Source organism: Sebastes fasciatus, chromosome 17 (assembly GCF_043250625.1).
Source record: "Sebastes fasciatus isolate fSebFas1 chromosome 17, fSebFas1.pri, whole genome shotgun sequence".
Lineage (NCBI taxonomy): Eukaryota > Metazoa > Chordata > Actinopteri > Perciformes > Sebastidae > Sebastes > Sebastes fasciatus.
The window spans coordinates 3,924,475-4,043,877 of record NC_133811.1 but is presented as its reverse complement, the minus strand read 5'-3'; the positions used below and the strand labels follow the sequence as shown (position 1 = coordinate 4,043,877).

At 40.1% G+C, this 119,403-nt stretch overlaps 5 protein-coding genes across 8 annotated transcripts; 3 read left to right on the top strand and 2 right to left on the bottom strand.

Moving 5' to 3' along the window:
• Positions 1 to 5,310: 5,310 nt before the first annotated feature.
• On the bottom strand, positions 5,311 to 6,985 carry LOC141754514 (transmembrane protein 74-like). Of its 2 annotated transcripts, XM_074613618.1 has the most exons (2): positions 6,801 to 6,985; positions 5,311 to 6,402 (listed from the first exon to the last, which is right to left on the bottom strand). In XM_074613618.1, exon 2 carries the CDS (start codon positions 6,389 to 6,391, stop codon positions 5,576 to 5,578), a length of 816 nt encoding a protein of 271 aa, XP_074469719.1. In that variant the 5' UTR covers positions 6,392 to 6,402; positions 6,801 to 6,985; the 3' UTR covers positions 5,311 to 5,575. The 2 variants fall into 2 exon arrangements, with proteins under 2 accessions (XP_074469719.1, XP_074469718.1); XM_074613617.1 differs by having other exon boundaries at positions 5,311 to 6,985.
• Positions 6,986 to 28,245: 21,260 nt separating this feature from the next.
• trhrb (thyrotropin-releasing hormone receptor b) lies at positions 28,246 to 113,165 on the top strand. Of its 2 annotated transcripts, XR_012590744.1 has the most exons (3): positions 28,246 to 29,469; positions 32,718 to 34,492; positions 113,013 to 113,165. XR_012590744.1 is itself a non-coding variant. In XM_074614415.1 (2 exons), the coding sequence occupies exons 1-2, from the start codon at positions 28,684 to 28,686 to the stop codon at positions 33,141 to 33,143; spliced, it is 1,212 nt and encodes a 403-aa protein (XP_074470516.1). In that variant the 5' UTR covers positions 28,246 to 28,683; the 3' UTR covers positions 33,144 to 35,699. The 2 variants fall into 2 exon arrangements, 1 of the variants encoding a protein (XP_074470516.1); XM_074614415.1 differs by lacking the exon at positions 113,013 to 113,165 and having other exon boundaries at positions 32,718 to 35,699.
• On the bottom strand, positions 51,114 to 116,815 carry nudcd1 (NudC domain containing 1). 2 transcript variants are annotated; one of them, XM_074614410.1, is made up of 10 exons: positions 116,593 to 116,814; positions 113,966 to 114,120; positions 110,390 to 110,575; positions 101,824 to 102,007; positions 98,956 to 99,144; positions 91,906 to 92,113; positions 70,659 to 70,803; positions 68,381 to 68,506; positions 59,040 to 59,199; positions 51,114 to 51,792 (listed from the first exon to the last, which is right to left on the bottom strand). In XM_074614410.1, exons 1-10 carry the CDS (start codon positions 116,705 to 116,707, stop codon positions 51,503 to 51,505), a joined length of 1,758 nt encoding a protein of 585 aa, XP_074470511.1. In that variant the 5' UTR covers positions 116,708 to 116,814; the 3' UTR covers positions 51,114 to 51,502. The 2 variants fall into 2 exon arrangements, 1 of the variants encoding a protein (XP_074470511.1); XR_012590743.1 differs by lacking the exon at positions 51,114 to 51,792 and adding an exon at positions 57,483 to 57,576 and having other exon boundaries at positions 57,808 to 59,199; positions 116,593 to 116,815.
• Positions 77,785 to 82,490, top strand: LOC141754674 (CD209 antigen-like protein C). The gene is made up of 6 exons (XM_074613920.1): positions 77,785 to 77,911; positions 77,979 to 78,080; positions 79,238 to 79,411; positions 80,024 to 80,166; positions 80,506 to 80,609; positions 81,396 to 82,490. The coding sequence occupies exons 1-6, from the start codon at positions 77,842 to 77,844 to the stop codon at positions 81,541 to 81,543; spliced, it is 741 nt and encodes a 246-aa protein (XP_074470021.1). The 5' UTR covers positions 77,785 to 77,841; the 3' UTR covers positions 81,544 to 82,490.
• A 234-nt stretch (positions 116,816 to 117,049) lies between the features above and the next one.
• LOC141754950 (transcription and mRNA export factor ENY2) lies at positions 117,050 to 119,109 on the top strand. Its single transcript, XM_074614420.1, has 4 exons — positions 117,050 to 117,297; positions 117,401 to 117,471; positions 117,552 to 117,626; positions 118,842 to 119,109. The coding sequence occupies exons 1-4, from the start codon at positions 117,230 to 117,232 to the stop codon at positions 118,916 to 118,918; spliced, it is 291 nt and encodes a 96-aa protein (XP_074470521.1). The 5' UTR covers positions 117,050 to 117,229; the 3' UTR covers positions 118,919 to 119,109.
• Positions 119,110 to 119,403: the final 294 nt, after the last annotated feature.

Here is a 119,403-nt window from a genome sequence, read left to right as displayed (position 1 = left end):
GCTTGCCAGCTGTGAGTACTAGCAATAGCCATGTTCGTTGTTTATGTTCATAATGATAATGTTGGGGGAGTGTCTTTGGAGGGAGGTCTGAAGGGACAGACTGTCAGTGTTGCCGACTTGGAGGCTTTCTCTCTAGATTTAGTGACATTTGGAGCTAGTGCTGCTAGCTGCTTTCATTGGAAAAGAGTTGGCAAAACTGGGCTGGGTTTTTTGGTTGGAAATTGTTTTTTTTAATCTAGTGTACTCTTGCTCGTTTCTCAGCATAACCACTCTTAGCTTTAAACGTCTACCACTAAATGGTCAGCCTAGGCACACAGCATATATTTTCTCACAGTATGAGAAATAGTCACAAAATTGAATGTATTGATTTGAGTACTGACACAAATTTCACATATTTTTCGGGATGGTCAGCACAAAGTCAATTTGTATGTAATCCACGTACTTGTGAACCAGGAAGTATAGAGAGCAGAGAATGCCGTGTAAGGAGGCGGTCTAGGTGGACGGGTGGGTCAAAAAACAGACACACTTTCGCCCAGGAGACCGTTGTTCATGTCTTGTGTGAAACCAGAAGTCAATGTTGATTTATTTGTACAATTACAGCACTTCCGGTGTTATTTTAACCAAAACCGCGATCTTTTCCTAAACTTAACTAAGTAGTTTGCTGTCTAAGCCTAACCAAGTCAATCTATTCCTAAACCTAACTAAGTAGTCATATTTTGAAAAGACCGGAGCAGAAATTGACATGTGCGTCACGTGTTGTTGGACATCCATAGGAAAAGGCACGAAAAATACGTTGTTGAAAGTCGTGCTGAGCGTCACGAAAAAAAAGGGAAAATCGTGTCAATGTACACGAATCAAGTAGATTCAATTTTGTGACTATTTCACGATGCGTTGAAACGGCGTTGAGATTATTTTGCCAAGTTTTCAGTTGCTTTAATTGAGAAAATAGACCTTAAAACTACTTCATGTTAAAAATCCATTATTTTATTTCCAGGGCCGTTGTCTTGGTTCTAATTTCCACAAATCAAAAATCAGACATTTCCATCATGGTTAACAGACAAATCTCCAATTATCTAACTCCTCCGCAGTAAATGTCAAGTGTTGTGTTGTCAGTCTTGTAACATTTCCTCCCTAGACTGAATCACTTTGTATTAACATCAACTGGGAGAAATCTACTGTTCCGAACAAGAGGTGGGAGGACTGGTATCGCAACGGACAGTAGCCTCAATAGACCAGAGTGCATTAAAGGTTGTGTTTTGAGTTCGAAGGCTGACTTTCATGTTAGTCACTCTCTTTGCTTTTACATTGCTGTACAATGCTCCCCAATCCCACATACTTCGCTCGCAGCCGTTCTCTCTGACGACTGTCGAACGAGTCAATCTGGTAAATGTAAGGAATCACCGAATGAAGCAGATGAGTGAGGTTGTAGAGAAGTGGGTGATTCTTGACACCAAATAACAGCAGGAAAACACCTGTTGTGCAAACTGTTATTCCACAAACGAGGATGGCTTGGAAATCAACTTAATATTTCATTAAGAGGTCAGCCGATTCCACCTATTTAATTACATTAACGAGGCGAGAGTGAGCGAAGGTCGTGTGGAGGATAATGTGATCCCGCTGGCCGTAAGCACTTCCAATTACAGAAGCTGCACAGCACAGCTTTCTGTGCACCGTAAGCAGGGGGAGGATACAATTGTTCATTCACAGCATCTTCTGTCAGAGCAGGCAATCCATTACTTCCTACCCCTTGAATGCAATGTTCCAATGTTCCAGTATTGCAGCTGGAACCGTTTGGGTTTTTGATAAGCGAGTTGAGCGAGCTTGATTGCGGCAGTTGTTACAACGCTCTGGGATTTTTTTTTCCTCCCACTGATTCACAGGCCTCCCACGAGCAATTAAGTATAACACCAATTACCAGGAGAGCTTTCCCCCAGGGGTTCGTTGATTCTCTACTCTGTCTCTCTCTGTATGCTTTTGAACATCTGCAGTCACAACCCCCACGTGTATTTGGCGTAAGCTGAGCTTCCCCGACATCGGTACTCAACCACAAAATCTAATTACACCTCCTGTGGTATTACTATTTGCATTTCAGCAAGCAAACACATCTTCAGCATGTCACAGTCACATTAAACAGAATTTTCTTTGGAGTTCAACACGGATTCATGCGACTGTTGTTGTTGTTCTTTGTAAACCACATCTGCAACCGCTCTGTTAGTTGGGATTCAGCGACGTGCTTTCTGTTTCTGACAAGGTGGGAAACGAAGGCAGCGGCGATGACACCAGTTCAGGTTTGATTTCCCTCGCAGCTACACACACACAGGCCTTCAAACACACGGGTCTGCTCCGGCATGTAGACACGGAGACACCGAAATAGCAGCATCATTAGGAGCAGGGATGCAGCGGTAAACAAAACGGTGGGTCAGAGATCATCATAAGGCAAACCACCATCCGACCACATAAACAAAATATATATTTCAGTAGAGCACACGTCATGTTTTACCTTTAAAAAGGAACTTCTGTACAGCTCATCCTCGTGTATGCTTTAGCCTACTCTGAGGTTAATGTATGTATTCTATTCCAATATTAGTGACAGAGGACAAAATTCACAGACTTCTTTCTGTGATAATAATGCATTTCAAAGTTTATCTGAAGTTAATGTGAGGCTTTCATCAGCTGGTTTAGACTGTTATCAGGCCACTAAATGGGCGTTATCAATGGTTATAAGCCTCATAGATCTGGGTCAGTAGGGGGCTGCTACACCCCAGTAGTAGATTTTTATCATCGATTCACATCACCGAAAGACGGAATAAAAGTAGACAACAGTGACCACTAGCAGCAGTCATTGGGTGGAGGTCAGGGTGATGGATTGGACACATAACACAGTACTGTCAGGGGTTTGCATTCCATGTGAAACCAACAATGTGGTATTTGTCTTTGTGTTCACAACCTTAAGTTTCACTTTTACTTCACTTCACTTTCACTTTCACTTTCAAACGTTGTTATTTTAAGCCAAAACACAATCTTTTTCCCTTAACTTAGGCCCTGTCTACAAGTATACAGATATTTTAAAAAACTACGTTTTGGCCTCTCGTCCAGACGCAAACTGAGTTTCGGGTCACAAAAACGGATATTTTTAAAAACTCCAGTTACTTTGTAACTGTGTGGACGTGTAAAACCGTAGTGATGGGAATTCCGGCTCTTTTTAGTGAGCCAGATCATTTGGCTCAGCTCACCAAGAAGAGCCGGCTCTTTCGGTTACCATACCACTTCTGCCTTTTATAATTCAGCCAAATTTAGCGCTGTTTTGACCTATGATTAGTATGTGTGCACATATATCACTTACATTATTCAATATAGTTATACTAAAGCTTATAATTTCTAGAATACCATAATTTTACATGCTGCTTCGTTTCCGACTCTCACTCATCTTGTCTGCTATTCGAGCAACGCACCGCACCGCATCGCACTCCTCTCTCTTTCTCTCCTCATCTCCCTCCTGCTATGTACCTCTAGACCGTCAGCGCGCCGCACACCCCCGCCCCTCCCTGCTTGATGGTATGATCCTTGTCCGTCATCACCTGATTGGTCTCACAGATGTCAATTAACATAACATTCAGTCACAGTTCGGCTCTTTGAGTGGCTCTTTTTTACGTTTTGTTAGCACTGCTCGGACTAATTACTACTTTTTACATTTGAAAATGTTCCAGTAACAGGAGGCCAAAGCAGGGAACACATGTTGTCACAAACATGTTGAGGCCAAATGGTGATTGAATGTGCTTGTGGGTGATTGAAGGCGAGGTTTGGAGCACTCAGAAGGGCTATGGACATAAACCTGAATGACCTCCCTTTCGTCATTTATGCATGTAAAGAGACAGTTGATGACAGCAGATTGCTGACATTTATGCTGTTCGACTAGGAATCCCCCCCCCCCCCCACCAGCAATAACTGTTATCAAACTGACTGTAATGAAGCTGAAGGAAAGGGAGAGAGAAGGGTGCAGTAACAAAATTCCTTGACCCTTAACCTGTGATCTCAGTTGTGATGACATGTAAATGTTATGGTGAGTGTCTGGAGACGTTTTTGCATTTGAGTGTGGACGGAGATATTTTGTAAAACGAAGGTGGTGTGGACAGATTTTTTTTTCAAACGGAGGGGAAAATATATATATATTTTTTTATATTTGTATACGTGTAGACAGGAATTTGTGGTTTTGTTGCCTAAACCTAAATAAGCTATTTTGTTTGTGTTCAAAATGTAATGTTTAATTCAGTTTTACAACTTGTTAGAACATGTTGCTTTTAAGTTCACTTTTACAATGTAATAGGTGTAGCAGGCCCCTACTGACCCACATCTATGAATAACAACAGATAATGCACATTTAATGAGCTGATAACGGTCGAATCGTGTGCTTTCCTAGTCTGAGTTAGTCGAATCAAGTTGGTATCTTCCAAAATTACAGTCTTCTCCGATTTTAGCCCTGCATGAAAAAAACGTGAACTCTTGTTTTTCTACTATAACCTTGTGATCCTCATGACAAAAGATAAAAAGAATTACCGCTGTCATAACTGTCCAGAGTTGTTTAATCCTGTCTAAGTATTGTAAAATTGTCTCCTTCAGATATACGTTCCCATACAGCTAAACTGCATTCTCAATTACGTTTCAAGGGAAACACATTTTCTTCCGGATTACGGTCACAGTTTTGAACAGTTTTAAACCGTTTTAAACACGCAGTTAACGTTGTAAATTAAGACAAAACCAAAAATCGCAACAAAACTACTTTGTTAGGTTTAGTATAAAAAATGATGGTTTGGCTTAAAATGATTAAATTTTTTATGTTATTAATCTGTGCATATAAATCAAAATAAGTGAACTTTTTCTTCTGGTTTCAAACGGAACACTAACAGCAGTCTCCTGGGTGAAAGTCCTGTGTTCATTTGGCCAATCCACCATCGCGACCTCCTTCCTACTCAGACTCTCATTGGACACGTATTTGGGATGTCAACAACAAACGTAATCCACGACAAAATACCTTTCCCTCAAAATGTAATTCATAATGCAGTTTCCTTGTATGGGAATGGAATTTTTAGGTGACAGGGCTGGTTTTAGGCATCAGATAAACCTTCAAACTCATGGATTGCATTTCATTGTCTCATTGGTACCTGAAGCAACAAAACAACGAAGACCCTTGTGTTGTTTCATTACAGGTCTGTTTTTGGTCTGATTATCCAACTTCTAAACCCTCACATGAGCCTCAGCTGAACTTTAAAATGCATTTTTTTACTCAAAAAGAGGAGTGTGGATTTTGTCCCCGTTCACTTACATTGGAATTTGACAAGGACTCGATCTGTTCAGGGCCAGTATGGACAGAAGGAACAATTACAGCAAACAAAAACTCTGTCAGTGTACATTTGGGCATGTGAGTATTGTGTTAAGACAGACTTGAAAAAATTTGAACATATCCTTTAAAAAATGTCCATATGAACCAAAAGGCATTAAGCCCCTGATTAAAGGGCAGCAACTAGCAGGATTTCTTAAACACTGTTCGGAGTCTTTTCCACTTGTCCTGTCCATAAATTCAGCTGAGCACTTCTAAATCCTCATCAGCCGCTGACAAATGTGAGCAGGATCCCCTAGTCGGGCTAGATCCTGCTCTCAGATTGATCGAGCCGTACAACTTGGCTGCGTGTTTGGAATAAGCGAAGGCTTTCCTCCTCATCATCTCTCCTTTCCACATGGAGACCATGAGCAGCGTGGACAGCAACACGCCCCCCAGGGTGAGCAGGCACAGTCCCGCTATGACGCACCGGTCCAGATGAGCCCCCACCCGGGCTTTGTCCCGCTCCAGCCGCTCCATCTCCCGGGCGGACACGCTGTCCGGGTCCACCCGGACGTCCCGGGGGACCGTGTAGGAGATGGCGACCAGAGAGATGCCAGTCACCAGGCACGTCACTGCGATGATGAAGCCGTAATCCACTGACTTCCCAGAGCCCTCGGAGGAAAGGTCGTCGTCGGACAGCAAGTAAAGTTCCTGGATGTCCTCCTCCTCCTCCTCCACCTCTTCCTCCACCTCCTCCTCCTCCTCGTACAGTTCACTGGAGGAGCTCTGACTCAGTCTGCACGTTTGTGGATTTGACCCTATGAGCTGGACATCATCATCATCATCACCTCGGTGTTTGCAGGTGAAAGATGTCTCTGTCTCCTCCTCCGGGTGCACAGCAGCTGTCCGGGTCTCTGTCCATGGTGCTGAAGTCTCTCCTCCGCTGGTCTTGTCGGCACTTTGCTTCTTTCCAACCGGGTCGGTGTCTCTCGGGTCGTTGTGGTCAAAGTAAAACAGTTCCAGATCAGCCATTTGAGCTGATCTCGGCTTTGTTTCCCGTTTAGTCCAGCCCATGCGTCCGCCTGCTTCTGTCAGTAAGACATGCAACACAAAAAAAAGAGACCAAAAAAAGATGCTTCAACTCCCTGAGATGACTTTAATGTTGCACGCTTTGTCGCTGCAAGCCACTTTCTATTTGTGCCTGAAGTATTTGCACAAATACGCCTCTTTCTCCTGGTTGCACCGCAAGCATTTTAAAGTAGATCTAAAGCAAGTCTTAAATGAATTCCCATGACATTATGTGTCATAATGGCATTCCCACTGCTTCACTTTCTCTTCTGCCTTTTTTTCTGTCTTCCGCGAAGCTCTCAACTCGCTGCTCCCAAACACTCAGTAACCATGCGACACGCTAATGAATCTCATTCCACCTAATGTCTTTCAATAATCGGTTATTAAGCAACACAATGCGGTTTGCTGAGTATACCTCTCCGGCGGTCTGTGTCTGCTGCTGCCTCTCTCCTCCCCGGCTTCTGCTGCTGCTCGCTGGTCAATTAGAGGGAGAGCTCCGGCAGACCCCTCCCACGGACCGGGCTCCGGCAGCCCGCCTCATGATGCTCATTACCGAGCCAACTCCACTGTTCACCGGCACATGCACACTAATCAGATGACAGTCTGCCTCTGCACTGTGGGCAAACGAGCAGAGAGATTTCACATCACTGTACCACCTCCACTCTATAGACATGGGTTATTATGAGCAGTAAGGAAGGGTGGATAATAAATACTTTACAGATCAGCTATAGAAGACATTAATAAGAGGAACTTCTGGGTTGCCAGGTTGTGAGAAATATATCTTGCCGGAAGTCATTTAATGGTGAAGTTGGGATTTTCTCACTTTCTAAGACTCTTGTTAAAGCTAGGGTTGGTAATGTTTTCTTCAAAACATTTTTTTGCTATATTTGTTGAAATTTTCATGACATCCCGACAGCAATCAATAAACAAATGCTCTGACAAACAAAGAGAGAACATTTGTTTTTATCTGTAGCAATTTTCGACCTGAATGAAATTGAACAGGCTACTGCCAGGCTACCTGTGTGCACTATACCTGTACACTCATTGCGCGTCACCGTAGTCTTCCACAAGCTGCTCGCTTGACAGCTGTGAGTACTAACAATAGCCATGTTTGTTGTTCACATTCATAATGATAATTTTGGGTCAGCGTTGCCAACTTGCCGACTTTCCCTCTAGATTTAGCGACTTTTGGAAATAGTGCTGCTAGCTACTTTAATTGGAAAAGAGTTAGCAACACTGAGCTGGCTTTATATGTTGGATCATTTTTAAAATCTACCATACTCTTGCTAGTTTCATAAAGGTCCCATATTGTAAAACGTGAGATTTTCATGTCTTTTATATTATAAAGCAGGTTTAAGTGATATATAAATACTGTTAAATTGTCAAAACGCTCAATATACGGAGAAATACACACAGCCCGTATTCAGAAACTATGCGTTTGAAACAAGCCGTTAGGATTTCTGTCCATTTGTGATGTCACAAATATACAATATCTAGACAATTTCACAGTTTTAAACGTAAACATTCTAAATGTGTCCCAGTTTATTTCCTGTTGCAGTGTATGTGAATGTGATCAACTGACAGGAAGTAAACATGGACCCAAACTGCTTCCTAGCAATGCAATTCCGTTGCCATTCCGTTGAAATGCACTAAAATGGAACATTTCAGACAGAGCATGAATGCAGGTATATTCAAATAGACAGTATGAGAAAAATAATGTGTTTATTGAACATTAAAGCATAACATGAACCTGAAAATGAGCATGATATGTCCTCTTTAAGTTTACCAACCCAAGCTTTAGAAGCAAATACGTTATAAGGGTAATTAACCATAAATTCTGCATATTACTCATGTTAAAGTTGCTATTGATAACATTGATCAAATTCAGCCACTAGATGTCGCATTCTCCCTCTCTCGTTCCATTGCATTTACTTCACAACAAGTCATTGGCAGACATCAATCTCAGCCATTTATCCGTTTCTTCCACACTAACTGACGACACAGAGATACCCCGTGATACCAACGTCGTACTATTGGCTCACAAGCCTTGTTAGAAGTAGGAACCAAATGTCAGATATCTTCCACAGAGATAAACAAAACATTGATTTTGGACCTGTCAGAATTTTTTTAATGATTAATTCACAATCATAATTATTTTTCTACAAAAAGCCATACTGTTATTTGGCCCCTTAGCAAAGGCTCTGTGGATGTGTTATTATTATTTTTTAATATTTGTCTACATAAAAATGTTGTCAATAAGACCTTCAATAACACCATCATTGAGTTTCTCACTTTCTAGTAAACCACCAGAAAAAATTAATCTGCAATAAGCCTATAAGACTGCGAGTCTACAGCCATGCTAGCAGCTCTGTGAGGCTGAATAGGCCCCCAGTGCTTTGAGCCAAATGTTAAAGTTAGCATGCTAACATGCTTACAATGACAATACTAACATTCTGGTGTTTAGCAGGTACAATATTCACCATGTTCACCATCTTAGTTTAGCGTGGTAGCATGCTAACATTTGCTAACTAGCGCTAAACACAAAGGACAGCTGAGGCTGATGGGAATGTCATTAGTTTGCAGGTATTTGATCATAAACCAAAGTGTTGTCCACGGATCACCAAGGTCATTATGATTCATCCTCTGGGGATAATGTATGTCTGTACTGAATATGACAATCCATCCAATAATTATTGAGATTTTACAGGAAGGACCAGAGTGGTAAACTGCAGCTGAAGTGGCTAATAAGTACAAAAGGGGCTTTCACAGTAAATCATCATGTCTACATTGGAAATGTCAATAGATAGTTAATAAATGTATTTTGGTCCAGATGCCCTGCAGCTCTTCTCCAGAAGGCCAAAGGTCCATTGGAGGCATCTATACCTGATGAATCATGAACTAAAACGAGTGCTCCTCTGGAGCAGGAAAAACACTAGACAGAAAGATTTTTCACATTTTTCGGGCTAGCTAGCTTCCTTTGTTTCCAGTCTTTCTGCTAAACTAAGCTAAGCTAACTGGCTGCTGGCTCCAGCTTCTAATGAACAAACAGATACATGAGTGGTATCAATCTTCTCATCTAACTCTAAGCGAGAAAGTGAATAGATGTATTTCCCCAAATATTGAACTATTCCTTTAAATATAGTGGTTGTATAATACAAGAATCACTCTACCACCAGTTTGTAACCCCCCACCCCCACCCCCAATTTCCAATACAGATTGCATGATCTCAGAGTCCTCAGTGGTAGCTTTGTGCTTAGTAGCCCTTCAGCAAAATGGGATTGTCTAGTCGAAGAAACAGTCTCATTAATCACCGGAGCAGCCTTCCTTCTGGGAACATATTCAACATCATTATCGAAACAGTAAACAAACAATATTATTGCGACAAAGAAACTGATCTAAGTCCAGAAAAAGGGATTCTCCTCCTTTGAAATGAGCGGTTTGCTTTCCTGACTGGCCCATTTTCAGAGGAGCACCGTGCAGCCGGAAGAAAACTCTACTTTGATATTCAATCAAAACCATGTCAAATCCTATACTGTCAGCGCTGAGTGGAAAGCTCCTATCTCCAAACTGGCAGCTTTTCAGGAACTAACAAACACATCAGCTTCACCAACACCATCACCATCATCATGGGTTTAACAGAGAGGTAGCATACTGTATACACATCAAGGACTATCATTTTCTGACCAACAGGAGAATTTCATCCCTCAACTGAATTTAAAAGATTAAAATGAGGAAAAAATTGGCGTCACAAGGTTTTTAAACGACAGCCACAATCTGTAGCAATAGGCATATTCCACTTCCTGAGCCCCTTATAGAAATCCTCCAGCTCTGCAGAGAACTGGAGCATATGTAGGCTATAGGTAGCCACAGGTTATGATTACAAAGTGCTTCAATGCTGCTCCATTCAAGGTCATTTCCTCTGTTTACTAAGATCAACCACCACAATGCTTGTGGCTATACTCCACACATACTGTATGCTCTGCTCGCTGTACATTTAGCGGTCAGGACCTTTTTTTCCGAGAGAGAAGAGCGTGAAGGCCGCACGCTTCATGGTTGCTTTAACATTTCTGACAGAGAAAGAGGAAAGGAAGACAAGTTTAAAGCAACAGATTTCACAGCTGCACAACACAGCATATATAGACGTAGAGTCTGCAGAGGGTCCAGCACAGACAGGCAAGCTGGGAGCGTTCAGAAACCTCTTAAACTATAACCACTTTTTGGCTGGACAAAAGCAAAAGTCTGTCACTGAGAGACTGACTGACTGAGTGATGAAGTTACACGATTGGTCGGCCGAGGGTTGGAGTTTCCTTGTTGGCGTTGCTCTTTCAAAATGAAAAGGAGGGAACAGTCCTTTATGCAAATGAGCCTGTCCAGCGCGACGTGTCCGGCTCACGAAACTTGGACCGAGCTGTCAAACTAGGCGATAGTTCTACAGATTCAACAGCGGCATTAGATATTTTCAGAAGTAGATTTTGGTGGATTGTTTAGACGGAATAGAAAAATCAGGGACCAATCAAGTGCATTCCACGATCGGGTACGTCACCACTTGAACGGCCAGTTGAGTGTGGCAGCGCGTCCCCTAGTGTCCTCGCCGGACCTGGTGGACATGTACCGCTGGATTTAACATTATAGACATGACCACTGACTATTTGTGTAACAATTTAGCCACAAATTCACAGACTGACCATACACGGTCCAGACATACTGTATACTCGGTTTTGACTTGTTTAAGGGTGTTTGGAAAACAAAATGAGTGAAATCTGAAACTCTCTTAACTAAGTCTGCAAAACTCCAAGAAGCTTTTTTTGTTTCAAAGTCAATTTTCTATTCTAAATCACAATTTTTGCAAGACAGACCACACAGTTCTCTAAGACACAGCATTAAAAGTGCAGTGCGTATGATTTGAAGGCATCTAGTGGTGAGGTTGCAGATTGCAACCGACCGAAGCTTCTCCCTTCTGCCAAGTGTGCAGGAGAACTACGGTGGCCGACGCAAAGACGTGAAAACGTGAATGGCCCTGTCCGTTCTGGGCTACTGTACAAACATGGTGACCGACTCCGTGAGGAGGAATCGCTCTGTATGTAGATATAAACCGCTCATTCTAAGCTAACGAAAATACAACGATTCTTATTTTCAGGCGATTATACACTAAAGAAAATATATTTATTAATATTATATTACATTTCTGCCAATACATCAGATCAGCAATACGTCATCTAGAGTAGGCCTAAGACCACGCCCCCTTTTGGGATGAAAAAATCCTGTGTCCCTCATAGACGGTAACAGAGTAACCAGAAGAAGTTGAAACACATGTCCAAACTTCTACTTTAAACCAACCGCTAATAGTAACAATGCTATGCTGAAGAGTTGTTGTGTAGCTGGTTGCACCAACAATAAGTCCAAAAACGCTGATCTCTGATTTGTTCCTAAAAAAGATAAACTAGAGGGGCGTTAAGACTCCAAGCTATAGACCAGACCAGCATGGCTTTATGGCTCAAAGCTATAGACCAGACCAGCATGGCGTCATCACCGAGGCTGCGCTCACTTTGGGGGGAAAGAAACTCGCCGTCACAGGACAGAAAATGATGAAAAGCTGTTGTGTAGCGGGTTAACCGAGGCTTTCACACTGAGATCTGAGGCTTATATGATACGTGAATATTCACTGTCAGTGTGGTAAATGGCTAAATGATGCTGGTGACAGAGACAGCTAATGTTAGCTGTAACATAACAAAATGTGGAAAAAGTGAAGCGCTGTGAATACTTTCCGGATGCACTGTACAATACGTGAATATTCACTGTCAGTGTGGTAAATGGCTAAATGATGCTGGTGACAGTGACTAGTATGGCTAGCTAACGTTAGCTTGAGTGTGAGGCTGCTGCAGTAATACAGTCATACATTAACGTTATAGCAGCATCAGACTGTCGTCTCCAACTAAATCTCAGTTTATAGATCAAACCGTTGGTTATTTACAGACAACACTTAGTCTAACGGGATTCAATCAAATATGTAGAGATGTCTGGATAAGCAATATCCGGCCACTGTGTTAGACATGGGAAGACTGAAAGGACATGGTGGCGTATCATGAATGCTCAGGTTCAGGCAAGGTCGCAAAATAATTATTAGACATGTGTATAAAAGAAATGTTTGTGTAAAAAGAGATGAATGCTTACAAACTTGTCAAAATTATAATCCAAACACATGTCAAATTGCATTGAAGTCTATGGGATCTTCTGTTTTCTTTCTCCCTAAAGGGGAAACGGCCTTGACTTTTTGCGAAGTACCCGTATGTGCCGGTCTGATATATAGATCTCCCAAAATGTTACACAATGTTCCTTTAAAAGAAGAAAAAAAAGAAGATCTCTTTTGGTTGCTGCGAAGGCACATTAATCAAAATGCCACACTAACAATGGCTCTCACGCTTTCTTCACATTTGCAAACACTACAATTTTAATAGCTTTTCATATTTTCAAATCAAAGCTCGAGCACCATGAATACACCTCGAGAAAGCAAAAAAAAAAAAAAGAATTAGAAAAAAAGGCATCTCATGCAGGGAAAATACACTATATGGACAAAAGAATGTGGACGTCACTGTCCATTTCCTGTGTGTACTTTTGGGTTGACTTGGTCTAGGCCCCTTCAATCCAGTAAAGGGAGATCTTAATGCTAAAGCAGTTAGCTGTAAATTGGCTTACATGAGTATCCTCTTCTGGTTCTTAGGACATCCAGAATTCACAGTTCTTTATCTCCTGGAAAATATCCACATTGTCCACTTCTGAATGTTCTGAAAGTTCTGTTCAGCCCGATGATGGAAGAGAGTACGACCATCAGCTCCATGCGTGCATGCCTTCCCTCCGGGCAGCGGAGGAGACATGGTCATGCTGATGTGGGCGATAACCAAGGTTTGAGATGCCACTCCGGGCAATATTAGACTGATATACATTCAAAGTTTCTCTCTTTCTTTGCTGTACTGTACACGCAGCCCACAGTCCATTGTTTAAAGTACAATTTTGTTCTAGAGCGTTGAGTTTTGCACAGTCCCAGAAGTCAGCAAAGTATTCTGTATACAGAACTAGAAAAAGTGCAGATCTCCTCCAGGTGTGTCTCTCCCCTCCCTATCAAAGAAACTCACTCAGTTGTCCCTCCCGGTTCCCTTACAGTCAAGATGGCAGCGAAGATAACAAAAAAGGGGATTTCTGCATCTTGTATCGTACCTAACTTTAGTGGATCATAACATATTAGGTATGGAAATAATCTGCAGATTCAAACTGAGACCAAATTATTCTATGGATGTCAGTTTTTGAGCCATGACAAACGCTAAAATGTGGCCCGCAACAGATTAGTGAGGCTTGTTTTTAGCCTTGCCAATGGCCAGAAATTCCTTTTGCTTCTGAAGCAGTTGGTGATCACTTGCAGCCCCTATACCGGCCGGTTAAGAGGAATGAGGAATCAATGACGGTTTAACAGTCAATAAAATCATTTTTTTCAAAAATTGTGAATCACAGCAACCACAAGAGATCCTTGAGCACACAGTCATAAATGAGCACACAAAAATATCAGGCTGATGGGTCCTATAGAATGCTAGTGTAGCTGTGGACAGACAGACAGATACAAGCATTAACACGACCAATCACATGATCGCCTGGCAGAGAAAACAATGTGGTGCAACACTGAGCCTACTGAAGACAGTACTTACGTGTCTCATATCATACAGCTTCTGTCTTTGTGTGTTTTTGTTGCAAAAATTCAATGTTGAGATTTCATGATATAGCTTTTAATATATAAATACTTAATAGTACATTATGAAACACTTAAAAATGTTCTTATATCTGCTTATTATAAATCGTGTATTAAATGCTTTTATACTATTGAGTCATAGGAGGGCCATAAAAAAGTAAACCTGTAAAAGAGTACAAAAATAAATGTGGAAATATAAAGAGAAATAAATAAAAGAATAAATACATGTGAAATAATAAAGACAAATAACAAAATATAAAATATATTTATTTTCACATTTATTTGTTTGTTTTATTGTTTATTTATTTTTTACATTTAGATTACTCTCAATTTTTTTTTTTTTACAGTTTTTCTCAATTGTTTACTCAATTGTTTTCTGAAAGCATACCTCATATTTTCAGACCTCTACACTATATAAATAAGTAAATATATATATATATATATATTTTAAATATATAAATTTAAATTTAAATAAACATATACAGAAATAATTTAACAAATACAAAAAAATGAAAATTCTCAAAATCATTCTTTTATATTTTATTATTTGTCTTTATATTTCCACATTTATTTTCTTATTCTTTTATGCATAAAATATTTGTTTATGGCACTCCTATGACTCCACAGTATACTTCTCCTCAATGCTAAATAAGGGGACTTAAAGTGGCAGTATTCGGTATATTTTTGGCATCACTGGGCAAAAAATTCCATAATAACCTTTCAGCATATTGTAATTCAAGTGTTCTGAGAGAAAACTAGACTTCTGCACCTCCTCATGGCTCTGTTTTCAGGCTTTAAAAAATCTAGCCCTTTTTTTTGTAATCATATTTACTCCAATCTTGCCTACTTCAGCTTTAAAGTACAGCGTTGCCTAATATTCTTTGTTAGACCTTAATTCTTGAAATGCTGACTCATAATAAGAAGACGATGCTGCAACATTAATGCCACTACAGTTCCTGCTGTCCTGCCTATAGCAACCTTTAATACATAACCATGACTGTGCCATGTCAGAGAGAGTCACGCACACTTTCATAACCTCTACACATACACACACACACACACACACACACACACACACACACACACACACACACACACACACACACACACAGACACACACAGGGGCCTGAGGGGGCCGCTGTCATCAGTCCAGTGCTAAACATGGCATGTAACATGGTCCACATGCCAAACTGCAGCTGGAGGTTGAGGATGAAATGTTGCTTCATTAGTCCAATATGTAACCAGAATTGTAAAGAAATATATATAAGTATTCATTTGATTGTACTTTAAATAATCATGTATTCAAAACTCAACATGAGCAAATCTATTCTGAACACATACATATTTATAGACTGTAGTTTTCTGATTTAAAAAGAAACAAACAGAGTGGGGATAAAGATGTAGCCCCCTCTCCACCTGCAGAAACTGCCATCAGTTGCCTTTGAGTTAAGCCGGGCTGGCCTAAAGGCACATAGGCCTTATAGGCGGTCGCCTAGGGCGAAAAAAAATGCTGGTGGCCGCCCGTCCTCATTTTCTGCATTGAGGTATCAAATGAACCAATAAATACAGAAAGAAATAGACTTTTCCCCCCTGTAACTCTCGTTGTAGTGAAACTGACTAAACACTTTTAAGCCAACAATATCAGGGACCAATTGTTTATTTATATTATAATAAATACAGTTATTTATAACAATACAAATCTTAATTGTGACGTCTGATGTGTGTTGCGGTTTACGGGGCTAGGGTCAGGGTTCTGGGGGGTTTGAACCCTACAGCTTTGTTAATACTTGTGGAAGAAACCGTGGCATGGGCCTCCATAGATGCGAACGCGCTATGAGCATGCAGAGAGGCGTTTATGCCCAACGCATTGTTCATTGCAACATGCTCCGAAATGCCAAAATATTCTGTGGATAAGCAAGAAGTCAACGAGTGTTACCTGGAAAGGAAAGTAGGCTGCCTGTCAACAGTAGTAAACACAGATGTACCGCCAAATATTACATTTGTGTACCGTAATTATCACTGTAGCTTTCCTCCAAGTCAAATTGATTTTCCGTCTCTCGGTGCTTCCTCTCGGGTCGCCACTCTTTCCATGAGACCTTTTTTTTAGCTTTTACAAAGCGATCTCTCGTATTCTTTCACAGCCTGCAGCAGAAAGCCTCATCTTTCCCCAGGGTGTTGCCTATTTCTTTCCAAGTATTTAATGACATGTGACTGTCCCTGTGGTCTCTCAATGAACAGTTGTAGAGATGTCGGCAGAGGCGAACCTGCTCAGCCAGTCTTCCCATGATGGCATCCACGTTGAAATAAAAGATGCAGCGTGAGCAGTGGGCGCGTAGTTACAAAAATTCAGAAGTGCACGACCAAATGCCGCAACAACTTGCGAAGCCTTCGCGCACCACGTGAAAGCCACAATGACATGGCGCACCTCGCTCGAAATTTGAATTCCGTCTAAGGCACCAAAAGGGCTGGAGCCGGCCCTGGAGCCACGCAGCAAACAGTCCGCCTCTCTCCGGCTGACAGAGCAGTGCTTTGCTAGTGATGTGTTCTCCTGGGATGTTAACCTAATCTCCCCATGCAACCCCGTCCCCCCCGGCAGTAAACAGAAAAACAGGGGAATTCATCTGTCTAACTACGACTTTAAGTGCAGCGCTGCAGTGAAATAAAAACTAACCACTGAGAGACGTATTGAGATGAGCGCCTGCAAAATATTCTGCTCCATCAGAGAAAAGCACCAGACTATTCCCACGAGACGCTGCTGCTCTGTTGTTTATGATCTAAAGTGATTTGTCATTTCCTCCAGAGATGCTCCCAACCAGCAGGGCCCGTTTTATTTACGCCGTCCGGGCGAAGTGTGGCATTTTACATTGACGGATCTGCTGTGAAGCCAGGGCGCAAGTAAAGCTAAGAATAGCTGATGGGAAGCCAGCAGCAAGCAGCAGAGGCGAAGACGCAGGTCCAAGGTTAGACTAGGACGCAGCAAAGCAGGAGGACAGGAAGACACAACTGAGTCAGACGGCCTTTCAGCAGGGGAGGGAGGACGTCTTTGAGTGGACAGAGCGGTGATAAACACACATACACACACATACGTCTGCCGGATGGATCGTGTCCTGTGGTCACTAATCGTTAGAGCTGAGTCAAGCTGCAATGCAAAGCTGAGCTGAGTAGTCTTATTTCTGTCTGTGGTGTCACTCAGCACAACTTAAAGGCTATTTTGGATGAGGTTCAAACAGCAAATCATAAAACAAACATTTGCCCTGACAGCAGAAGAGCAGCTAAACTACAGGGACAAGAGGAGACTGAAGGCCCTGTTCACTTCCTCTCACACCGACCTCACCTATAGTCCATCGAGAACATCTCCATTCACACTCAAACACACACAAGTTCACCCATCAATTATTGGACACGTTCCCGATTAAAATTCTGGGTTTTTGGAGCAGCATAACTGAACTTTCTGCTGCAGTCGCTTGTTCAAAATCTGTCGAGGGAGGGAAGTTTTGTTTCAGCTTGCACAGGAGAAACCGGGCCAAGATGTGTGTGTGTGTGTGTGTTTTTTTTTTCTTGCGCCAGATTGTCTAAACAGTTGCTGCATCATATTTCTGAGAAGTTTTTATTTGCTTTTGTAGAATTCAGACAAAAATCCTGTTTCAGAAGCGGGACAGTGTGAAATGAGCGTGTTGGTAACAGCTTACATGTCAGAACATGAAAAAACGTGTTGTTTTATGAATGGCTAAAGCTAGGGTTGGTAATGTTGAGAAACCAGCAAGAGTAATAAACCCGTAATTAACCCGTAATAAACCCATCCAAGCATTACATTCGGCCAGAATGTAATGATTGGAAGGGTTTATTACGGTCCTGCGACAGCCACGGATACGGAAGTTTTTCCTTTTTTTTTGTCAGAGCATTTGATTTATTGATTGTTGTTAGAATGTAATGAGAGTTTCAACAAATGTATTTGAAGTATACTACAAAGCCTAGCTTTCAAAGTCAAAAAGTAAAGCTGTGACATGTGAATACACTGTTATGTTAATTAAAAGAACTTAAAGATGTCAGGTTATGAGACCAGACTTAATGCTGAAATGTGCAACTTTCCACGTTTTTGACCTCAAACTTCACTTTGGAATATTTATCTATACATGACTGTTATGTCATCCAACACTGTACAAGCTCAGGAAATACTTCACTACAAGTAAAAGTCCAATACTCAAACCTTAAAACTTTAAAGGTCCAGTGTGTAGCATCTGGCGACATCTAGCAGTGAGGTTGCAGATTTCAATCAACTGAATCCTCTCCCGTGTGCCAAGCGTGTTGGAGAGCTACGGTGGCCGACGCGAAAAAGCAAATGTCCCTCTCTAGAGCCATTTGGATCAGAGCCAGTGATTAAAGTGTGTGTGTGTGTACGAGGGAAGTGAGTGGTGAAGCAAGAGAGAGAGAGAGAGCAACGTATCGAGTAACATTATCGACTCCGGCACAAGCAGGAAAAGTTAACAGAGTTTGATTTGTCCGTTCTGGGCTACTGTAGAAACATGGCGGACTAAGTAGATTATATGATTTCTTTGTGTTATCAATCTTGTAAATTTCATTGCATATGTATTGAGATTGACATTAGCCTTGTATTTACATTGTCATCTCGTGAAGAAATAATGTAAACATTTGAATGTGACCTTTCGTTTCTCTCTAGCAGAGTGTAGAAAGTGTCTAAAACAACACAACAACTTCACTGTGCTTCATCATCTCAACAGAATACAGCAGCAACCATCGGAGCAAATGTGTTGATTTGTCTCTTGGCAGCTCTTCAAACTTTACTTTGTGGATCACTTGAGCGTTTCAGGGAGAAAATTGGAGAGCATCCAGGTTTTAATAAACTGACACTTAGTATGTATTAGTACAACTGTAGACATGATGGCTTCTTGTAAAGTGGGAGCCCTGAAGTCAAGAGACAATATCACTACAAGGTCAATTTAGTAGCTCTTTCATTATCACATAATCATATTGTTCAAATTGTTCAATTGCCTTGATACACTTGTAAAATTATAAAATTACAACTTCTAAATTCGACACAATAACTACCTTACTGTAAGTGAATATATATATATATATATATAGCATTTTTTTAATGCTAAATGCAGTACCTGTGAGGGTTCCTGGACAATATTTTGTGTTGTTAATTGATTTCCAATAATAAATATATAAATACATTTGCAAGCAAATTTGTCCACTCCCATGTTAACAAGAGTGTTAAATACTTGACAAATCTCCCTTTAAAGGTCCCATATCGTGCTCATTTTCAGGTTCTTACTTGTATTTTGTGTTTCTACTAGAACATGTTTACATGCAGTAATGTTAAAAAAAAACATTATTTTCTTCATACTGTCTGCCTGAATATACCTGTATTCATACTCTGTCTGAAACGCTCCGTTTTAGTGCATTTCAACAGAATTGCGTTGCTAGGCAACAGTTTGGTCCATGTTTACTTCCTGTCAGCTGATGTTATTTACATACACTGCAACAGGAAACAAACTGGGACACATTTAGAATGTTTACGTTTACAACCATGTAATGGTCTAAATATTGTATATTTGTAACATCACAAATGGACAGAAATCCTAACAGCTTGTTTCAAACGCACAATTTCTGAATACGGGCTGTGTGTGTTTCTCCGTATATTGAGCGTTTTGATAGTTTAACAGTATTTTATAGCACTTAAACCTGCTTTATAATATAAAAGACATGAAAATCTCACTTTTTCACAATATGGGATCTTTAAGGTTCATGTTCAACAGATAAAAAATGTTCAATTAATTTGCGATTATCGCGATTAATCATGGACAATCATGCAATTAATCATGATTAAATATTTGAATCGATTGACAGCCTGAGTAGAGACCCAAAACACAGGTAAAAATGAGCATGGTATATCCCCTTTAAAAAAGCAAATGAGGCATAATCTAATGCTAACTTTTGATGAATTTAGGAGAAATCTACAGACGCAAATAGACAAAGTGTTTTTACTTAAACATCTAAATGTGTATTTTGGATGTTTTTTTTTTTCTACTAGTGTGAAAGAAGACTAGAATGTTTTGGAAGTAAAATAGCCCAAACTGTTTTTGCCTGTAATGTTTTGCTTTCAATTTTATGAATTATGAATGTGATGCACTGTCACACCTGGAAGCCGCCTTGAACAAACTGAACAATCTGCTGTTATTGTGAACACAATCAAGCTTCCCAGATGTCGGTGCAGCGACCGTTGGCGCGTGTCGATATACGGGAACGCCCTGCAGGACTGAGAGGAAACAGGTGGTGGGTGATGAAGAAGACAGAGAGCTGTCTTATGAACAGGAGTGATGCTTTCTGTCATCGGGAGGTTATGGACCGGACCCCACAGTGTACTTATCATTAATAGAGGGAGGTCAGGGTCGGAGCAGAGGGGCAGCTGGTTTATGACCGACCTTGAGTCATGACTCTGTAGTATGTGAGGCTGTTGACAGCCATATGGGTCTCGGTCGACTCGGACTGACTTCCTTTAAAATGACCTGCCACCGTCTCAGTAAATCAGAGCGGCCAAAGGTCACTTAATGTGGTAAAGTACTGTTGTGCTTCGGGTGAGTTATTACGTATCACAGTAACTGTCTGGAGAAATGCAAAAGCAATCTTTTTCTTACAAGAAATAATTATTTTTTGATTTACTGAACAATACAGGAGGAAGCTTGTGCGGTGTGCACATTGTGTAACAGCAGCATAACTCAAAGGAACCGACACATTTTATGGTTTATAGCTCTTTGGGAAGAGATACAAGCACGCTGATATATATGTTATGGGCATAAATGGTGCACAATATCATCAGGCTCAGTCTATCCATATTCATGAAGTACCTGCACAGGATATCATAATCTTTTATGGTGTTTTTATTGTCAGACCTGAGCAGTACTTGAGTTGACTGTTAGTGAAACATGGCACTGACTGTTTTTGTTATTGTCGGAGGCAACGGTCTGTGGACGGGGGCATCATCAGGTCCTCCAGCTCCACAGTGACGGTGTTCCCCCTGCTGGCTTCATGTTGAGATCAGGCACAGCTTCATCTGCACATTTCTCTCCTCTTGTTTCTTCCCCTCTTTCTAAATATTACGGAAGCCCTGAAAGGCAAGCAAGAACTTATTTTTTTCTGGTGATCCAATTTCTGAGTCTGATCTAAATTATATTTCTCTCCGATTTTTCCAAGTTCCTTTTTTTCCTGCGAGAAAACAAGTGAAAAAATTTATTTTGGGCTGATTTTTTTAAAGAGTTTGTTGTTGTAATACTTTTTCCGATCACCAGAGAACTCCACTACCCCATGTTCTAAGTAGGACTAAGCATTCAGGTTTTCTTCCCGGGTGAGATTTAATTTCTCCATACACTCTAAACACAAGCTATGTACAGACCGTTTCAACGGCATTTCATTGCTAGGCAACAGATTGTGTCCATGTTTACTTCCTGTCAGTCTACGTCATACACATACACTATAACAGGAAATAAACTGTGACACATTTGTAATGTATACATTTACAACTGTAACATTTTTCTATATTGTCTGCTAGCCAGTTATATAGCATTACTGTCATGTCTTTCTTTTGCCTAGAAATGTATTTTAATCGGCGCTAATTTATTTAATTTGTAACACTTACCATTGCATTTACTGTAATCTTTGAGTTCAAATTCAGTATAGCTAATGCTAACGGCAAATTAGCGCCTAGTCCTATTTAGAACATGGGGTGGTGATGCACTCTGGTGGTCGAAATCAGTATTACAACAACAAACCCTTAAAGGTCCCATATTTTAAAAAGTGAGATTTTCAGGTCTTTTACATTATAAAGGTGCTTTAAAAATACTGTTAAACTATCAAAAAGTTCAATATACAGAGAAATACACACAGCTCGTATTCAGAATTTGCACGTTTGAAACATTTCTATTCATTTGTGATGTCACAAATATACAATATTTAGACCATTACACGGTTGTAAACGTAAACATTCTAAATGTGTCCCAGTTTATTTCCTGTTGCAGTGGATGTAAATAACATCAGCTGACAGGAAGTAAACATGGACCCAAACTGTTGCCTAGCAACACAATTCCGTTGTAATTCCATGAAATGCGCTAAAACGGAGTGTTTCAGATAGAGGGTAAATACAGGTATATTCAGGCAGTTACAGTACAAGGAAAATAATGTGTTTTTTTTACATTACAGCATGTAAACATGTTCTAGTAGAAACACAAAATACAAGTATGAACCTGAAAATGAGCATATGGGTCCTCTTAAAAAAAAAAAAAGAGGCAAAGAAAAAAAGTAAATTAGAAAACTCAGCCTAAAAAAAAAGAAACCCCCAAGTAACTTAAAAAAAATCAGCCTGAAATTTTTTTCCAACTGTTTCACAGAAAAAAAAGAAGAAAGATTATCCTGGCAAAACATTTTTTTTTTTTTACCTTTTCTTCAGCCATAAACACAGGAGAGAAAATAATTTAGATCAGAATTAGAAAACAGATCACCAGAAAAAAAATTCTTGCTTGCCTTTCAGGGCTTCTGTAAAATATACATCTGACAGAAACTAAATGAAACACCACTAGAACACCTGCGTGACAGATTTGGGGAGTGCAAACACAAATGGTCTAGTTTCTGGAGGTTTGATTCATACTAGTGACTCATGATAAATGGCCCTCTGCTGCCTTCTTGTTTTTACATTTTCTATCACAAGTCCTCCAGTTAAGTGTGACACTAATTCACTGGAGTATCCCTTTAAGATATGACACTGTTTAATATATTAACAGTAGAAATACACAGAATAACTAGAAGAAAGGAGTCAGGTCAGATATGTGTAGCTGGTAAATGTAGCTGACTACACCACCTGGATGCTTGTGGAACTTTTTAGCTATTTCAGTCTGAAATGTTTTTCACTTTGTAAGTACACTAATTATGTGGCCTAAAACAAAAGAAAAAGGTCAATAAGTCTCAGTCAATTCAACTTAGTGTAAAGATTTTCTACAGAACAAAAAGGTGCAAGGTGAAGCTATATATGTACCATATGTATGTTTCAAACATAATGCTCAATTTCTAAATATTTTTTAAACTTACAAAATGTGCTACGCATTTGCAGTTCCTCGTTCAGCCCAGTCGCACAGCAGTTTGTGAAGTCACGAAATTGAATGTATTGATTTGTGTACATAGACACAAATTTCACATTTTTTTAAATTTCGGTGTGGATGGGTGGGTCAAGAAACTTAAGACTTTCTCCCAGGAGACCGGTGTTCGTGTCCCGTGTGAAACCACTGGTAAAAGTTGATTTATTTGTCACGTAACTTCCGTACTTAAGTTATGGCACTTGTTACGGTACTGGTATTATTTTAACCCAATCCACGATCTTTTCCTAAACCTAATTTAGTAGTTGTTGCCCAAATCTAACCAAGCCTCTAAACTAAGTAGTCTTATTTTGAAAAGACTGGAGCAGAAATTGGCATGTGCATGACGTGTTGCTGGACATTCATAGGAAAAACACGTTGTTGAAAGTCGTGGTGTGACAAAAAAAAGGGGGGAAATTTATGTCTATGTACAGTAATCAAATAGATTAAATTTTGTGACTATTTCACAAACTGCTGTGAGACTGTGTTGAACTGTTCCATAAAGTCACCCCTTAAAGCTAGGGTTGGTAATATTGAGAAACAAACAAGAGTACACTATATTTAAAAAAATGATCTAGCAGAAAAACCCAGCCCACTAGCTCCAAATGTCACTAACTCTAGAGAGAAAGTCTCCAAGTTGGCAACACTGACCTCCCTCCAAAGACACTCCCCCAACATATCATAACGAGCGTGAGCAGTGAACATGGCTATTGTTAGCACTCACAACTGTCAAGCAGTGGAAGACTCCGGTGACGAGCAATGAGTGCACGGGCAGAGTGCGTGCAGGTGGGTAGTTAAACAGGCAGACAGCCCGTCCAATCATTTCATTCGTGGCCAATTGAAATGATTGGAAAGGCTTATTACATATTCCTGCGACAGCCACAGATACCAAATTGTTTTCCTTTTTTTGTCAGATCATTTGACTTATTGATCGGTGTTGGGATGTAATAAGATTTTGGTTTTGAACAGCACTACCTACCCTACCTTTAAAGGGACTGTTTGTAACTTCTTACACGTATAAATCATTGCGGGTCGGGTCGGTGTCCCATGCTCGCTCGCGTGTGGCTACGCTGTTCAGACAAGACTCCAAACACAAACTACACGGAAGCACCAGAGTCTCTGCTGTACTCTGCTCCTCTGCCTTCCTTCACTCACACACCGTGCTCGTTCTCGCTCTCTCGCTCCTCTCACGTGTCTTGTGAAGTGACTGGGCTCCGCAGAGAGAAACGTTATCGTCTCCGACCAAAACTCCGATGTCTCCTCTGTTCCCTCCAGCCGCGGTCGGGAGGCTGAAGCAGGAAAAGCCAACACTAGGATCAGCAGTGATTCATGGAGAGACCTTCGTCTGGTCAGCTAACATTACTGCCAAGCAGCTGAGATATAGAGTGATATTGTGGTTTTAGCTGACGTGTGTCGCCTCACACAGTCCCTTTAACACTACTAAAACGGCCACAGATGTCGCTGTTAACAAGCAATTTCTGGTTCTTACAAACAGTCCCTTTAATACAAACTGAAATATAGTGAGTCTTATTTTTACTAATTACTTTTCAAATCTTGTTATTTGTCTGCATGTCCTAATGTTTTTTTTTTATCGTGTTTATTGGTTTTCAGTTTTAAAGATAAGTTCAAGGCAAATAATATGTTTGTGTTTACAGACAAAAGAGCAAAAAGTCAAATAAATAACTGGCAGAGGATTAAAAACAAACAGAACATGAGTTCCTCCCGTTTTAAGTGCCGTACGACGTCTCTTAACCCTGACATGGCACTGGGAGGTTGTGGGTTCCTCCAGTTTAGCAGAGCTATAGTCTGTATGCTAACAACATTATAAAGGTTGAGATCTAGTAATTAGCTCTTCCTAATGTTATTTTAAGAGCAAACACATCATCTCTAAAATGACACCATGTGTTTATGGAGCTGCTCTCTTCATAATGAAGTCCCATTACATCTGGACTCGTTATTGATTTATTATTGATCTGAATGGGGATGCAGGTCTTTCATCATCCCTCTCTTCTCTATACTGCTCTTTGCCTAAATAAGGGGAAATGTTTTTTTGGATTTATGGAATGAACGTCAGAAATATAAATGTAGGATTGAGTGAATAAAGTAATAGAAGTGTCTCAGTTTGGGTGCTGGTCAGGTGTGTCCTTTGGGTGGCAGTAAAACTCTTCCACTTATTCTCTTCAGCTGTTTTTTCTCTCTTTGCCACTGCTGCTACCATTTGAATAATGTAATCAAGCAGAGATGTTTGAACAGGAACTGTATACGATGGCACTGTCGAACTGTATATGTAAAACAATAACAATGGGTACAGATTTTTATCATAAATATGTGAACAGTGTTTGCAGAAAGCCTGTTCTGAGGACATGACGGAAGCTTTTCACTCTGTATATTTATACATAACCAAGTGATAAAAGGCTGGCAGATGGTTAAAGGCTTCATTTGTGCCATTTTTACAAGTTGTCATGAAAACGGCTTCTTAAATCCACATTAATATTAACCTTTCTGCTCTAAAGTGAGGACAATAGACTCTTAATTAGAATCAAGTTAGGAAAAAAAACCGTAAAATTCTGCTGCTAATAAACAAATCAGCCTAATTAATCACAGCAGATTTGTATATATAACTTCACCCAGGATGGAAAAAGCCCACGAACAAATATGCACACAGAGGAAACTGAGCTAAAACGGACTCTTTCTTCATAGCTGAGAGATAATGGGAATCATGGGAGAAAGTGGGGGGGCGTCGTTATTATGTAATTCCCCGTCGTCCCGGTCCACCTGTTGCTCGGGATGGACGGCTAGCAGCTTCAGTGCTCGCAGCACAATCGTGTGAATAAAGTGTGAGCATGTGTGTGTGTGTGTATGTGTGTTGGCGTGATCGTCAGCACTCTCAGCTCAGTTCTTGGAGAATGAGCACAGTTGGTGTGGAGGAGAATTTCCCACCTCCACACTGTTGTGCAGAGAACAGGCAACTGCAGATTCCCATGTTGTTGGACAGCACGGCAGCTAATACAGGTCACTGCAGATCTGTCTTTTTGTGCTTTTCATGTTGGCGGCACTATAAGAGTGCTGGTTTATTTTTCAGCTTCAAGGCCTCACAGAAAAAAAATATTACACTGAAGCAGCTTCCTACTCCAGTGAAACAAGTTGGTGCAGCAGCATAGCAGGCAGTGCTGATACATGCAGCTCAAACTCTAATTAATACTTTAATTAATGTCAGTACGGCTCACATTTTAGCAGCTCAATGTTGCTTTTAGTGCATTATGTATCAGGACAATTTTCTTTAGTAGTGTTAAAGGGACTGTGTGAGGCGACACACAGCTAAAACCACAATATCACTCTATGTCTCAGCTGCTTGGCAGTAATGTTAGCTGACCAGAGGAAGGTCTCTCGATGAATCAATGCTGATCCTAGTGTTGGCTTTTCCTGCTTCAGCCTCCCGACCGGGGCCGGAAGGAACAGGGGAGACAATAACGTTTCTCGCTGTGGAGCTCCGTCACTTCACAAGACACGGGAAACCTCTGTTGGTCTGGAGGAGCTGCAGCAGTTATTTCTGCCGACTTCTTACCAAGTGCATAAAGGTGCTGCAAAGTAAGAGTTATCATAAAGACGTGTATGACGTGTGTCGGATCTGATGGTGAAAAGTGGACAGAAGGTGTTGTAGCATATACGACTGAAAGTGTGAAACAATCAAATGCAAAAACAAATGGACAATTCACACATAACTCTCCACTGTTCATGAGTCTTTCTTCGTGGAATCTATACCCTCTTTGTTATCTTAATCAGGGCTAGAGCTAACACTGAGGTCATGGTTATTTTATAGGCTGATCCCAGTTTTTTTAGGCTCCATATGTTTTAGTTGGACTACATTTGACTCGATTACTTTGGATAACACGGGTTCCATATTTTTCCAGCCGAATATAGTATTATCTTCATATAGGAAGTTCAACTTTAAAGGAAAAGTGTGTAGAATTTTAGGGGATATATAGGCAGAAATGGAATATAATATTAATCAGTCTGTTTTTTTTAGTGTATAATCACCTGAAACTGAGAATCGTTGTGTATTCGTTACCTAAGAATGAGTCGTTTATACTTTATCTACACAGGGAGCGGGTCCTCTTCACAGAGCCGACCGCCATGTTTCTACAGTAGCCCAGAACGGACAAACCAAACACTGGCTCTAGATAGGGTCATTCACATTTTCTTGTTGGCCACTGTAGTTCTCCTACACGCTTAGTACACGGGAGAAGTTTCAGTTAGTTGCAATCTGCAACCTCACCGCTCCCACCACTCCAGATCCTACACACTGCACCTTTAATGAAACTATAAACATTTAAAAGAATAATGAAATACAAACACTTTCTATTTTGTGTCTGGTCAAAAAACTCCATGATCATAATTACAACTGGGAAGAAGAAAAAAAAAGTTATTTCTAGTGATGATGTGGACATTTTGCTTAAAGACACGTCAGCGTTTTCTTCCTAGATTGATACCAAGAATTCATCCATAAAACTGTTACTTGGAAATATGCCTTAGAACAATTAAAAATATATATTTTACTTAATTATTTAGGATTATGTAATGACAAATGAAATCATGCAAAAGAGTGTGTACAGGCTACTCCACCATCTTCCCAAAAAAAAGCATCCTTTTAAGTTAGATTCTAAATGAGAAAATGTGTAGCTTCACCTAAAGGCACGCAACTATTAATCAGCTCCATCTCTCAGAGACTGCAGCTCATTCCATAATGCTGCTTATACTATATTAAAGTGGCAGCCTGTTGAGCTGAGCTGCTCATGAGAGGTTAAACTGACCTCTAAAAACGCACAAATCTGAGTACTGATTCTCAAGTTAAAATTGCTTTGAAGATGCAGATCAACAGTCCAAAGACGACCTCCATCAATATACTAATCATATCAGAATATAACAGAAACTCACAAATCTGTTGTAACATGTTGGCACTGGAGCAGCTGTGTTGATGGGGGGGGGGGGGGGGGGGGGGGTCTGGTGTCTAAAACATGATGATGGGCTAATCCCCTCGCATGCGTAATGACAGCTCCTGCCAAGAGCGAGGCTCAAAACCAACCCGCCATCTGCCCACCTGGACACTCAGACGCAGTTAGTTTCTGACGAGCACAACGAGCTGAACGCGTCGCTTTTTACGCACAACACGAGCGAAGAGATAACAGCAGAGTCCGAGCAGCTCTCTGTCACATTATGATGGTTTGACGTTCACACGACTGGGTGACACTTTGAGCTTTTTTCTGAGAACGATATATCCACTTTTCCTGGACCTGCAGAGCTGACTGATCTCTCTCCTGTCGCGCGTAAAAGCGGTTTGGTGCGTAAAGGACAGAAGGACACAAAACAAAACCCGCTGAGAAGTCTCGTTTTTCTGTGATATTTGAGCTGAAAACATCAAGATGGAAAACTTTACAACAGCAGCTCCGGAGCTGAACCACACGTTGGGCTTTTGGACGGACTACAGCATCCAGTACAAAGTGATAAGTAGTTTGCTGCTTTTGGTGATTTGCGCTTTAGGAATCGTCGGTAACGTGATGGTGATCCTGGTGGTGCTCACTACCAAACACATGAGGACTCCCACCAACTGCTACCTGGTGAGTCTGGCAGTGGCGGACCTGATGGTGCTGACTGCGGCGGGTTTACCGTCCATCACGGACAGCATCTTCGGCTCCTGGGTGTTCGGCCACTACGGCTGTCTCTGCATCACCTACTTCCAGTACCTGGGCATCAACGCGTCCTCGTGCTCAATCACAGCCTTCACCATTGAGAGGTACATTGCCATCTGCCATCCGATCAAAGCTCAGTTCCTGTGCACGCTGTCCAGAGCCAAGAAGATCATCCTGGTCGTCTGGGCTTTCACCTGTCTGTACTGCGTCATGTGGTTCTACCTGTCGGACCTCCAGGAGCAGGTGTACGACAACGTCACCATCATGGCGTGCGGCTACAGAGTGCCCAGGAGGTTTTATCTGCCCATCTACTTCTTTGACTTCGGGGTGTTCTTCGTGCTGCCGCTGTTGCTCTCCGCCGTCCTGTACGGACTCATCGGCCGGATCCTCTTCCTCAACCCGCTGCCCTCAGACACCAAGGACAAGAAGAAGAACGGACACAACAACAACACCAACAACAAGAAGACCAGCTGCAAGAACTCCCGACACTCCAGCTCCACCGCGACCTCCCGCAGACAGGTGGGTGTGTGCGGGTCAGTGTGAGCCGGGAGAGGATGGCACGGCACGACACGGCACGGTTACTTATCTTACAATCATCTGCTGATGATGTGCATCTAACTACATTGACTCAAGTACTGTACTTAAGTACATATATGTGGTACTGGAACATTATTTGAGTATTTAGGAGCTATATAGTCTAGTTTCTCGACAATTAAGATTTTAAGCAAAACATATAAAAAAAATCAGTCAAAAAAAATGAAGATTATTACAAAATAAATGTACATAAAATACTGCTCCAACTACAACAGTAAAATACTGCTCACACATGAATGCATCACTAATATTGCATTAATATGGTATAAAAGTATAAAAAAATGTCTGCATAGATTATTTTTACTTTTGATACTTTAAGTACATTTTGCTGATTATACTTGTGTATTTTTACTAAACAGTTTCGATTTAGGATTTTTACTTGTAATGGAGTATTTTTTACAGTGTGGAAATTACATCAATTTAAATGCACAATCTGAATACTTATTCCACCTCTCTAAATGATAAAAAAAAAAATAACTTAACTAATTTACAAACTAACTAACTAAATAAATAGTCTTGAGAAAAAGATCAGTAAAGGCAGAACATTTCAACAAAAAGTGCCACAACATAGAAGAAAATCATAAAGAAAAAAATCTGCAATCTGCAATAAACAAGTGGCATTGAATCACCGAGATTACAAAAAATAATGAACAAATAAGCAAATAAATAAATAAATTAGTTCTGCAGCTTCTTTTATTGATTAGTCTGCCGATTATGTTCTCGATTTATTGATTAACCTTTGGGTCCATAAGATGTCAAAGTCAGGAGCGTGAAATAGACAGTACAGGCTGATACATGCAGACCAGTGTAAACCAGTGCAGGCAGTGTGGATGCACTGGGGCTAACAGGCCCTCCAACAATGTGTTATTGATTTAATTAACTTCCTTGAAAATGCAACAGTACCCTTGGAAGAACTCACATGAAGCAAGTAGTGGTGCCATTTGTTATGCTATCATGTTTTAAAAAAAAAAAAATCTATATCAATCTATAGCAAAATATCCTTATTCTACATAAACCATAAAAAGAACTATTCAATTGAATAAATCATTTCTTATTTTATTTACTATTTTTGTCATATACAGATATGCAATGATGATTGCTGGGTAATATGTATTGCCCAGTGTTGTCCAATGTCAAGTCTCTAATCGATCAGGTGACAAGACGATACGTTATATGGTATCTAATTTAAAAGGCCCATATCATGCTCATTTTCAGGTTTATACTTATATTTTGTGTTTCTACTAGAACACGTTTTCAAAAAACACATTATTTTCCTAATACTGTCTGCCTGAATATGCCTGTATTTACCCTCTGTCTTAAATGTTCCGTTTTAGTGCATTTCAATGGAATTGCAACGGAATTGCATTGCTAGGAAACAGTTTGGGTCCATGTTTACTGCCTGTCAGCTGATGTTATTTACATCCACTGCAACAGGAAATAAACTGGGACATATATAGAATGTTTATGTTTAAAACCGAGTAATGGTTTAAATATTGTATATTTGTGACATCACAAATGGACAGAAATCCTAACGGCTTGTTTCAAACGCACAATTTCTGAATACGGGCTGTGTGTATTTCTCCGTATATTGAGTGTTTTGATAATTTAACAGTATTTATAAAGCACTTGAACCTGCTTTATAATGTAAAAGACCTGAAAATCTCACTCTTTTTACAATATGGGACCTTTAAGCCAACATCTGTCCAGTCTGACAAGCTGCTCACATCTGCAAGCCAAGCGAGCAGCCATGCCTTTTAAACATAAAAGGGACAGTAAGTGTGTGCGCTTCATAGTAACTAGGAAAAAAAAGAGCAAATATTCCCATTTGAGAAGCCGCAACCATTAAATCTTTGGCATTTCTGCTTAAAAAAATAAATATCTTAAAGGTGCTAAATTTGATATCCAGAGCATTAATATATCAGCAAACAGCTATTTGCAATGTAAAGATAAAGGACTAGTGTCTACCTGAGCAGAGAACGAAGTCTTTCTCCCTCTGTGTGTGTGTGTTGTAATCCGAGCTTCTCCGTGCTTTGTCGACATAGTGCTTTTAGCGTGCGCCACTGGCTAGCTCATGGACGCCACTCTGCACTGCTCTAATACAGCGGTTACAGCTGATATTGTAGCAAAAGCATAGCATCCACCCTCCGGTCCCCCACCACCCCTAGGTAAACACTGTTAGCTCTGTCAGCACTTTTGCCATTGTTTGCACTGTTAGCGTTGTTAGCACAGTTAGCTGGGCCATGTTGAGAGGCAATAGAAATGCTCCCAATCCCATATTTAGCACCTTGAACAATATATATATTTTAACAATATAATATATATATAATGTATGTATATAATATATACAAAGGGGTAGTAGCTAAGCAGTTGTTACATTTGCAGTTTCCTTGTAGTTTGGGTGAACTGCTCCTTTAACAACTGAGATTACAAATGGCCAGAACTTCCTCATCGTCAAAAAAATGAATTGGCTATTTATAGATGTCTGTGAACTCAAAATCACAAAGAGAAAGAACTGAATGTGTCAGAAAATCTTTGAAGGTCCCATATCGTTAAAAGTGAGATTTTTATGTCTTTTATATTATAAAGCAGTTTTAAGTGATATATAAATCCTGTGAAAGTATCAAAACACTCAATCCATGGAGAAATACACACAGCCCGTATTCAGTAACTTTGCGTATAATACAAGCGTTAGGATTTCTGTCTATTTGTGATGTCACAAATCTACAATATTTAGACCATTTCACAGTTTTAAACATAAACATTCTAAATGTGTCCCAGTTTATTTCCTGTTGCAGTGTATGTGAATGACATCAGCTGACAGGAAGTAAACATGGACCCAAACTGTTTCCTAGCAACGCAATTCCGTTGCAATTCCGTTGAAATGCACTAAAACGGAGCGTTTCAGACAGAGGGTAAATACAGGTATATTCAGACAGACGGTATGAGAAAAATAATGTGTTTTTTGAACATGAAAGCATGTAAACATGTTCTAGTAGAAACCCAAAATACAAGCATGAACCTGAAAATGAGCATGATATAGGTCCTTTAAAAGCTTGCTTGTATTTGTATTTACTTGTTAAGAGCTCAACAGTATTGATTTGGCCACCACAGACTCCTCTGGGAGTTTCATTGCAGCAGCAGTTATCATATTTCTCCGTGTTTCCCCGCTACAGGTGACTAAGATGCTGGCTGTGGTGGTGATCCTGTTCGCCACGCTCTGGATGCCGTACCGCACTCTGGTGGTGGTAAACTCCTTCCTGGACCCGGCCTACCTGGACAGCTGGTTCCTGCTCTTCTGCCGGATCTGCATCTACCTCAACAGCGCCATCAACCCGGTCATCTACAACGCCATGTCTCAGAAGTTCCGCGCCGCTTTCCGCAAGATCTGCCGCTGCGGGAGGAAAGGCTCGGATAAACCCGCCGCCTACAGCGTGGCCCTCACGTACAGCGCGGTCAAGGACACATCGATGGTGGAGAGCACCGACCACTTCACGACCGAGCTGGAGGAGCTCACCGTCACGGATGAGCTGCTGTCCAACCAGAAGACGATGTTCCCGGACCCTTGTGCGTACACGAAGGTGGATTTCAGCGACGCCTGAGAGTTTGTCTGAGGCCAGACGGTTGATTCTAAGGGGTCAGTCGAGTTTGAAAATGTTGCTTAATGAAGTCTGTTAAGAGGGAATATTGTTTCCTGAGTGGCTGCTGACCTTTCTAAAGCCGCTTTGGCTTGAGATGTAAACACAGATTACAGCCATTGATGCGTGATGACAGTCTTTGATCCATAAAGCCCCGAATGATCCCGGACATTGTAAAGCAACAAACATCGACTGATAAGCATTCTCTTATTGCATAGCTGTTATCTTATCTTGGACCTACCCACGCAATATACTGTGTATGAGTCAACAAAACATGATGTGAACAAAAACACCATTCCCACTTCAGATATATGGTGTTGTGCACACAATCCAGACCGGCACAGACTCATCTGGGATCCTTAAAGCTGCACAGGGCAGCGTGGCACACCAGCATAGACATATACCGCCAATACCCAGAAATCCTGCAAACTGCCCTCAACACAGTCAACCAAAACAGCTGGTCAGTGATGCTTTAATACCAAAGGACACCAAAGAGATGGTGGAAGCAAACAGAATAACATCAACAAGTCCGGCTCAGGAGAGGGGAAATCATTCATTATGTTCTGATTCAGTGATATTCAGGATGGCTCGTTTTCCTCAGCTCCACACAGACTTTGGGATTTAGGCTGAGAAAAAGAGTATTTTCACACCAAAATAAAACCCCTCACCCTGTGCAGCTTTAATAACTGTATGCTATCCTGCCCCCCCCTGATGCTTTCAGGGCAAGCAGCCCATTAATGGGTGAGTCACGACTGAACCTTCGCGGACATAACAGGCTCTATTTTTATTGTGAAGGATGCGCACACGGCCTCGAGGCACTATGTGAAAACCGAGACGGACTGTGCCGAGTCTGTTGCAGAGGCCGTGGTTCAGTCTTTAGAAAAATCTCTGGATGGTTTGTTGAGTTTTTTTCCGCTGCAAAGTGTTGACAGAGCAAATGTACACAAAGCACTTTGTGACTTAAATTCAAAAAGTGCCATAATGAAGTTAATTATGTTGTTACAGCTCCCCCAGCATCATCCTGTCTCTGATAAGGCATACTTTATAATGGGTTTATGAGTTGTCACTAATAACTTTATATATAGTCAACAACATATTATAATGCTTTACAGAATAGTTCATAACTAGGGCTGTCAATCGATTCAAATAATAAATCGTGATTAATCTCGTGATTATCCATAGCTAATTGTGATTATTCGCAAATTAATTGCAAATTTTTTAAATGTTCAAAATGTACCTTAAAGGGAGATTTCTCAAGTATTTAATACTCTTATCAACATGGGAGTGGGCAAATATGGTTGTTTTATGCAAATGTATGCATATATTTATTATTGGAAATCAATTAACAAAACAAAACAATGACAGATATTGTCCAGAAACCCTCACAGGTACTGTATTTAGCATAAAACAATATGCTCCAATCATAACATGGCAAACTGCAGCCCAACAGGCAACAACAGCTGTCAGTGTGTCAGTGTGCTGACTTGACTATGACTTGCCCCAAACTGCATGTGATTATCATAAAGTGGGCATGTCTGTAAAGGGGAGACTTGTGGGTACCCATAGAACCCATTTACATTCACATATGTGGAGGTCAGAGGTAAAGGGACCCCTTCGACAATGGCCATGCCAGTTTTTCCTCACCAAAATTTAGCGTAAGTTTGGATGCTAAGCTATTTAGCCTCCTTCCCGACAAGCTAGTATGACATGGTTACCATGGTACCAAGGGATTCCTTATATTTTTCTAGTTTCATATGATACCAGTATCTTCTCTGTAGCTTTAAAACTGAGCCCACTAGAACCTAAAGTTTGCAAGTTGCATTAATGTGTTAAAGAAATCAGCGGCGTTAAAACAAATTTGCGTTAACGCATTATAATGACGTTAACTTTGACAGCCCTAGTTTATACTTTGTCACTAATGGCTTTATTTATAGGCAAAAAAACATAATAATCTTTAAAAATTAGTAAGAACAATCTCTGGGTTGCCAGGTGTAACTTTGGTTCTCCAGCATAACTTGATTTGACTTTTTATGTAACTTAAGACTTTCATATAATCAAACCGTTTTATGTATCTGAATTCAGTAATTAATCATTCCTATATAGCGTTTTTTATTGTTAATGGCCGAGTTACATATCTCTACGCACAAGAGATTCACAGGAAGTGATGAGTGTATGTAATCTTTCGTCATGGTTTGTAATTTTATTTTATTGATATCAGCCGGGAAAAGCAACCTTGTAGGTGGGATTAAGAATGGGGACATCATTTTCCTGTGCCAAACGACAGAATCTCTCCAAAACAAGAAAGGCACTGCAGGTGTGGATGAGATGGACGTTACTAGGTCTTAAACATACTATAACTTTTTGATAAATAAGACAAACATTAAGTTAACTGTTCCTAGCAATGGCAACGAGTCACTACTAACCGGCTAGAGCAAAAATAACCCATCCTTCCAAACAGATAATCAAGTGAACATGACGACCCTCCGTTAAATAGTTCGGCCACTTTCTAACAGGAAAAGGGCGACAGAGAATCTACACCAAAATCCTTCTATTAACAACTTATTAATATTTACAACTTAATTTATTAGTTTAGTGAAATAAACCTTTAAAGACAAACTTCACTGGCCTCTGGTTGAAAGGTTCACCTGTAACCACACTCACCGATGATGTCACAGTGTACTGACACAGTACACTGTGACATCACTGCAGCGAGGTGCTTTCACTGCTGTTAACAGCTACATTTCTAAAGTAAAAAAGTCACAACCCTTTATCAATGACTTGTTGATTTCTCTAATAGTCAATAGTCACACAGTGATTATGTTAACAAACTGTGAAGACATTTTCATACAGCCTTAGTTACAACTTATAAACCCTTTATAAAATAAGCCTTATTAGATAATGGTACCTCCTTTCCTATTGAATTATTAGTCTTTGACTCCCCTTCCTATGTCACATGCAGCCTCATTAGAATATACCACCCATATCTTGAGAACAAGCCAATCAGAGCAGACCGGGCTTTTTCAGGAGGGGTTCTTAAAGAGACAGGCGCTAAAACAGAGTGTTTGTTTCAGACAGAACGTGAATACAGGTATATTCAGACAGACAGTATGAGACTAATAATGTGTTTTTTGAACATTAAAGCATGTAAACATGTTCTAGTAGAAACCCCAAATACCAGTATGAACCTCAAAATGAGCACGATATGTCCCCTTTAATTTTTTTGTTTGAGCAGCAGCGGTGGTTGTAAACTCCGGGGCTTTACACCATAACAGTGTATATACACTGTATATAGTGTTACAGAGATTTAGTGTGACATAAAGAACATGTTGATATATATTTCAGCTGCAGCACTACAAGTTCCATCAGTGTTCAAGTTGAAGCAAAGTGAAGTGAATGTCTTTGGTCCGTGTATAGTATCATATGTGAACCGTGGATTCAACAAACCATCGCTTTCTGCTCGTCGAGTTGTGAACGGCGTCAGTGAGCCGATGAATGTGGCTGGATGGACACACTGATGTTTCAACACGCTGATGTTGTGCGGCGGCGTTTTTCTGCCAGATCAGTGGCTGTTTATGAATTTCTGAGCGCAGTCTGCCACACGGCGGGGGAATGTAATTGGGCAGCAGCAGCAGCAGACACAGCAGAGCAAGACGAAGCTCTCGCTCTGGATCAGTGGTTTCATTCACTACTGTGTGTGGAAAATGTGTAATAACAGCTAAAGCTTCTGTTTAATGATTGTACCAATGCTGTAAAATGCCTTGAGTATCAGTAGATTCATGCACTCGTGAATGTTCCCTGTGTATTTAAAGTGATTGTTATGTATGGTAACTCTTCTGTTTGCCAAGAGAAGTTATCTGTATATTTTTATGCCACTTCTTGCTTTTGTTATTGCCCATTAAAACATAAATATTATTTTGTAATGTACAATTTGGAAGCTGCTGCCTTGGTCCTGCTTTTTTTTTGAATAATGTGATCCAGTCAGTATGTTTGATGGTTATCTAGAAATTGCTAATTTGTACATTTTATTTTTATGTTCTAAATAAAGTTGTTTCTGGAATTAGAGTAGATGATTTTTACGCCTTTTCTTTTAATTTCCTTTCGTTCTTTGGAGTACAGAAAAGCACATTTAGGGGTGTCAACCTCTCTTTTTCATTAGAAATTAAACTGATGACTTCCAAGATGTTTTAGACATCTATTTCAATCAACTGTTCCTCCAACCACTAACCACCCACAGTGAGCAGGACTGGGCATTAGTCACAGGACAGGAGGGAGAAGATTTAAAAGGACAACTCCAAAATTCGTGAAATTCAATGTCTTTCTTGGACATTCAGTGGATAAAAAAAACTCCTGGCAGCTGACAAGACCCAAAAAAATAATAATGCATATTAAAGTGAGACTACCCAAATGAAGAAATAACACATTCTTCCTCTTTCAAATCAAAAGTTCAATTCATAAGCAATAAATCACACCCGTGCTCAAATCAACCGTCTGCTGCTACAGCATTTTGCAATCTCTATGACAAGTATGGTGATTAATGTTAACTAACTTTCTCTAAATATATTTATTTAACTGACATTACTGAGTCACTTGTAACCACAGTGACTGACCGCTGTGCAAAAGTTACATAGTCTCACTTTAAAGAACTTTACACACCGGGGGCGTGACAAATAAAACAACACGATAATGCGAAATACTTGCCTGTGAATATTATATGTCTAGGGCTTTTATTGTGAAAGGTAAGGATGTAAGGAGTGGATTTGGTCTAGGCTGCATTTGTCAAGTTTGAAGTAATAAAGTTTGCCGTCCTGGTTCAAACTATGCAGCGTCCATGTTGTTGTTTCATAAATATAGCCGCAACTCAACCTGTTCCGCACAACGTGATTGGTTGAATTGAAAAACGACTCGTTCTGAAAAAAAGGTACGCTGCTTTTTCAACGTGTGATATTCGCATTCTGTGTGAACAAAATCAACGGTTCAAAAAAAATATTGATGTGCGAATTAATCGCACAAAAAAACGCTGCTCATTGTAGGATTTTCCGGCCCGCAACTTTACCGTTTTTGTTCACTCCCGAAGCTCTCATCAGCCTTCTTTCCATCAGCAGGCAGCTGTTTTCAGCAAATAAAGCTCTGATAATCCCACAGTACACTACCTACCCAGCACTAAACAGCAGACAAAGACAAAGTTAGCGACTAGCTGGTGAACATAGGGCTCAACAATAAGGATTGCCCGATTACCCGGGGCAAGTAAAATGCCACGTCGGGCATGTAAATCTAGCAACTCACTTGCCCAATGGGCAAGTTGTAAAAAATAATCAAACACATTGTTTTTTCTCTAGCTGATGATGGAAGTAGCTAAGGAGTGAGCCATCTTGCTTCCTTCTCATCTCTGTTGAAGATTGCACATGTGCAGTGTCGATAGAAAATGGCAGAGGGTAAAGACAAAGTTTATAAGCTGAAAGCGTAAGTGTGTATTTCAACTATTCTGTAAACAGGAGTTTCGTTAGGTGGCAATAATGATTACAGGATGTGGGTGGAACTCCAACTTTGTATAGCACAGTATGCCGCAGATGAAATGGGGTTGTTTTTCAAAGGCAGGTTTCTGTAAAATGTTGCTGGAATTGTATAGAGGCAAGTAAAAATGGAACTTTGGGCAAGTAGATTTCTGTCCCACTTGCCCAACCGGGATAGGGGAGCATTTAGCAGCTAAAGAGACAGACATTTCTCTTGGTGGAGACCAAAACAGAGTGAATATTGGACTTAAATTCGTTAGGTGGCCAGAAACACAACTCCAAACAAATGCTAATGTTGCTCTGTATCTGCTGAATGACTAAATAGATTTTCTAACACAAAAGTGATAATATGTCAGTGTTGTGTTGGCAGATTGTTGCGGTGCCCCCAAGTGGCCAAAAGAATAAATCAATTAATACTGCTTTAATCTGTTCGACAAACAGTGTGTTTTTGTGCTACGTTGTTGCCGCCGCTCTGTCATTGCGGCGTAACTTTTGCGAGTGTACAACAGACCGTGTGTGTTAGTGTGGCGGCGGGGAGTGTGGGTTTGTCGGTGGCGTTCTAGCTGTGAACGTAAGTGTAGCAGACAGTGTGTGTACAGTTTATTTGTCGGTAGATAAATGCTACAAGGCTACAACTCGCTCAGCTCAAGCGAGCCAGCGTCCGGAGCCAACTTCCTGTATCTGTAACTCTGGCTCCGCCTCTTAAGGTGGACCAGCTTTTCTCCTTAAAGAGATGAGCCGCTCCTCTGAGTTTTTCTCAGCTTTTTAATTAATTATTAATATTTATTTTAATTGTTTTAACCGATATCGTTAATTGGTTAAAGTTCTTAACGTCGATTAACGATTAAACGGTTAAACGGTTAATTATTAACATCCCTAGTACCCATAGAACCCATTTTCATTCACATATCTGGAGGTCAGAGGTCAAGGGACCCCTTTAGAAAATGGCCATGGCGGTTTGAATCCGACTTGTGGCCCTTTGCTGCAGGTCATCCCCTCTCTCTCTCTCTCCCTTTCATAACTATCACTGTCACTATCATTACAGGCATAAAAGCCCCAAAAATTTATCGTAGAACCTCCTGCGTGACAAACTAGTATGACATGATCCGTACCGATGGATTGCTGAGGTTTTCTAGTTTCATACGAACCCTTTACATCCTCCGAAAGATCGATTGCATTAATGACTTAAAGAAATGAGTGCCGTTAAAGTGAATTTGCGTTAACGCGTTATTATCACTTTAACTTTGACAGCCCTAATCTACTGTATTTACATCCTTACACTGTGAACACTGTGTATGATTTGATTAAAGATGTGATTATTTTTAGATTTATTCCACAAAGATCAACAAATCATATTCATGTATTGTTTTGTTGACAGACAGCTCCTTTGACAGAATGGAAATTTACTGACGTTTAGTATGTAAATGTGTCAAACCACAGCTCCCATCAAATCCATCACTTTAAATTAAACACAACAACAACACTCATTTGCATTCAAATGGACCCCCTTCCTTACATTTACCATAAGAGAATAAGTGAAGACATAAACATTGCGCTTCTCACCAATACATGTAATTTCTGTTATGTAGTCTCATCTAATATAAACTCCGCCTGGGAGCAGTTCCAGTTAACTGCTAATTTACTGCCATTGCCAGGAACTAAAGTGCGTGAGTGGAATCTCAAAAGGCTTCATACAATTTCTCTGGAGTGTAAATAATGCTGTGAGGCGAGCCCCCCCCACCCCCCTTACCTGTATGCACATGTTGGTCTGCTGTCGGCTCCAGAGTCAGAGGTGAGAACGGCTATAAAATACCTCAGAAAGAAGACGGAGAGACGGAAACCTTTAGCCAGCTCCCTGATGGGTTTCCTTTAGGTTAACTAAACCCAATTCAGCTTAAAGGTCCCATATCATGCTCATTTTCAGGTTCGTACTTGTATTTTGTGTTTCTACTAGAACATGTTTACATGCTTAAATGTTAAAAAAACCTTTATTTTCCTCATACTGTCTGCCTGAATATACCTGTATTTACCCTCTGTCTAAAACGCTCCGTTTTAGTGCATTTCAATGGAATTGCAACAGAATTGCAACAGAATTGCGTTGCCAGGCAACAGCTTGGGTCCATGTTTACTTCCTGTCAGCTGATGTTATTTACATACTCTGCAACAGGAAATAAACTGGGACACATTTAGAATATTTACGTTTAAAACCGTGTAATGTTCTAAATATTGTATATTTGTGACATCACAAATGGACAGAAATCCTGACGGCTTGTTTCAAACACACAATTTCTGAATACGGGCTGTGTGTATTTCTCTGTATATTGAGCATTTTGATAGTTTAACAGTATTTATAAAGCACTTAAACCTGCTTTATAATATGAAAGACATGAAAATCTCACTTTTTACAATATGGGACCTTTAAACTAAACATTAAAGCAGCAGTAGGAAGGAGTGGAGCAAATGTGATCAAAGAAAGTTATTTTTATAAAACGGTCACTATACCCTGACAGTAGTTCATGAGACAGGTAACCTGAAAAAAATCATGTGCCTCTGTGTCCTCCGGTGCTCCTAACGGCATCTGCAAGATTTCCCACACCGGAGGAAAACAACCAATCAGAGCCGAGCTGGAGCCTTGCTGTCTCTGAGCAGCTGTCAATCACTCGTGAACTCTGATCAAATGGTCAAACTAGGCAGCGCTGATCAAATATGAATCAGTATTCTGTTACTGTGATGTCTATTTTTCGCCTTAAATGTTCTCAGAAACATCTTGTAGTGCACGGTTTAGCTGTAAAATTAGAAAGTTTGTGACCCAGCAGCCATGTTAAGATCAGTTGAGGAAATATCAAGCACCGCCCACCAGCTAGAGCCCAGCCAATAGGAACACCCTCTCTCTCTCTGAAATAACCTGTGATTGGTCAAACTCTCCCGTCACGGGCTAGATGTTCTAAAGTCTGAAAACAGAGCCATGAGGAGGAGCAGAAGTCTAGTTTTCTCTCAGAACACTTGAATTACAATATGCTGAAAGGTTATTATGGAATTTTTGCCCAATGATGCCAAAATATACTGACTACTGCCACTTTAATAAGTGGTACTATTACTAAGTATTTTGGTTAAGTGCACTACTTAAAGAAACTCAAACTTCATCAACACAAAAAAAAACATTATAAAAGACACAGCTGTGCCACCAACACTGTTTGATTGACAGGTGATTTCTGGCAATTGCAGAGCAGAAACACCACAGCAATTATCCATTAACTACAAGCACAAAATAAAAAAATAAATAAAAAAATAGATTACCACTTAAAATTATGTTCATTTATGACAGGCTATAATTAGCAGACAGTCTGCGGGATGCAGATGAATCCCATTACTGCTGAATAACAGTACATCCTCGCTATAATATGAAGTAGTCTCAATTTATCTTAATCAAGTGTCAAAACAGAAAAAAAGGTGCAAAGGAGGAACTGATGAAGAGAGAGTAAAGTTGAAAGAGAGAAAATGAGGGAGGATGAGCAGAGAGATGATGCAGAGAAGGTACAGATAAGAAACTTTCTGGCTCATTAACTCTGAAATAAAAGTGTTTCAGTTTCAGCACAATGAAGAGGGGGGGTTGTAATGTTCGTTATGACACCCTGGACAGGGACAGCAACAAAGACGAGGGGTGGTGTAATTACAGCTCTCCTGCAACCAGACCTCAGCTTTTATGAATAATTACACGAGGAAGAAAATGCGAGTGGCTGTTGGAAGAGGAGTCACTTTTCCTAAACTACAGTTTTTCATTTCATCCAGCTGCAGTGATGAAACCAGCTGCTGTAAAACCCTCAACCCAGGAGTTATGTGGCCGTATATTTCAAGGATAAGACTGGTAATATTCTGTATTTTTAATATGCCATCAAATCCGGTGAAAAGACCAAAAACGACAATTCATTTATCTAAAGTATTGTCTGTGTCCAGTGATCCCGACTGACTTGACTGTCTTTCAGAGGCTCTAGCAGGTTCAGTTTTAGAGCTAGAGTGAAGTTACTGGTATCATATGAAACTAGAAAAACCTCAGAAACCCATTGGCACCTTGTGATACTAGCCTGTCGGGGAGGAAAAACTGGCATGGACATTTTCAAAGGGGTCCCTTGACCTCAAGATATGTGAATGAAAATGGTTTCTATGGATACCAACAAGTCTTCCCTTTACAGACATGCCTAAAAAATGGTGTATTTGAATATTTCTGCATACTGGGGTCACTAAACAGTCTTGAATTACATAACTTGTGTATCACTGTAAAACTGAGACTCTTGTGGATCCAATTAGCCCAACTGTATTCATGTGTGATGATGTTAGTCCCCATAAGAGACATTTCATTATGATGAGACCATTTTTTAAAACTTGACCTCACTGTACAAAATGACCTGCGGTGACCTCTAGGATAATCACAGCCACATGAAACTTTACAGCCACCAACCAGAGACCTAGAGCATTCAGAGGATGGATGGCCTTCCTCTGTGGATTGACAATAAGGGGGTATCTGAGCAGTTTCCAGGGAACAGAAGTGCTTGCCATCCAATCGCTGAAAAATGCAATTCTTGCAAAAATCTCCAAATGTCAAAAGATTTTGATCCCAAATCACAGCATGGCTTTTTCTATGGTGTTCCTCAAGGTCTTGGTGTCTTCATGTGGTATTTTGGAGGGATTATTGATATTTTTTATCAATTCTCAAGTGGTTAAAAAAATTGTTAAATTTAGCACCAAATCTGTGTAACAAATGGTATCAACCTAAAAATTGCTGCAACAACTTATGAGACACAATAGAGCAGGGGGATGGACATCATATACTTCTATCATAATGTTCTAAACACTCTCACCATTTATTTTAATGTTTATTTTTGATTTATGACTAGAACAACAAAAACACACAGTGCTGAGCTGCATCTCTAATTAATCTCCATGTTCTCAGCTTTCAGATGATGTACACCACTTCTATGTGACGTCTACTGTTGACCTGCTATCTCCCCTTAAAGACCCCCTGTATGCCCTAAGAAAGACTAAAACAGGTCTATTGTGGGTCTCAGAGGGATTTATACTGTTATATAACATCACAATGAGCCACACTGTGTGACATGTTCCTTCATTATGATGAATGCAGGCCCTGGAGTTCATTTTGAGTCCATCATACATTCATCCTCCTGTTGCCATACATACACAACACAGCCCTAAATGTGTTGTAATCCACAGATGAAAATAGTCCCTAGCAAACCTGGGGACCTATTTATTTTTCTAAAAACTACAGTTCCCAGCTTTTTTGTAAGTTTTAAGACAGACTAATACCTGGTAGGTTTTGATCTTTTCAGATCAGAGATTTGTTGACAATAAGAAAAATATAGAGTATCATCAGCCTTATCCTTTAAAGCTGCTCTAATCAATATTTTTATATTAAAGGGGACATAATTAATAATAATACTGTCTGTCTGAATATACCTGTATTCACCCTCTGTCTGAAAAGCTCAGTTTTAGCGCCTGTCTCTTTAAGAAAAAGCCCAGTCTGCTCTGATTGGCTTGTGAGAAAAATATGGTGCACCTCTGCAAAGGTAGTTGTCAAGCTGTGGGCGGTTTATTCTAATGATGCTGCATGTGACATAAGAAGGGGAGCCAAATCTGAATGGCTTGTTGAATCACATGTTTTCTGATCTAGACAGCCCACAAAAAACTGACTGGGTTGTCTTATTTCACAGTTTGTGGATTGGTAGGAACTCCAGATACCCAGATGTATGAGCACAAGCACTGATAAAGGGAGTTTTTCATGATATGTCCCCTTTAACAATGGATCAAAAGACTATGTGTAATGTGGCAGGGGCCGCTATAGACAAATTGACAAATGGATGATAAACTCCTTCAGAACTTATGTTTTTTTTTTTTAGGGCTGTCAATCGATTAAAATATTTAATCGAGATTAATCGCATGATTGTCTATAGTTAATTAGATTAATTGCAAATTAATCGCACATTTTTTATCTGTTCAAAATGTACCTTAAGATTTGAGTATTTAATACTCTTATCAACATGGGAGTGGGCCAATGTGCTGCTTTATACAAATGTATGTTTATATTTATTATTGGAAATCAATTAACAACACAAAACAATGACAGATATTGTCTTTAGATGTACTGCATATAGCATAAAAAATATGCTCAAATCAACCCCTTTGAAAATAGCCATTCCAGTTTTTCCTCGCTGAGCCCGCTACAACCTTAATGCAAGTTGCATTAATGTGTTAAAGGTCCAATGTAGTAAAAAGTAAGATTTTAATATCTTTTATATTATAAAGCAGGTTTTAGTGCAATATAAATACTGTAAAAGTATTGAAATGCTCAATATACAGAGAAATACACACAACTCGTTTTCAGAAATTGTGCGTTTGAAACAAGCCGTTAGGATTTCTGTCTATTTGTGAGGTCACAAATATACAATATTTAGACCATTACACAGTTTTAAAATGTAAATATTCTAAATGTGTCCCAGTTTATTTCCTGTTGCAGTGTATGTAAATAACATCAGCTGACAGGAAGTAAACATGGACCCAAAATGTTGCTTAGCAACGCAATTCCGTTGAAATGCACTAAAACGGAGCACTACAGACAGAGGGTGAATACAGGTATATTCAGACAGTCAGGATGAGGAAAATAAAGTTTTTCACCTCTAAACCTTAACGTTCTTATGCACGTTTTATGTGGTTTGTTTGATACGAACAAAAACAAAGTGACACGCTGTGTTTTTTACAGTCTTTGTGCTCCTTTCTACTGTAAGCTAAGCTAAGCTAAGCGAAGTGACTGCTGGCTGTAGCTTTATATTTACCCTACAGACATGACAGTGGTGTCAATCATCTCATCTAACTCTCAGCAAGAACGCAAATAATCATATTTCTCAAAATCAAAAAAAACGACAGTGACCTATTACACACCTTGCATACGTTGACAGGAAACTATAAATCATCTGTAATTACTGTAAACAATATAGAATTAGAAAACATGAAAACATTGGCAAAGTAAATCTCTCGGTGACAATAAGGTTATCTTAAAGCCTGTCTAATCTGCCACTTTCCAGGGTGTCGTAACATTTCCTGCTTGCTGAGAGACGACCGTGCAGGTATGACATCCATAACATGTAATTATCTTCCCTCCATCTACCGATCCCATCGGGGAGGATCTCTATTCATTACTAAAGAATGTGCAATCAACTCAATAATGATTTATCTACATGCTTCCCCTGCTGGAGAAAATATGTGGGTTTGTTTACTTTAATCGTTTAATCATTTTTAAAAAAAGTGCCAATTACACCTGCAGAGAAAAGCAGTTTCATCATGAGGAGCTGAGCTTTAATCACAAACCAATTGTTTTTTCAATGCCCCCCGGACGACGAAGGGCGGGACTGCAGAGAACAAGTCCCTATTGCAAATCCGTCTGCGTCTTCAGCACCACGGACAGCGTCATGGATTCATCAACTCACAGCTCAGTGAGAGCTGCTTCTGGCAGGTTAACAAGGGGGGTGGCATCCCCCCCTCAAACCACCTACTGATCATATTCATTGTTTTAGTGACTGACTATTAAACCTCTTCTAATGCCCGGCTCCACAATTCTGTGCTCAGGAAACGAAAATGCACACACACACATATACATGAACACACGCATTTGTTCTTGTATACTTGAGAGGATTACTGAGTCTTGACCCCTAAACAGCACTTTGAAAAGGGCTGTTTGACAGTTAAAGGGACTGTTTGTAACTTCTTACACGTATAAATCATTGCGGGTCGGTGTCCCATGCGCGCTCACGTGTGGCTACGCTGTTCAGACTCAGACTCCAACACAAACTACAGGGAAGCACAAAAACCTCTTGGTTGTATCTAGTGAAGCCCGTCTGTTAAACAGTGTTGGCCATGGTTGGAGGACGCGGGGGAGACCATAGCTTTGGTCTCCAGGATCGGAGTCTCTGCTGTACTCTGCTCCTCTGTCTGCCTTCACTCACACACCGTGCTCGTTCTTTCACTCCACTCTCACGTGCATGGGCGCACACTCCACACTGCAGAAGAGTTAGTTTAGCTCTGAGAATGTCTAGTGAATGTACAGTGGACGTTTACGCGAAAATAACTGCTGCAGCTCCTCCAGACCAACAGAGGTTTCCCGTGTCTTGTGAAGTGACGGTGCTTCGCAGAGAGAAACGTTATCGTCTCCGACCAAAACTCTGGTGTCTCCCCTGTTCCCTCCGGCCGCGGTCGGGAGGCTGAGGCAGGAAAAGCCAACACTAGTATCAGCATTGATTCATGGAGACCTTCGTCTGGTCAGCTAACATTACTGCCAAGCAGCTGAAATATAGAGTGATATTGTGGTTTTAGCTGACGTGTGTCTCCTCACTGTTTTGAGCGATGCTCGTTCATGTCTATGTAGAGCGAGCACAAGCACGAGCAACAGGACGCTGACTTTAGTTGACTTAACGGCTACAGGTGTCGCTGTTAACAAGCAATTTCTGATTCTTACAAACAGTCCCTTTAAGACTTGACTTTAAACTTGGAAAGTGAAGTGACTTAAATTTTCTGCTGTATAACTGAAACTGGTCCTCACAAAGATGTAATTACTAAAGCACACACTCACACGCACAGCTGTTCAAGGAGAGGGTTTCTTCCCGTGTCCATTAGGTTGTTCTTGGGGAGTTTTTCCTCGTCTTCTTAGAGAGGTTGGGCTGAGCACCTGTAGCTGATCTGGGTCTACAAGGCCCATTGAAACACCTTCAGCAACACAAATAATCTCCTCTTAAATAAATACATATAAATGATGTTGGACGGTTGTTGTTGAAACTTCTAAGTTATGTATAATAGTAAATTCTTTGTTTCATGTATAAGTCAGGGGACAAACACTGATTGGTTCTCATTTACACCCCATAGCCTAGTTGGCTCAACGGATTTTATAAGTTGGTTCAAATATAGTTTGTTTTTTCTGGAGTTACATGTTGGTCATCCAAAGAAAATAATGAAATTAAAAACACCTGAACATTTTCTTTCTAAAGAGTCTGAAGTGGTCTAAGAACTTAAGGCAAGGCAGTTTTATTTAGCGACACAGCACCTTTCAAACACAGCTGCAATTCAAGGATTCCCATGTGAAAGACAGAAGCCTGTGTATTGTTGGAGAATCAGCTCTCCTTGTTAGTTGTGCACACTCCCAAGGCCAAGGCAGTGAACACTTTAGTTTGATTTTGTAACGTGTTAACTGCTTTTCTTGTCTGTGAACGCAGCATTAGCTAGCTGTGCCAGGTTCATGTGTGCTCGCCTGTGGTCACTTGAGCCTAATAATGTCCAGTAAGAAGTACTCAAGGTTCCCTGTAGAGCTTTCCTGTAGACACTGTCACGTTTCTTTTATTTGTTCTTACCAAAATGCACAAAACTGTAACTGTAGTAGTAGTAAAGGATGGCCGGGTGGTCTAAGGTGCTGCGTTCAGGTCACAGTCTCCCCTGGAGGCGTAGGTTTGAATCCCACTTCTGACAGTCAGTGGAACCACTGACTGTAACGGGTTCTCCGGTTTCCTCCCACAGACCAAAGACATGCAGGTTCATTGTTATATTGTCAGTGACTCTAAATGTCCTGTAGGTGTGAATGGTTCTGTCTCTATGTGTCAGCCCTGTGATAGTCTGGAGACCTGTCCAGGGTGTACCCCGCCTTCGCCCAATGTCAGCTGGAATCGGCTCCAGCCCCCCCCAGAACCCTGAATAGGATAAGCGGTTACAGATAATATATATAATACAGCAATTAAAAAAAATAATGAAGCCAAGAACCAGGTGTGGACGGGCCTGTGGCACACGAGCCATTCCCTGGACCTGAGCCTGCTCTGACTATGTACAGGACATTTGTCTTCTTCTGGCTGATGGTGTATATATATATATATCTATATATATATATGATGGTATATATATATATATATACATATATATTTACACGTATACATACTTATATATACACGTTCACATACATATACTGTATACACGTATAGATACACGTATAGATACACACTGTGTCTGTACTGCAGAATCTAGAATACAGATACACTGGAATCAGCTCGGCAAACTTCTTGATGACATTGTTCCCATTATATGTTACATTCTGTAATATGTTTTAGAATAAGCAATAAATGGGCATGAATCTCCATCAGTCGGGCTCTAAATGAATTAAATGTAATCAGCTTCATTAAAGCTGCATTTTTATTTTATTGAATACCATGTGACTCATTTGTTTGCCTGAGTCTGAGTTGCATAATCCTTATTTTAACTTCCGTATTTGATTATGATTCACGCATTATAGTTAAAGGGGACATATTATGAAAACCTCACTTTGTCAGTGCTTGTGCACATCCATCCATCTGGGTATCTGGAGTACCTGCCAACCCACAAACTGGGAAATAAAACAACCCAGTCAGTTTTTTTGTGGGCTGTCTAGATCAGAAAACATGTGATTCAACAAGCCATTCAGATCTGGCTCTCCTTCCTATGTCACATGCAGCCTCATCACAATATACCGCCCACAGCTTGAGAACCTTTTCAAAGGTGCGCCATATTTTTAACGCAAGCCAATCAGAGCAGACTGGGCTTTTTTTTAAAGAGACAGGTGTTAAAACGGAGCGTTTCAGACAGAGGGTGAACACAGGTATATTCAGACAGACAGGATGAGAAAAATAACGTGTTTTTTTAACATTAAATCATGTAAACATGTTCTAGTAGAAAGACACAAGTATGAACCTGAAAATGAGCAGGATATGTAATCTGAATAAGTGAATGTGTACCTGTGTTACATGGCGTTATTGAAAATAACACTGGTGGTGAAACAGGAGGCAGCTGCACATCGTCGTCTTTGTCGTCTCAGGAAACACACATTTTAATTTGGAGCCAGATCAAGTTTCCTGACCATGCAGCCAACGAAACTCACTCAGAGGAACGGATTCAATCTAAAAACAAAAAGCACGGCTGTCAATCTTGAAAATGCTCTTTTAATAAAGTCGTCAAACAGCCCACTTTTTAAAAGGCATGCGGTGTTTGCCCGATCGCAGCAGTGTGGAGGTTTGGGAAATGCAGGTGGCGAGCGGTAACTATCTTCCATTACTCAATTCTCTGTGGTCAGATGGTTTGATAAAGTGGTTTTTTTTCTTCTCTCTCTCTCTATCTGAGTAAAGACAGAGGCCGTCCTCGGAGACATTAGCGTCTCTGACAGGCTGCCTTCAAGTACTCTAGGGATGCTGGCACAGCTAATAAAAACAAGTGGTGGAGTCTAATTCAATCGCACTCCAATAATTAAATAAAAACTGAGAGTAAACAGGATTCTCCTGAGCAAAACAATGACAGAGAAAAGAGAAAAGGGGCGATTAGCCACAGCCTGCAGTGTGGCTTAGCTGAGGAAAACAAATCGCATCGGAAACCGGCAGCACTCGGGGGAGCTGAGGACACAAATTGCAGATAGTCTTCAGAAAATTGCCCGTCCTGATGATGAAGACTGTTGAATTGTAAAAGCCCAACTGCCTTTGACTAGATCTCACACTGATGCACCGTTCCCCGGTTGTTCCAGTTCACACAACACTGGCAATTTCAAGCTCGATCAATAAATTGGTCAGAGCAGTTCTCCTATAATTTCTGAAGATCTGCATGTTTTCCCAGACAGCAAACACAGGCTGTCTGGCTTTCAGTTTATCGTTGCCCCCGGCCGAACATGAAAACACACAGATATGGATCTGTTTCTTGCCAGAGTCGAAGGCGATGTCGCGTTTAAGCCTCTTTGCCTTTTTTGGATTTAATCCTGCGAAAACCTTCATCCCTGTATCTCCCCTCTGCTTGTGTCTCTCTCGCCTTTTCTCTTGTGTTGCAATCAAAGAAACGGCTGTATTTCCAAATTCTGGCTTTTTTTTTTTTTTTACTTTTCCAGAAAGTTGCCTACCCCAGGGTACCACTTGAATTACAACATGCTGAAAAGTTATTATGGAATTTTTTGCCCAGTAACACCAACAATAAACGGCCTCCCCAGCTTTAATATCTCAGAGGAAAAAATGCATCAGTATTACTCCAAACATGTATGAGAAGTGTTGCTTTACAACCTCCACCTCCACCTCCACCCCAAAACAAAATCAAGGTATCAGACATGATTGAATTTTAAGGCCTCTTGAGTTTTTGGGCTTCAAGTCCATCCGATCCGTCCAAGATTGAGGCTAAAGCAACAGGAGCCAGTGTGACGTGTGAAACATGTTTATGGAAATTTATGGAAATGAATGTTCGCTTCTTTCATATTTCCACAGTAATGATTGTAAAAATGAGCCAAGCAGAGGGATTTCCTCAGCGTCCTCCTCCCCACCGACCATCTGACAAGATACTACAACACAGCCAGCATTCAGTCAATCAGTCATTCATCAAGAGAAACGTGTACAATTGTATTTATGAATTGGAAATCATGGCGTTACAAATGTCTGTAATAATGCAGAGTATTAATAGGACACCACATATATGCAATTTATATTCATGAAACACCCAGTACCATCATATGTGATTCACATGGCAATTGTTGAATTAAAGCATTCAAAGAAATTATGATTTGATCCTTTTAATGTTCTCGTGAACGTTTACTATAATTTGTCTTTCAGAAACATGTTGCCTTACTTTGTGATCTTATAGACAGAAGACTTGTGGGAGGTGAAACACGAGGAACAGACAGCACAGATGTACACGAGGATGGTCTTTTTTTCAGTTGTAGCAGACAACAGATCTTTAGTTTGGAATGGTTGCATTCTGATGAAAAGAGTCCCAAATCTAATTATTATTGACCTTTAGAACAAAGAGGTTACTGGAGGTCAGGATGTACAGTCTCTCATTGGTTGCTCTGAAGCCCAGGATTGGCTTATCCGAGTCCAAGCTGGCCACCTGTTGCCTGGCAACCTGACCTACCTGACGGCCCTCCTTCCTGTTGAAGAGGACGGTTTCCACCGGCGACGGCTGTCGGTAGATGAACGCTCGGCGGAGACACTCGCACAGCGACGCGTAGGAGAAGTTGGGAGGGCAGGTCGCGAACTTTTTGTCCCGTTTGGACGCCTGGACGTAGCCTGTGAAAGCAGAGTGGTATAAGATCAGAGACGTGATAACAGGAGTGACCTGTTCACACTCGCACTGTTATACACATTCACAACTGGAAGCTGCCTAGTAGCAGAGTGATGATGCAGTTCCACTAGAGCAGTACGGGTGGGATGTTGATAATCTCACATTTTTCAGTGAAGGAGTAGTCATGTAATAAACTTGATTCCAGTAATCACACGTAGGAGACATCTACTGTACTGGCCCGAATAATAGACTGACTATATAAATGTAAAAATTAATCATCAAATTAGGGATGTCCATAATTAACCGTATAACCGTTAACCGGCATTAAGCATTTTAACCGATTAACGCTATCGGTTCAAAAGAAATGTTAATAATTAATTCAAAAGCTGAGCGGCTCAGAGGAGCGGCTCCTCACTTTAAGGAGAAAAGCTGGTCCACCTTAACAGCCCACCTTAAGAGGCGGAGCCGGAGTTGCAGGATACGGGAAGTTGGCTCCGGTCTCTGGCTCTCCTGAGCGGAGCGGAGGAGTTGTAGTTTGGTAGCATTTATTCACTGACCAATAAACTGTACACACACTGCTACACCTACGTTCACAGCTAGAACGCCACCAACAACCTCACATGGTCTGTTGGAAACTCGCTAAAGTTACGCAGACTACGTGTGCAGCGACGAGCACGAAAAATGTCGTAAAGACGCTTTCCGCTTGTTTTCGCTCCTGAATTAATTTCCTCTAGAGCAGTAAAACACGTTACATGAAGCGTCAGAACCTCCAGCAGATTGCACTGTGCTTCCTCACCCCTTTTAGGGCTGTCATTTTAAACTAGACTTGAAGAAACTCGCTAGCCTAGCAACAATAAGGCTAACAACAACCCATAATGTGATATTTCCCTTTAAGAGATATCTGATGTTGAGAATAACACATAACATTAATTGTCTAGAGTGTTGGGTAACGTTACTTTTAAAAGAAACTTGTTACATTACAATGTTACTCTTGTAACATCTGTTTTGAGAAGTGGTATATAAATAAATGTATTATTATTATTATTTATTATTAAAAAGTAACTCATTACATTACAGAATTGCCTATGGAGAAAATCAACTTTTGGAATACTTTACCAAAAATGAAAACCCCTTCATAACATGTTGCTTATATTGTCCTGAGGGTGCGTAGCCTACTGTACGCTGACTAAATAACTCATTATTTGAAATACAAACTAACCCGTTACAACCAAAACGTAATCTGAGTACTTTTTGGACCCAGACATTGATTGTCTAGTCTTCAAAAATATTTGAACCCATGCTTTTTTTCAAACACATTTTCCAGACAAATAAATATTATATTCCTGCAAATATGGTGTTTTTTAGAATGCCTCGGCTGAGTGGCACCACATTTTTTTCCATGTGTGCACACATGCTCACATGGGGAATAAAAGATCAGGTATGTTCCCGATTAGTAATCAATGGATGTATTACTTGTAGCCATTCATTGATTACTAGTAATACATTCATTGATTACTAATGAATGAATGTCTTACTAGTAATCAATGGATGTATTACTTGTAACCATTCCTAGTTGGGGTATCAGGGACCTGCTCAAGGGCACCTTAATAACGATGAGGCAGAGCTGTCCTTTCACCACCCAGAATTATCCTGCCAGTCCAGGGAATGAAGTTGGATTGTTATTGGATCAACCATCCAGCAACAAACCATTATCTGTAATTCTGTAACCTTTGACCACCAAAATCGAATCAGTTCATCCTTGACGTCCAAGCGGTTTGTGCCAAATTTGAAGAAATTCCCTCTAGGCGTTCCTGAGATATTGCGTTCACGAGGATGGTATGTACGGACGGACGGACAGACAACCCAAAAAATATTATGCCTCCGTCCACAGCTGTCGCCGGCATGGAGGCATAATAAGGTCTTAAAGCTTTATTGCACAGGGAATAAGTGCTTGGTGTAGTTAAGGCTATAAGGTTAAAATCAGCAGCAAATGTTCCAATCCCTCAGACTTTCATCAATGTTGGATTCATGATCATGATTTTAGGGGGTTGAAATACAGAAGGCACATAAATGAGCCAGTGGATTCAGTTAGTTAGAGAGCGGTAGCGCTAAGGTAGCAGAGATACATTCACGTATACTGAAAACGATGCAACACATCAATACGGTAAAAACAATTAACACTAAAAACAATAGGTTGGTGATTGTTGTCGATTCATTTTCTCTCCATTAACTAATTCAATGGTGATAATGGATTAATTTGCTCGTTCCAGTTAATTGAATATCAGGATTTGTAAATTTTTTTTTCTGTTTCATATCAGTGTAAATTAAATATCTTTGCGTTTTTGATTTAATGTACAAAACGAGTAATTGGAAGATGTCCCCCTGGGCTCTGGATAATCAAACAATAATGGTTGCTTTAATCACGGCCCTATTAATCACATTATAACCGGTAACACTGACATAGCTTTTGTTCAGTTCTTTGGGTTAAGGTATTTAAAAATCCCTGGAACTTCAATCATTAGCCATCAGTGAACCGCACAAAGCTTGCTCATTAAACAGAAGGTCTGTGATCACTTTATACCATGACAACAAGACAGAGGACAAAAGACCCGACGCTCGATGAACCTGGCGAACTGAGCTTTTGTTGAACGGAGGTCTCCATTGCTGCTGAAAAACAAATTATCTTTCACTCTTAATATCTGATTAGGCACTTCCTGTGTGCTGACACCCGGGTGTTTCAATAACAGAAGAAAAGATATTTTTCTCTACTGCTGCTCAACGTTGTCATTAAGACTAATGCTATGAGTGTTACAAAATAATGTTGTCTAGCAGAGCGTCGACCAGCACAATCAATACAAAACCCATTATTACGCTACATAACTTCCACTCTCTAAAAAACATCTTTATTCTGAAATATATTATCTGATCTTTATACACACAAACAGTCAACAGTGCAGAACATATTATATATATTTTCTATATAAGAATATACAAACTTGAGTAATCCACTAAAAGCTGGTTTAACCCTTTAGACCCACAATAGACATGTTTTTTTCTTTTTTAGGGGGGTCCAGGGGGTCTTTAGGGGGAGATAGCAGGTCAACAGTAGATGTCACATAGAAGTGGTGTACATCGTCTGAAAGCTGAGAACCTGAAGATTCATTTGAGATGCAGCTCAGCACTGTGTGTCAAGTTGACACATGAATTAATGAATTAATTAAATAATTAAAATAAAAAGTGAAAGTGTATAGTAGTAGAAGTATATATATGTGATGTCCATCCCCATGCTCTATTATGTCTCATAAGTTGCTGCAGCAATTTTTTGGGTTGACACCATTTGTTACACAGATTTGGTGCTAAATTTAAAAATAAAATTGTCATTCGAGAATTGTTAAAAATGATCAATAATCCTTCCAAAATACCACATTAAGACACCAAGACCTTGAGGAACACCATAGAAAAAGCCATGCTGTGATTTGGGATCAAAAACTTTTGACATTTGGAAGATTGCTGCAAGAACTGCATTTTTCGGCGATTGGATGGCGAGCAATTCTGTTCCCTGGAAACTGCTCAGAAACCCCCTTATTGTCAGTCTAGCTAGAAAAACCATCCATCCTCTGAATGTTCTAGGTCTGTAGTTTGTGGCTGTAAAGTTTAATGATGCTGTGAGGTCAAATTTTAAAAAATGGTCTCACTACTATTGGGACTAACATCATCACACATGAATACAGTCGGGCTCATTGGACCCACAAGAGTCTCAGCTTTACATTGATACCCAATTTATGTATTTCCAGACTGTTTAGGGACCCCAGTATGCAGAAATATTCAAACACATCGTTTTAGTATAGGCAAAAACAACACATTTACACTACAATAAAAAAAACTGCATGGTTTTTGCCCCAAACTGCTGATCTTACCACTACCTGGCAGCCGATACTTTTCAAGATTTGGAGATGTGCTCGCTGCTATTTTCTATTTTTTATCATCATGAAGTGGGCATGCCTGTAAAGGGGAGACTCGTGGGTACCCATATAACCCATTCACATTCACATATCTGGAGGTCAGAGGTCAAGGGACCCCTTTGAAAATGGCCATGCCAGTTTTTTCTCGCCAAAATTTAGCCTAACTTTGGAGCGTTATTTAGCCTCCTTCCCAACAAGCTAGCATGACATGGTTGGTATGGATGGATTCCTTAGGTTTCATATGATATCTATACCTTCACTTGCTACAGCCTCTGAAAGACAGTCAAGTCGGAGACACACACTCTTGCAAGGGGAAAAAATATTTATAATGATGACACGTTTCTTTCTATTGCACCTTAACAATTCTAATTTGGATGTTCAAACATGCATGTTTTCAGCCCATGTCTCTCTGAGCCTCATCTGAACTCACTGAGATCGCTTCTGAAAATATCCCTGGGGATCCATCTGCAAACTGGATGATGGATTCCAAACAGAGAAGGGCAGATTGGTAAAACTCTGCCATGTTAAAAAAGACAAATGAAGATGTCGTACCTGTCGAAGCGGAAAATTGAAATAAAAGTTGTTCCAGATGCCCTCGTTGAGGAGATATAAATGAGTAGTTAATCAAATGAAAACGGAGATTGAAAGGAGGCTCTAGAAATGAGCTCGCTGGCTGATGGCCTGAGTATTTGATTTGAGATTTGGAGTTAAATTAAAACAACGATCTCAAAAACATCAGTCAGTGCCTAAACTAGGAGGCACAATATAATCCAGTTAAGTTTTATCATCTAGACCTCTTTGAGTGGTTTATACGCAGAGCAGAAGAGAGGTCTGTTAATGATCCTGCGTCCATAGATTTCTTATTGTTTCCTTGTAGGCTACGAGCAGTGTCAGTAAACTCCCCGTCGTCGTTAACTGCCGTTTTATTGCCGCCATTTAAAACGTTCTGTCGTCTACCCTCTGCAGCACGGGAGGCACAGCGGCAGCATGGCGGCAGATGTAAACACAGTTAATAGCTGTAAGACTGAATAATTCAGTTGTCACGATTCATCAAAAATGGAAATTAAGGTCGGACTCCGCTGAGACCGCTGCTTACATCCTCAAACCACTCCCATATACTGTACTGTGGCTAATGCAACATTACACGTCTTAAAGGGAGCCTGTGGGGATTTTGACCACTAGGGATGCTGCAGAGTGATGTTTTCATGAAGCGGGTCCTCATATTGGTTGTATATGTTCTACCAGCACATGCACAAGGATGCAGGTGATGTGATACACATTTCTGCTGAGTGCAGAAGACCAGTCTTTTACCTGTGAGACTCATGTTTAAGAGTATTTTGTGGCATCTAACATTAATGAATAGATAATCTCAGGAGTTTTCACTCTGTCAACCAAAGTACAAGTGTGTTTTTTTAATGATTGTAGTTCAGTGATAAATGCTGATAAATTCCGGATGCCCCTTACTGGCTTTATTTGCTGGGTGCCAAAAGCCAAGGTGCACTGGTCGGTGTTAGAGGAAGCTGTAGTAGAATTTTAACATTGTTTTTACAATGCAGTCAAATCTACTTTTTTGTTGCACGGACAAAAAACAGTTTATGTATTCCTGTAGTATATTTTAGCTACTTACCGTGTAACCTAAAAATTTCAAATAAACTCTAATGGTTGTTTATCAAGTCAGATTCTAGAAGATGACTGTAATTGGAAGCAAACACTGTAAGTTTAAAACCATTTAAGACCCTCACTTTCATTGCGCCACGGGATTTTGCTTGCACCTTCTTACTCGTGCGTGCGACGGGTCAGGTGGGTTGCCGACATCGCCGCAGACCCCTACGTGGGCGAAGCCCCGCCCTGGGGGAAGACGCGGTTGGGGCACACTGAGGACAGTCCGCTCCGGGTGACACTTTGTCCACAGCCCCGGGGGGCACCTTCGCCCCGAGCCTTTCCAAGCCGACCTAGAGCCGGTCGCTGCGCACCGTATGCGGGACTCCCCAGCCTGCCGTGTGTTGCTCACACCCTCCAGCTAGCTGTTAACGAGGGTTTATTGGCACAGAGAAGTACTCGTATCGGTACTCGCTATTGGCGAGTACCCAAATATAAGTACTTGTACTCGGTCTGAAAAAAAGTGGTATCAGTGCATCCCTATTTTTTGTTACGGTGTAAAGTACTTCTAAAGACCTTAACAAAGGGGACATAACTAGTAGCTAGTAGCATTTTATCTAGTGACAAATTTTTATCATACTATACTTTATTTTACTCTTTATTTATTTATCAAACTTGTGTTCTTTTTAACCTTTTATGTTCAGCACTTGGAGTTGCATTTGATATATGACGTGCTATATAAATAAAGTTTGATTGATGGATTGAACAATATGGCTCACAGGGGTGAGGGGTGGACTGGCATTTTCCTGGTGGGCCGACATGCCTAAGGGTCCGAGACAACTGTGTGTGTGGGGGGGAGGTGCTCAGTACCTTCATTAAACAGCGCATCTGATGAAAAGAGTGGCAAGTGGATAAGACAAAGCGCACATGGAGGCGCAGAGAAATTGCAGGCCAATAAAAGACAGGTTCTTACGGCAGAATGGCCACAGCGTCCGTGGTTACAGCCCTGAATGTTTTATGAATAGTCCTGGACTTTTCAGACCCTTATAGTGACTTGCTGCTCAGAGTAAACTCAGGCAGCAGCTCTTCTGGTGGCAGCGTTTCTCCTCTCTTGCTGTGCGCACGCAGGCAGGAGTGTTACTATGGTTACAGGCATCGGCGTTACCAGGTAATATTGTCGTAATGTAAGCCTACGTGAAGCTCAGCAAAAGCTTAATATGGTTGAATTTGCGATAGTCTCTGTAACATAACAGCCTGTCAAATGCAGGTCTCTGGGGTTTGATGGTCAGCGATGAGTGACACAAGTTACAGCGAGAAGAGTAGAGGAGAAATGTCAGAGCATACAGGTCCAGGTGGAAAAAAACCAAACCAATCTTTTTTGATTTTTTTCAAAAGAGAAGGAAGGATAAGAAGTTCGCCTGCAGTAACCTTCAATGATGATGAAATCTTCTGTTGTTGTTGACAAACTGTTGTGACCCGTGATATCCTCACTTTTTATTTTTTACAGCCGCTGTGAGTCTCATCATGTTTGCACCTCCTAGACATCACCAATGAATCACACATTGCATCTAAAAGCAATATAACAAATACATCATATATTTCTGTGGTTTTTGGAGATACTGCTGCAAATACAACGTATACATGCAGAAGTGGAAGCAACAGAATGGGTGTTTTTCGTTAAAAATTCTTACCCAAGGCATTGAACGTGGCAACGTGCTCCCACATGTTGCTGGGTTGGTCGGGACGAGGCTGCCACACCAGAGCGTCCACGTCATGTCTGAGGCAGAAGCACGGCATCTCGGAGGGGTTCACGTCGACTGTGAACAGGTACTGATGGCTGCCGAGATTCACCTGCAGGGAGACGGACAGAATGCTAATTAGTGATGATTTTTCTGCGGCATGGTGTGAAGGAATGATTTTCTAATGCAACCTGTTGTGAGGCCACACCCAGATTGATTTTCCTTCTATTTGTATTCTCTCTTTTCCTTCCTTCCATCCTACCTTCTTTATTTCCTTACTTCATTCTGTCTGTCTCCTTTTCATACCTTCCTGCTTTTTGTCTTTCCTTGTTTGTTTCTTTCCTTTTTTCTCTCCCTCCTTCCTTTCCTTCCTTCCTTATATCCTTTCCCTCTTTCTTTCTGCCTTTCCTTTCCTTCTTCCTTTTTTCCTTCCTTCTTCCTCTCTGGCTTTCCTTCTATCTTTGTTTTCTCTTTTCCTTCCTTCTTTCCTGTCTTTCCTTCCTTCGTTTCTTTTGTCATTCACTCCCTCCTTCCTCTCTTGTTTCTTTTTGTCTTTACTTCCTTTATCTTTGGTTGGTTTTGCAAATACACTTCTATTTCCCTGTGTGGGAGCTTGTGCTCATTGATGAATTCATTGAAAAAACTAGTTAGAAAATACAGCCTTCTCTACATGTTTCTTCCCACATTGGTTTGTAATATCATTGAAGGAAGTGTGTAACATTTTGGGGATCTATTAGCAGAAATGTAATATAATATTCATACTATGTTGTCTTTAGTGTATAATCACCTGAAACTAAGAATCGTTGTGTTCTCGTTAGTTTAGAATGAGCCCTTCATATCTACATCGGGAGCGGGTCCTCTTCACGGAGTCCGCCATGTTGCTCCGCCATGTTTCTACAGTAGCCCAGAACGGACAAATCAAACACTGGATCTAGAGAGAGCCTCTCGTGTTTTCCCCATTACCTGAAGGCCACCGTAGTTCTCCGACACCCTTGTGAAACTGCGATAACGTGAGCCGCAGAGTGCAAAATCTTGATACTGCCAGCCGCTGTCTGACTTCCATTGCTCCTAAAGTAGTGTTATTAGGGTAGGGATGGCCTCTGAGCAAGGCGAACGGCGTTACCATGGTTACCATGGTTTTTGGCTCACGTTACCGCAGTCTTGGAAAAAGAGGAGTGAGACGTGGGGGTATTCAGTTGGTTGCAATCTGCAACCACACCACCGTACTGAATAGTATGTGATAACAGCCATTAAGGTTGACATATTTGCCTCACATTCACTTCACCCTGATGGATGTGCTCGATGTAATTGCCTGTGTGCAGTTCGAAGCTATTCTAGTCTGACTCTAGAAGACTTTGGAGGGAAAATGACCGTTGCTGTGACACAATCACTCCTCGACATCTGACTGTTCACACCGACCCCTCACTCGCCAACCCACGTCCTGCGAATCCAACTGCCAACATGTCTCAGAGGCTGTCAGGCAGCGCTGTCCTCCCCATCTCAGTACACACTTGACAGGCATTGAAAATACAGCATAAACCAGCACACATGTCGGTGGTTGATGGCTGCGCTATGACAAGCCTTTTAGCAAGCTATCACTCCTCCACTCCAAAACTCATTTTCTTGCCACTTGTGTTTGGACTTGGGAGCATGCGGCAGGCGTTCGCTCATGCTGTAGTAGAGCTTGTTGTGTGCGAGAGTTGACTGACAATGCCGCCAGTGACTGCCCTGGGTCATGATTTGTGAACAATAAAAACAAGCAAGTAAATGAAAACAAAGAATAAACACAGTGTTGATGTGAATCAAAAGATGGTATCTGTCATGGAGGGCAGAGTGTGTGCAGGTTTTTATTAAACTCAAAGCCTCCTGCAATTTTAATGATTAGTTTCCTGTCTGCACTGAGAAATGCTAATCAATCAGTGAATCATCTTGTGTAAAAATGACGTAAAAACAGTCAGCCCTCCATGAGTCATTTGTAAATTAAGTATTATCATTACACATGTTGGTGGTGTGCCGAGATTTTGAGATTTGAGATAACTTCTGAAATCCCAACCATGAACATCTGTCACCACACCAATAAAATGGAAGTGAATTGGGTTTAATTTGTGCTCCTCAGAGCATTGATAAAATGAAAAACTCAACAGCATCACGTCTTTCTGGAAACAATGTCCCAGTTAAAGGTACGGTTGGTAGTGTTGTTCAAGTACATTTTTGTTGGACGGGCTACCTGCCTGTATTCCTCTGTCACCAGAGTCTTCCACAAGCCGATAGCTTGACAGCTGTGAATACTAACAATAGCCATGGTTCATTGTTTGAGCTGTCAGTGTTGGTGACTTTCTCGCTAGATTTAGTGACTTTCGGAGCTACTGCTGCTAGCTACTTTCAATGGAACACTAGGCAGGGTTTTTCAGTTGGATCATTTTTCAAATCTAGTGTACTCTTTCTCAAGATTACTGACCCTACCTTTAACAAATTAGTCAATCAACATAGATTTAATTGGTAACTGTTTTGGTTATCAATTAATTGTAAAAAAAATCCCTGGTTCCAGCTTCTCAAATCTGATTATTTTTATAGTAAACTGAAATTTGGGGTTCAGGACTGTTGGTCGGATAAAAAAAAAGGATACGCTAAGGTGATCAAACCAGGGAGGCGTCGCTACAGGCGCGGCCGCGGTGCCCTTGCGTGATTAACAGAAAATGTGGTCTCTCTCTCTAAAAGACAGTAGCCTACATGAAACTATCACAACGAGATATAAACTCCCCCCTTTCCTCTCACAGCCCAGCAGCAAACTAGCTAGATAGCTCTACCACATCTAACAACAAAACAGGAAGATAGTGGTAAAGCAGTATAGTCCGCCTCTTACTTGATTTGACGAACTGCCTGGGACAAGTGTGACATTAACGAGCGGTGCATCATTCTAAAAAAACGCTAGAAAAATGTGACGCACGGCACCAGAGAGTAGCCCACAGCTACCATAGGAAATCAATGGTTTTGCGGGCAGAGAGTTTCTAGCGATGTGTATCTTTGGATTGGAAGACATCACCTTGGGCTCTGGGGACTACTTGCTGACATTCTATAGACCAAACGGCTAATCGAGAAAATAGTTTCAGTGAAAACTGTTTTCATTGTAAATTAGGGATGCGCCGATACCACTTTTTTTTCAGACCGAGTACAAGTACTTACATTTGGGTACTCGCCAACGAGTACCAAAAGACCCTCGTTAACAGCCAGCTGGAGGGTGTGAGCGACACACTACAGGCTGGTGCGCCGCGACCGGCTCTAGGTCGGCTTGGAAAAGGCTCGGGGCGGAGGTGGCTCGCAGCCGCAGCTTTACAGCGCTCCCCACCCGGACCTCGCCGCACCGTGGACAAAGGGCTCACTGCGCCCTCTCTCCCCGCTGGGGAGGGCCCATGTCTCCCGGTGCAACTGTCGACCGGGGCGCCCCAACCGCGTCGTGCCGCCAGATCGGGGTTCGGCCCACGTAAAAGGCGCCAGGGGTCTGAGGCGATGTCGGCGACCCACCCTACCCGTCTTGAAACACGGACAAAGGGGTCTAACGCACGCGCGAGTCAGAAGGTGCAAGCAAAACCCCGTGGAGAAATTAAAGTGAGGGCCGGTGCGCGCCGGCTGAGGTGGGATCCCGGCTCAGCAGGGTCTGGCGCACAACCGTAAAGTGGTATCGGTGCCGTTGTATCGGAGCAGTTTTGCGAGTACGAGTACGTGTACATGAGCACAGTATCGGACCCGATACCCGATACCGGCTCCAAATATTATCGACTTGTTTGTATTTCTTTAAAGGTGCTAAATACGAGATTGGGAGCATTTCTAAGCTCTGATTACAACACAGAGGGAGAGTGACTTCATTCTCTGGTCAGGTAGACATTACTCCTCTATATCTTTACATAACAAATAGTTGTTTACTGCTGTATTAACACTCTGGATATCATATAGAGCACCTTTAAACCAATCACAAGGACACAGGATGCAGCGACGGTGTTCTCTGCCACCTTTATGAAGAATTATTAGCCAGAATAAATCTAGATTCTCAAACACACTTATAAGGTTTTCCCTCTCCAACTCAAGACATTTCAAAGTCAGTGACTAAGCACTGTCACTGTATGACTAATATATAGATCTAAGCCTGGCCGGGTCTTGGAAAATGAAACCACTCCTCTGATATTCTTTTGCTTCACCTTCTTAAAAAGAAAAAAATCAAATTTTTACAGTACACCTTTTCCAACAGCCCCTAGCCTGCTTTCTGTGTCGGGTATGTACAGCAGAGGGTTCAGGTCTCACCTTACAAACCGGGGCGATCAGAAGAACCAGAACCTCTATAAAGATTAATCTGAGCCAAACAAGATACGCATAAAAGACATTTCTCTTCTATTCTGCTTTAGTGTCTTTACAAAGCCATCACTGAATGAGGAATATTTAACTGCCAGCAGCAGAACAAAGCATCAGATTAAACTCTTCAATTCAATTCCTGTTAATTCCTTTTGTTACCTGCTAAACCGAGATGCGCTATTCGAAATCCAGAGCGATAAAAAACATGACAGGTGAGCTCAGTTCTTAGGGACCAAGGGATTTTTATCAAAGGCTGTGGATTACCCGGACACAGTGAAAAGCCTCTCAGGTGTTCTCCTGCATACTGCAAGGCTGTTAAATGTATTTAATACATCTACATAGAAACTGAATGGGGTGAACACGTTTTGCCATTTTGTCTCTTTTATGTCTGCTTTACACCTTGTGATAAAACACAAAGTTTGCTTGAGTGTATTGTAATATCTTTCTATGTAGTTAGTGGATTTGCAATTTATAAAAGAATCATGTTTTAGTGTACCTGCTATACAAGTCCCCCAGCATTTTGTTTTGTTTACTGGGACAATGTCTAAAGTTGTCACTCAAATGGAAATGTTTCCAAATTGGTATTATTTCTATGTTATTTTTTTAAATAGATACCAGATCCCTGATGATCTTCCATATGGTCTAGGATTTGTGGTTTTCACCCAGGTGTGTGAAATATCCTCTTAAGTGACGGATACACAACATGTATGTGTGTGTGTGTGTGTGCGTGTGTGTGTGTGCGTAAAAGAGAAAAAATATCTGGGATTAATAAAGTAAACTTCTTCTTTCAACCTTATCCTATGGCCTTCTATATGTTGTTATATATGATGTACACAATATGAAGTACTACGGTTGGACTCTGTATTGGCAAATACTCTGAATAAATGACCCGTTCTCAGTCTGAAAAAAAGCTTTTAGTGAATATTCTTTTCTTTTTATTAAAGGGTTCATAGGCTTTGTAGATGGAGGACAGGAAGTGGGAGGCTGGCATTAAAAGCAAATGTATCCATCCACAGAGGCCAGATGTCTGTAATAACAGCTGAAATGCCAACTATCTGTCATCGTCATCATCATTGCTTCCGTCATGTTCCTGGAAGGCTGCTGCTCACTCCGCTTTACAGCGAGAGGACAAATCCTTGTTTATTTAGACTGGTTTCTGCGCCAGACGCTGAACTTTGTGCTTTGTTTGACTGTAAGGACACTAGTTGAATCAAACAACAGTCAGATGTGATTATGTTTCATATCATTCAGTCTGGTATGTGATCATGAATATACGATAGTAAATTCACTTTCCTCCAGTGTGTCAATCTCTTGGATATCACATTTAATTAGTGTCACTCTCTTGAATCAAAGGGGAAGAAACCAGATTATTCTAAAGCTGGTATCCTGTATTTTATATAAAAACATCGGTGTCAGTCACACATGTCCTAGTTCCTACACACAGGAATGAATAGAGTAAGCCCAGCAGCACCATATTGTTACTGATTCAAACAGCACAAAATGCAAATTTTGTTATTCACTTCACCTGTCAGTGGTCATAATGTCATGACTGATCGGTGTATATTACCAAATGTTGTGATAATCCATATATTTAAAAAATAAACAAACGAGTCAACCTCAGGTGGTGCTAGAGGAAATGTCAGTAGGAAATCTCTGGGGACCATAAATGTCTGTAGTAGGGCTGTCAATCGATTGAAATACTTAACCGCGTTGAATCTCATGATTGTCCATAGTTTCTAAATTTTGTATCCGTTCAAAATGTACCTTAAAGGGAGATTTGTCAAGTATTTAATACTCTCATCAACATGGGAGTGGAAAAATATGCTGCTTTATGCAAATGTATGCCTATATTTATTATTGGAAATTAATTAACAACACAAAAAAATGACAATTACTGTCCAGAAACCCTCACAGGTACTGCATTTAGCATAAAACAATATGCTCAAATCATAACATGGCAAACTGCAGCCCAACAGGCAACAACAGCTGTCAGTGTGTCAAGTGTGCTGACTTGACTATGACTTTCCCCCAAACTGCATGTGATTATCATAAAGTGGGCATGTCTGTAAAGGGGAGACTCGTGGGTACACATAGTACCCATTTATATTCACATATCTGGAGGTCAGAGGTCAAGGGACCCCTTTGAAAATGGCCACGCCAGTTTTTCCTCAACAAAATGTACCGCAAGATTGGGAGTGTTATTTAGCCTCCTTCATGACAAGCTAGTATGACATGGTTGGTACCGATGGATCTATTAGCTTTTTCTAGTTTCATATGATGCCAGTATCTTCACTCCAGCTTTAAAACTGAGCCAACTACAACCTAAAAATTGCAATCAGCAGCGTCTAAACAAATGTGCGTTAACGCGTTATTATTGCTTAGCAAATTGTTCAATAGTTGTTGATATTTCAGTCCGGACCTCAGTGGTGATGAATAGAAAATGCACATTTGCAACACATGGCGCTAACACACATCATTTCAAGTAATATCTGCATTTTCTGGCTTTCAACATACAATATCTCTATTATATAAAATGACTACTATTTGATTTTCAATGGTGTTATCGGTAATCATAGGAAACTGTACATTTTCAAAGTTTCCTGAATGTCCTTTTTGAAAGAAAGCTTCAAAGCCTGCAGTAAATACAGCTAACAGATGTACTGATATACTCCATTGTAAAAGGTATTACAGATATGGCCAGTGGATATGACTCAGCCTCCCCCTCTGGGGAACACGCATTAAAACCCATTCTTAGTCTTTTCAACTGGGATCGGAACCAAAGAGAAGCACATCGACAAAGGTGCCAAATTAATAGGAGGTTGCCACGATTTTAAGCTGAAAGGTTTTATAAAAAAAGAAAGAAAAAAAGGTCAGCGTATGTCCTAGTGGGCAGGCGAGCGACTGAAGCATTAAAGATGGATACAATGAGGGAGGGAAGTGAAGAATAGAAAGGTAAGGCTCTCTGGGTGAGATACAGATAAACACAGGCAAACATCCACACACACCTGTATACACTCACATGTTCACACACACATGGAAAAAAAGCAGACCCAACCGTCCTTGAAAAGGCTGATGGTACAGGTTATATTACCTTCCACCTTATTTAAGGGCAGCAGCTTGCCTGGCTGCACTATTTGCAGAGTAAATGGAGGGAGAAACATTAAAGGGCTTGTATTCACATCCAGCCCTTCATCACAGCCTGGGCAGAAACACTGCCCCTTATATCCAATACTCATTAGCCTTTCATTACATAGTGAAAGGGGTTCATTTTAGAGAGTTTTTTGTGTGAGGAACCATAAATTATTTAGTGCAAATGAAACAGAAACTGAAAGAGGCGCATCAGTGATGGACATACATTAATGTCCACAAATGAAAAGAGCTTTTTTTTTTTCAAACTGCTACATATCTGCTTTGGGAAAAGAAAAATATTCACTGGTGCTCATTATTCCAGGGATTCTATGGTGTTAAAACAGTCTTCACAAACAAATGTAAAGTTACGTAACTCGTAAAACACAATGTGCCTCTAATTTACCACTTGTATATCATCATTTTGTACATCAACTTAGCATTTGACTCGGCTTTTAAAGCCTTTTCACACCAAGCACGGATTTTCGTCCGAAAAAAAGTGCACGTAATTTTATAAAAAATAATTCTGCGGGTTCTTATGAACGCTTGCACGCCTCTGTGGAACATTCGTGCGGGGAAATAAGTATTCGGACAGACCTCGATTTCAGCGGATTTCTGCATGCGAAAGTATATGTTTGACTAATGAAATCATGTGCTGCTGTTTGTTGCACGGAGGGTGTGTATTTGGGACGATGGGAGTTTGTTTTCAGGATAACGGACTGTCGGACAAATGTTTTTTTTTTTTTTTCAGGCTATTTACCCCTTTGAAAATGGCCATGCCAGTTTTTCCTCGCCAAAATTCAGCGTAGGTTTGGAGCGTTATTTAGCGTCCTTCACAACAAGCTAGTATGACGTGGTTGGTACCGATGGATTCCTTAGGTTTTTTTAGTTTCATGAGATGCAGGTGTCTGCACTCTAGCTTTAAAATTGAGCCTATTACGACCTAAAAATCGCAAGTTGCGTTAACGCGTTAAAGAAATTAGTGGCGTTAAAATTAATTTGCATTAACGCGTTATTAGCGTGTTAACTTTGACAGCCCTAGTATATTTACATTTTCTTAAAGTACAACGTGTTATACGAGTAGCAAACTCCTTTAAGGAATAACATGCATTTGTTGTGTGTGTAACATTAGCGAGTGTGCGCGAGAGAGAGAGAGAGAGAGAGAGAGAGAGAGAGAGAGAGAGAGAGAGAGAGAGAGAGAGAGAGAGAGAGAGAGAGAGAGAGAGAGAGAGAGAGAGAAAGAGAGAGAGAGCACATGTGTAACAGCAAGTATGAAGCATCTCATAAAGATAAACCTGACTATGCCTTTCTCCGCACAAAAACAAAAAGTCGATATATGTGCCTCAGCTGTGACCTGCACAACAATAGCAAAAACCTGGAAACATAGTACGGTCTCTCTAACCAATCAACAGCCCTGCCAAGTGACATGTTGCACCCTAACAATATACATTCTCAGAATGAGCACTTCTAAAAACAAGATGTCACCTGCAATGGTTCAGCCTCTTACTATTCCAGTCACGAGGAGGGGGGGATGGAAATGAAGTGGGTGTGCCTTTCTTCTTGACTGGGCCTTTGTGGTGCTCTCTGGTCAAGTGGCTTGTTAAGGGGCACAGCCGGAGCTGGCTTGCTCACTCGGGGGCAGGGCTGGATAAAAACGTACTCTTGTAAAGGCAGTGAGCATCAGGTAGCCATCAGTGTACTTGAGGGGAATGAAGGATGGAAGGAGCCGACAGGAATGACTGAAAACGTTAAATACGAGGGGCTCCAGTCTGAAGGATCGGAGCATAAAGTGTTTACTAGTGAAGGAGAGAGGTGGTACTCACCACCTGAGTGGGCTTGAGTGATTCTCCATCAAAGTGTGTGAGACTGGAGCTGTCCTCTGGGAACCCATCACAGTCCTCCAGCTCCTGAGAGTTACAAGGGGGCTTGTCCCGGTCAGGGTTTCCGTTCTGGGTAAAAAGGGAGGAACAGGAAAACAAGACAGAGGCTTCGGTTACACTCGTTTTGCATTTATTAACATGTAAAAGGCTCGATTTGCACTGAGGGGCCTCAAGTGGGCCCGGATGATACTAATGAAGGGTGAGGGCAGGACAGGATGTGGCTAAAAATGCTGTCGAACATGAGACCGAGGGTGACTCTGGTGACCCGGGTGTGATGATGGGTACAAGACGTCAGACGGAGGAGGGCTCAGAGCAGCAGGAGAGTTAAAGGACCAAGACGAGAGGCCTCAGAGGAGGGAGGGATGCTAAAAGCTAGGAGAGTGGACTTAAATAAGAAATGTCTGTGAGGTCATGAGAAACCCTCCTGAGAAAACAAACCCAGGCCAAAGCTGTTCATCATGAAAGTTTTATGTTTGAGTCATATTTTCAAACACATACCGCTGATTGATTTAACACTGCAGTGATTCAACCACACATTTATCAATAGGGCTGGTTGCTATGACGGTATATACTGTGAAAAGATGTATTGGAGATTTATGATGTTTACACCAAGATATATATATAGATATATATCTATATCTATACATATATAGATATATATATCTATATATGTATAGATATAGATATATATATCTATATATATGTATAGATATATAGATATATCTATATCACTTTACTGTTTCTTGGTGTGTTAATCCATCGCAGGCACTGTTTCAAATCAGTTAGAAGGACTGTTTTATGGTAATACTGAGTTTACAGGATTGTTGTTTTAATAATTAGTATTCAATTCACCGGATAAGGAAAATATAGACATTTTCTCTGCTTGTTATTTTATTTATCAACCGTTTCCCAAATGAGTTTCAATATATATATATACACACAGTGTATATATATATACAGTATATATATATATATATATATATACTGTATATATATAAATTTACATATATATACTTCATATTGTATACCTGTATATATACTGTATATATACAGTATATACAAAATATACTGTGTATAAATATATATATATATACATATACACTGTATATATACACAGCATATATATATATATACACACATATACACAGTATATATAAACTGTATATATATATATATATATACTGTATATATATACACACAGTATATATATATATACTGTATACCTGAAAATATAACTATACAGCATATATATATTGTATACAATATATACTGTATATATATAGTATACTGTATACAATATATATTATATATATATATATATATATAGTATATACTGTATATATATATATATATATATATATATATAAAATGAAACAATAACAAAAACTAAATTAATTAATTAATTAAAATAAACAATATAAAAAAGAAATGAATATGGTGTATTTAAATTAAATGTTATTATATTCCAACTATTAATTTGTATAATTTTAATTAGAGAATATTTTGCATCCATTTTTAAATTAACAATATAGGCAAAATTCATTTTTAAAGTCATTAAAAATGGGTGGGGTTTTCATAAATTTACCATACATTACGTCTACATGTGACTCAAGGTTAACAGATAAATGATTTGGGTCTAAGCCTTTCTTCCGAGTTGGGAGTGATAACAGGAAGAGATAATATGCTCTGTGGATTTAATATCTGTATTGCAAAAGGGGCAGACATTACTGTCAAAACTGACTCCCAAGGAAATTATTCATAAAGTATTCAAAATTACGGACCTGTAAAATAAAGCATTATGTAAAATTTTATAGTTACTATTAAGTTATATAAAATAATGTTCCAATGACTATTAAAATAAAAATCTGTCACAATAATTCTTTTTTTAAATATCAAAATTAAAGAACCAGCAGAATGCCATAAAAATTGTGAACTAATTCTTGCTCCTCAGAGGATGAACAGTTTTATTTTCTTCTGCACGATGCTCAAGACAAAATGTCAACTTTGCACACAAACTATCTCATGTTGTAATTGGTAGATTATCATTTGATTCTTGGGCACCTTTACACTCCTAAGAGTTTGGACCGGGCGGGGCTACTCAGCAAAGTTTGGGGTATTTCCATGAACGGGAGGCAGCTTTAAAAAGATATTTGCTTTAGTGATGGCACAGATAAAAGTAAAAATGAAACATTGAGTATCTGAGTTATCAGCATGAGCCTACCAAGTCTTCAGTGGTGAGGAAAGTCAGTCTCTCGTGGATGAGGGCAGCTTGCTCGTCGCTCGTCACGTACTCCCCTCTCTTGTCAGCCACCACCAGCTCCGACCACATCGGTCCCTCACTGCGCTTCTGCAGGGTCACCTCCAGGCTGAGGACACATTCATATGAGCACAAATACAAATAAAAACATGTTCCTTCTCATCCAAAGTGCTGGTGATCAATGAGTCATATAGATGTAAATGATGAGGCTGAAGTACGCAGACATGCAGCATCAGAGAGCTCACTTACTGATTTCCTATTTGTCACAAGCTGCCAAAAGCCAAAAACTCTGGTTCCACACTTTCCAGAAATTGCCTTAGAGCATGATTTTTATGAACTACAGAGCAAACGGTGTACTTAGAATGAGAATGATGCAATCAACCAGTAAACATCCAATCAGGAGCAGTCCAGTGGGCTAAAATGCTGTTTTGATGAGAAAGGTCAGAGGAGAACTGGAGGAGTTATTCAGACCGACAGGACTGTGGCCCGTCTGGTTTTGACACAAATGATGTTCCTCAGCAGCAAGTGAGAAGTGTTTCAAGTTTCAGACTAAATCAAGGAAGAGAGTAAAAACCCCATCTACCAACCCCCATCTGAGAGGTAGAAGCCTAAAAAATGTCACTCTGAGCTAAGCCCAGTGGGCTACCTCTGGTACTGAAAAGTGAAGCCAACACGGAAGTGCCTTCAACCTGCATTCTTTCTAACAGCCAGCAGGGGGCGACTCCTCTGGTTGCAAAAAGAAGTCTGATTGTATAGAAATCTATGAGAAAATGAGCCTACTTCTCACTTGATTTATTACCTCAGTAAACATTGTAAACATGAGTTTATGGTCCCAATCGCTAGTTTCAAGTCTTCTTCAATACAACATGATGTTCATTGAGTAAATTATGGTCCCAGTTAGAGTCAAATAGACCATAAAGCAGAGGATGCTTTGGGGCGTGGTTACCTTGTGATTGACAGGTCGCTACTACGGTGTTGTCCGGTCTGGGTGTTGTTCGCGTTTTCATCTTAGAACTTTAACCCTTCACAGTGTGTTTTCACTTCATTCAAGTTAATTGTAACATTTCGGTTGCCTAAAAATGTCTTATTCAGTGTTCGGTTGTACCACCCTCTCATGTCACTCCGCCAAGATGGCGACGTCAATAAACCAAAATGGCGACGGCCAAAACGCCGAACTCAAGACTTCAAAACGGTAGTCCACAAACCAATGGGAGACGTCACGGTGACTACGTCCACTTCTTTATATATACAGTCTATGGCTGAGCCACATCTCTGCCCTCTACACTGTAGGTTTTTGTACTCACATTTAGACTAAAGTTGTGATACATAAAAATAACTTCAATATCATTATCTGCAAATACGGCTGTCAATCCATTAAAATATTTAATCACGATTAATCGCAAATTGATCGCACATTTTTTAACTTTTCAAAATGTACCTTAAAGGGAGATTTGTCAAGTATTTAATACTCTTATCAACATGGGAGTGGGCAAATTTGCTGCTTTATGCAAATGTATGTATATATTTATTATTGGAAATCAATTAACAACACAAAACAATGACAAATATTGTCCAGAAACCCTCACAGGTACTGCATTTAGCATAAAACAACATGCTCAAATCATAACATGGCAAACTGCAGCCCAACAGGCAAAAACAGCTGTCAGTGTGTCAGTGTGCTGACTTGACTATGACTTGCCCCAAACTGCATGTGATTATCATAAAGTGGGCATGTCTGTAAAGGGGAGACTCGTGGGTACCCATAGAACCCATTTACATTCTCATAGCTGGAGGTCAGAGGTCAAGGGACCCCTTTGAAAGTGGCCACGACAGTTTTTCTTCGCCAACTATATAGTGTAAGTTTGGAGCATTATTTAGCCTCCTTCGTGACAAGCTAACATGACATGGTTGGTACAAATGGATTTAATTAGCTAAAACTGAGCCTGTTACAACCTCCGAAAGGTCAATTGCATTAATGCGTTAAAGAAACTAATTTGCATTAACGCGCTATCACGTTAACTTTGACAGCCCTACTGCAAACATCTCGCAGCCTTAGTTTGAGATAAGCTTGAAGTTTTACAGAGAGATGCACACCAATTTTATCTTAAAATGTTATATAGTAAGATTGTTTTTTGATTAGAGCTTCAACGATTATTCAATAAATTGATTAGCTGATCAACAGAAAAATGACTTGGCAACTGTTTGAATAATTGTTGCTGATTTAAGCTATTTTTTTTTTTTTTAGCAAACACGTCCAAACTTGATTCTAGGTTCTCAAATGTGAGACCTTTTGAATCAAATATATTTGGGACAAAGATTTTAAAAATTATTAGTTTTTTTTTTGGCCAAATTATGAAAATCACCTACACAAACATTTCAGATCATATGTACGGATAGGTTGCAGCTGTGAAGTACGCATAATGTTATCATGTCTTACTACATGAGAAATCTATAAACTTGATCATGTTTCACTGGCAGGAACACCATGACTTCAATACAAGGACACGTGATTCTTTTCATTAACTCTCATTGTTTCACTAAATGATGGTAATGAAAATCTCTCATTATGGATTCAAGCCAAAATATGAATGAATTAGAATAAAATCAGAATAAAACATTTTTCTTTTCTTCCTTGTTATACATGATATGTTCGCATATGTGCATTTTGCCCCGAGCGATTTTATCTCCTGTCGTCCCTGTGGACGTCAGAGGTTCTGAGTATATTCAGTCATAGTGCACCATTCGCTGTTTTCCATTAAGCGAGGAGAGCATAATGAACTACTGTGTGTTGGTGCTTTATCATGTTTTCTGGTACTGAATGTATCATGTACTCTCCTTTGCATTATGGTCCACTGAATAGGGCTGAATGTACCATTTTAACTGCAACACAGTACAGCACAGTATCATGTGCAAACTATTAGGAGCATGTGATCTTTTCATTTTAATTTAACTAGAATAATTGTGTAACTTTTCCTTTATGGCTTATAACACATTTTCCCTTTGTCTTATATTTTGTCTTCTCTGCATCTTCTTCTACCTCCCTCTTTCCCATTTCATCTTCCTCTAAAGAAACTTAAAATGAAGTTTATTTCTGCAGTTATGTAAACCAATAATTAACACAATCTCTCCTGGGCATAGAAGTCCAGATAAGACTCAAATACAAAAAACATGCCATCTGAAGGCATTGGCAGTCTAATGTAGCTAAATACGTGTTCAAATGAAAGCTTTCATACTGTAGCTGCACTCTAAATGCTAAAGAGATGCTCCTTCTTGTGCTGTCGGACCAAAAAGTGTCCAGGAACATGACGGTGAGCGTTGGAACTATTTATTTATTTTTTTAAAACTTTTCCTCAGTGGAAGAGTAATTTATTTCTGGGAAGTAATAATTTTAAACCATTGATAAGCCAGAAACAGAACAATTAGTCTGCAAAGTGATATTCATGTAAGGTAAATTATCTTGGGGAATTGCTTGTTTATGCAATTATAGAAACAGCTCTAATGCTTCACTGGTAGTTGTGGCAGCATTGTTGTTATTTGTGCAGCGTGCAGTTTACTTCAATGGAGACTGTCAACTGGGAATAAACTATCACAACATCTGCATGTCTTAATACCACAAGAGGAGAGTGAGAAACTTCTTTTGTCATTCGGGTAAAATGGTGTTAAAACAAATGGTTAGCAGGCACTTCTTCACCAACTAATTTTAACTTGTCACACTGAAGTAGAGACGACATAAAAAGAGGTCCTTCCTCTTTCCTCAATAATAACGCTCTCGTTCTTTGGTTGTATTTCCCTTTTGAGTATGTTGCAGTGTTACAGCTTGTGTTACAAAGCGCAGTCCTGCGTTCTTAGACCAACAATTCCCTGCAGATATGACACATGAGTATTAACCTAGAGCCTTATGTGCCACTGAGGAACTGTATTTGTGTCAGATTTACAGTATCATGATTCTTTGTTCATTAACCTGTTAGGAACTGGGCGTTGAACGAGCCGAATAATGGTGGTGGACATCAAGAGAGGAAGAGGACTGTGCACATATCAGAACTGAAACCCCTGAGTGGAATGATCAGCCGTGTGAAACTGTTATGCCGTGGATCTGTGAGAAAATAGCTTAATGTTGGTTATATGTTAATGCAACCCTGTCGCACAGCAGTTCGTGAAGTAGTCACGAAATTTATTGATTCTTGTACACAAACTCCTCATTTTTTTCAGGATGGTCAGCAAAAAAATCAATTTGTATGTAATTCACTTAATTGTGAACCGGAAAGTATACCGAGTGGCGAACGCAGCATATGGAGGATAGAGGGTAGATGGGTGGGTCAAAAAACACACGACTATTACCCAGGAGGCTGCTGCTGGTGTCCCGTGTGAAACTAAAAGTCAAAGCTGACTTATTTGTCACGTAAGTTACGGCACTTCTGGAGTTATTTTAACCAAAACCACGATCTTTTCCTAAAGCTAACTAAATAGTTTTGTTGCCTAAACCTTACCAAGTCAATCTATTCCTAAACCTAACTAAGTAGATTTATTTTGAAAAGACTGGAGAGGAAATAAACACGTGTGTCAAGTGTTGCTGGACATTCGTAGGAAAAAGCAAGAAAAAATACTTTTTTGAAAGTCGTGCTGAGCGTCACGAAAAAAAGGGAAATTTGTGTCAATGTACACAACTCAATTTTGCAACTATTTCACGAACTGCTGTGAGAATGTGTTGGTAAATGTTATGTTAATTGAAAAACGCTTTCTCCATCTCCTACCGTCTCTAAATGGAGCACTTGAAGTAGTTCAGCATATTTGATGAAGTTGATGTAATTGCATGATTCTTGCACTTTTTGGGGCTGTACCCAAATGGTTGAATTCACTTAATGTAAGTCGCTTTGGATAAAGTATCTGCTAAATAAATGTAACGTATCCATAATAATATATTATGTTTATTTGTTGATTATATTTTGCATTATTAATCAGAATCTGTAACTACTGTTCTAAGTAACTAGTAGCAAAAGGTATCGAATAAATGTAGGAGTAAAAAAGTACAATATTTGAATAGAAGAAGAAAGTAGCATAAAATGGAAATAATAAGTAACGTACCTCAAAAGTATACTCAATTACAGTACTTGAGTAAATGTATTCTTATTTACTATCCACCACTGGTTTTGTTCAACAAACATGAGAAGCTGGTTGTTTTTCAATATATTCTCCTCTATAGATATCTATACTGTATATGTATACAGTATATACTGTAGAAATCTTTCTCACATGCCTCCACGGTGAACGGAGAATCCAAAAATGTAGAAAATTCCTGATGAATTGAAGTAAATTCATATCAAAATATTTGTTTACAAACTCTCACACACTTTAATAGGCTACTTTAATCAAAAAGTAAGCACAACTGCAAGTCAAGTATACTTTTCTGTCGGCCTAGAAGGCAAGAATAAGTCATTATACTTTTCGTAGGTATATCTCGATCAAAAGATTAAGTACAAGTATAAGCCAAGTAGACTTTTCTGTATACTTGCCTGTATAAACTAAGTATACTTACGTATATCTCTGATAATCTGGAGGGCACTATGGTGTTGAACGCTGAGCTGTAATCCACGAACAGCATCCTCACATAGGTGTTCCACCTGGAAGGAAGGGACACCTATGTGAGGATGCTGTTCGTGGATTACAGCTCAGCGTTCAACACCATAGTGCCCTCCAGGCTCGTCAGTAAGCTCAAGGATCTGGGCCTGAACACACCACTGTGTGACTGGATCCTGGACTTTCTGACGGGACGCCCCCAGGTGGTGAGAATCAACAACCTCACCTCGACTTCACTGACTCTAAGCACAGGAGCGCCTCAGGGCTGTGTTCTCAGCCCCCTCCTGTACTCCCTCTACACCCACGACTGTGTGGCAACAAGAGCTTCAAACACCATCGTGAAGTTTGCGGACGACACAGCAGTTGTGGGGTTGATCTCCCATGGCGACGAGATGGCTTACAGGGAGGAGGTGACCACCCTGGAACAGTGGTGTCAGAACAACCACCTCTCCCTGAACATCTCAAAGACCAAGGAGGTCATCATGGATTACAGGAGGGGGGGTTGCACTCACCCCCCAGTCACCATCAACGGCACAGCGGTAGAGAGGGTGGACACCTTTAAATACCTGGGTGTCAACATCCATAAGGACTTGACATGGGCCACCCACACCACCGCTGTAGTCAGGAAGGCCCAGCAGAGACTGTACGCTCTGAGGCGACTCAAGACTTTCAGACTGAAACCGCAAATCCTCAGGGACTTCTACCGGGGCACCATAGAGAGCCTCCTGACAGGCTGCTTCACCACCTGGTTCGGCAGCTGCACCAACGTGGACCGTAAGGCGCTGGAAAGGGTGGTGCGCTCGGCCCAACACATCACCGGGTGCGAGCTGCCCAGCCTGCAGGAGCTTTACACCCAGCGGTGCCTCAGGAAGTCCCTGAGGGTCATTAAGGACACGACACACCCCCACAACAGCCTGTTCTCCCTCCTGCCCTCTGGTAGAAGATACAGGACCCCCAGGACTCTCACCAGCAGACTGAGGAACAGTTTTTTCCCCCAGGCCATCAGACTTTTAAATCTATAATTAATTTGACACATTCTTACACAAAAATATTTCTTATACTGTATATATTGTTAATACATATGTTCTTAATATGCCCTTGTATAAAGTATTTCCTTTTATAATTGTAATGTAAATGTAATATAATTTATTATTTAATGGAGCTTCCTAGCGAAAAGTATTTCACACGTTTGTACCTGTACAACCGGCGTGACAATAAACATCTTGAATCTTGAATCTTGAATCTTGATAAGTACTTACAAAGTAAACTGAAAGTATACTCTCTTATTTTAAGTTTAAATAAGTATACTAATAACATCCTTGAATAAACTTTTATTTGGTAAGAGTCGTAGCTCCTGTTAAATAACTTTAGACTAAGAGTGTTCATGTGTGCCATTACACGGATGTACTTACACAAATAAATAGTGTTAGTGGTTGGTGGTTGGTGGTTGGTGGTTTTTTGTACAAGATATTCTCATCACCTTGGAAATTTGTGACTTCCTTTTTTTCAGCATTTACATGTACTCTGTGCTGAGAGCTGACCTTTTAGGAAATAGTTGTCATTCTCATGAGCGATGGAAGAAATCTACACCGATGTTGAATATGACGCGTCTGTTGACCCAGGACCTTCGACCAATCCAACAGGTAAGAGTGTTCAGTTAGTCTGTGTATCATCATCTGATCACTGTTGACTGTATTTCTCTGTGTTCAGGTCCCAGGAGCTCAGAGAAAAGATTTCGTAGAGCTGTTGATCTCTGTCTGGGGCTGCTGAGTGTTTTCCTGCTGGCTGGACTCATCGGCCTCCGTGTCCACTGTGAGTCTAAATCACATTCACAAGATAAAGTCAGACTGAACTTGTGCTTATAGGAACATCCTTCTACTCTAGAAGATGTACATGTTTTCCCTAGATATGTGTATCACTGTAAGGATCGAACCTGCCAAAATAAAAATAAATAATAATATGTAAATATATATAAATAAATGACTCGATAAATAAATAAATATATCATTAAATGCAGCAAAAACAATATTTAAAATAAATGTAGCCATTAATTAATTGTTAAAATGTGACATAAATTGATATTTCTGTTTTAATTTGCTTCTTTATTTATTTAACTTTGTATTAATTCCGTTATTTATTTTGTCTTCATTTAATTTTCCCTTTTATTTATTCATGTTTTTTAAATTAATCTTTAAATGTATTTATTTTTGCATTTACTTAGATTTATTTATTTTTGCATTTATTTATTTATTTTATACTTATTTTTAAATGTGTGTATTTATTTATTCATTCATTTATTTATGCACAATTTCCCTTAAAAAATAAATACATACATAAATAAATACATTTAAAAATGTAAAAAATAAATACATAAATAAATAAAAGGGGAAATTAAAAAGGAGTTTATAAATAAGGGAAATTAATTAAAAGCTACATTTAATTTGAATATTATTTTGCGACATTTAATGACATATTTATCTATTTATTGAGTCATTTATTCATTTATTAATTTTTTTTTTATTTCGTTCCGTCCCCCATATTTTTTCACTCTTCGTTTGTTTGATTTGTCTGTCTTTTCTCAATTTTGTCATTTACATTTTGCTCTTTTCAAGCAGTTTTGTTTTCAATCTTTTGACATAAAATAAAAACCAAACAGCCAAATCAACAAAACAAGGGTTCATTTCATTTTGGTGGCGTATTCAAATTGAATTTGGTGCAGATCGTCATCATAGCATTTATCCAGTATCAACTTATTAGCTTTTTTTTTTAACAGGAGTATCATTTAAGACATATGCAGCAGAGGCATGTTGCATCTCTACTGTGATAAACCCACAGATCTTTGATATGTTGGTTAAGTGTTATCACAATCATGGGGCAAAATACGGAAATGTAGTCTTGTGCAATACATTATAGACATAAATGCAGAAGGTGTTTTGAGTGTCTGAGAAATGTATCTTGATTAATTTTAGGCACACTTCGTGGTTCAGCTTCAGATCTCTCTACTATCGAAGCCAACCTGACTGAGCGTCTCCAGGCCAGCGATTACAAGCTGTCCTCCGTGTCTGCAGAGAGAGACCTGCTGAACGCCAGCCTCACTGAAATCACTAAAGAGTTGGACAGGCTTCAGAGTTTGTCCAAAGAGAGTGAGTGCATTCATTTTGAATTAATAGTTTACATGCAAAGATTAACTCAGTCAATCCTTTATGTAATTTGCATAGAGATGTGCCCTCTAAATGTATGTGCCCTCTCAAAGTAGTGCCATGATGTTGGATTTGGTGGTGTGTTCTTTATACTATGACAGTTTTCCTAAAATGAAATTAAAAAAAAATCGTAATATATCGCCTTACTTACAGTATCGCAATATATCGCAATCCACGTATCGCCAGATTTTGCTAATACACAGCCTTAGACTCTACAGTATATAGAGATGGACAACATGACAGCTCCCCAAAAGTGAAGCCAAAACATCTGGCTCGCCCCCTGGTGGCTGGCTGCAGTATAGCTCATAAATCCCACCCCCCTCCATGTTAGCAGATGGGACATGGGCCAAACTAAAAAGTCAAAGTACACATCAAATACATTTTTCCCAAAGATGGTTTCTGTCATTTTAGTTAGTAGTTCTTATCACGCTGATGTATGTTCAAGTGTTAATTTTTCTGGTAAGTTTGATTTTAATTAGTTATTTGATGCTATAATAAAAAGGGGAGGAGACATCATGATTGACAGCTTGATTGAATCTTGTTTGTATCTTGCAGATAAAATGTGTCCTGCAGGATGGACGATGTTCAGTTCAGCCTGTTACCTCCTCTCTGGTGGGGCTGGTTCCTGGGATAAAGCCAGAAAGGACTGCAGAAACAGAGGAGCAGATCTGGTGATGATTGAAAGCGCTAAAGAGCAGGTGCAGGTGTCTTTGTGTATGTGCGTGTTTGCAAATTGATATTGAAATATATATATTTTTTTTACCATTTTTCTAAAAAGTATTTATTTTATAAATTATATTTCCAGAGAGAGAACGTAATTTGCAGTTTAGTTGTATGGGAATGTGATATTTAAGAGACAGGGTTGTTGTGTGAATTCAATTAACCCATATATCTAAACAAATTAATAATTACTTTATCTCACTGTGGACAACGTAAATTTTTTTTTTTCTTTTCTTCTTCATGTTCAGATAAATACGTAGACTGCACATATTGTGTTTAAAACTAAAATATAATGTGTGTTTCTTTATGTTGAACAGACGTTTGTTGCTGGGCTCACCAAGAAAACGACTTGGATTGGTTTGAATGACAAAGATGTGGAGGGGACTTGGAAATGGATCGATGTAACTCCACTGATCCTGAAGTAAGCTTTTACATTGATATTTAATATAGACATATACAGCCATCATTTTATGTTACTATAATTTATTTAAATATATATAGATAGATTTATTATAGACTCAACTCAAGCGGTTTCTTCCAATGCTGAACTTTTAACGTTTCTAAAACTGCAGCTTTCAGATAATAAAGAATAACTAAAGAAAATATACACAATTTTCAGATTAATTGTCCTGAGTAATGTTTTTTTTTTAATGAAACCCTGTTTTCCTCAGTGGAAGAGTAATTTATTTCTGTGATGTAATAATTTGAAACCACTGATAAGCCAGAAACAGAACAATAAGTCTGCAAAGTGATATTCATGTAAGGTAAATTATCATGGGGAATTGCCTGTTTATGCAATTATAGAAATAGCTCTAACGCTTCACTAGTAGTTGTGGCAGCATTGTTGCTATTTGTGCAGCATGCAGTTTACTTCAATGGTGACTGTCAACTGGGAATAAACTATCACAACATCTGCATGTCTTAATACCACAAGAGGAGAGTGAGAAACTTCTTTTGTCATTCAGGTGAACTGGTGTTAAAACAAATGGTTAGCAGGCACTTCTTCAACTCCTAATTTGAACTTTTCACACTGAAGTAGAGACGACATAAAAAGAGGTCCTTCCTCTTTTCTCAATAATAACGCACTCGTCATTTGGTTGTTTTTCCCCTTTGAGTATGTTGCAGTGTTACAGCTTGTGTTACAAAGCGCAGTCCTGCGTTCTTAGACCAACAATTCACTGCAGATCTTTGTTCATTAACCTGTTAGGAGCTGGGCGTTGAACGAGCCAAATAATGGTGGTGGAAATCCAAAGTTGGGTGGAGAGGACTGTGCACATATCAGAGCTGAAACCCCTGAGTGGAATGACCTGCCGTGTGAAACTGTAATGCTGTGGATCTGTGAGAAAATAGCTTAATGTTGGTTATATGTTAATGCAACCCAGTTGCACAGCAGTTCGTGAAGTAGTCACACAATTTATTGATTCTTGTACACAAATTTCTAATTTTTTTCGGGATGGTCAGCAAGAAATCAAATTGTATGTAATCCACGTAATTGTGAACCGGAAAGTATACCGAGTGGCGAACGCAGCATATGGAGGAGGTCAGGGTAGATGGGTGGGTCAAAAAACACAGGACTATTACCCAGGAGACCGGTGTTGGTGTCCCGTGTGAAACCAGAAGTCAAAGCTGATTTATTTGTCACTTAAGTTACGGCACTTCTGGAGTTGTTTTTAACGGAAACCACGATCTTTTCCTAAAGCTAACTAAGTAGTTGTGCTGCCTAAACCTAACCAAGTCAATCTATTCCTAAACCTAACTAAGTAGATTTATTTTGAAAAGACTGGAGAGGAAATTGACACGTGTTGCTAGACATTCGTAGGAAAAAGCAAGAAAAATACGTTGCTTAGAGTCGTGCTGAGCGTCACAAAAAAAAGGGAAATTCAAGTCAATGAACACAATGCAATTTTGCAACTATTTCACGAACTGCTGTGAGACTGTGTTGGTAAATGTTATGTTAATTGAAAAACGCTTTCTCCATCTCCTACCGTCTCTAAATGGAGCACTTGAAGTAGTTCAGCATATTTGATGAAGTTGATGTAATTGCATGATTCTTGCACTTTTTGGGGCTGTACCCAAATGGTTGAATTCACTTAATGTAAGTCGCTTTGGATAAAGTATCTGCTAAATAAATGTAACGTATCCATAATAATATATTATGTTTATTTGTTGATTATATTTTGCATTATTAATCAGAATTTGTAACTACTGTTCTAAGTAACTAGTAGCAAAAGGTATCGAATAAATGTAGGAGTAAAGAAGTACAATATTTGAATAGAAGAAGAAGAAAGTAGCATAAAATGGAAATAATAAGTAAAGTACCTCAAAAGTATACTCAATTACAGTACTTGAGTAAATGTATTCTTATTTACTTTCCACCACTGGTTTTGTTCAACAAACATGAGAAGCTGGTTGTTTTTCAATATATTCTCCTCTATAGATATCTATACTGTATATATATATACAGTATATACTGTAGAAATCTTTCTCACATGCCTCCACGGTGAACGGAGAATCCAAAAATGTAGAAAATTCCTGATGAATTGAAGTAAATTCATATCAAAATATGTTTACAAACTCTCACACACTTTAATAGGCTACTTTAATCAAAAAGTAAGCACAACTGTGGGTCAAGTATACTTTTCTGTCGGCCTATAAGGCAAGAATACTTCATTATACTTTTCTTAAGTATATCTCGATCAAAGATTAAGTACAAGTATAAGCCAAGTATACTTTGACTTTTCTGTATACTTGTCTGTATAAGCTAAGTATACTTAAGTATATCTCTGATGAGTACATAAAAAGTAAACTAAAAGTATAGCTTAAAATAAGTTTACTAATAGCACACTTGAATAAACTTTTATTTGGTAAGAGTCGTAGCTCTTGTTGAGTTCTTTCAAGGTCAGCAATCCGTTTTGAATCCCAATTGAAAACTAAAGCTGCGAGCAGCGATGAACGGGTCCTTGCACCTTCCCGCGCGTCGTGGGTACTGGCGGGATGCTGACTGACGCGGCCAGGCACAATGAAACCGGAACTCTGACGAGCGCAATGACGCCTGCCACAAGACTCTACGACAAACGGTTCATGAGTTATAAAAGTGGGCGTGGCTAATGTGTAGGGGGCGGGGATAACGGTACCAACTTAACCGGCACTCTCTGCTGAGTGATATGACACCTCCCACAAGACTCTACGACAAACGGTTCATGAGTTATGAAAGGGGGCGTGGCTAACGTCTTGGGGTAGGGCTATGAATCTATATCGACATGAAAATGACCTCAGGCCTGGACCACCATCATGGCTGAGAAAGCTGGAGCAGATTTGACAAAGTATGTTGAAGTTACAACAACTTCCTGTTTCTTGGCGAATCACGCTAAATGGCCGGAATGCCACGGTCATGCCGTTCTGTGAAAACTCACCATTTGAATAACTTTTCACCCTTAAGGTCTTAAGATGGTCCTGACCAAATTTCAAGTCGATCTGATTAAATCTGGAGGAGTTTGTTAAAGTACACAGCCTATAAAACGCTAAAAATGGTTGAAAATCGCACATTGAATTAAAAGTGGCTGACTTCCTGTTGAGTTTTGGGCAAACCTCCAAGAGGCTTTTTTGTGTGTCTCCACATGTTACATCTGCCCGCCAAATTTCATACATGTAGGTGAAACTGGAGCGAGGGGCTCAATTTTTCCAACTTTCTAGGGGTCGCTAGCGAGCCATTTTGCAACACCCAAGCCCGAGACCATTAAAATACTTACATTTTTCACCGCGTCTGATAAGTGTGACAAGTTGAACAACTTTTTCAGCATGGCAAAGGCCTCAAAAGGCGATTCATTTGCATGAAAAGAATAATCCTTATAGTTTCAATAGAGCCTTCGCTGGCCCTACATTGTCGGTGCTCGGGCCCTAATTAGCTTCAGCTGAGAATGATGTTTGTCATGGTTAGCCATTGATAAAATTCAGAGGTTTGCCACATAAATGTTTTCTAAATTGCTCTTTGCTAATAAAAAAAGAGCTAGGAGTGACGAAAGGGGCAATAAAGGGATTCACTGGTGTCAGAATTGAATAAGTATTTTTAACAACTAGTGACCAGATCCAAATGGAACTGGCTATCAGAAACCAACCCAAGTCGAACTAGAAGGCCACTCGGAGAGCGCAGACCTCTGCCAAGGCTATGCTCTATCTCGCAACGTTAACAAAAGTGACAAATAATGTGCGTATCTGCCATATTTGTAATGGGTTTTCCTTGGCCCATGCTATGCCCTTCTACTACTATCTTGTTGCGAAGGAGGCTCAATAACGAAAATCTGTCATGGCCGTTTTCAAAGGGGTCCCTTGACCGCTGACCTCCAGATCAGTGAATGTAAATGGGTTCTATGGGTACCCATGAGTCTCCCCTTTACAGACATGCCCACTTCATGATAATCACATGCAGTTTTGGGGCAAGTCATAGTCAAGTCAGCACACTGACACACTGACAGCTGTTGTTGCCTGTTGGGCTGCAGTTTAACATGTTATGATTTGAGAATATTTTTTATGCTAAATGCAGTACCTGTGAGGGTTTCTGGACAATATCTGTCATTGTTTTGTGTCGTTAATTTATTTTCCAATAATAAATATATACATACATTTGTTTAAAGCAGCATGTTTGCCCACTACCATGTTGATAAGAGTATTAAATACTTGACAAATCTCCCTTTAAGGTACATTTTGAACAGATACAAAATGTGCAATTAATTATTTTTTGAATTTTTAGGCATAAAACTAGTCAACCTACTACTTCAACATGACACGTTGCGCACACGTTGCAGCCTCAATCTAAGAATGCAAACATGGGCCTTCAGAAGCAAATATCATTCATACTCTATTGTGCTGCTGGATGTTATGAAACAGGTCTATATTTGGGAAACAATGACAAGATATGAAAGAGACACATAAAGGCAGCTTCTTAATTCAGTTCCCGGCAGAGGAAAGCGGGATGGTGCTCAGCTGTCGGACTATAAAGAGCATAACCCATTGGTATGGAAAAACATGCTCAATACAAACAATAGGAGTGTTCTTATCTAGGTATTTACATTGTAGAAGGACATCCAGATGGAGGTTGCATGCACACACACACACACACACACACACAGACAAACACACACACTTCTCCCAGCTAGATTTCCATCTAGGGAACAAATCAGACCATCTATTTTATATTTTGTTTGGCTACATCTACTGTCCTTTGTGTATCTATGGAAAAACACCATCAATTGTGATTTTCTGAGATATTCACTGCTAGAAAGGGCATCTAGATAAACACAGCAGCACCCAAACAGCAGACGAAGAGAGAGGGTCACTGTATGGAATTATCACACACCGAGCGCCAAATGTCAGTAGAATTGATCTTTGATACATAAGCAGGGATAAGCTTAAAGAATACAATATAAAATGTCCACCTCACAGTTCTTCATCCGAACATCATTATGTTTAGATTGTTCTTTCTACACACAACAAATCATAGACACAGGTATACTCTGTCTCCATCACACACACACACACACACACACACACACACACACACACACAGGAACCTTGAAACATATCAAGGATAATCAAAAATCTAACAAACAGGCTATGTAACATGTTTTTCATACTGAATGGAGCATTGAAGGAAACAGGAAGTAGAGACAGAGAGCTCATAGAGACACAGATGAAAGGTCTTAAAGGTCACATATTATGCTCATTTCCAGGTTCATAGATGTATTTTAATGTTGCACTAGAACATGTTTACATGCTGCAATGTTCAAAAAACCCTTTATTCTTCTCATACTGCAGCCTGAGTCTGCCTGCCTCAGAGACTAATTCAGCCTCTGTCTGAAAACCACTGATTCACAGCCTGTCTCCTCCCACTCTGCTCTGATTGGTCAGCGTTTTCTGTCAATCTCAACAACAACAGCGTCACCCTCCCCCTCCCTCTCGGAGCAGCTCTGGAGAGAGAGACGAGTGGAGAGATAGCAGCTAGAATAGAGCTTATAAACCACTTTAAAGTTTATAAACCAGAAACTTCACCCAGCGCACGTTACCGGAGGAATCTGATCAGAAATCGGCGACACATGATGAACATCTGCGGTCCAGATTCCAGGTTTTCCTGACGGTTTCTCTCAGGTAAATAATGCTGTTTATATCTCTGTTAGTTAACTCAGTGTTTACCTCATGCATCAACTCTGTAAACCGTAAACATACACTCTGTTTTACGTCTGTCTTTACAGATCCATCTGTGAGAAATGACCGACAGAATCATCCCAGAGGAGAGCAGACAGCTGTGGGCAGATGGCTCTGTTTACATGGAGATACAGAGCTAACCCGGTAGCATGTAGCTAACCCGTTAGCATGTAGCTAAATGCTAACGGGTTAGCTACATGCTACCGCTATGACACGGTGTGTAAACACAGCGACCATCAGGGTGGAAAATAGAAGATGTGAAACAGTAGTCAGTTCATTATTTCTGCTAAAAGATAAATGTATGGAAGATCAGAGTAATGGTATATTATTTACAGTAGTAGCTGTCTCTGTGTTACCATGACTACAGACCACCGGAGCTTAGCTTACCATAGTTACCAGAGCTGAAGACTTTCTCCTGTACCATGTCACATAACTAACTAACAGGTGAGATGATTACAAATGCTGTGAATAATTAATATTGTCATCTGTCAACTCAAATAAAGTTTGACTGTGAAACAGAAATGTGTTGTGTTGCTTACAAGTCACTATTTACTACCTGTAATCTGCTACATGCATGACATCAAATATATATAATATATAAATATCATCTGTTTAAACAGTGTAATTACATAAAGCCTTTGTGAAAGAACATGTTATATTTAGATGATGGGAGTACATGAAGCCTGTTCTGCTGGTTCTTGCAGACTTTGCTCAAGTTAGGTTGAGGAGGAGAGACAGTGACGCGCTGTGGGGCGGGGTCAGCTACTGAAGGTTCTCTCTGGTTCGACCAGGAAACCCTTACATGGCTTGCATTTCTCTAATGACGTCAGAAGAGAAGGAAAAAAAGCGATTTTTTTTTCTGCACCCATTTCCGGACAAACGGAGGAGGAGAAAAAGAGAGAGGATGGTCTTTTATGATACTATGGTGGCCTGTAGACACACTGGGGACAGATATTGATGTTTAAAAGACATGGAAAAGTGCATTTTGCATAATAGGTGACCTTTAAAGTGGAGGATATGACTCAACTCATATTGGCTACTGGATTAATAGATCCAATGCTTAGGAAAAGTATTCAGCTCCCTTGCCCTTTTTATGTTTTATTGTTTTGCAACGCTGAATCACAGCGGATGTAATTTAAAAAAAAAAAAGTAGAAAAAAAGAGCTGGTCCACTGTTCCACAACTAGGACAACATGTCCTCTAGGGGTTTAAATCACCAGTTTCATCACGATACGATATCATATTGATTCTTTGGACAACGATACGGTAGTTGTCGATATCACAAAGTCTGCCACGATACGATTTCATTGAATTCAGGGGCCTGTGATTGATATGAAACAATATCATACGCCCATTTAACACAATCAGTTACATTTATATCAACTCAAAAAAAGCAACTAAAAAATGTGCATGCACGCATGGGAAAGGCCCTTTCTAGAGCCAGTTGGAGCAGAACCAGAGTGTTGAGCGAGTGTGTGTATGTGGGAAGTGAATGGTGAAGCAAGAGAGAGAAAGCGGCGGCGACGGCAGCAAGTAACGTTATCAACTTCGGCCCAGGCAGGAAAAGTTAACGGTTTGGTTTGTCCGTTCTGGGCTACTGTAGAAACATGGCGGTGCAACATGGTGGACTTCGAGGAGAGGGGGACCTGCTATTGGAGACAGCCCTAATATAAACAAAACTAACGAATACACGATTCTTATTATCAGGTGATTATACACTAAAGACAACATACTTCCCTTCCATTTCTGCCAATAGACCCCCCTAATTTTACCTTTAATTATTAATCAGAGTCTCAAATTGATAGTTCAGTATACTAAGATCATACTATTTTATGAGACTACATTAATTGGCTATCATTTTCCCTTTGTTAAGAAGGGTGTCGCCCCGATTGATTTAATATCAATTAAATCATATTATCCCATATAATTAACGATTTTTGATCATTATCAATGAATGTTGATAGCCATAAGGCATTTTTGAGCTCCTGCACCAACAGAATTGTAGTGCCCCGTTATTATTAATATAAAATAAAATAATAAAATATATTGATAATTTATACATTTTAGTGATATTAATAATTATCTATAATATTTGTTAATAACAAGACCAGCTCCTACCTGCATCCCCAAAATACAAGCAGCAGAGAATGAGGGATGCAGATAGTTATAGTGAGTGCAAGGACAATAACAGAGGTTAAAGGAATACTTCACCAACAGCATCACCATTTGTATACCAGTAAGTCACCCTGTGTTACCTTGAATTCTTGAAGGACACTTTGTTTTTCTCAAATGCCTCCACGGTTTAAGGGACGTGGGACATGTTATGAGCTTGGATCTTGAGTTTCATTTACCATCATCATGAATTGTATTCATTTATTTACATTTTTTAATCTTTACTAAATGTTCTGTAAAAAGACATGGAAGTAGTTTTCTTCAGTCCCACTAACCTGTCACAGTTCTGTAGTTCGTACGTCCACCTATTTCACATATTGTGACTAGGGCTGTCAAAGTTAACTCGATAATAACGCGTTAACACAAATTTGTTTTAACGCCATTAAATTCTTTAACACGTTAATGCATCTTGCAATTTTTAGGTTGTACCGGGCTCAGTTTCAAAAGCTAGAGTGAAGATACTGACACGAAACTAGAAAAGGAATCCATTGGTACCAACCATGTCATACTAGCTTGTCGCGAATGAGGATAAATAACGCTCCAAACTTACAATAAATTTTGGCGAGGAAAAACTGTCATGGCCGTTTTCAAAGGGGTCCCTTGACCTCTTACGTCCAGATATGTGAATGTAAATGGGTTCTATGGGTACCCATGAGCCTCCCCTTTACAGACATGCCCGCTTTATAATAATCACATGCAGTTTGGGGCAAGTCATAGTCAAGTCAGCACACTGACACACTGACAGCTGTTGTTGCCTGTTGGGCTGCAGTTTGCCATGTTATGATTTGAGCATATTTTTTTAATTTAAATGCAGTACCTGTGAGGGTTTCTGGACCATATCTGTCATTGTTTTATGTTGTTAATTGATTTGTAGTTAATTGATTTTCATAAAGCAGCATATTTGCCCACTCCCACGTTGATAAGAGCATAAAATACTTGACAAATCTCCCTTTAAGGGACATTTTGAACAGATAAAAAATGTGTGATTAATTTGCGAATATTCTATGGACAGTCATGTGATTAAATATTTTAATCAATTGACAGCCCAAATTGTGACATTAGCTGAAGTGGAAAATATTCCTCATCTATAGGAGAACATTCTTCATCTATTGAGCGACATGGCCAAGTATACAGCCAAGAAATTCAGGTCTTGAAAAGGTGTCAAGTATGCGAGGCATCTAGTTGTATTTTCACAATTTTCACAAATTCCTTACAACACTGAATCACAAGGTGTATGGCTGGGATTTAGTTTGACACTGAGCAACAGAACCCCATCTGTAATTTTCCACCTTGTCGTGTGTCCCTGTGACCCTGGTCACAGTGTCCTCGTAGGATGACTCAAGGCAAATTGTCCCCAGCTAATGAGCCAGACCCAGAGTGATTCAGGAAGCCTTATACATTAAATCAACACCATTGGCAAAGAGTCACCTCGCCTGGAATAGGAAGATTGGGACAAATTCCTGTAGCCAGGCTCCAGGTGGAGCTTTCAGGCGAACGTTGGACCCCTCAGGAAGAGAAGGCAGGGCCTCGCTCAGACTGTTTTCAAACGGGGAGGAGAACTGCTGACATAGACTCAGGGATATAGTTGGTCAGGGAAGGGAGAACGGCGGGACACTGCTTTTCACTTACTCCTTAAAGGAATACTTCACCCACAACATCACCATTTGTATATCAATTACTCACCTCGTGTTACCTTGAACTCTTAAAGGACACTTTGTTTTTTCTCGCTTGCTTCCACGGTGAATGGAGAATATAAAAAAAAGGAGAAAAGTGAAGTAAATGGGGGCCATTTAAATGTGGTCCCCATTTACTTCACTATATCAAGACTTATATCCTTTCTTTAATTCTTCGTTCACCGTGGAGGCATGCAAGAAAAACAGTGTCCTTTATGAATTCAAGGTAACACGGTGTGAGTAATTGATATACATGTGGTCAATTGTGGGTGAAGTATTCCTTCATTCCGGGCGAGGTGACTCTTTGCCAATGGTGTTGATTTAATGTATAAGGCTTCCTGAATCACTCTGGGTCTGGATCATTACCTGGGACCTTGAGAGACCCTTCGAAGACACTGTGACCAGTGTCACAGGGACACACAACAAGGTGGAAAATTACAGATGGGGTTCTGTTGCTCAGTGTCAAACTACATCCCAGCTACACACCTTGTGATTCAGTGTTGTAAGGGAAAAAAAAGGAAATTGTGAAAATACAACTAGGTGCCTTGCATACTTGACACCTTCTCAAGACCTGAATTTCTTAGCTGTATTATACTTGGCCATATCGCTCAATAGATGAAGAATGTTCTCCTATAGATAAGGAACATTTTCCACTATAGTTAATGTCACAATACGTGAAATAAGTGGACGTACGACTACAGAAAATGTAATAAATATTAAAAAAAATGTAAATAATGAAATACAATACATTTTAGTGAAACTAATCTGACTCAAGATGCAAGCTGATAACATGTCCCAGGTCTGTTAAATGCCTATGTGCATGACTACTGCACATAGTCAATATTGATGGGGAGGTTCATGGGGTGTAGACTACCAGTATGTGAGATCTCTGTTTTTGGCTGGACCGCAGAGGGCCAGCCCTACAAACGCAAAAGTCTGTCACTGAGTGACTGAGTGACTGACTGAGTGATGAAGTTACACGATTGGTCGACCGAGTGTTGGAGTTTCCTCATTGGCCGTTTCTCTTTCAAAATGAAAAGGTGGGAACAGTCCGACTCACGAAACTTGGACCAAGCTGTCAAACAAGGCGATCTTGTTCTAAAATGAAACGGGATTCGGCAGTGGCATCGCCTATTTCTCACTTAAAATGGTTCCAGAAGTAGATTTTGGTGGATTGTTTGGACGGAATAACAGAACGTTTACGAGCAGGCCGCCATGTTCTTTCCTGTTTGAAACGGCGAGCAGAAAACTAGGAACTAATCAGGTGCATTCCATATCACCGCTTGAACAGCCAGTTGAGTGGAGCAGCGCGTCCCCTAGTGTCCAAACCGGACCTGGTGGACATGTACCGCTGGATTTAACATTATAGACATGACCACTGACTATTTGTGTAACAATTTAGACACAAATTCACAGACTGACCATACACGGTCCAGACATATACTAAGTTCTGACCGAGTCTTGTTGATATGAGGCTGTGAACACACAGGGGAATAAACATGAGTGGAGATGGAAACTGTTCCTTGAGTTGATGGTTTGTGGCTTCCCTGTTCCCCTCATTCAGAAGCAAAACAAAACTGAAATACAGCTGTAATGTACAGCATCATGAGGTTTCCTGTGTCTCTGCTGTTTCTTGCTCCTGAAAATACTGAAATCAAAAAACAACTTTGCACACCTTTTGTCATTTTTGATGATCCAGGCGCTGGCCTCTGGGTCTACAGATGCGTGTAGCTGGCCCTCCAGTAAAGGAGGGAAACCCTGAACTCCGAGCCTGATGTTGTCTGCCTTGAGCTTGAACTGCACCTCCTCTTTGGTGAAACCCTCGGGCATGCGCACACACACCGTGATGTCCTCCGCTGTCTGCTGCCAGAAGTAAATGGGATCTGAATTCAAATAGGAGAGAGAAATGTATGGTGCTAAAGTTAATGAGATGAAATGAAAGTCCTGTGCCGGTTGTTTCAGAGTCATACATAAAACATCTAATAGAGTGCAGGAGTTGAGGGGAATTACTTCTGAATATTCAGCGACACTGCAGATGGGAGACTATTAAAATAAATGAATTATCATCCCGCGAGGGGGCACTACAGGGGCCTAGCTCACAGCGAAGCTATTAATTCTCCTGCACAACTTGACATTTTAACCTGCAGTGTTGTGCAGAAATATCCTGTCAGTCCTAAACTTTTCAGATTTTGTTGTGCTACTCGTAGTAGTTTACTTGCAATCATCCTTTTATTGATTTATTTTCAGATCAAGGTGAACAGTTTGAATTTGTCAAACCTCTAGAGAAGGAGTGATATTAAATCACTATAGATATGTGACAATCTTAGGTCTCAATTCTGCATACTGAACCACAGAATGGGTAAAATACACACTGCAATATGGACCTGCGGGTACTGTGAACATCTAGGTGGAAATGAGATCATGAAGGCAACATTAAAAAACATTTGTATTTTTTTATATTAAAACCCTAAAATGTTAAAATCAAAGGATTTCATTAAAGGGGACATATCATGAAAAAACACACTTTTTCAGTGCTTGTGCACATCTGGGTATCTGGAGTTCCTACCAATCCACAAACTGTGAAATAAGACAACCCAGTCAGTTTTTTGTGGGCTGTCTAGATCAGAAAACATGTGATTCAACAAGCCATTCAGATTTGGTTCCCCTTCCTATGTCACATGCAGGCTCATCAGAATATACCGCCCACAGCTTGACAACTACCTTTGCAAAGGTGCACCATATTTTTCTCGCAAGCCAATCAGAGCAGACTGGGCTTTTTCAGGAGGGGGGCTTAAAGAGACAGGTGCTAAAACAGAGCGTTTCAGACAGAGAGATATGTCTCCTTTAAATATTCATAACTAAATCAGCAACAATCAACTTTTGGAGAAAAAAAAACTGCTTACCTATTACTTATTAAGAATTTAAAGGGGACATATCATGCTCATTTTCAGGTTCATGTTTGTATTCTGGGTTTCTACTAGAACATGTTTACATGCTTTAATGTTAAAAAAAACCCAAAACTTTATTTTTTTCATCCTGTCTGTCTGAATATACCTGTATACCTGTCTGAAACGCTCCGTTTTAGTGCATTTCAACAGAATGGCAACGGAACTGCGTTGCTAGGAAACAGTTTGGGTCCATGTTTACTTCCTGTCAGCTAATGTGATTCACATACACTGCAACATGAAATAAACTGGGACACATTTAGAATGTTTACGTTTAAAACTGTGAAATTGGTCTAAATATTGTAATTTGTGACATCACAAATGGACAGAAATCCTAACGGCTTGTTTCAAACGCACAGTTTCTGAATACAGGCTTTGTCTATTTCTCCGTATATTGAGTGTTTTGATACTTTCACAGTATTTATATATAACTTAAACCTGCTTTATAATACAAAAGACATGAAAATCTCACTTTTTTACAATATGGGACCTTTAACACTGAAAAACTCATGGGGACTGTGTGGGTGTGGTTTGATCCGATTTGCGTGACATATAAGCAAACAATCCCATAAAGGTTTTTTTGAGACGGAAAGCAAATTTCCGCCTCACATCATTCACATGAATTTGGACCGCTGGACCAACCAGGCAATGTACGTACCAACTGTACAGACATAAGGACACAAGGACACAACAAACAACTGTGTCTGTCTGTGTTCAATCTCTGCCTGAACTAAGAACTCACCAGAGACAGGGACAGTTCTTTCTCTTATTTCCCTCCAGTGTCTCTCCTTTATCCTCTCGTCTTTGTACGTTTATGAAAAAGATTTCTATCGACTTTGTGTGTAATCGTTGTACCGTCATACCATAGACCTACAACAATGATAAATAAAAATGAAAATGTTTTAAAAAATCCACAGGGAGCCACTGGAGAGGGGCTAAAGAGACGCATGTGGCTCCGGAGCCGCAGGTTGCTGACCCCTGAGCTAGACGGTTGATCTGCACACCTGTATTGGCACGAGGCAGCAGAGGGGGGGAGCAGCAGCAGGCTGACGGCCCGCTGTAAGGAGCCGGGAATGAAGACTGGAGGGAGGCTAGCTAGCTAGCTGGCATATAGTCCATCTATGAATCCGTGACACACGTTGAGTAACAGCCCCCTCATTTGCATTATGACGCAAATGTGTAAAGAAATGTATAAAGAAAAGAATACAGAAAATAATAAGATTGGGGAAATAAATAGGGGGTGAAATGTAAAGGGAAAATCGTGCAGAAATAAATACTTAAATAAATAAATATATACATTTAAAAATAAATTTAAAAAAATGCAAAAATGAATAAATAAATACAAATGAATGCAAAAATAAATAAATTTAGAATTTAATAAAAATGAATAGATAAAAGGAAAAATGAAACAGAAGAGTAAATAAATGAGGGAATTAATACAAAAATAAATAAATAAAGAAGCAAATTAAAACAGAAATATAAATGTATGTCACATTTTATCAATTAATTAATGGCTACATTTATTTTTAATATTATTTTGCTATATTTAATGACATATTTATATATTTATTGAGTAATTTATTAATTTATTTTTTGATCTTGGCAGGTTCCGTCCTCCATATCTGAGAGGTTTTAGTACAGGTGAGAATGATATTTCCAAAACCCTGTTAACAGATCTTAATTAAATTTAGTGCAACATTGGGCCATCGGCCAAGGAACATGTGTGCGGCTTTTGGTGTGGATCAGAGCCAGGTGCTGAATCATGATTTCAATATTGCTATGGTAAATAAGGCTTTTTCCTCATGAGCTGCTGCTCTTACTTGAATTAAAAAAAAAACTGGCACATACAGTATATAGTTGTGCCAGCAGCGTTTCAATTCATATCCGGATTTAAAACTTTATTTTCTATTTTTCAAATTAACATTTAGAGTGTTATGAGAAGGCACAGTCTTCAACTTCTTCTTTTATAGACCTTTTTTACAAACATGACGGCTGCATATCCGCTCCTTCTTAACAAGCAACTAATCTGTTCTCACCATTGCCCACATTGTTAAGAAGCCAATTTTCTGTTGCCTCTGACTCAGCACCTCCACTGGCCTGTTAGCAGTCTGTGATGCACAATCAAATCATTTTTTTTTGTAGTCAATGACAAAACCTATACTGTGTGGCACTCTATAATGAAACACAATAGAAGTCATCACAGAGTGAAAATGAGAACAGATGTATAGAGGAGGAGGTCAGCAGGCCATTTTTGTTACATGCCTTGTTGGAAAACGTATGAACAGCAGCTTGTGTCCTTCTTTAACTTCTTTAACAGTCCACAGATGCTTGATAAAAATGACTTTGGCTGCCAAGTACATAATCATAAATGGGGCAAACAATCCCATCGCAAATCTGATCGAAAACTATTTTGCAGCCTTGTGCTTAAAATCGCATTTTCAAGAACGGGCAGAGATTGTTCACGGATAAATATTTCTAAAATAAAGCCCCTTTTGAATTCTTCTTTCACCAGCAAAGTCCTTTTCATCTGCTGCTGATCAGAAGGGAGATTCATACATTATTTTCTTTCAGGCAACAATTTTTCTATTTTTTCGGAGTTCTTGCCTCGGGTGAAAGGTTTCCTCCTTCCTGTTATGTAGCTGCAAGGCATTTACAAAAGGAGAATAATACAGTGACCCCATCCCTGAACAGTCAAACCTCCTTTCACCAGCTGGGAAACAGAATAATAATCCAAACTTAATTCAGAAATACTGCTTAGTATGCTCTAAACAACATATGGTTAGATTCCGCTGCAAGGAACACCTGGGGGACTTTCATTTTAAGATTCACAATCCTAGACGGCCAGACAGGAGACACCAGGGAGGCAGATAATATTCAATCCCTCATCTGAATTAGTAGGCATCGCTGTGAGTGCTCAAATGAAATGGTAAATAGTAAATCAATAATTAAATTATTTGTGGTATTGGTAGTTTACCTGAGTATTTCCATTTGATGCTACTTTGATGCAACTCCTCTATCTTTCAGATGGAAATAGTCCTCTATATTGCACTACATGCATCTAGTTAAAGGGACAGTTTGTAAAAATCTGAAATTGCTTGTTAACAGCGACACCTGTGGCAGTTAAGTCAACGAAAGTCAGCGTCCTGTTGCTCGCGCTTTTGCTCGCTCTACATAGACATGAACGAGCATCGATCAAAACAGTGAGGCGACACACGTCAGCTAAAAACACAATTCCACTCTATATTTCAGCTGCTTGGCAGTAATGTTAGCTGACCAGACGAAGGTCTCTCCATGAATCAATGCTGATCCTAGTGTTGTCTTTTCCTGCTTCAGCCTCCCGACCGCGGCCGGAGGGAACAGGGGAGACACCGGAGTTTTGGTCGGCGACGATAACGTTTCTCTCTGCGGAGCCCCGTCACTTCACAAGACACGGGAAACCTCTGTTGGTCTGGAGGAGCTGCAGCATTTATTTATGCACAAACGTCCACTGTACATTTACTAGATATTCTCAGAGCTAAACTAACTCTTCTGCAGTGTGGAGTGAGCATGCATGCACGTGAGAGTGGAGCGAAAGAGTGAGAACGAGCGCGGTGTGTGAGTGAAGGCAAGCAGAGGAGCAGAGTACAGCAGAGACTCCGGCCCTGGAGACCAAAGTTACGGTCTCCCCCACGTCCTCCGACCGCGGCCAACACTGTTTAACAGACGAGCTTCACTAGATAGAACTTTGAGGTTTTGGTGCTTCCGAGTAGTTTGTGTTGGAGTCTGAGTCTGAACAGCGTAGCCACACGCGAGCGCGCATGGGACACCGACCCGCAATGATTTATACGTGTAAGAAGTTACAAACAGTCCCTTTAACAAGTACAAACTAAATATTATTTATTCCAGTCTCTACTTTTCACACATTTTAGTTTTTGACTGTTGGTCAATGAGCAATTTGAAGACATCACTTCTAGTAACATGCATTTGTCATTGTTTGTGACATTTTTAGACAAAACAGTTCATCGATTAATCAACTATAAAACAAATATATTAATGAATAATATTTATCAATTATAGGCCTAAACATAAATCCCCAATTCTCACTCTTTCACTGACTAAACTAAACAGGCACTTTAATGCACCTCTGAGGGAGGGAAGAAAGATCCTGGCGTGGTTGTGTGTGTGTCACCGACACACAACGTCAGTAGAAGCAGTAATAAATGGCCTTGACACGTATCCCTGTAGAAAGACACAGATTATCAGACGTGACAGAGACCCCAGTCTGATTGGGGATATTCTGCTGCCTGCTCAGGCGTTTCTATGGCTACAACCCGACTAGTCAGCTTGTGCCTCTTAAAGGTAATGAGCGGAAGAAGCCAACGTCGCTCGACTGAAAACAACCAGATGCAACTGCATGATGAATCTTTACCGGAAACAGTCTCATCACAGAAAATACCACGAAATGAGTGGTGTGGTGATATCATATCATTCATGGAGGGAGGCAGGACAGCAGGTCAGAGAGTCCAGATGATGTTTGTATTTCACTTTGTTTCAACAGATTTACAGATGGACTGGCTTGCTCTTTGGCCACTTTCAGACTGTGATCTTAACAAGAAAAAAAAAGAAGAAAGATGGCCCTTTGTCGCTATTTTAGTGTTTTAACATGAGTCAGACTGTGTCAAATATTCTGATGTGACATCAAAACTTTTCTAAATTAGTTCTGCATTCTGAACAGGAGCTTTCAACAAAGAGAGCCACGGTCTGAAATTAATAGTGGCACTGAGGTAAAGACCGAAAAGCTGCAACTGGACTTCATTGCAAAAGGTTAAAAAAAGATCAACATTATAATAGTGAAAAAAACTTACAGTGACACAGGAGAGGGAAATTAAGATTACTTATTGGTTTTGATAAGGACTGTCAAAGTTAACGCATAATAACGCATTAACTCAAATACATTTTATCGCCACTAATTTCTTCAACGCAACTTGGTTAGGTTATAGTGGGCTCAGTTTTAAAGAGCGAAGGAGGTTAAATAACGCTCAAAACTTACGCAACATTTTGGCGAGGAAAAAACATTTTCAAAGGGGTCCCTTGACCTCTGCCCTCCAGATATGTGAATGAAAATGGGTTCTATGGGTACCCACGAGTCTCCCCTTTACAGACATGCCCACTTTATGATAATCACATGCAGTTTGGGGCAAGTCATAGTCAAGTCAGCACACTGACACACTGACAGCTGTTGTTGCCTGTTGGGCTGCAGTTTGCCATGTTATGATTTGAGCATATTTTCTTATGCTAAATGCAGTACCTGTGAGGGTTTCTGGACAATATCTGTCATTGTTTTGTTTTGTTAATTGATCTCCAATAATAAATATATACATACATTTGCATAAAGCAAAAAAATATTTGTCCACTGCCATGTTAATAAGAAAATTGAATACTTGACAAATCTCCCTTTAAGGTACATTTTGAACAGATAAAATGTGTGATTAATTTACGATTAATCACGTTTAACTCTGGACAATCATGTGATTAATCGCGATTAAATATTTTAATCGATTGACAGTCCTAGTAAATAGTAAACACAGTACCCATAACAACTTTATAAAGCGATAATATGTCGGAGCGAGTGTTTTCAACACGTTATGGTGATCCTCCACCCGACTCAAAAATAACCAGTCGTGGCATGAGGAAGAGTTGTGATGTGAAGAAGAGAAATCCATCCTAAACACAGATTACTGTGGTTAGTATAGGTTTCTTCTTTCTAGCAGTGTGATTTCTCAGCAGCACCTCTGACCCACCTGTCTTCTCCACCTCCATGGGCTCCGGGTCAGGCAGCTCCACGGGACGACCGTCCACATGTGTGAAGGCGAACGGTTTCTCCGAGGCCACCATCAGCCCCTTCCCCTGCGGCTCCACCGCTGCATAGTGAGGCACAGACTTCCCCCTGAGGACCCTCCTCTTCTTCACCTCGTACTTCTTCTCCTGACCTGCAACCAAAGGATACAGTGTTGAAAGGTGTGAAGTAATCTTGTCTTCCATTAAACTCTGAGACCCAAGAGGGGACTCCATCATCATTGACATGTTTCATGTCAGAGCTATGTAGAGAGTTCAGGTTATTTTACTGGACTCCCAAGAGTTGAAGTCGCTTCCATCAGGGCAGAGGTAAGAGGAATATACAATCTTTTATTCCATTAGCTTTTAGCTCCTTGAACAAAATGTAACTGGTCTGCAACCTGGTGTGACAGTGAAGGGGGCGGGGGGCTGTCTCCTGGTTTCATTTTTGCTCTGTTTAGATTTTCTTGGTTATAAGAGATGACATCAACTTCTGTATAATGTGCATTGTTTTGTATGTATTGCTATCATTTTATTTATTGCTGTAGTTTTCGTAACTATTGTTCATTTGTCAACTGACTATAAACCAAACTGCTCCCTACTCTACTTTCTAACCACCGTCGGGTATCCACGTATTACTACAATATCTCAGGGCAGATCCATTATTTCGTTTTTTTTTTAGGTTTTAATATCATTTTGTAGCTTCCCAGTGGTGTTCCTTATGTATTCAGTTTTGGTTGAAGTACGTATATTTTAGCGTGAAAATGCTATATTTCCAAGCTCTAATAAAAGCTTTTTCCCTCGTGACCTGACAGATTTCTGTATGATGACATTCTATACATATATCCTTACACATTCAGTGTGTATTACCCACAGTAACTTGGTTTGAAAGTCTCAAAATAACACAAACAAACTAACCGATCGAGGCAGCAGTAGACCAGCGACTTCCGTGTTCTGCAAGGTAAAATTACTGCTTTTGTGAATATAGTCTTGTTGCTTTGACTAGAGCGATATAACGACTTCAGAAAATATTCAAAATATAGCGTGCAACCAGGATGTCACGGTGGGGAAACTTTCCCACCGGTTAATAAACTTGTGACAACACCGGTGTTACTGATTACACCGGACATACAAGAAAAGATAACGCTTAATAGGCTATATGTAGCGCGCTTATTTTGATCTTTAAAGGACCAGTGTGTAGGATCTGGCAGTATCTAGCGGTGAGGTTTGCAACCAACTGAAGCCTCTCCCGTGTGCCAAGCGTGTTGGAGAGCTACGGTGGCTAACGCGAAAACATGAATGGCGCTCTCTAGAGCCATCTGGAGCAGAGCCAGTGCGTGGAGTGTATGTGTGTGTACGTGGGAAGTGAGCGGTGAAGCAGGAGAGAGAGCGGCAGCAAGTAACGTTATCGACTCTGGCCCAAGCAGGAACAGTTAACAGAGTTTGGTTTGTCCGTTCTGGGCTACTGTAGAAACATGGTGGAGCAACATCGCACACCGGCTTTGACTGCTCCATCCTCAGCACGGCAATTGCTTCATTAACGTTATGGTTCCCTTATAGCATTGGGCTTAACACCGGTAACACCGACTACCGCGGCAAGCCCAGCATAAACTTAAACTGACATTGCCTTTCTTTAGGTGTCTAAAATGTGTTTTGCTGCTGCCCCCGTCCAAAGCACTGTATTGCTTTGCTCCCGTGCTGGTACTCCTGTCTGCTTCTCCAAACTGGGGGCGTGACGTCCGTCACCTACTCTAGGTAATACACTGACTACGGATAAGTACCTCATACAACCCCACTTTAAAACACCCGAAGTATCCCTTAAATACTGGTGATACCTTGCATTAAAGGTCCCATATCATGCTCATTTTAGTGCATTTCAACGGAATTGCAACGGAATTGCGTTGCTAAGCAACAGTTTGGGTCCATGTTTACTTCCTGTCAGCTGATGTTATTCACATACACTGTAACAGGAAATAAACGGGGACACATTTAGAATGTTTACGTTTAAAACCGTGTAATGGTCTAAATATTGTATATTTGTGACATCACAAATGGACAGAAATCCTAACGGCTTGTTTCAAACGCACAATTTCTTAATACGGGCTGTGTGTATTTCTCTGTATATTGAGTGCTTTGATAATTTAACAGTATTTATAAAGCACTTAAACCTGCTTTATAATATAAAAGACATCTTACTTTTTACAATATGGGACCTTTAAAACATATTAAATGATTAAATTGATTTCGGTGACTCACATTCCCTGCTACAGATATATTCAGAGAAAATTGTAAAGCTAGATGACAAGTGAAGACCAGGCATTACCATTAACAACATATAGGTTTAGTCAAACATTGAAGCACTCAACAAACAACAAAAGATGATTCTACAGCTAGCGGATATCAAAGGGCTGCATCTTTAAATCCAACTTAATGAGGAAGGGGCTCTCTAAAGGCTGCTACTGTGGATTTTTTTTTCCCGTCTTTCCAATCTTTGAATCATTAGTCAGGGTTTCTTTCTTTCTCAGCAAGCACCAAGAACTGTAATGAAAATCCTTCTGGCCAATGTTTGCTTTAGAGTACACTAATCTCATCTGGGACATAATAATTAAACCGCATTAACGGCAGAGCATGACTAACTTCCTAGTATGGTTTAATTAACAAGGATTTCTGTCGTCTGCTGGGTATGAATATCCTAAAAATGAACATGAAAATGAAATAACAGGCTTGAAATTTAGATCCTAATTCAGACGTTATTATGTATTACACGCCTGTCTTATTTTACTTCATGCTCAATTACTAAAATTATGATTATGATAGACCAGCGCACCACCCACCATGTCCTGCAGTGTTGGTGACTGTGACCCACTCAAGAGACACAGAGTATCCACTTCCTTTGGTTTCCTGCGTGTCTTTCTGGATGCGGAGCAGCAGGACCTCCATGGTGTGGACTCCGTCCTGGATGTGTGAGATGCTGTGGCGGATGGTGAACGGCTCCCCCATGTCTTCACTGAACAGTGGCTACGAGTACACAATCAACAAATACAATCATTTTAACAGGATGCAGTTGACGGTGGGCAAAAATCTGTAAGCTGGCATTAATGTTAATATAATACAATTTCATACAAGTAAATGCCAGATGCGGTAATCTGCGACAGAGTAATATAAAAAATTAAATCTCATTTAAGTAAATTATCAAGCAAACATCATTAGTCTGAATTTATCAAATGTGAAGATTTGCTGCTTTTCTCTGTTTTATATCATTGTAAATTGAATATCTTGTTTTGGACACAACAGAACAAAGAATTTGAAAAAAATTGTAATTTGGATTTTCTGACATTTTTACGTCTACACAATTAATCGATTCATAATTGGACAGATGAACAAATAATGAAGATAATCATTAGTTGCAGCCCTACTGCTGATGTTTACATTGTTATGGAGAGGCAGCAACCTTGCTTCATTTGGCATTAATTGAAAAACAACAGGCTATTAAGCATGAGCAACGATAGCTGATAACCATGTCAGGGTGGTGGGCCATCTCGCCTAAAATAAAGACCACTTCCATTAACATTAGGGATGCACCGATACCACTTCTTTCAGACCGAGTACGAGTACAAGTACTTACATTTGGGTACTCGCCGATACGAGTACCGATACGAATACTTCTCTGTGCCAAAAGACCCTCGTTAACAGCCAGCTGGAGGGTGTGAGCGACACACGGCAGGCTGGGGAGTCATGCATACGAGGCGGTGCGCCGCGACTGGCTCTAGGTCGGCTTGGAAGGGTTCGGGGCAAAGGTGGCTCACGGCTGCAGCTTTACAGCGACCTCGCCGCACCGTGACGGGGCCCCTGCTCATGGTGCGACTGTCGACCGGGGCGGACTGTCCTCAGTGCGCCCAAACTGCGGCCCACGTTAAAGGCGCCAGGGGTCAGTGGCGTTGTCGGCAACCCACCTAACCCGTCTTGAAGTGTCTTGGAGTCTAACGCACGCGCGAGTCGGAGGGTGTAAGCAAAACCCTGTGGTGCAATGAAAGTGAGGGCTGGCGCACGCTGGCTGAGGTGGGATTCCGGCCAAGCGGGGTCGGGCGCACCACAGGCCTGTCTCGCCCGTACCGTCGAGGAGGTGGAGCGTGAGGACCCAAAAGATGGTGAAGAGAGGTTAACGTCGCGCTGCTGTGAAGTGGTATCGGTGCCGTTGTATCAAAGCCGTTTTGCAAGTACGAGTACATGAGCACAGTATCGGACCCGATACCCGATACTGGTATTGGTATCGGTGCATCCCTAATTAACATCATACAAACTTAATAGACTTTTGTGAAATAAAACATTTATCTTCAGGAAAAAGGGCTGAGTCACTATTTCACACAGCGAATGAAAAACATTTAATGAGTGTGGTGATTGTTTAGGATGTCACTGACGAATTTGTCCAGCTACTTTGATCAAGAGATGAGTTGTGCCATGGCTAACCTCTCAGAGATAGAGCACTACCTACAGAGAATAGTAAATACAGCTAGCAAATTTAAAAGGCAAGGGCCAGATGCAGGTGAGCAAGAAATATCATTCAAATACAAAGAAACAAGCGCTTCAGAATGTAAATGATGCTTCCCACACTTTGGCCCCTACTTTAAGCTTTGACCCTCAAGGAGGCGCTACAGAGTAAAGTAAGGGCCAACAAAATGTGCCCAGCAAGTCGTTCCTGCCAAATACTGAATGCATGGCCTCCTTTAAAGCAAAGAACGTATATTAATAAGAAGTGAAAGTCAATTGTTCGTTCCATTGCAACGTCAGCACCCAGCAGCAGAGCTACGCCTCTGACATTTTGGACTGAAAGCGACTACCGGACGCCAGTAGAACGTCCGCCTACAAAGAAGCATACACAAGTAAAACAAAATGATTTCTATTCTATTGTCATATTTAATGTCTCTACCAAAATGGCCTGTATCGAACAATGAAAATATTATAAATATTCATACTATTATAACTATTTACTTACTTACTTATTTATTTCTTAAACTTTTTTGCCCAGCTGCTTCCCAGAGGAGCATAAAGTGAGTGATGGACATAAATGGAATCCAGCACATAGATTTTGAGAGCAATCTCAATCTTTTTCATGTCAAGGATCTCCAAAACTCATGTCCAGTAGTCCACAGACCATGGATGTATAAGAGGTACATCCTGTGCTTTTGCCCTGTGTGTTAGTAAATAACCTACAACTCCATTAAATTCTGTTTATGTCATACTACTAGCACTACTAGTACTACTAGAGTCATAAGATCAGTTTTCTGCAACACTTTGGAATATTTAGCGCCTATTTGGCAGCTATTTAGAAAAATGGCTGCCACCGCCCTCAGGGGCCAAATTTACAGTGCCCAGATATCTATATCTTTTTGTAACATAGAAACCTATGTCTGTGCCAAATGTGTTGCTTTTAATGCAAAATGCACAATTGTTATGAATATTTCAGCTTAACTGCCCCGCTATCAGTGAATTTTACAACTTTCAGGACACAATGATTTAAATGAGGACTATTTAAGTGTTCGTACTGGAAGTTGATTTACTTAAAAAACAATGATACTCTTATTTACAGACGTCTCTTTTATACATCCATGGCCACAGACTCATCAGTGTTTTTAGTCCAAAATGGCGGCAGCGCTACCGCAGTGCATGGTACCACGGTCACGGTATTCGCCTCGCTAAGAGGCAATCCATACCATAATAACACAACTTTATGAGCAACGGAAGTCGGACGGCGGCTGGCGGTACCACGGTATAGCACTCTGCGTCTCATGTTACCGCAGCGTGTCGGAGAACTATGGTGGCCTTCAGGTGAAAACACAAAAAAGTCTCTCTCTAGAGCCAGTGTTTGGTTTGTCCATTCTGGGCTACTGTAGAAATATGGCGGAGTAACATGGCGGACTCCATGAAGAGGTCCTACTCCCTATGTAAATATGAAGGGCTCCTTATAAACAAAAACACAATGATTCTTAGTTTCAGGTGGTTATACACTACTGAAAACATAATTATGAATATTATATTCCATTTCTGCTAATAGATCCCCCGAAATGTTACACACTGTTCCTTTAAAGGTCCCATATCATGCTCAATTTAAGGTTCTTACTTGTATTTTGTGTTTCTACTAGAACATGTTTACATGCTGTAATGTTCAAAAAACACTTTATTTTCCTCTGTATTTACCCCGTCTGAAACGCTCCGTTTTAGCGCATTTCAACAGAATTGCGTTGCAAAGCAACAGTTTGGGTCCATGTTTACTTCCTGTCAGCTGATGTTAATTGCATCCTCTGCAACAGGAAACAAACTGCGACACATTTAGAATGTTAACGTTTAAAACCGTGTAATAGTGTAAATATTGTATATTTGTGACATCACAAATGGACAGAAATCATAACGGCTTGTTTCAAACGCACAATTTCTGAATACGGGCTGTGTGTATTTCTTCGTATATTGAGCGTTTTGATAGTTTAACAGTATTTATAAAGCACTTAAACCTGCTATATAATAGAAAAGACTTGAAAATCTCACTTTTTACAATATGGGACCTTTAAGGAGGGCCCCTATCTCTAACAAATTCACATCTCTGACTATTTTCATTGACTTTTTCAACTACAAAGACAACCTTCCACATTGTGAATATTAAAGTTTCTAACTAAGAGAATATCCAAGATACAGAAACGCAACAGAAGTTACTGCTTAGGAGCAAAGATGTTGACAAAATGTGGAAAGAGATTTACCTTTACATTTTGCCAACCCCCTAACACTACTTCTTTTACTACAAGTCAAAGTTGGAACATTTTGGTTAGAGGCTGGTTTCTTTAAAAACTAAATATATCAGCCAACTACGCATATAAAAACATATTATCCCCAACAATTTGAAATCAAACTTTGTAACTATTCAGTATTTATATGATGCACATGCTGAAGATCACCGATCACTTTATATTATCTGCTGACGACGAGAAGACTACAGTATTTATTTAGCAATAAGGAGCGCTCGTTATAACTAACCCATACCCAAATGTACAATTTAAAACTTGTGAGGAGTTTAGAGGTGTTTGTGCATCTGAATATAAAACTTTAGAATAGTCTTTAATTTAATAACAAATTTATCCTTGCATCATCCTTTTACGCTGTATAAGATGCTTTAATGAAAACCCAGCATTAACTGTTAGCATCAATTGGCTTTAAATGGTCTATACTAGGGGTGCCCAATACGTCGATCGCGATCTACCGGTCGATCGCGAAGGTAGTGTGGGTAGATCGCATGGCATTTTAAAAAAAAAAAAAAAAAAAAAAAAAAAAAAAAAATTTAAAATAGACGTCAGCCAACAAATTGCAACACTGTTTCACCTGAACTCATCTGGAGTAGAGGATGATATTTTGACACTACAAGCTGACATTCAGTCCAGGGCTCATGGACAGTTCTGGAACTTACTCACAGAGGAAAAGTACCTCAACATGAGGAAATGTGCTACCTCCTTGACTGCATTATTCGGCTCCACTTATTTATGCGAGTCAGCCTTTTCCCACATGAAGATTATTAAGTCCAAATACCGTTCCACCTTGACTGATGATCATTTGGAAGTGTGCTTGAGGCTGGCTATCAGCAGCTACTGTCCGGACTATGCATCCCTGGCTGATTCCATTCAGTGCAAGTCATCAGAGTAAGGTAATGACAAAAAATTTACAGAGTTATATTGTACAATATGGGTTCATGCAGTTATGCAAGGTACACCAACATATATTGTACATATAAAGAATACTCAATATATTTATAAATAAATATATGTTTTGCATTTTTATAGTAGGTAGATCATTTTGACTTGGTCATTTTATAAGTAGCTCGCATGCTGAAAAAGTGTGTGCACCCCTGGTCTATACGGAGATATTTGTCTTTATTTTATCAATAAAATGCTAATTCAAACTAGTATTTCTCAATCAGTGTCTGCGGTTGTCTGGTTGAAGAAGGTGATGTGACGCTGAAAGGCCCATCTTCACAGTGACTGCATAAAAAGATCTGGTTTATGAGTCCGTTTATTAATGGTATCTTCACAACACACACAAACCACAGTGGAAGATTTAATATGGACGTTGGCAGCGCTCCCTGAGTGTTGAAACTTAAAATTAGAACATTGGAAGCTACTGACTCAAGGGCTTGAATCTTCATTACAAGTGCCACTCTTGAACTTTGCTTTCAGGATTGCATCAAGTGTGCTTGTTCTAAGAGTGAACTCTAATTTGTGGCCAATCCCAATTGCAGCCTGTTAACAGGACACAGTGCACAAAGACTCGTCTTATCAAAGACTTGATCCCTCACTACCGCAAGCCAAGGCTAAGCTTTATAAACACAGAGACGGCTTCTAAAGCTTCAATTTGCATAACAGCTCGAAAAATGCTTCTTTTGGCAAGTTTGTATGCTGAATAACAGGACATTTCAGAATGCACCGATGCTTTTTTTCAGACCGAGTACAAGTACTTACATTTGGGTACTCGCCAATACCGAGTACCGATACGAGTACTTCTCTGTGCCAAAAGACCCTCGTTAACAGCCAGCTGGAGGGTGTGAGCGACACACAGCAGGCTGGGGAGTCCCGCATACGAGGCGGTGCGTTGCGACCGGCTCTAGGTCGGCTTGGAAAGGCTCGGGGCGAAGGTGGCTCACGGCCGCAGCTTTACAGCGCTCCCCGCTCGGACCTCGCGGCACCGTGGACAAAAGGCTTGCTGCGCCCTCTCTCCTTGCCGGGGAGGAACGGGTCCCCCTGCTCCCGGTGCGACTGCCAACCGGGGCGGACTGTCCTCATTGCCGCGTTGTGCCGCCAGATCGGGGCTCAGTCCACGTAAAAGGCTCCAGGGGTCTTCGGCGATGTCGGCAACCCATCCGACCCGTCTTGAAACACGGACCAACGAGTCTAACGCACGCGCGAGTCAGAGGGTGCAAGCAAAACCCCGTGGTGCAATGAAAGTGGGGGCCGGTGCGCGGCAATCCCGGCCCAGCGGGGTCGAGTGCACCACCGTAAAGTGGTATCGTGCCGTTGTATCGGAGCCGTTTTGCAAGTATGAGTAAGAGTACATGAGCACAGTATCGGATAAATCATCCCTAGATATTTCTATACATTGTACATACAGTCCTTTAAATTTTGCATACAGTACTTCAACTACTATTTATTTACCGAACGCTACTTATCAGGAGTAAATAGTGCATTCGTTGGGGACTGCTTTCAGCCATGGATTAATACACATTTCAGTACGTAGGATGGATTCATATAATACAACAGTGCCTGTGTTCATCATAATGACTGAACATGTCACCCAGTGCAACAGTGAGGCTCAGTGATGTGTTTTTAATAGTTTTTAGACAACAATGGAGCCCTATGGCACAGAGCGGAGGAATAAGGATACACAGGCAGTTAATAAGATCAATTCACTGTTGGTTTTGGTCTTTTCATGGGGTTTATTTTTATTGTTTTAAAGCACCAGTGTGTAGCAATTAGGGGGATCTATTGGCAGAAATGGAATATAATATTAATAAGTATGTTTTCTTTAATGTATAATCACCTGAAAATAAGAATCGCGAGAAGGGCTCAGTCTTGATACATGGTGCGTGCATGCTCTACCAGGCCAGCCCCCCGTGGGGTTTATTGACATTTAGAAGCCACGCAGTTGTATTCCTCGGCCAACCAATCAAGTTACAGTTTACATCCATGTCTGTCCAAAATGTCATCACCTCATCATTTTGTCCTGTTAGACATTTGTGTGAAATTGTCATAATTACCGTATGAATTCTTGAGTTATGGCCGAAAACGTGTTTTGTGAGGTCACAGTGTCCTTTGGCCACCAAAATCAAATCAGTTCATCCTTGAGTCCACGTGGACTTTTGTGCCAAATTTGAAGAAATTCCCTCCAGGTGTTCCTGAGATAACACGTTCTTAAGACTGGCACGGACGGACAGACAACCCGAAAACTTAATGCCTTCGGCCACGGCTACCGCTGACTCGGAGGCATAAACATTTAAAATATCACCGGCCTTATCCTTCAACTTTTTTACCAGCCACTAGGGCTGCCCCCTCTTAGTCGATTAGTTGACTAAACAGTTGTTTTGGTCTTAGACGACTACGATTTCTTTAGTCAATTAGTCGTTTTTTATGCTTTTTTTTATGCTGAATGACTTCTTTCCAAGAAATGTATGAGCACATCTCTGGTTAACACAAGATTTAAAGTGGTGCTTTTGTGTGATTCTTTGTGGAGAAAGATCTGTCCGTTAAATCAACTAATCGATTAGTCGACAATATTGAGTGTTAATCGACTAAGAATTTCTTTGGTGGAGGACGGCCCTAACAGCTACCTAAGATCTTTAGAAACGAAATATCGACTCGTCACTTGCAAAAGTGTCTGCTGGCATAGAAAAGCGTATTCGTCACTGTCATAATTAATTACCTTTTTATAATAATTAGTAAAACTGCTCCTGTAGGACTTTGGAGTTGTAATTTTGGTGACTCAAACTAGGCCTGAACGATATGAGGAAAATATGCGATAACGTTGTTGAATATCACAATATTACTTGTGATAAATAAACGGATATTAAAGTGTCTTCAGTTCTACCTTTCTGTTGCTTTCAGTATATTGCTAAAGTACAACAAATTGCATGTTGAATTAAAAAAAATTAAAGGAAATTATTTCCAACATTCCTTTAACTGAACACAAAAGGCACCAATAAAAAAGGAATGATATTTACATTTTACAGTGAAGTTTTCTACTGATACTCTCTTTCAACTAACTAAAAAATATCCCTGATTGCTACAGCTTTTAGAATGTGTTTATGGCACGAGATGATATTGTGATGACAATAATAAAACAATATATTGTGCAGCCCTAACTCAAACATTATATCACCAGTTGCTGAGATATCTGGTTTTGGACTCTCACTTCCAGACATTCAAAGTATCACCGATATCCCCCGATCCTGGTCTCGTTTTCAACAGTTGTAAATGATCAAGTGACATTACAAGAAGTACAAATACTAATAAATAGTGGTGTCAAGCCAAAAAACCCATTGACAAAGCAGCATTGTGATTACCGTAGTACATTATGCAGGATGTCTGCTTATAGCTACTCGCTTCTTTTGTGAACATTTTAATGTCGTGTCAAATTTAGACTCATTTTAAACTAACCCTCACTAATTCATGGAGATACGAGGGACTGTTGTACAAAGGTGCATGTTCAATCCTTGTTGTTGCACTTCCATATAGTCACCAGTAGAGGTCAATAAAAGGTCATGGATTAGTTACTGCCCCTTTACATTCAACTGACTCACTTAACATCCTATCAAAGATGTCTAAAATGTGTTTGTGTATTACTTAAAGCAGTAAACTCAGCTGTTATACTTACTTCCCACTTCGAATGGGAGCTGTCTCCCCTCTTGCCGGTGCGGAAAAGGTACAGTCGGCCGGCGCCGTCAGAGAGAGCCGCCCAGGTTGCTGAGGTGAGGCTGAGGGACGCGCAAAGACGATCCTCACACTGGCTGGAGTCCGCGGTTATACGGTAGACCTCTCTCGGCTTCCCCAGGGCCGTGTCCTGGATTCACAACACAACAGACCTATCAGTCAGTACTGCATCCACAAAACAGATAGATATAACTATCACTACATCCATTTGATCTTTGTTTGATTCATTCATATGGACAGGGAGTACGTACATTAGGGTAAACTAACACTTATGTTCTTGATTAATCAAATAAGATTATTCCTTTGGATTATGAAATGTCATTAAATAGTGGAAAAAAATGCACATTATGATTATCAAAGCCCAGGGTGACGTCTTCAAATTGCTTGTTTTGTCTGACCAACAGTGAAAAACCCCAAAAAATAAATTTACTGTCAAATATGACAAAGAAAAGCAGCAAATATTCACGTTTGAGAAGCTGGAATCAGAAAAAAAACGTTTTGGTTGAAGTGACTCAGTTGTTAAAATAGTTAACATCTCATTTTGTGTCCATCAACGAAGAGTCCGTTTTGCAGCTGCCCCCGTCCACAGCAGTACATTGCGTTGCTCCCTTGCTGGTACTCCTGTCTGTTTCTCCAAACTGGAGGTGTGCCGTCCGTCATCTACTGTAGGTAATACACTGACTATGGATAAATACCTCATATAACCACACTTCAACACACCCAAACTATCCCTTTAATCTCTTAATTGATAGACACAAAATTAACTGAGTCACTTTTCAACCAAAATTCTTTTTTTTCTGATTCCAGCTTCTCAAATGTGAAGATATGCTGCTTTTCTTTGTCATATATATGACAGTAAATTGATATCTTTGGATTTTCGACTGTTGGTCAGACAAAACAATCAATTTGAAGACGTCCCCCACTTCAAAACACCCAAACTATCCCTTTAATCGACAAAGTGTTTCAGCACTAGTGGTGGAGAAAAGTATTGGAAACTAAATGTATTTTGTCTCTAAAATGAGGAAGAGATTATATAAAATGGGTGATGGGTCTGTTGTCACTGCTACCAAACTAACAGATTGCATTCTTTAAGCAGTCCAGTCATGACTCACACTCAGACTGAAATGGACACACTTAATAAGAGAAGGCTTTGAACTAGAGAAGAACAGAAAGGTCGCTGCTTTCATTGTGAATGGGGAACTCTAATCCCATAAGAAAATTCTGCAATTAACATCCGATATAACAAACACACAGCAACACGTGATTACCATAATATTCTTCTTGGTAAAAGGCCACAGGAAGATAGAATCAACGTTAGAGATGAATAACATGAAAACAACATGCACTCATCAAGGAGAGACCGAGTTACCGGCCGTCATGTGGCCACCCATGTGACTTGGCTTCACGTGTGATTCATGACTCTCCGGTGCCTTATTAGTAATAGACAGATATGCCACCACATGAGCATCAATTACTCATCGCGTGAAGTAACAGGGTTTCAAAAGGACTGTGCAGCAGCTGCCCTGTTGTTGCCATGGTGCGTGACACTGCGTATTATATCGCTACCTAATGTATGATGCACCTTTGAGAAAATTTTCTCCAGCAATCCGCGCTGTTAATGCCCCGAACGGAGAGTGAACCGCCTATGTACAACGTGCCGAGCGACACTTCCCTGCAAATGTACGCAAAGAGAGGCCTCGTCGGGGACGATAATTATCATGTGATGATTGTAATTAGAATTTGAGCAACACATTTTCATAAAGAGTGATTTAATGATGCCACTGAAAGCCAGAAATACTGTCTTGCAGGATTATAGCCTGATGATCATCATTAAGGCCAGTTCTGACATAAAAAAAAACACTGATATGGCACCAATTATCTCTAATCATGGTCAATGATGTCTTAGACATAAAAGAAGTCTGTGCTGAAAAGGTCTTTGGGCTGATTTTGGTCCTTGTCTCAGCATGGTTTTGGGTAACAAACCTGGATCAGTACCTTGAGTCAATTATGTAATTGCTCCTGTGATTAACGACAGACAACGTCCAAAACTTTCTCTTCCGTGCTGATTCATACGATGGACTAAAGGTGGAATAATAACTTGTTATTCCCATGAACACTGGGACTCTCACCCCCTCTTTAATTGTCTCTAATTGAGCATCATAAACAATAGAACAGCAAGTTAGAGAAATTATAATGAGCCACATTAATATTGCAGCTTGTTAAATGTTAATATTGTGGAATTTTTGCAAAGATGATTTCTCTTGACATCACCTGCCAAAAATGCATCGTGGGCTGATGCTGCTATTACATAAGTATTTGGTCACCACCTGCTGGTGTGTCAGATGTATGAAAGCCCACCAACAATTCCACACTCACAATGACAGAATCAAGAGCTGTCAATTGATTAAAATATTTAATAGCGATTAATTGCATGATTGTCTATAGTTAATCACAATTAATCACAGATTAATCAAACATTTTTTATCTGTTCAAAATGTACCTTAAAGGGAGATTTGTCAAGTATTTTATCAATATGGGAGTGGGCAAATATGCTTGCTATGCAAAAGTATGTATATATTTATTATTGGAAATCAATTAACAACACAAAACAATGACAGATATTGTCCAGAAACCCTCACAGGTACTGCATTTAGCGTATAAAATATGCTCAAATCATGACATGGCAAACTGCAGCCCAACAGGCAACAACAGCTGTCAGTGTGTCAGTGTGCTGACTTGACTATGACTTGCCCCAAAAAAGAGGAGACTCGTGGGTACCCATAGAACCCATTTTCATTCATATACAGTATCTTGAGGTCAGAGGTCAAGGGACCCCTTGGGAAATGGCATTGCCAGTTTTTCCTCGCCAAAATTGAACAGAAGTTTGGAGTGTTATTTAGCCTCCTTTGTGACAAGCTAGTATGTCATCTAGTTTCATATGATCTTCAATCTAGCTTTAAAACTGAGCCTGTTACAATCTAAAAATCACAAGTTGCATTAAAGAAATTGGTGGCTTTAAAACTAATATGCGTTAACACGTTATTCTCGTGTTAACTTGGACTTTTATATAGCTTTTCTAGTCTTCCGACCACTCAAAGCGCTTTACACTACATGTCAGCATTCACCCATTCACACACACATTCATGCACTGATGGCAGAGGCTGCCAACTTTGCCCATCAGGATCTAATCTAAATACTCAGTCACACACCGATGGCTATGCCTTCGGGAGCAATTTGGGGTTAAGTGTCTTGCTCAAGGACATATCGACATGTGACCTGGAGCAACCGGGGATCGAACAACTGACCTTCCAATTGGTGGGCAACCTGCTCTACCCTCTGAGCCACAGCCGCCCCTAACTCTGACAGCCTTATCAGAATCAAAACCAATTGAAGAATAAATATACAGGAATTTGCCTCATAGTCATCGGTGGGGGGGATATGTTGGCAACTAGGTAACGATAGGTACGAACGTGAATAGCTACCAGGAACAAGGTCAACCAGGAGGATTTTAAAAGCTTACCAGGGTGACGGTGAGACTGAGAACCCTTCCTTTGCAGTCGACAAACAAAACGCTGTCTTCATACCAAGGGTCTAAGTGGAGGTAATTGTACATGCCAAAAGCCCGCACATGTTCCAGGGTGTACTGAGTGTCCTTCAGCTTCACTTCCTCCACAGCTGCAGTAGAGATGGAGAATCAAACGTTTAAAATGAAGCACAAAAATGAGACAGAACTTGATCTTATTTATATTCTTCAATTTCAATAATGTAGTGGTGAGATTACTATAACTACTGTTACACATTAAAGAGATACAATACACCTCTATTTCAACATACTATTAATCTCAGTGTCAGTCCAACACTATTTTTATGACTAATAGGTGGCAGATTATGAGACTGGCATTTTCTAATCATTTCTGTATGTGACTTAAAGGTGCTATTGATAACACTGATAACATTCAGCCACTACGTCGCATTCTCCCTCCCTGTTCCAGTGCATTTACTTCACAACGAGTCGTTGCCAGGCACTTATCGTCAATCTCAGCCATTTATAATAATACATTTATCCCTTTTATCGACACTTACTGACGATCCAGAGATACCGTGTGATACCAACATCGTTTTACTATTGGCTCGCAAGCCTTGTTAGAAGTGGGAACCAAACGTCAGATATCTTCCACAGATATAAACAAAACATTCATTTTGGACCCGCCAACATTTTTTAAATGATTAAATCACAATCATAATACTTTTATTCAGCACTGGATGTATTATGTTTTTTTTTTTATATTTGTCGATATAAAAATGTTATTAATAAGACCTTTAAAGCTAGATTTGAAAGAAAGAAGATTTGGTAATCTTCAAAAACATGTTTTGTTATATTAGTTGAAATTCTCATCCTGACAGCAATCAATAAATTAAATGCTCTGACAAAAACAGAAAAACAATCCGGTATCTTTAGCTGTCACAGAACGGTAATAAACAGGCTACCTGCCAGGACGGACTGTCAGTGTTGCCGACTTTCTCTCTAGATTTAGGGACTTTTGGAGGTAGTGCTGCTAGCTGCTTTCATTGGAAAAGAGTTGGCAACACTGGGCTGGGATTTTTGGTTGGATATCTTTTTAAATCTAGCACACTCTTGCTATTTGTTTTAAGATTACAAACGCTAGCTTTAATATGCCTAATTAGTAACAGAGAAAAGCCGCGTAATTAGCATGAGATAAGCATGTCTGAAAACCCTTACCTGTTTGCAACTACAGTATGTTATATTAGGACTCTTAAAAATGCATTTCTGCAGCTGAGGCCAAATGAATGGAACGACACACCAGCACATCCTTCCCTATCATTCTTTCATTGTCTACTTGTACTTTACTTTCATGTCTTTTCTGAGATTTTTTAACTATACCATTTCAGTTTTTGTGTTATATTATTTTTGGCACCTTCTAACTCTCAGTGAAACCTTATAGCACGTAAAAGCAACTCATTTCTGCCAAATGCAATTAAAACAGTGAATGCCTCCTAACGCCTCCTTCAAAACTAAATCTTGCCACCAGCCTCTCTTTTTTTTTATTATATTTCAGAACTGCATGTTCTTGTCTTGTGTTGTGTTGTGTTGTTTGTAATGCTGTGTGGTGACGCTAAAGGGAATTTCCCACATTGTGGACAATATACATTCCTCACCAACACTGCTTTCAGTGCTCTTGGTCAATGGGATTGCTCCTTAATTTTTCACTGATATTATTTTAGAAAATTTTACCTGTTCATGCATTATAACTAGGTTTTTTTGTATTGTGTGTATATTGTATTTTGTATTTTACCTATTTGCACTGTGGTTATAATATATTGCATGCCCTAATGCAAATATTTGTTCATGTTTCTTATATTCTCATTTCTAATTTTAAATGTATTACTTACTTATATTTCTTTACATATATTGTGTTTATACTGTAGCATTATGTACATCATTTATTTACATGTTACATACTCCTTTATTTCTATGTTCTTACATTTCTTTATGTTAATATATGTATACAGTATCTTTTTAATCTTTTATTATAAACACAAACGATACAAACAGACAAATACAACTGCCACACACTCAAAATGAGAGACCACAATATGCAGTTAATAAACATATATATACTGTATATCTCCATATATATATGGAGATATATATATATATGCAGTTAATAAACACACACACACACACACACACACACATATATATATATATATATATAACATGCAGTTATGTTTGTATGTTATGTAAACATTGTTGCCATCACAACAATCTGCAGTGAATAAAAATAACCATATTATGTTATTAATGATGTCAAACTACTGAACCCCCTAGCATAAAGTCTAGTGGAGCCGTGGAGCCACTGGGCTCCAGCTGGAGCAGCTTCAATGTTATTAACTAAGCATAACAAAAGGACGTTTTCAATTATTAGCAAGCTGTAAATTAAGATAACTACGCTTGTTACTTATGTTTGCTGACAGGCTGCAAGCAAACTTGGCGTTAACTAATCTAGAGCCGTAACAGCTGTGACAGAAGTGATGAAGCAGAGGTGTCAGTGTGGTGTCAGTGCTAGGCTAGGCTAGGCTAGGCTAGCACAGCTGCTAACTGTCCTGTAAGTTAGTTTCTCTCACCAGCATCCAGCTCTACGGTGTACGTTGGTATGGCGTCCAGAGACAACCTGTAACTTTCAAACTTGGGGTCCAACAGCTCTCTGTTGACCCGCAGGGAACAATTGGACGCCGCCATATCTTTTAAATGTGACAGGCTGGTCCCATGGATGTATTCAATCCACGAGTTGATGTGAAGCAAACAAGATGATGCTGAAGAAGTCACAGCGCTTCCGGTTTGGTTGCACCCGGAGCCATTTTACAAGCGGACATAACCCGCCCAGGGGTTCATGGGAGGTTGAGTTCTCGTACTTTCTCCAAAGCGTTTTAATAAATGGTTAATAAATTGACAACGCCTGATAAAAAACGCATTCATGTGGAGATAAAGTGCGTTATATAACCAAGTTTTTAGCAATGACGTAATAGATTTGTGGCAAATTAACGGCTGCCAAAGCGGAACATTGCGCCTTTCAACGTTTCTAGACGGTACGGTTGTATGAAGGGACTGTGTGCTCCCCAGCTGATCCATCTCGACAGTAAAAGGTACCGTCCACCTGACTGCTAGTAAAATAAAACCTTTCTGTCGCTCCAGTCCGCTGTAGTGGTTGAACCAGACGGAGCTGCTGTGTGTGTGAGTGAGTGGAGACAGTAGAGACGGATCATGAGCAAAGACTCCCAGATGAGAGCTGCTATCAACCACAAACTGATCGAGATGGGCGAACGGGAGCGGTGAGTCCAGCTTCTCTCTACACTGGGTTTAGGTCATGAATGGTTTTAGAGACAGCAGTTATTTAGGATTGTTAAATAATGTCCTTTAAATGTGAATCCGCAGGTTGAAGGAGTTGCTCCGGGCAAAGCTGGTGGAGTGTGGATGGAAGGATCAGCTGAAGGCACAATGCAAAGGTATTATATATTTGTGTTTGTGTTTATATGTGTAACGGTGCTTCCATGAACCTGGATTACTGATTGATTATGTTGTGCAGATGTGATCAAAGAAAAGGGTCTGGAGCATGTCACAGTGGAGGACCTGGTCACAGAAGTCACACCTAAAGGCAGAGGTACGGATCTTCTTCTATATGCAAACACAACAGCAGGGTTTGGAAGAAGTACAGAAATAATACTCATCACAATCTGGGTCAGTCAGTCAAAACTCCCACCGCACAGTCAAACTTTGGTTTAACCCACAGAACTTTATTTTAAAGTCTAGTGGAGATCCTAAAGTTTCTAAAGATATACCACATTTTGGGGACATGTGGATGAAATAATGCTCAAGAAAACATCGAGAATAAGAGGAGATGTGATCATAATTTATCATCCCACACAGAGAAATTCATTATGTACATTATGAACATTGACTATAAATAAAATTAAACATTTAAAACTAGACCTCTGCCCAGGCTAAATGCCCTTTCTCTCGCAATGTTAACCAAAGTTAATTTGTGAACCCGTGATTGGGTTCCGCTCCAAAATGTAATGGGTTCTTCCTCGGCCCGTGCTCCACCCTTCCTCCAAGATTCATGGAAATCGGGCCGCTAGTTTTTCCGTAATCCTGCTGACAAACAGACAAACTTTATTTACCTTTATACACTTTACATACTGTTTAACAAACTGTTCCACCTCTGTGTATATATACATATACATATTCTTCTTCTCTATACATACTACATACACCTATAGTTTTAGTTCTTCTCATTATTAATATTCCTGTTTAGACCTCTGTGTACATATATTACTTCTCATCATGTATATACGTACTACATCCTGTTTACATTCAGTTTTCCCATCTGAAATACTGTCATCAACTAAATTACAAATTGACATTTACATTATTATTTAGTTATGTTTATATTTATTTTAACTGCACTATTTTATGCCTTAGATTGTCATTTTGCTTTTTTTATAAATACATATTTTATGAGCATTGTTGAAAGAACCTGAGACAAAATATGTTCATTGCCAATGATTGCTTTGCTGGAATTGACAAATGACAAATAAAAAACCTTGAACCTCGAACAAAAACAAAAACATAATCTCCTTGGCGGAGGTAACAAAAATAAAATGTACTAACTACAGCAGTCACCGTAAAAAAAACAAAAAAAACACGATATGTAAGATGTAAAGTTTGATGGCCTCAGGCAGGAATGACTTCCTGTGGCGCTCTGTAATGCAACTCGGTGGAATGAGTCTTGCAACCAATGTCACAAACCGTGTCAACTACTGATAGTAAATCCAGTAGTATGTCTCACCGTCCGCTTGTTTTCTCTCCTGTGCAGCGCTCGTACCGGACAGCGTGAAGAAGGAGCTCCTGCAGAGAATCCGAGCTTTTCTAGCTCAACACGCAACCTTGTGAATGAGGCGGCTCCCGTCTAGACATTTTTTTACTCACCGTAGATCCACAATTAAAATCCAAACTGATGTTTGTTCTCATTGTGAGCGATGCTGAAGTGTTATTTTTATTTTGTATCATGCGTTTTCATATTGATTTTAGTTTGTTATGCAGCAGTTTTGGAAAAAAAAATAAAATCATGCCTATTTTGGTCACTGGGTGGTTCTGACCGTTTTCTTTGGTGCAGCTGAATTCCTGTTCGACATGTCTTTGAAGTTCTTGTTAAAAAAAAAAATGCAGAATTTTCATCATTTGTTTCTCGTCAGACAGCATGATGAGTGATATGTGTTTAAAAAAAGACAGAAACATGACAGAAATGTCATTGTCTTTCTCTCATAAATGCTTTTTAGTTCCTTAGGATGTTATGTAAGAAGACAAAGACATTTGTTTTGGGGAAGTACATGTATATATTAAATGTATTTCTATATTTCATGAGCAATGAAATGTTG

Coding starts and splice junctions, on each gene's coding strand:
- LOC141754514 (XM_074613617.1), bottom strand. CDS start 6,391: ATGGGCTGGACTAAACGGGAAACAAAGCCGAGATCAGCTCAAATGGCT.
- trhrb (XM_074614415.1), top strand. CDS start 28,684: ATGGAAAACTTTACAACAGCAGCTCCGGAGCTGAACCACACGTTGGGC. Junction 29,470..32,717: donor CCGCGACCTCCCGCAGACAG/GTGGGTGTGTGC, acceptor TCCCCGCTACAG/GTGACTAAGATGCTGGCTGT.
- LOC141754674 (XM_074613920.1), top strand. CDS start 77,842: ATGGAAGAAATCTACACCGATGTTGAATATGACGCGTCTGTTGACCCA. Junction 78,081..79,237: donor CATCGGCCTCCGTGTCCACT/GTGAGTCTAAAT, acceptor GATTAATTTTAG/GCACACTTCGTGGTTCAGCT. Junction 80,167..80,505: donor TTGAAAGCGCTAAAGAGCAG/GTGCAGGTGTCT, acceptor TATGTTGAACAG/ACGTTTGTTGCTGGGCTCAC.
- nudcd1 (XM_074614410.1), bottom strand. CDS start 116,707: ATGGCGGCGTCCAATTGTTCCCTGCGGGTCAACAGAGAGCTGTTGGAC. Junction 68,507..70,658: donor TCCTCACCACTGAAGACTTG/GTAGGCTCATGC, acceptor CTTTTTACCCAG/AACGGAAACCCTGACCGGGA. Junction 59,200..68,380: donor CACTCAAGCCCACTCAGGTG/GTGAGTACCACC, acceptor GTCTCCCTGCAG/GTGAATCTCGGCAGCCATCA.
- LOC141754950 (XM_074614420.1), top strand. CDS start 117,230: ATGAGCAAAGACTCCCAGATGAGAGCTGCTATCAACCACAAACTGATC. Junction 117,472..117,551: donor GCTGAAGGCACAATGCAAAG/GTATTATATATT, acceptor TATGTTGTGCAG/ATGTGATCAAAGAAAAGGGT. Junction 117,627..118,841: donor AGTCACACCTAAAGGCAGAG/GTACGGATCTTC, acceptor TCTCCTGTGCAG/CGCTCGTACCGGACAGCGTG.